We start from the raw sequence: 101,555 nt of genomic DNA on the forward strand, positions 1-101,555 counted from the left end.
GATAAACAATAAGGACCTACTGCATAGCACTGGGAACTATATTCAATTCCTTCTAACATATAATGGAAAATAATCTGAAAAGAAATGTATGACTGAATCACTTTGCTGTACATCTGAAACTAACACTGTAAATCAACTGTACTTCAATTAAAAAATAGGAATTGAAAAAAAAGAAATACGTTTCTGTCGTTAGGGTAGGCAAGGATTTTTTTCCCCCTAATTTACTTTATTTTCTGGAGCAGTTTTAGGTTCACAGCAAAGTGAGCGGCAGGTACAGAGGTGTGGCATCTGCTCTCACACGTGCACAGCCCTGTCCTGACACCCCCCACCAGAGGGAACCTTTGCTGCCACTGATGATCCTGCACTGACACATCACCACCCAGAGACCGTCGTTTATGTCAGGATTCACCCTTGGGATCGTGCGCTGCGTGGGTCTGGACAAATGTATAATGACGTGTATCATGCAGAACTGTTTCACTGCCCTAAGCATCCCCTGTGCTCTGCCCATTCGTCCCTCCTTCCCCTCAATCCCTGGCAGGACAAGGAGTTTTTAAGACATCAAGGTTGCTAACTACAAAAAAAAAAAAAAAAAAAAAAGAAAAAAGACAAACTTAATTACATTAAATTTAAGAACATTTATTCATCAAAACACGGTGTAGAAACAAAGAAAGTGAAAAGATCTTGGACTAGGTCCTGAACTGGGGGGAGCGGGTTGCTCTAAATGACATTACTGGAACAACTGATGAAATTTCAGTGTGGACTGATACTACACATCGGTATCAAATCACCGTTAAACTACCTACATCTGAAAATTATTCTGTGGAAACATGAGAATATCTGTTTTTTCAAAGATGGATGCTACAACTTACTCCCAAACGGTTCAGAAAAAATAATATATAGTCTCATCCACACAAATGCAGCAAATTGTGAGTCTGCGCAAAGGGTACACATTTACTGTGTTAGTCCTGTAAGTTTGATTTTTTTTTCAAAATAAAAAGTAAAACATTTTTTAAATATTTGAAAACACATAAACAGGGAGAAAATACAATCCTGACTGTTCTCACATAATTGACAGAAGATTGTTCTCTATATTATGGGTTTAAAACCATTAGAAAAGGAAGAGAAACAGGAATGAACAATCAGCATATGGAAAAATGTTCAGTGTTATCAGTAATTAGGGGATGCAAATTAAGACCATAATCAGGTACCAATTTATTCTCAGTAGACTAGCAAAAGTTAAGACGCTTGACCCATGACAAGGACTGGAGAGAATGTGGAACAACAGGAGAGGGCTGATGAGTGCTGGTGCAGGAGAGACTGGTACCGCCACTTTGAAAACACCTCAGCATCGTCTGGTAAAGCTGTACGCCCCACCCCTCTGACCCAGTCACGTTGCTCCCAGGTTCAGGGAGACTGGGCACAACCACAGTGGGCGTGCACAGGATTGGTCCTGCCAGTCTTGTCAGTCACCACCAGGAGAAGACTCAGGTTTTGCAGAGAACAATCCCACAAATTACAAACGTGAAAACACCCAGGAAAGCACCCTACTGTTTCCTTAATTAACTGTGTCACGCACCTCTGTATCTTGTTCCTTCGTAATTTGGGCTGCATACTCCATAAGCTCCTCTTCATATGACAGTGATTTCTGTACATTAGTTTCTATAGAGAGAATGAAAAGGTTATCTTTCTTTTAGCACGATTTATTGGACATTTTTTATTTTTAATATTTGGGATGTAAAAAACATGTCTTCACATCCAGGCAGACTCACTGTAGTTCTGTTATAGGTTTGTGACCTACAAACTCAGGAAGTCTGATAAATTTTACTTTGTGTGATTCTCATCAATGAAGAAAAAATGTAAAGTGCATTTATAATCATCTAAGAATGACTACATCCCTAATTAGAGAAGCTCCATCTGACTATGCACTGGTCAGAACTGGGTCCCCTGATACAATTTGCACATCTCGTGGGTTTTTACAGACTCGCTTCCAGCTCCTTTCTTTCACTCTGTTTCGCCCCCAACACGCACATACCTCCGGTGCTGGGTGCTGGAGAACACACGTCTGTTCCGGCGTCTTCCTACTCTGGGACGAAAAGCAAGAGCCTGGCAGTAAAGACTGCAACCCTCATGCGTACATCCCACCGAAGTGAAAATGAACGTACCTCCAACTCAGCCCGCCTTCGCTCCATCCCCAAATGCCTGCAGCCACCCATCAGCCCACCTGAGAGGTGCTGGAGGAGGGCACGCAGGATGTGGAGAAACTGGTCCTAAACCCATTTAGGTTTAAATGCCTTTCTTCCATAGATTTTACAAAATCATATGACCGTATGCACACGTTACCAGCCTCCTCTTTCAGGATAGAGGAGACCCACGGGCGTAAGGGGCCCTGAAACTCAAATTCCATTAGCCTCCAATACTACTGGTGACAACTCAAGTGTCCGCAGAAAAATGAATGAACAGCTATACACAAACTAATTTACAGACACTATGTTACAGTGGTGGAAATAAATGTTCTACTGCTTGCTTGCACTTAGCAACTTGAATGAATCAAGAAAACATGTTGAATATAAAGCAAATCCCACAAGGCTAGATATGTATGTTATTTTCACAAAGCTCAAAAAAGACACTATATATCGCTTAGGAATGCATCCAACGATGATGAAAAGACTAAACCGGCGGGGAGACACAGCTCAGGTCATCGGTAGCTGAGGGAAGGAGCAGGGGTAGAACGGGAGGTGCGTCAGCCCACGCTCCGCGCCGATCGTGTCGCGGAGTCACGGACCGCGGTTTATCAGCCTGCTTTCACAGGTGCGTATCTGTCCAGCACGTCACTTCGTACGCATCGAGCATCACATTGACAGCGTGTAAGTCATCCAGCGCAGGTCCCCGCTTCCGCTCCTGCACCTTCTCCCCATCGCGTCCCCACTGCCAGCGGCCCGGGGCCCGGACCCCCGGGGGCCCAGGACGGGATCGCCGGCCTTTCCTCTCGGCGCCGGGGTGCCGAGCGGCGGAAGCACCGGGGTGCCGAGCACGCACAGGAAACCTGCCCCGCCGATGCCACACTGACTCCCGCCAGGTGTGCGTACATCAGGGTTTCGGGCCGGCCTCCGCTCTCCGCGCCCCGCCCCGCCCCGCCCCGCCCCGCCCCGCCCCGCCCGGCTCCCCGCTCCCCAGCCCGCAGGTCCCGCGCCACCCTCGCCTCTCCCCCTTCCGCCCCGCCCGCTCGATGACGTAGTCCTGCAGGGGAGCCCCGCCCCCGCGGTGGCCCGCCTCTCCGCGCGCTGCGGCCCCTCCCAAAACCTGGAGAAGTGGATTCTGCGCTCCGCACCGCCCCCAAGCTGCAGGGCGGCCGCGCGGCCCGGGCGTATCGGCCGGAAGTGCCTGAAGGGTGGGCCGGCCCTGAGCCGGAGCGGAAGCGGCCGCCATCTGCGCGGGTGAGCGTGCACCCGGCCCCGCGGCTCGGGCCTGCCTTGCGTCCTGCTCCTCTCGCGAGGGACCCGGCCGCCTGGCCGCGGTGGCGGCACGGGCCCTGGGCAAACCCGCCCCTCGCGGGCGTCCCCTCCGGCCTCCGGGCCAGACCGCCCTGCCCACCGCCTGGCAGCGCCGTGACGTCACGCGCCGCTGCGTGCGGAGCCGGGCGGCGACGCCCAGGGGTGGCGTCGGGAGGAGCGCGGCGACCCCCGGGGTTGACGTGGGGGGAAGCAGGGCAACGCCCAGCGGTGACGTCGGGGGGAAGGGCAGGAGGGGGCACCGGCGGGAACCTGAGCCGAGCCCGCCCCTCCCCGCCCCGTGCCGCCCCGGTTCCGCCGTAAGGACCCGTGTCCCGAGCTGTGCGGCTCGCGTGCTGCCGCCCCTCCCCCACCCCGCCCCTGACCTTTCCGGAGACCTAAGGAGGTGACTCTACACCCTCACATTTTTTTTTGGATTTTTTTCTGAAAAACGGACTCTGACGATATATCCTAAGAAATTTTTTTGAGAGTAATGTTTATTAGTGTATTTGGCAGGCCTCAAATTAGGTTTAAGGCCTGTTTCCCAATTACTATCGTTTACGAAAGCCTGTTTTCGGTGTGAATGGAAAGAGCTGTGGCTGCGAGGCCGCCCTGGAGCTGGGGCGCCAGTTCCGTCCAGTCACTTGGCCTCCAGGTGCAGAGTCCTCCCCAGAACTGAGTCCGCCGTGTGACGCCCAGTAACATAAGCGGACCGCGCGCGTATGTCTGTGTGTCTGGGTATCTGTGTGCGTCTGTGTCTGTGCAGCTGTGTGTGTGTCTGAGGGGGGAGGCTGACAGCCTGTGCAGGCTGGTGCATGCGAGTTCCCCTGCGAGGTGTTCAGTCGGTGCCAGCAGCGCAGTCACCACCTGTAGGTGTTACTGTTTGATTGATTGTGATTGATTGATTTGTGAACATGTACGAGAAGGGTTTACGCAGAGTTTGGGCGATGTCTGGTATTCCAGAGCGCAGTCAGCCTCAACAAGCAGAGGTGAGCTGTGTGCAGGCGGGTGCAGTGTCCCATAGTCGTGCCCATGAGGAAGGGGCCTCCGTTCCCGAGGGAGGTGGTGGGTGAGTGAGCGCTGCTTTCTCTGTGCCTTTGAGGCAAAGCCCAGGTCACCCGACTCCACGGCACCCCCAGGGTACTTTATTCGTGAACTCTGTGGAGGGTAAAATAAATCTCATATATAATTTCCTCCGCAGAGTGTTGAAGGATGTTTGTTCCAAGATCCCTGAAAGTCAGGAGGAGCGCTAATGATGACGGCAGAAGTTGCGCAGCCAAGAAAATTAAAGCCGAAGCCGAAGCCGCTGGACTGGATGCAGGCGGAGATGGTCCGGCCGACGCCCCAGGCACAGAAGGGGCCGCACCGCTAGCCTCTCAGGGCCCAGAGCCGGGCCCTCTCCCGGGCCCCGCGGGCCTGGCGGCCGACGTGGCTTTGGCGGGACCTGAGCGGGGTGTGAGGGACAGCGATCTCCCCGAGGAGCCCGTGAAGTCCTTCTCCAAAACCCAGCGCTGGGCGCGGCCGGGGGAGCCGGTGTGCGTCGTGTGCGGCCGGTTCGGAGAGTACGTCTGCGACACAACAGACGAGGACGTGTGTAGCCTGGAGTGTAAGGCCAGGCACCTGCTGCAGGTTGAGGGGCAGGCAGGGCAGGCGGAGCCCAGCGGTCCGCAGGAAGCAGGTTCTGAGCCGGCGGCTCCGCGTCCAGCCGCTTACGTCTACACCGAGCACGCCTTCATCTCCAGTCTCCGGGAGGACCAGATTGAAAACCTTCGAGGGCAGCTGGGAATCGTAGTTCAAGGGCAAGGCGTCGCCAGGCCCGTGGTTGACTTCGAGCATTGCGGCTTCCCCGAGGCCTTGAACCACAACTTGAAGGCCTCAGGCTACGAGGTCCCCACGCCCATCCAGATGCAGATGATTCCCGTGGGACTTCTGGGCCGAGATATCCTGGCCAGCGCCGACACCGGCTCTGGGAAGACGGCTGCCTTCCTTCTTCCTGTGATCCTCCGAGCTCTATTCCAGGTGAGTCAGAGCTCCGTGTGCCATGCTGGGGAAGCAGTGATGTATTTCCCGCATCATCCTCACCATGTCCGAATTGCAACCTGAAGCTGCATACTTGGGCCTTTGGTCACTAGTGCTGCTAGTGATTTTGCTTCTGTGGTAGTTTGTACGAAAAAACATGATTTTAGAGGATTTTTTATTGTATTGAACTAATGTCTTCATTGACGGCTAAAAGACAGCTTTCTTTAGAAAATATTTTTCTTTTTAATACATCTTCTATTCAAAGAGCAGGCTTTGGCTTTGGGGGGATCCCACTGACCAGATGAGCTGTGGTTTTTGTGTCAGTTTAGCCTCCTTTGCATTTGTGTTTTGAAAAACCTGATACTGAAGTTGGAACACTATTGTGGAGTTTGAAAATAAACCACTAAACGTGATCAGTAGTTCGTCCTAAATTGATGCTGCCTTGCCTTACTTGCTGGTTTAAGGTGTATAAAGCGCTCCCACACGTAATTAGTTTAGAGGACATCCTGAGCAGTTGCTTGCCAAGGATTAGTGAGTGTGTGAGGAAGGAGTGAGAAATGTAGGCAAAGGAGAAGAGAGAAAGGAGCAAGTTTTAGAAAACTGAAGAGTAGCAGAAAATAACATGATTTTTTAAAAAAGAAAACACTAGATGTTGGAGGTGAAACTTGATGGAAGCCCGGAACCTCACAGGACAGGAAACAGAGCGTTTATGCACGTGAGGTCTTTGGAGCAAGAAATGAGTGGCTACAAGAACGCGTGGGGGAAATTGCAGGCAGAATTCAGGTTTCAGCCAGGTTTCCGTGGCCACGGGCGTTTCTCTTCCCAGGAGGGTGGCTCGAAGTCACAGAGTCTAGCTGACGCGAAGCCAGACCTCGGCTTTCCCTCCCTGGTCGTTGCAGACGCCTCTCCCTGGCCCAGTTTTGATCTTTCACCGTGTATCTGCGTTATTTAAGAGCAGGGTGCAACTCGGATGTTTCTGGAGAAGAACTGTAGCAAGCAGAGGGCAGGAGGGCTGGTGGGACCGCTTTGAGAGGGAAGGGCTCCTGGAGCGGCTCGGAGGTTGGTCCACTGCCGCCTGCACTGATGGCGGTGTTCTCTTGTCTTTGCAGAGCCGGGCCCCGTCCGCACTGGTCCTCACCCCCACGAGGGAGCTCGCCATCCAGATCGAGCGCCAGGCCAAGGAGCTGATGCGCGGGCTGCCGGGCATGAGGACCGTGCTGCTCGTGGGGGGCTTGCCTGCCCCGCCTCAGCGCCATCGCCTGCGCCAGCGCGTCCAGGTGGGCTCCCTTTGACGGAATGTCCCTGAAGGGTGTCGCGAGCAACGTAGGAGCTAAGGCTTTCACTTGAGGAATTGGAGTGTGATTTTAGATAGCCTTTAGATTCTTTTTTTAAAAATTTTTTAAAATTTATTTTATTTTTGTCGGGGGTGGTAGTTAGGTTTACTTATTTATTTTTAGAGGAGGTACTGGGGATTGAACCAAGGACCTTGTGTGTGCTGAGCATGCACTCTACCACTGCACTGTACCGTGCCCCCACCCTAAGATTCTTGAAGTTTGTTTCCTCTGGGAGGAAAGGAGCGTGCTTTATGGAGTGCCTCCTGTTCGCCAGAGGCTGCGGGAACACCCACCGGCTGCTCCCGGAGGCGGGTTGGCGTAGCCCCTTTTCTGGGCCATGTCTGAGGACCACGGCTGATACACTTCAGCGTGTGATTCCCACAAAGCAGGACGTTACCCTTCATGATCACAGTCCAGTTCCCGACGCTGGCGTCACCGTCACCGCTTTGGACCCCTCAGGTCTTGCTCATTGTCCCCCCAGTGTCTTTCCTGGCACCAGACTAGAGTTCAGAGCCATTTATTGAGTGTAGCTGCCCTGTCCCTCTTGTCTTCAAATGATCTTTCCTTTTTTCTCGTGGTCTTCGCCCTTTTGAGGACTATAAGCCACTTACTGAGGGACATCCCTCAGCGGATCGGATTCCCATCTCTGACGGGAACGTCAGGGGGGGCCACTTTGTTCTTTCCACTACATCCTTTCACGTGGCACTCGTTTCAGTTTGGCCTTTTACTGCTGAGTAACTGTAAAAGTTATTTTTGCCCTTTGTATTGGACAGGCATTTTGGGGGGAGTACTTCAGGTTGTGACTTTACCGAGCGTCACCAGACTTCCTCCCTAGTGTCTGCATCAGCACAGACACATGGCTCCCTGTTGTATTTAAAGGGTCGTAATCTGACCAGCGGAAGTACCTTCAGGTCCGTTTCTGTGTCCTTTTGTCCTAGCCCTGTCCTTCCAGCACCTCTTACTTCCCTGCTAAGGGAGGTCCGGCGTTTACCTCGCCCTTTCCCCGCCTCAGGCCGGGGCTCTTCCTCCCAGAGCCAGGCCGGTGCTGTCTGTCCAGAGCAGCATTCAGAACCGAGACCCGGTGTCTCCCTGGGCTCGTTGCTGCTGAGCTGTGACTGCTTCCAGGGCCTCAGTGAAGAGAGGCAGGCGCCTAAGCGGGTGTATCTCTGTGTCTGCGTTTGTCCAAGTCCGCGTGTTCACGCTGATCCTCCGGTTCTGATTCGTCCCCAGATTCATGTCCGGCTTTCTGTTCTAGCCCTGGCAGTGAGCAGCCTGCCGCCCATTGTCCTGTACGTAGCTGTTTATTTGCCCAGCCCCCCTGGGTGCCACCACTGTCCCTCCCCCGCGGCGAGGCCTTCCTCCCTGGACCCCACCCTGCGCACCTGCCAACCCCCACCGCCCTGCTTTGAATCCCCTCTGGGTGCCCGGCCTCACAGACACCCACCCTCTGGGGGAAAAAGTAACAACCGTCTGCCTGCTCAGCAGAGCTGTCTTTCAAGAGTGAGGGCAAAACAAAGACCCACTCAGATGATCAAAACTGAGAGTTTATTGCCAGTGGACCATCTAAAGGAACTTCCAGAGCAGGGCTGTTCTGCAGATAAAGAAGATTCTAAAGGGGAAGGTGGGGGTGGGAGGAAGCTGTGCACCAGGACAACATGGGGCATGGGGCACGGGGCACAGCCAGACAGGGGTGGCCTGAGCGAACGATGTGACAGGAACACGGTAGATACCAGCCAGCAGGAGCACGGGAGTGTGGGAGAGGTGGGGTCGCCTTACAGCGTTGCCCTCGATGGTTAAGAACAAGGGAAAAGTGTCCACTAGCTTTATATTAAGTTATATTTTTGTTGAAATTCAAGAGAAAGCACTGAAAGAATGAAAAAATTAGTTTATAGCTTCCAGGCCATCAGAGGGGAAAATGGAAGAGAAGGAGGAACTCAACTCAGTCATGGAAGTTGACGTACTGTTTGTGGGTGTCTGAGGTCCTGGGGACAGACCCCTAGCCCGGACGTGTCATCACCGCAGCCATCTCACCATCACGCTGGTGTGTGCCTGGAAAGGGGGTGCAGCTGAACGCGTTAGATGGTTTGTAACTCTGCCAGGTCACCCCAAGCACGGCCTCGCTTAGCCTCATCGCTGTTACGATCCTTCCACTTTGTGAGGACAGAACAGACACTGTTATTAAATGCGGGCGCCAACATCCCTGCTGAAGTTCGTTGGACTCGAAAGCCCCTACTTTTAACCACGATGACTATATTAGAAAATTGTTAAGAGCCTTAATCAGCCTTAGAATTCATTGTGCCCAGGCTCTTAATTTAAAAATGAAACAGCAGACGGAGAGAGGCTGAGGAATTTGCACTTGTTCACGGAGCCAGATAGTGGTCAGCATGCTCAGAAGGCCCTCCTGGTCTGGCCCCAGCCTCGTCCCCAGGCCTCAGCCTGCCTTACTCCCTGCACCCCGCCCCCCACGTCAGCCTCCCGGCCTCCCAGCCTCACCACCCCTCCTCACCTTTCCCGGGTGCCCTCCCCTCCCGGGACCCCAGTCTTGCTCGCTCCCACTGCTCCTTTGGGTGTTAGCTTATGTCTTGGCAGGACTGGGCAGACCCCCCGTCCTGGTCCCTGGGCTCGCATTGTTGTGCTTCTTCCTTGTGTCATGACTTTCATGAGAGCAGAGACAAAGCCTGACTTACTCATCACTGAGTCCAAGTACTTAACACGGTGTCTGGCAAATAGCAGCCTCTCAGTAAGCACAGAATGAAGAAGTGAATGAAGGAATGAACACTATCTAATTTTCTAATTTGCTTTTTCTCTTTTATTCAGGTTATCATAGCAACTCCCGGGCGACTTCTGGATATAATAAAGCAGAGCTCTGTGGAACTTGGCAGTGTGAAGATCGTCGTGGTAGATGAAGTAAGTAGTGGTGTTTAAAAACGTAATTTTATGTAATTTAGGAAAAGCGTTCATAGTTATATAATTGCATTGTGTATTCAGGCATTTTCTCCCCAAAAGGAAAACAATGTAGGGATTTTTTTTTAATTGGCAGTGGTGGTTCTTAAGCTGGTTCCAGTGTAACAGCACAGCAGAACCCAGGTACAGTGCACTTAACTTACAGCGGGGCTGTCTTTTACTAATTGATGGAAAACGTAAATTCAGCAGGTGTACTGTATTCTCAGTGATAAGTTTTTCAAACATGCTGCCTGTCATTTGTCTGCAAAAAAAAAAGCATCGGTGGCAGATGGCTGTGAGCAGGAATTTGGGGAGTAGTTAACGATGTGTAGCCTGACGACTTGTTTTTCTGTATGGACACCGGTGTCTGTGGTTGTGACTTTTCTGTGTCACATAGAGCAAGCAGGCATTTTTATACTTTGGGCATGCTTGATACGAAGTGCATGTGTTATTATCTGATGACACTCCACCCCGTGGACGAGCATGAGGACACACAGCCACGTGTCGGCCGTCCTGCCTGTACACGCGACCTGCTGGCAGTGGTGTGGCAGACGCCTGGCGTTACCCAGCACCCAGGAACCTGGGCGCCCGGTGCTGACCGCTAATGGCAGCCAGGCCTCCTTCCATGACCCCAGTAAGTCGCAGCGGGACGCCAGAGGGTGCGGAGGAAGACCCCCAAGAGGGGGCTTTGAGCCTCTACCTCACCTGCTGTGAGACCTTGGGCCGGTCATTTCGTGGCAAGGATGAAGTCATGACTGTGAAGACGTCTCAGACTGCAAAGTCCCATATAAATGTAGAATAATATTACTCAGTCCTTTAAATAGTGCTGCTAAGTCTGTGTTTTCCTGGCCTGGCTGTCAGTGGACCCGCTCACCCCAGGTTATCATCACTGCACCCCTTACCATGTGACGGGGCTTCCCTTTGTCGACAAGCCCGTGTCCTCGAGGTCTCCCTTCTCAGGAGCCTGTGGATGGCCCTTGGACAGACTTGGCTCACACACGCCTCTCTTTGCAGTATTTTCATGTGTTAATTTGTAGAGATACATATTTTACCAGTTAATCTTTTGTCTTTTGATGTTGTGGTATGTTTTTCTGTGTAAAGGGTTTTTGATTTTTTACGGGTTTTTTTTGTTATTGTTGGGGTGAGGTAATCAGGTTAATTTATTTAGTATTTTGTAACAGAGGTGCTGGGGCCTGAACCCAGGACCTGGTGTGTGCTAAGCAAGCGCTCCACCACTGAGCTGTGCCCTCCCGTCGCCTGATTATTTTATGTTCTTAACTGTATCAGCCTTTTCTTGGGTGGCTCTGGGTCTTCACGACTAGTGGGACTAACTTGAAAATGGTTTTATTTCAGGCCGATACTATGTTAAAGATGGGCTTCCAGCAGCAAGTGTTTGACATCTTGGAAAATGTTCCTCATGACTGTCAGACCGTCCTGGTGTCGGCTACGATTCCCGCCAGCATCGAGCAGCTGGCCGGCCAGCTTCTGCATGACCCCGTGAGAATTGTCGCTGGGGAGAAGAACCTGCCCTGCGCCAGCGTGCGCCAGATTGTTCTGTGGGTGGAAGACCCCGCCAAAAAGAAGAAACTATTCGAAATCTTAAACGTGAGTGGTGGCGTGGCCAGCCCTGCTCTGTCGATCGGGTTTGCAGGTCCCTCGTGCTTGAGAGAGTGTCTGTTAGCTGCAGCTTCGGGGGAGCTGGTGTCGGTATTTGATAGCAAACTGCTTTCCTTACTTCAGAATTCTCTAGGGTCCAAACAAATTCTTATTTGTGAAAACGCGGTGTAGACGCAGGGTTGTTTTCCTAATTATAGAAAGGCATTTAAATATTAAGATTATTGCTGAAGAATTTTTTTGTTTCAGAAGTTTTTAGTAGCTTTATGGATAAGGTAAAGACAAATTCCTTGCTGGCTGTGCCTTCTGTCCTTGAGAAATAGGGTTTTTTTAACACCAATTGGCTTAAGCAGAAAATTTTCAAGTCAATAGTATGTACATGCAAAGTTACTTAAAAATACAGTATTAAGTTAAATATAGTTTGTATTGACTTTTGAACAGTATTAGAAATTATAAATTGCACTTGAAGTTTTAGAATTGTTTTTGCAAGATTAATGACGTGGTGGAGAAACATGGGGGGCTGTCCAGCGTTTGGCTTCTCTCTGTGCATATTTTTTTTCTTGGTGTGTATTTTTATTGAAGTTTACAATGTGTCGGTTTCTGGTGTACACACAGTGCTTCAGTCATTCACAACATACATGTATTTGTTTTCATTTTCTTTTTCACCATAAGTTACTATGAGATACTGGATGTAGTTCCCTGTGCTGTGCTGTATAAACTTGTTGTTCATTGGATTTTGCGAGAATCCTCCTGTATTTCGAAGTGAGAGACCGTCTGCCAGCGCTCAGTGGGCTTCGTGCGGGCCCGTGGGTTTGTGGGTGTAATTCTCGGTGTGTTTGTGGGAGGAGGGGAGCTGTGAGACTGTCCTCCGCCTTCTTGGCACCTCCACACTGTGTGCGCATTTTAACAGAAGCTGCCTTTTTCCCTTCTTAACACTATTGATAAACCTCTTGGTAAGTGGCTTATACCAATGCTTCCAGAAAAACATCCCATTATAAATCGCATTGTGTGAATCGTTTCAAATACATGTTTTTAATTTTTCAGGATAAGAAGCTCTTCAAGCCTCCAGTGCTGGTGTTTGTGGACTGCAAGCTGGGAGCAGATCTGCTGAGCGAGGCAGTTGAGAAAATCACAGGCCTAAGAAGCACGTCTGTGCACTCGGAGAAGTCACAGACAGAAAGGAGACACGTGCTGAAGGTCTGACGTGGCATTCTGCTCGCTTCTCTTTGCTGTGAACCTGTTTTGCCTCGTTTTCAGGAATCACTGTGTTACCAGCTGTTTTAAGGCAGACCCTTCTCAGTGGCCGCGAGGACGCCAGGAGAGCAGTGACTGCGGTCTCTCGCTCCTCCTGCTCAGGCTGCTGTGTTTTGGGGGCAAGAACGGTGCTCCTAGGGGTCATCCACTACATTGATGAGTGATTCCCAAGCCGTCGTTTCTGGAATTAGGTCACTCTGGGCTGGGGCAGAGCAGTAGCTCACCTTTGGAAAAGGTTAATAAATTAATAGCAAACATTCTTGGCGGGGGCGAGGGGGTGAAGTCAGAAGGAATTTAAGTGCCATGCGTTTCTCAGGTGTACTGAGACCTCCACTTCCTGCAGAGCAGGTGCAACAGCAGGACTGAGGAAGGTGTGGGGAAGGAAAGGATAATCTAGTTACGTAAAACTGTGTAAGAGAAATCCTGAGTAATGAATTTGTTGCTGTTTTGGAAAGGGGCTACTTGAAGGAGACTATGAAGTTGTAGTGAGCACGGGGGTCCTGGGAAGAGGCCTGGACCTGGTCAGCGTCAAGCTGGTCGTCAACTTCGACATGCCGTCGAGTATGGATGAGTATGTGCACCAGGTAACGGAGTTTATTCGTTTCCGCTGTTTTGCTTATGAGTGTTTTTGGGTCAGGCATTGTCCGTGGAATGGTAAGTTGAAAAAAAAAAAAAAAACCAGGACGTAGAAGTTTATATATTTTTGCTTCTAAAATCTATACATATATAAACTAAATTACATTTTTCAAAACTGCATGGATGCCCGGACTGCATTACAAATTAGTTGGAAATAATAGCCTAAAATGTTTTTAAAAATGTAAGTAGTTCGTTTTTGGCTTAGTTTTATTTTCTTTATATTTTCTGTTTTCCTTAATGAGCGTATCAAATGGCTTTTGTAGTCAAAAGAAGAGGGCTTTGTTAAAAAGACTTCTAAGCCGCGGCCTCTGGCCAAAGGAAAACCGCTCGGTTGAAGTAGCTGTGTCTTAGGAGTCGACTCGTGCCCCGTATTTCACCTTGTAAAGTTCTGTCCGCTTCCCGTGCTGCCGGAGATCACAGTGGCTCCGCTTCCTGGCAGGACAGAGCCCGCCCTCGAGCCGCGTCATCTCACTGACCGCTGGCCGCCCGGCTCCTCCTCCGGCACCTCTTACAGACGCTTGAAGTGAAGCCTCCTCTGAGGTCCTTACAGCCACTCTGGGTGTCCCGTCTCCTGGGATCACCCCTGAAATGCTGCTGGCACCTGGCTGCACTGTGGCTTTGTTTTACTGAGACTTACTCTAGCAGGCGGCCCTCTCTCTTTTCTTCTTCTCACTTACCTGTGCGTCGGGGATTTGAGTATTCCACAGGACTTGATTGTTCCAGTAACCGAAGCTGATTTTCTTGCGAACCTTCAATGTAATAATTCTGGATGGAAGTCTTTCTAAAATACTTAAGAAGCATCTTTACACCTTTGAGCGTCCTGGTTATAGTCACTTGGCCGTTTCTTGCTGTCACAGGGTCGGCCCTGGGCTGGGCGGTGACCCACAGGCCCGTGCTGTGACGCACAGTGGCCTGGGGGGTGTCGGCACGTGTAGGGCTTCTTGCCTCTGCTCAGAGTGGCCCCGGCCTTCTGCTCTTCTAGTTCTGTCTTTGGGTGTTTTTTGTTTTAATAATTGAAGTACACACACATAGTGACAAGTCATGCCAATAACAAAAGACACAAAACGGAGTCAGTCTTTGCATGACAGCCCTCCTGCCTGCGAGTGGCCCCCACAGGTAACAGCAGGAGCCATAAGTGCACATGTGTGTGCACAGACACCCAGGTGACGTGCACACCCTGTCGCACTTCCCACGTAAATGGGACCACGTTACACCCACAGTTCTGGGCCTGTGTCTCTGAGACGTCTTTCCTCCTCAGCGCACACACCAGGTACCACTTAATCAGTGCTAACATGAGTTGAGTCTGGGCCAGGCTGGTTCTGAGCTCTTGTGTCTTCATTGTTGGATCCGGCTTGTTCTGTTACGGTGGCTCCATGCTGTGTGTTGTGTGGATGCGCTTGATTTATGTAACAAATCCTTTACTGCCAGACAGTCATGTTCCCGCCATATTGCTACCGCACAGCGCTGCGGTGACACGCACGCACGCGGCCCCGGCGCCTCTCCTACAGGCGTGTCTGTGGGAGGTTCCTGGTGGGGAAGCCGCTGGGCCAGATGGCATGGGTATCTAAAATTATAGTACGTGTTCCCACGAGTCTGCTCTTTGATTTTAGGGCTGGCACGCTGCTGGGGACATGATTTTATATTGTTGACACTAGCTGAGAAGTCTTTCCGAATTTGGAGACTACCACGGTGGTTTTTCCGCAGCTTTGTATCTCAGTATGAAATGTCGAGCGTCAGTTATGTCTCCACAGGTACCGTGCACGTGCTTACAGTTCACCGGTTTAAAGTGTGCAGTTGACTGGTTTTTAGTGTATTTGTAGGGTGGTACAACCATTCAGTCAGTTTTATAAAATTTTCGTCTCCCCAGGAAGAAACCCCAGGCCGTTCCCCGTCGCACACACACGCCCTCAGCCTTAGGCAGCCACTGCCCCACTTTCTGTCCCTGGAGTTCTCTCTGCTGGGCTTTCAAGGGAATGCGGCCGCACAGTGTGTGCTCTTTGGTGACGATCTGCTTCCACTGAGCGTACCGTTTGCCAGGCTCACCCCTGCTGCAGCATTTTATTGCCGAGTAACAGCCCGTTGTGAGGCCATACTGTGTTTGTGTGTCCATTCCCTCGTTCCTGGACGTCTAGGTTGTCCCCAGTCTTCGGCTGCTACAGTCATGCTGCTGTGAACATTCAGGGACAGGCCTTCACGTGGACACGTGTTTTCACTGCTGTCAGCAGACGCCTAGGAGTGGAGTTGCCAGCTCACACAGTGGCTCCAAGTTGAACATTTTGAGGAACCACCAGACTGTTTTCAGATTTGGCTTCTCGTTTTACATCCCCACCTGCAGACTGTGAGGTTCTGGCTTCTCCACGTCCTCTTCAGCAGTTACGTTATCCGTCGTTCTCAGTCTGGCTGAGCTGGGGGTTATGGGGTGCTTCTGGTCTGCGTTTCCCCGGTGAGCAGTGACGTGGGGCCTCATCTCATGTGCTCGTGGGCCGTTTGTGTGTCTTTGGAGAAATGTCTGCTTAAATCCTTTACCCGTTTTTAAACTGGGTTGTCGTTTTGAGTTGTGAAAGGTCTTTATGGATTCTAGGTGACCCTTGTCAGATACATGATTTGCAAATCTTTTCTCCCAGTCTGTGTGCTGCAGCTGTTTTTTATATTTATTTTTAGTTTTATTGGAACAACTCAGTAACATGGCTAAATAAATCAGGTGGCAGTAAAAGCTGATACGGAAAAACAGCATTTCCTCTCTTGCTTCTGCCCAGTATGGCTCCCTGCAGGCCGCCCTCCACTTTGTTAGCGGTTTCTTCTTTTACAACGTTAAAGATGTTCTGTATATTGGCAGGAGCCATCTATTTACTATTTATTTAAATAATCCGAGTGTAGACTAAGAAGCACCTTTGCGTCATTACCCCCCTATACTCACACACACACACACACACACACACACACACACAGGACTGAAACGCAAGCTTCACAAACAATACTCACTTCTGTTGTATGTGGTCATTTTCTTATGTGCTTTTTGGGCTGTCTCCCTAAATGAATCCCCGCGGCCGCCCACAACGTTGGTCGCACAGACATGCTGAGATGCACAGCACAGAAAGTGCTCCTGAGGGAATGTTAATCTTAGCGAAGCCTCTTTACATACCCATCTTCATTTTCTTTTGAGAGACGTTAAGATTTTGTAATCTTGGTTGTTTTGAAAATGTCCTTTGCATTTCATTTCAGATTGGAAGAGTGGGGAGATTAGGTCAGAACGGAACAGCCATTACTTTCATCAACAACAGCTCGAAAAGGCTCTTCTGGGACGTTGCGAAGCGCGTGGGGCCCACGGGCTCCCTGCTCCCCCCACAGCTGCTGAATTCGCCTTACCTTCACGAGCAGAAGAGGAAGGAACAGCAGAGAGACAGACGAACTCAGAGTGATCTGGTCACAGGAGCTAATCTCATGGACATTATTAGAAAACATGATAAGAGTAATTCTCAAAGATGATTTGTTGTCCCACTTTGAATAGTTTTTATTGTGTCTTGTCAGTGAAATGTCTGTGCAGTATTGCCGTTTGGTTTCAATAAATGAGACGTGTACAGGAAGCAAAAAATTAACATGATTTAAGAATTTTAATAGACTGTCAACTTATACGGAAATGTTGTATTTATTTTCCTGTTTAATTTTCAGAAATTAAAAACAGCGAACAGCGTCAGAAAGTGAATTACTAAATAAAATTAAAAATTATTCTCTCTGGAAAAATTCTTTTTTTTTTCAGTATATATCCCTTGTAGCTACTGTCAGAACAAGAAACCTGCACAACCAGGCGTCCGACTCAGATGGTGCTTGCTGTGTTTGACACACACTGTGCTGCACGCACGCTGGCACCTGGGTTATTGTTGAATCAATGAGTGTTAGGAAGGAAACAAATGATAAGAAGGGGAGACGTGCTCAGTGCTCCTTTTAAAAGAAGCATGAAATAATCTTTTCTTTCTCAGTTTTCCTTTCAGCTGGGTAAACATAAATTTAGTTCCTGTTTAACATGGGCTGCTGAGATTTCCGGTCAAGATGGGTGAGTAGTAGGGCCACGAGCTCACCTCCTCCCACGGACACAACAGAGCCACAGCCGACTGCTGGACAGCCGTCAGTGAGAAAGCCCAGAACCTTCCCCAGGCCTGCCCAGGGCCTGCCTGGAGCCTGCCTGGAACCTGTCCCGGGCCTGCCTGGAGCCTGCCTGGAACCTGCCCCGGGCCTGCCTGGAGCCTGCCTGGAACCTGTCCCGGGCCTGCCTGGAGCCTGCCTGGAACCTGTCCCGGGCCTGCCTGGAGCCTGCCTGGAGCCTGCCTGGAACCTGCCCCGGGCCTGCCCGGAGCCTGCCTGGAACCTGCCCCGGGCCTGCCTGGAGCCTGCCTGGAACCTGCCCGGGGCCTGCCTGGAGCCTGCCTGGAACCTGTCCCGGGCCTGCCTGGAGCCTGCCTGGAACCTGCCCGGGGCCTGCCTGGAGCCTGCCTGGAGCCTGCCTGGAACCTGTCCCGGGCCTGCCTGGAGCCTGCCTGGAACCTGCCCGGGGCCTGCCTGGGGCCTGCCTGGAGCCTGCCTGGAACCTGTCCCGGGCCTGCCTGGAGCCTGCCTAGAACCTGCCCGGGGCCTGCCTGGAGCCTGCCTGGAACCTGCCCCGGGCCTGCCTGGAGCCTGCCTGGAACCTGTCCCGGGCCTGCCTGGAGCCTGCCTGGAGCCTGCCTGGAACCTGTCCCGGGCCTGCCTGGAGCCTGCCTGGAACCTGTCCCGGGCCTGCCTGGAGCCTGCCTGGAACCTGCCCGGGGCCTGCCTGGAGCCTGCCTGGAGCCTGCCTGGAACCTGTCCCGGGCCTGCCTGGAGCCTGCCTAGAACCTGCCCGGGGCCTGCCTGGAGCCTGCCTGGAACCTGTCCCAGGCCTGCCCGGAGCCTGCCCCGGGCCTGCCGAGAAAAATCTGCAACTGGAAGCAGAGGGAGCCATGGCAGGAGGTCGGAGAGATGTGCTCCCGATATAATCGGGCCCCGTACACCCCAGGTGGGAGACCCACAAGCTGAATAATTAAGCCGCAGAGGCCCTCCCACAGGAGTGAGAGTTCTGAGCCCCACATCAGGCTCCCCAGCCCAGGGTTCTGGCTCTGGGAGGAGACCCCAGGACATCTGGTTTTGAAGGCCAGTGGGGCTTAGCTCCAGGAGCCCCACGGGACTGTGGGAAACAGAGACTTTACTCTTACAGAGTTTACAGAGAAGCTCATGTGGACCACATCCAAGGGCAGAGGCAGTGATTTCATAGGAATATGGTCCAGGCCTGCCTGCTGGTTTTGGAGGATCTCTAGGGGACATAAGGGACGGCTGCGGCTCACCCAGGGGACATAAAAGCTGGTGGCAGACATTCCGGGAGTGTTCATCTACATGAGCTTTCCTGGAGGCTGACATCTTGGTTTGCTCATTAGCACCAAGACCTAGCACTACCCAACAGCCTGTAGGGAAGCCTCAGGCCAAACAACATAGAGGGTGGGAGCACAGCTTCACCCATCAGCAGACCTCCTGAGCCACAAAGGCCTCTAGACAGGACCCTACCCACCAGAGGTCCAGGACCAAGCTTCACCCAGCAGTGGGCAGGCACTGGCTCCTCCTGCCAGGAACCCTGCATAAGCATCTAGTCCAGCCTCATCCACCAGGGGCAGATACCAGAAATAAGAAAACAACATCGCAAAGCCTGTGAAAGGAATCCACAAAAACAGGCCAGACTCTGCCCTGGGACCGGCTGGACCCTGACCCTTGGGTGACAAGAGAGGAGTGTACTGCTGGGACACATAGGACGTCTCCCCAGAGGGCCACCTCTCCAAGGTCAAGAAACGTAACTAACTTACCTTAAAAAAAAAAAAAAAAAGACGATATGAGGCAGCAAAGGATTATCTCCCAGGCCACGACACAAGGTAAAATCCCACACGAAGAACTAAGTGATGAGGAGATAGGCCATTTATCTGAGAAAGAGTTTAAAATAATGATGGCCAAGATGTTCAGAGAACTCAAGAGGAGAACAGATGCACAGAGCAAAATTTTTAGCAAAGAGCTGGAAAATACAAAATACCATAACAGTTGAAGAATAAAATCACTGAAATGAATAACACACTAGAAGGAACCAAGAATAGACTAAATGAGGCAGAAGAACGGATCAGTGAGCTAGAAGACAGATTAGTAGAAATCACTACTGTTGAACAGAAAAAAGAAAAAAATGAAAAGAAATGAGGATAATTTAGGAGAACTCTGGGACAACATGAAGAACACTAAGATTTGCATTACAGGGGTCCCAGAAAGAGGAGAGAGAGAGAAAGGACCTGAGAAAAATTTTGGAGAGATAATCACTGAAAACGTCCCCATCTTGGGAAAGGAAACAGTCACCCAAGTCCAGGAAGCGCAGAGAGTACCACACAGGATCAACCCAAAGAGGAACACACCGAGGCACATAGTCATCAAACTGACAAAAATTAAGGATGAGGACAAAACATTAAAATCAGCAAGAGAAGAGCAACAAATAACACACAAGGGAACTCCCATAAGCTGGTTTTCCAGCAGAACTGCAAGCCACAAGGGAGTGGCACGACATTTAAAGTGATGAGGGGGGGAACTTACAACCAAGAACAGTCCCCAGCAAGGCTCTCGCTCAGATCTGCTGGAGAAATCAAAAGCTTCACAGAGAAGTTTTTGTGTGTGTATGTGTGGTTTCACAACAACTTTGTGTGTGGGGGGGGCCGGTAATTAGGTTTATTTATTTACCTACTTACTTGGTGGGAGTGCTGGGGATTGAACTCGGGACCCTGCGCCTGCTAGGCATGCACTCTGCCACTGCGCTACGCCCTCCCCCTCATAACATCCTTATGAAGAACATTGCCACCGACTTAAACTATGGCTCTCACTGATTAATTTACTTTAATAAATCTCAGTTGGCTTCATGAACGGACATATTTTCTGATAGAACTACACTGTTTTCTTGTGGCAGGCTGAGCATTATTCAGGTTGTGCCCTCCTGTGGAATTAGTGTCAACACATCCCTTACTGCCATGTTGTGTTTACTGCTTCCCACAGTCCACACAGCTCCAAGCACAGGGTAGGTTTGGTACAAGAGGGGACATGTCATTCAAGGTGACGTTCCTGGCAGCCACACGCAAACTGACTGCGGACAGACAGGGCTCTGCTGTCTCCCAAACACACTTAGGGGGACCCCAGAGACTCTGAGGTCACAGTGCGAAAACCAACCAACGATAATTGAGTCAACACTGCTCTCTTGTTCTGCTGTGGAAGTGAGGACCGATTTTAGAAGGGCACGTGTCGTGTTGTCCGACAGAATTACGAATGAACCTAAGACAAATGTTTACTGTTCCAGTGTGCTTACAGAGAGTCATTTGTAAAATGCTTACAAACAGTGATTTTAAAATTTGAATTTTGGCTTTCTGAAAAATTTGCATAGCCTTACTTTTCTCATTTCATCTCAGAAAGATAAAAAGTTGGCAAAGCCTCTTGCAAATTTTCCCTTTTAAGCAGGGAAATCAGTCAGTGCTGCTGATCCTTAGCTTGTCTCCTCTGTGAGGTGAGAAGGTTGGCTCTAAAATTCTCTGAACTACAATCTACATGTTCTGTGCTTCCTGCTTTTAAAACCCTCCCGTCTGGAATGTGCTTTGGAATCACACAGGGCGGCAAGTCTAGAGGAAGCTAGGTTGGCCGGGAGTTGCTCATTATGGAAGCCAGGTGCTTGGTCCGGGGAAATTCATTACTATCTGCCCTACATTTGATGTGTTTAAAAATGTCGTGCTCCGGGGGAGGGTGCAGCTCAGAGGTAGGGCATGTGCTTAGCAGACACGAGGTCCTGGGTTCCACCCCCAGTCCTTCCATTAAATAAATAAATAAACCTAATTACCTCCCCTCATAAAAACAAAAAACTTGGAGGTGGAGCAGATAAAATAGTGCAGTCTGTAATAAAAGCACGCGTCCCACCCTTCGCCCTGTGCCCCAGTGGCGTGTCTTCAGTTACCGCTGAGCCTCTGGCTCAGATCCCGCCTGTCTGGAGTCAGGCTGACCACTTTCCTCATCAAGAGCCGGTTTCGCCCTTTCCGACTCCCTGTTGCCTGTGTCGTGCTCATGATCAGGGACACGGTCCGCTCATCCTTTATTCTCCATGTCTGCTTAGTTGCCAAGTCCTGTTCTTGCTTCAAAACACCCACATTCTCACGCTCCCCCGGACGCCCAGGACCCCACTGCCTGGAACCTGGTTATTCCAGCCGCTTCTGAAGCTGGCTGTTCTGATGCCAGGACCCGCACTCGGGGTCTCCTGTGCAGAGCAGGGGGACATTTGTGAGTATCGTTTCGCTTCTTGCCTGATGTCTCCTTGCTCAGAAGTCTTCGGCGGCCCCTGGGGACAGCAGCACCAAGTCTGAGTTCCTCTGGCATCCAGATCCTCCTCCATCCGAGGCCCCGTTACAGCTTTCTTCCCTGGCTCCCAGCCTGGACCATCTGCTCCGCTTCCCAGGATGGCACTGGACACCACTGCTGGGGGATCACACGGCTCACCCCACCTTCCGGGACACGTCCAGTACCCATCATCAACGGGGCCGTCAGGAACTGCCGTGTCCCTGGCGTGCCCCCATCACCCAGCGCCATTGAAGGGAAGCCAGGATCCGCTGATGGAAGGACAGTTAAGTTAGAGAGGGGATGTTTCAGTGGTTTTTTTTTTTTCTATTTTGTTTCCTGGTGGTGTTTACAGTGGAATTACAGAGGATTTTAAGGGCTTGGAGTCAGGAAATAACAGGAAAGCGAATTCTGGAACCAGGGCAGCATTTTAGAAGTGACCAAGCTGCCGCAGTGTGGGAGGCTGAGAGCCGCATGCGACCGGCCAGGGCTGCTGCTTCGGGGAGTGGGAGGGAAGTGGGGCCGTCTGCGAATGGTTGTTACGGTTTTTCAGACATTTCACACAATTAGCTCATGACTTTCATGAATTAAAACGTGTAAAAGATGCAGAAAACTAATTGAAAATGACATTTTACATATCCGTGTGTACACGTGTGTGTCCGCAAACGTGCACACACACACACACACACACAGGTGTCTTTGGAGGAACAGCACGAAGGCAGACGTGTAGCCTGTGGGGAAAGCTGGGACACGTCCACGTCACAATACGTCCTTTTTAAATAACGGGCATATTCCATATTTACTTCTTTATGGGTAACTGGGTACTAAGTTTCCTTTCATTCCTTTAGATTTGGGGATGGAGGAGGAGTGTGGAGTTCGTGTGCTTGTAAGTAGTACTACTTCAGTGTCATGTTATGAGGAAAGACAGCACCGTGCTAGTTAAACAGGTTGTACACTTGAGCTCTCATCTGTAGATGTGGACCAGCCCACGTGGAAGTGCAATTCATTCAGGCCTCGGGGAAACCAAGGACTTCAGCTTAGTGATGTTGGAGAGCTGTTACTGCGTGGGGACGCGCTTTGGATTTCTTTTTTAATAAGAGGTCATTGTAAATGATTCAAGGGAAATTCCTATGGGTTTTAAAGAAATGCCCAGACTGCACGTGTTCTGGGCACATCAGTCCAGGACCTGGAGAACTGGTTTAGGCTCCCAGGTAAAGGAGGGCGAATGGCTTTGACTTTCCTGCCGTCTTCTCCTTGTATTCAGTGTGCACTGAGGTCATGTAGTGTGAAGGAAAAGCCAGGCTGGTCTAACAAGACAACTCACAAATCTAAGAATGTGAAAGAAAAGCTGGGCTGGGCTAACAAGATAACACACAAATCTAAGTATCCGAATACTGATCTGAGTTCTGCTGGACTAACTTGTAAATCTAGGTTAATTAGTACTGGTTTGCTGTTCATGTTTTTTTGCTAGCCAGCTCAGTTTTCAAAGAGATATCTGGCTTTGGAATGTTGGTTTGATGCCTCCCTGCCTCCACTTTTGTGATAATGATGCTGCTAAAGCTGTTCTATGCCTATTGGCCGAATACCCCAAGCTTGTACTTGACCCTATAAAACCTCACGCGCACGTCTTGGAGGTGCCCAGAGCTTCGGAGCAGAAGCCCCTCTGAGGCGTAATACATCTGAGTACTCCAACCCTCTGAGTGGTGCTTGTTTCTTGGCTGGCCTGTCGTTTCCGTAATATTTCGTCTCATGGAACTGTACACATCCTTCTAAAAAAAAATCTATACAATGGGATTTGTAGGATTTCCATTTCCTTTAGGTGTAAATGATGCTTCTGAAGCTTTTTTTTGATTAATTTCTGAGTGTGGTTTCAATCTTCGGGTCATAATATTCTCAAAGAATAAATTTTTATTAATCTACATTCTGTTTTGCAAAAATATTGCTTTTTCCAGTTTTATTCTGCAACTGAAGGACTACATACCTTTTGTGAGACTAATGAATCCAGCAGATTTATGTTTTTTAAGAAATGCAAACAAAGAATCAGAGATACGTTTATAATAACCACTTTTTCCAAAACCAAAGTATGGATGCAATCTTAGTAGATTTCTTTCGTAATACAACACATTTATAGGATCAGTCTTGCACAGGTTTGAAGTCAGTAGTGTTAGCTATACATTCATTAAATTGCCAGAAAACCATTGCAAATATTAATGTGACCGGGACTTGAGTCTACAGGTTGTGCGGTGACCTGTTATGATTTTCTAGACCTTGTGGTCCTTCATGGCTGTGAGTAATGTACACAAACGTCTTTTAGAAAAAGTCAGGCTCCTTAATCTATAAGCTTCGGACCAAGAGCTTTTGAAAGCAGAGACCATGAATCAGAGGCTTACGTTAGCTTTCACTACCAGCTTTTCTAATCTTGAAAAAATGCTAGTAACTGGAGGGTTTTAGTTCATTGCTTTAAAATTTCTAGTCTCCCATCTCCCCGCCCTGGCTCAGAAACCCCCAGCCCCTCCCCTAGCCCCTCCTCATTGGCACCAGTGCCCCAGACCCATCTGCCCGTCTGGCTTCCTCACGATTACCTCTGGTTCACATCTGAAGGACTCCGATGAGTTCATTCTTACTGGAATTTGGGGAAAGTGACTTAAACTTTTTTGCACTTTTTTTTTTCTTGAAGAAACAAATGTGGTATTTTTTAAATTTTATTTATATTTTGGTAAACAAAGTTTATTCTAGGAAGAGCAACTCACTGAGAGAGACAGCCGTTTTAAAATTTACATATATGTGCTGTTCATCGTTTCTAAGAACAGTTCAGAGCTAAATGTTTTATTTGGATACATGATAAGGTGGTGGGATTTTGTGGACCAGGAAACATGGAAGGATAAGAGCTAAGTGCATGGAAGGCCACGTACTAGGGAAATGTTCAGCTTTCCTGACAACCCAGTACAGATAAGAAAACTGAGGCGCAGAGAAGGGAATGAGGTTGCCGAGCAGGTGCAGCTTCAGGGCCTCCAAAACGTGCTGTGAGCAAGGCAGCAGATGCCCCCTGCGCGAGCTTTCGCGGCGGCCCCGGGCTGGTCCCTCGGACGACCTGCCCCCCTTGGAAGGCTGGCCAGCACCCTGAGAAGCTTGTGATGGACCCAAAGCGCCGTCTCCTTGCTGAGGACAGAGCAGACATCCAGACGTCTGTCCAGTCACGTGGCTCCGGCCCCAGAGTCATCGCAGACCTGGGGGGCCTCCTGACACCTCGGCCACCCGATCAGTGATTGTCAGGTGTCACCTCCCCCACCCTCTTCCCACGTCTCAGTCAGTTATCAAATCGCGTTGATCCTCAGCGTGTCACGTCCATTGCCTTGTTTCTGCCCCGTGTCACCGGGTTCCTCTTGGCCACACACCTGCCCCCCACCCCCGTAGCCCCGCCCTCCCCAGGCATGCGCTCTCACAATCTCCTTCCGCGAAGGGGCTTTTATCTTGAGCGTGAGCTTCGTGAGGTCTGAAGGCCTGGTTCTGAGCTCGGGTTCCATGTCCATAAATCACTGAACAGCCCCAGCCGAGGTTTCACACAAACAGGTGGGGCAGGCGGGACGGGTTCAAGTTCAGCGCCCGGTACCGAGCGGGCCAGAGCATCACCGCCCCCCCCCCCCCCCCCCCGGGCAGCCGCATGAGGTCAGACTCTGGGGCAGGCAGGCCGTCAAAGGTGGTGGTTTTAGGTGCGCTGAGCAGAGTCAGGGGTCGGGGAGAGGGAGGTCCGGGGTGGGGGGCAGTGAAGAGAAAGGGGAGCCCCCGCCACTGCATATTCTGTTTCTTTTTCTTTCCACTTTCTTGTTTAGCTGGCGGGGGTGGGGGCGGTAATTAGGTTTATTGATTGATTGAATGGAGGTCCTGGGGTTTGAACCCAGCACGGCCTGCGTGCTGGGCATGCGCTCTGCCGCTGAGCTACACGCCCCCTTCTCCTTCCCACCTATTTCACTTCTCCAGGAAAGCCACTCCCCTCCTGGAAAAGGAAGCAGAAAGACTCCAGCCGGAGCCGAGGGGCACAGCAGGCTGGGAAAGCTGGCGTTTCCAGAGAGCTCTGTCTGTGGGTGTGAAAGGCAGCCTCCCCTCCTTCCTCCCCAGGACGCCCGCCGGGTGGGGGGAGAGTCGGAGCACAGCCGGGAGGGCCCAGGCCAGGCCCGGCCCCCAGGCCCGGATGCTCGCCCACCTCCCGGGCAAGGCAGCCCCCCTGCCGACCGTGCGTGTTCTGATGACCCCTTGCTGGTGCCCTTAACACAAAGGGAGAATGCGTTCACCGTGTCCCCGGGGAGGGAGCTGAGTTTACGGACGAGCCTGAGGGCAGGAGTGTCAGTGCCACCCTCCAGGAACAGGCCGGGTCACCAAAGAGCCTCCCAGTTTAGGGAAATGAGCAGAAACGAGGCTAATGAAATTCAGTCTCAGGAAGCCGCACGGTCACGTGTTAAGGAGACTCCATCACGCATTTAAATGGGGGCCTTGACCGGGAGAGCCGTGAGAATAATGAGGAAAACGCCCTGGGGCAAAAAACGGCAGCCTCCAGAGCGCTGTCGCAGACAGGACTTCCCGTCCTTCCGGAGGTGGGGAGGCGCCGGCCGGCGGTCCTTCTAGTCTAAAATCCGGCTGCAGGCCTGGGCTCGCGGCTCCGCGGGGAACCTTGTGCTGCGCGGACAGCAGGAGGAGCCAGAGGGGAGGTGGCCTGGAGCTCGGGGACGTGCTGTAATATTTTACAAGGCATTTTCACCCTCTTCCCAAGCTGGGCACAAGAAGAACATACTTTGGCTCCGGCGTAACCAGTTTCAGAGAGGGGTCCTCACCAGCCTTTTTAAGCTTTCGTCCTCTTGCTGAAGCGGTACTTATCTCTACTGTGTATTTTTTGCAACTAAGCTTCTAAGTTAATTGCAGGGAGAGAGCAGGGAATTTTGTGACTCCCCTTTGCCAGGCAAAGCAGTAAAGCTGCTCGTTTCTGGTTCTCCCAAATCTCTGTCTCCGGGTCTGAATTCGTCTTTCGGGGCACAGAGGCGGGGTTTCCCAGCAACAGAAGGAAGTGGGGAGGGGAAAGATAGGGGTAGGGGGTTAAGAGGTTATACAAATTACTGTGTATAAAATAAATAAGCTACAAGGCTATATTGTACAGCACGGGGCGGTAGCCAATAGTTTATAATAATTATAAAAGGATTGTGATCTTTAAAAATTGTGAATCACTATGTTGTACACTTGAAATTTATACAAGATTGCAAATCAACTATACCTCAATTTAAAATGTATGTTCACTATGTATTGAAATATTTCTGATATGTTGGGCTAAATAAAATACGTTATTAAAATGCTACCCTTTTCTTTTTACTTTTCTTAATAGCGCCACGGTAAGATTTGAGGTTCACGTGTGGCTAGTGTTACCTTGGACGGCCTTGCTTTAGACTTTCAACCATCCAACCATCCAGGGCACAGACTGATCAACCTGAAGTGTGTTTCGCTCTCCGTTTCTCGGGAATATCGTCTCAAACTGCTCAGGCCTAATTGTTGTCAATTGTTGTGGACTTTCGAGGCCAATGAAAGGTTGTAGGACAGAGATTCAATTAATAATATTGAAGAAATGCAGCTGGGAGAAATAAAGGACTCAGTGAACAGACTCATTCTTTGGGCACTATTTCATATGAATTAAATGAAACCCATGAAGTCCATCCAAACCGACTCCCCGGCCTGGGAAAACACTGTCACCACAGAAGACAGAAAATACCGTCATTATCCATCTCTGTGTGCTGGAGGGACCCGGAACCAGTCATCCAAACAGAACACTGAACTCTTGTTGTGCCCCAGACCATCAGATCTGAAAAAAAAAAAAAAAAAAAAGAAAGAAAGAAAGAAAGAAATGCAGAACTGTTTCTGATGGTGGATTTCTTTTCTTTCCTGAGTGAGTCAGAGAACAGTCTGTGGTCTAAACCAGAAAGAAAGGAAAAAAAAAAACCAATCCTTCTGCAAACAGGCAGAGGCATGTGGAAGCGTGTGGAATTGCTCATGAAGCTGCAAGGAAGTGACCCTCCCTTTCTCTGGCTGGAAAGGCTGATGATACATAATGCTTGCAGGCCAGGTGGCCTCTAATTTGACAGCCGCCTTCTTAAAGTCACAAATAAGAGAAGCAATCGCTTGGCACAGTCTTTTTAATACTGTTTTTAAATAAGAAATAATTTACATGAACACACAAACTAAAAAGTGATTATAAAAACTAAATGTCTATCAGTTTAGATAAGTCTAGACACTCCCGGGGTTACCATTTACCAGTATCTGATTATTCAGTGATTATAAACTATTTTGGGGTTCAGATGGACAGCTGAGTGATCTCTGCATATTCAATAGCCTTCCTAAAACCATCCAATATCTCTTTTTAAACTTGTTGAGGGAGGGTACAGCTCAGTGGGAGAGCACGTGCTTAGCGTGCACGAGGACCTGGATTCAATCCCCAGTGCCTCCATTAAATAAATAGATAAACCGAGTTACCTCCCCCTCCAAAAAAAAAAAAAGTTAAAATTAAATTAAACTTGTTGAAAGTTAAGAGACACAAAACTCTTTCATCCTCCCCTTTAGAAAAACTGCTACAATTCTACTTGGAAGAGTTGGCAATGTTTTTAGCAGGATGTCAGAAATGACCTTGGGCCATGTTGGCAAAGCACAGAGGGGAAAAGGCAGCTGATCCAAGGTCAACTTGGCCTTTTTAAAAAGTTGTTCTTCCTAAGTGTGCCGCAGAGCTCCTTTATGTAGGAACAGGTTACCCGGTAGGCTGTGGGGCCCACAGCAGTCCTAAATCTTACTAATCTTCTCTGGAATGAAACCAGCAGGATTCAAAGAGAAAAGGGTGTCTGGGACATTTCCTAATCCCTGAGTCCTTTCCCTTTTCTATTAAAAAACGATTGCTAGCTTAATGTCATTGTTTCTTTTTAAATTCCTGGCAGTGTTGCTAGATGTACGCAGGGTATGTCACTGAGTGATCGTAAAGATGTCATCAGCGCATCAGAAAGCACAGGCCTGTTACAGTGCCTGCTTCTAAGACTCTTGATCTAACGTGCACTAGAGTTTAGAAAGAAAATGCAAAATGTGACAGATATTAAGCTACCTTTGTGTTAGTTTAATCCTTGTGCTAATCACAGGGCCACAGAAATTTGAGAACCAGACAGAATCTTTGTAAAAACCACAGTTCAGGGTAGTGATGCAGAACACAGGCGATGGCGCCCAATTCTTTGAGCCCTCAGCTTGGCTCTATGACTTAACAGACCGGTAATCCCAGGCGAGGTAGCCAACTGCCTGGAAACTGAGTTTCCCTCATCTACAAAACAGCAGGAATCACAATAACTGACCCTGTCTTATGGGGGGCTGGGGGGCTGGGGATTGAATGAGAGGATGTGCGTGTCCTGCATAAAGAAGGGACTTAGCAGTAATGGCTGGTTTACTGGATTACTGAATCTGGTAGCTGAGGTTCCCGGGTGAGGGAACTGCACTGGGAGCCCCGCCGCTGTCCCCACCACTGAGCTGCGACGCAGCCTGGCTCTGACGTCTCTCCTCCACTTCCGCTTTGGACTTCAAATTAATGTCCATCATCCTGTTGCAATTCTTTGTTGTGGACCCCAAAATGCAGCCGAATATAATACCTACAAAGTGGGAAAATAATATGCTCAATTCAATAATTCAAAAATTATGAAACTGGATAAATTGTAATAGATTTGTATCCTGAGACCAATAATTAGAATGAGTTAATCATTTTTAAAAATCTGAACATAATGGAAGGCTTCAAGTGGGCTTGCTTGACTGCCGAACACTTTCTACGTTTTCTTTTGGTTTGTCGCCCTCTGATGGATCAAAAAACCACTTCCTTTTATTTTCAGAATAACTGGATTATTTGGGATAGGTTTTGCTCCTGTTAGGAGCTTATCTGTTGTCAGCCTGGTTCATGTTGTGAAATTTCTAGAAAACTGTCTTTCCTGGATGGGAATCTCTGCAGAGGCTCAGATTCAGGGAGGGCAGAACATTGGCTCTCTGGCGCTGAGAAGAACACGCAAAGACACAGGAGGCGTGTTCAGAAAGGGACAGGGGGTTTGGATGGCTGAGAATAAAGTACAAGAGACTGGGGGTGACAGGCAGTGGTCAGAGACCAAGTGGAAGAGTGAGCAGCAACCCAATCACAGGGCCTTTTAAGTTATGCTTGAATCTCATTTTGTAGGTAATGGGAATTGTATTAGTTAGGATTAGGCTGCAAAAACAGGAAACTCAAATAAGTGGCTTTTAAAACATAAGGTTTATTTCTGTCTATGTAACAGAAGTCAGGAAGTAGGCAGTCCAAGGTCTGATATGGAGCTCCCTGGCATCAGGGATCCAGGCCCCTTCCAATTCCTACTCCATCCTTAGGATGTGGCCTTCATCCTCATGGTCCAAAATAGCTGCCAGAGTTCCAGCCATCATTTGCATATATCCCATTGGACATATACATCTACACGCTAATCTCAATTTTCCCAGGAAATACACTAACTGATTTCTACCTCCTAGCCAGTATTTCCATTTTGTTCCCTAGCTCCCCATTTCATTAGAAGAACAAGCAGTGAAACGAGGCTGAGGAGGTGCAGGAGACTCTGAAACTGAGGAGAGAGTTCAGAAAACACCAGGAGAGTAATTTAAAATGGGGCGGTGTCTGGTCATCTAAATGCTGCACAGAGCTCAATTCACACAAGCTTGGCAGGTTGGCTTTTATAAGAGCCAATTTTTTTTTCAGATGAGAGAGATGCTGAAGAGGGAAGGAGGGGGTGGTGCCGCAGGGAGGTCTCCGGGGAATGTGGAAGATGGATCCAGGATCCAGGTGTGGGGCTGGCCCTGAGGAGCAGCAGGGACACCTGTTGCTCCAAGGCCAAGGGAGACAAGAGCTTAAATGAAGAAAAGTTTGCAGCTGATGGTGAATGAGATCTCAGACTAAGAAAGATTACCAACAGTGTTACCTTAGATGAGAGAAGTATAGTTGGTTCTGATTTTATTCCGATTTAGGGAGGCCTTATGTTCCAGGCTATGTGTGTTCAAGTTTCATACACATGATCTATGCTAACTCACAAATATCTGAGTTAACTACGCACAGTCAAACCATATTGCAATTTAAATTTACATACAGTAATGTGCCACATTTGAAACTGTTTCATGTGCATTTCACATGCATTACCTAATTTGATTTTTCTAGCTATTACTGATGTATCATCTCTTCAATTTACAGGTCAAGAAACCAAGAGTCAGGGAGGTAAAAGTAATCAGAGTGGCAAGCAGGTTTGATGACTTCAGATCCCCAAAGGAGCTATTGTTTAATGAGTCAAACATGAAAACAGGTTTGAACAATTGGGCATTTAAAAGAGCTGCTGCATTAGCAGTAAGGAAGGACTCTCTCCACCTGAGCTGGAGGGCAGAGCCCGGACGTCGTATGCGTGTGGTAGGGGGCGTCCTGGACTACAGGCCACCCAAGCTCGCGATGAAAGGAGGTTCACCCTGGCTGCTCACCCTTCAACCTCGTGTGGCTGAATCTGCATTTTCTAGATTCCTTTTTCTTCAATCAAAAAGTACAAAAGAGCTCAGTTCTAAGAAAGTTCTAATCAAATTGAAGCAAAATGGAGGTTAGGACTGCTCCCCCTTGGAGATAGTTTTTTCTTGCTCTCTCCTGATTTTTCATACAGTCCAGTGAGTCCAGTACAAAAGGACTCCCCATTTCATCTCGTGGTTATTTCTGGGGATTAAATCGTAATCCTCAGCCTTCATAAAGTCAGCTGCATCATTACCATCACTGACAGCCTATCAAATGCATGATCGCAGCCCCTCAGCGCTGGCCGTGAACAGGACTTTGCCACATTTTGGAGGTGTTATTAGGCGATGCAGTTGAGTGGGTTACATTAACTGAGTGTAACCCCATGCCCGGCTCTAAGCTGAGCACTTTGCATTCGCTGACTTAATCCTCATGACAGCCCTAGCATGCGCAGTCCCCAGATGAGGAAGCTGGGGTCCCCAGGAGTGACTTCTGCTGTGGGTCAGCTGTGGGCAGGATTTCAAGAAAGACGCACCATCTTGGTGTAATACATAAAAGAATAAGAGATACTGCTTTGGGGAAGACCCCTGGTTCTCCTTGCTTGCTGCAAGTAATAAATCCTTCCTTCACACACACACACACACACACACACACGACAGAAATCCCTCTTTTGTAACCTGGAGGTGGCTCACAGACAGCCCGTGATTCTGTGCAGTATTATTCCTTTGGCTGGAATTAAATTGGGAGTTTCTAACAGAAAGAATGAGAAGAGGGAAGTGTGGCTGGTGCTCTAAGAAGGTCCTCTTGAGAGTTCTGTGTGGGGCCTAGGGAGACAGGGAGGCAGACAAGGCCTGGCTCCATCTAGGGCTCAGAGTCTGGGGCAGGGTCTGGTCTTTAGGCCATGCACTGTCTGGTTCTAGTTAATTGGTAATTGTAACTTTAATTTGTAATTTTTTAAACAATTAATTTGTAAATTTAATTTAATGACCCTTAATTGTTGTAATAGAATTATTTTTCCTTATTAAAAAAAATTCTTTTCTTTGCCGAAGACACTGGGGATTGGACCCAGGCCCTCATGCATGCCAAGCATGCGCTCTGACCAGGGAGCTCGCCTCCTCCCAACTCCTGCAGTTCCATGGTTTCCCTCATTTTGAACCATTTAAAACATTCTCTCAGGGTTGGCCATTGGGAGTTTTTTCCAGTTGGGGGTGAGGGGGCAGGGGCTGCATGCTTTTTGGTTTCCACTGAAATATTTTCCAAGAATAAATTTTTGTAGTGCAGTTACTAGGTCAAAGAATATGAGTATCTTCATGGCTCTTCCAATACAGTATCATGTTGCTTTCTAGGCGGACTTGCTATTTACTCAACAAATATTTGCCAAGTGTTTTTTCTATATCAGGGCTTACACTAAGCAGGCGGGGTCCACTATGAAAGGGTGGGGTCCCTGCCCTCGAGAAGCTCATCCATTTCTGTCACTAGAAATGTGTACTTTAAATTTTGATGCAACATCACCAGCACCAAAACTAAAAAGCATTTTTTTTGCTTGTACCTAATTTATTTTTTCACTTGCATTTAATGGCTGGATTTTCCATTCTATATTTTTCTGAATTATTTTTGTGTGTATTTTGTCCATTTTTATATTTTATTTATTTTATTCTTCTATTTGTAACTTTATTTTCCTTGTGTAATTGAAAGAGATCTTTGCATTTTCTGTCACATTTAGTGTATTTTTCTAGTTATTTACTACATTTTAGTTTTTTTGGGGGGTAATTAGGTTTACTTATTTTTAGAATTGGTACTGGGGATTGAACCCAGGACCTTCTGTATGCTAAGCATGTGCTCTACCACTTGAGCTATACCCTCCCTCCGCTACATTGTAGACATTTTGAACTATACATGTGTTTAAATTATTTATGTATTTTGAGTTTGTCAGTCTTTTCTTGCCATATTTTCTTTTGCTTCTAGACTTGATTATTTTCCCATAGATCTGATACATTCTTTTTTCTGATGGTTTCTCTATAATTTAACTTTAATATTTTTAGAGTGATTTTTAACAGTGAGTTTTCGCACGAGTATTTTATCATCCATTCAGTTTTTCCATCCAGTTAGAGTCAGTTCTGGTTTCCCTTTCCATCCCATTGAATACATTTCCATTAGCTGCCTTTTTGCTGTTTAAAAAGTAAAGCTGCTTTATAATATCTGCTTGAGTAGAGTCCCTCTCACTGACCTGATTTTTTTCAGCATGTATTATTATTATCATTTTTTCATGTTTCAAAATCTTACTGGAATATTTTTAGAAACTGAGTGATACTTGACGATGCGCGCTTTGGAATATACTTAACACCACTTGCTAGTTGCTGATTTTTTGAACTTTAAGTCTAAACCTCAGTCCCTCATCTGTACTGGGGATCATATTAACATGTACCTCGTAAGACTTTCAAGATTAAATGAAAAAATTCCATGTAAGGCATTTAGCACCCTTCCCAACTCCGGGTTTTGCACAAGAAATACTGGAAAAGGGTGAATGTGGTTAACTTGGGGGCAAACAGCCACTTCCGCACCAAGAAGTCCTGGAGGTAAGGCGGTAAGGTGGACGACTGCTGGTTTCATCCTGAGGCTGGACAAGCGCGTCGCTGTCGCTCTCCTGGATCCAGCACACCTGAGAGGCGCCGGGGATGCTCCGCGCCCGCAGCCCGGGAGGGCGGGGCCCGTTGCCTAGGAGACGCGAGCGCGGGTCGGGGCTCGGATCCGCAAGACCGGCGGCGCGCTTCCGGGAGGACGTGCGTGCGCGGCGCCCGGCAGCCAATCAGAGGGCGGGGCGCGCATTCAAACCGCGGGCCGGCGGCAGAGGCGTGAGCGGCGCGGGGCGGCCTGGGGGCTACGAGGTGGGGCCTGCGAGGCCGGGGGCGGAGCGCCGGTGCGGGGGTGGGAGCGGGGAGAGCGGCTCGGGAGTCGGGGCGGGGCGGGGCCCCGAGGAGGGACAGGTCCCCGCGGAGGGGCAGGGGCGGTGAGTCTGTGTGGGGGTGTGTGTGCTCTCCAGGGAAGGCGGGGTCCCCGAGGAGGGGTTCCTGGAGGAGGGCCGGGGGTCCCCGAGGAGGGCTGGGGGCGGCGGGACCCGGGCCTCGCCCTCCGCGCGCGTTGACCCCTCCGGGCGGCCGGCCGGCCTTAGGGGCGGGTCGCGGTCCGGGCCCCGAGGTGACCGCTGGGAACACGTCGCCGCGTCTGCGCCCTCTTCCCTCGGGTCTGACCGCGACCGCCGGAACAAGCAGCCGTCTCTCTCCGCGTGAGTAGCTGACGGCTTTCAGCTGCGGAGCAGGTGCCAGGGATCTTTTCTTGCCCTTTTATTTCCACAATGGGAAGGTTGCTTACTTTTAGTGGAAGGGTTGCCGGGAGATGCTTAGATCCTGGCGAAGTTTTTGGTAATGGTTGTTACTGATTTAGAACTTTAAAAGGCTTACCTTTTAAAATGAACCTCGATTATTTTGTTCCTTCAGAGCAATAATCTCTGGTGTCGACTTTAAAAATACAGTAGCCACTTAATTATATTATCAAAAAGAGTTTAGGTGGGACTAGCAGAGGACTGCAGTTCAGGACCAACTGGAGGAGAATGGGCGGCTCAGAACAGAAGAGGGGCGTCCCTGGATGGGCACCTCCCAGATACTGTGGGCTGGGTCCAGACGCCTGCAGTAAAGCTAGACACATGAATTTTGTTTCCCAGCGCATATAAAAGTTTTATGTTTATGTTATATTGTAGCCTATTGAGTGTGCAGTAGCGTTATGTCTGAAAACAATGTATATACCTTAATTTAAAATACTGTCTGATAAAAATGCTGACAATTATCTGAGCCTTCAGCGTGTCATAGTAATAACATCAAAGACCACGGATCACAGATCGCCGTAATGAGAAGAATACTAATGAAAAAGTCTGAAATATTTTGAAAATTGCCAAAATATGACACAGACATGAAGGGAGCAAATGCTGCTGGAAACTGGCACTGACTGACTTGCTGATGCAGGGCGCCCAGGGACCTTCAATTTGTGAGAAACGCGGTGTCTGTGAGGGGCAGTAAAGCAGAGGTCTGTGTGGAGAAAAGGAGAGAACTGCATGGAAATTCAGTGGAGGAGAGGGACCGTTGGGGTGGTGGCGACCTCCAGGTTACCGGGTGCGTATTTCCTCATTGGCTGAGCCGTTGCCAGGCGAGGAGGAACTCCTCCTTCCTCTTTGCCCTAGTATGTGAGGCAGGTTCTTCCCAGAGTCTGTAAAAAATGACAAGACATAAAACATGAGTGCTCAGTGTGGGGCCTCCCGGCTCCGTTTTAAATGAGTTTTCCTTTATTTACTTTCACAAGGAAATAGTTTGATCAGGTGTCACTTTACAAGTTAGAATCAGGTATGCAAGTTTCAAGACTTGTTTACATCAACATAACCAGTTTGAGAGAGAGCCGACTGGGAGCCCGCCCTCTTAGCTGTCACTGCGGTTCTCGTTTCTTTAAAACATTACTGCTGGGTAGGTATTGTTGACACGCATTTGCATGTGTACCTGTCTCCCTGCTGTCTGCCTGCTAGAGGGCCGGCTGTCTACTTAACTAATGTTCCGTAACTGTTCTCAGCACAAGCGATTACTTACAGTGTGTTTCAAGTTTACTGTCTGAGGTTCTTATGTGGGAACAGTCTGCCTTGTGGCGCCTCTCAAACTCCCGTCCACGAGGCGTTGCTGTGTGTAGCGTGTGTTCCCAGGTGTCACGGAGATGCTCCGCTGCCACCTTTGGCCTCCCTGCTCGGGCGTCCGTGAGTCCCCATCCTTGCTGTGAGTACCCATCCTGCTCCCCAGCTGGAGGTGCTTAAAAAGGGCTGCTGATGAGTACTCCTTTCATTTCTCGCTGTGTTAAAATACACGTGAAGTTTACCATCTTACCCACTTTCAAGTGTACATCCTTAAAATATATTCGTGTGTTGTGCAGTCATCACTACCACCCACCCCCAAAGCTCTTGTCATCTCGTAAATCTAACTCTGCAGCTGATAAACAGTGACTGTCCAGGTCCCCCCGACCCCCAGCCCCTGGCAGCCGCCGTTGTGCTTTCTGTCTGTATGATTTTACCTGCTGAGTACCCCAGATATGGGGACTCATCTCTCATTTGTCTTTTTGTGGCCGGCTTATTTCACCTAGCATAATGTCGTCAGGGTTCATCCGTACTGTGGCATATTGCAGAATTTCTTTACTTTTTAAGGCTGACTAATCCCATCGTGGGACTGTCCCTCATTTTGATAAGCCCTGCATTGGTCATGGACACTGGGATTGCTTCCCTGTTTTAGCTGTTGTGAATAATGCTGCTATGAACATGGGGTACAAATATCTCTTTGAGACCTTTCTTTCAATCTTTGGGGCATGTACCTAGCAGTGGAATTGCTATGTCATATGGTAATTTTAATTTTTTGAGAAAACATCCATACTGTTTTCCATAGTGGCCACACCATTTTACCTTCCCACCAACAGTACACCAATGTCTTCACGTCCTTGTCAGCACTTGTTCTCTGTTTGCTTTTTTTTTTATAGTAGCCATGCTGATGGATGTCTCATGGTGGTTTTGATTTTTATTTGCCTCATGATTAGTGACATTGAACATCTTTTTACGTGCTTATTGGCCATTCTGCGTCTTCTTTGATATGTGCTTTTTATATCTTTTAAGTCTCTTGGCACCTTTGGTCTGATATGAGGGTCACCTGTGCACTACTTCTAGGCTAAAGAAATGAAAATGTCTTTGAAATCCGCAGCCCCCATCAGTGGGCCTGGCATGTAGTGGGAGCCCGGTACGTCCTTGCTGGGTGACGGCTGTAAGCTCTTTAGGTCAGAGACCTGTCTGAGCACCTCGGGAGCAGTATCTGACTTGGAGAGCGCCCTACCCTCATATATTCCTCTGGGAAGTTTCTGTCACAGTGGAAGTTTCTCATATTTTTAAAGCCTGTTTGTAGTCTGTGCAATCTAAATTTATTTATTTATTTTAGCAGATAATTTTGGAACCTGATGCATAAGAAATGGCCGGAAGTCAAGTGAACATCCAGATAAGAGCTTAAAGTTTCTCCAAAAACATCCTTTCTACAGACACCGTGCTACCACGATGTCCGTACACACCGCGTGTGACCGGAGCGCGGGCGGTGACCTGGGGCTCCCTGCCGCCCCAGGGAGGCCGGCTCTGAGCATTGTCGCCCGCAGCCGCCAGCTGCAGCCGGAGTCGGAAACGTCAGCACCTGAGGACGGGGCTGCGCTGCTGAGACCTGTGGGGAAAGCCGGAGGCATCGACAGCACTTACGTAATTTATGCCTGTGAAAAACCAGAAGGTGATCCCCTCCCGCCTCACCCTGCGGGCAGACTGACACTTCAGAGGAGAGTCACAAGGAGCAAAGACTCCTCCTTGCTGGGGGGCGAGCGGGGAGGCGTGGCTGAGAAAACAGCAGAGCCACGGCTGATGCCACAGCGTTGCACTGAAGCAGATGCTGTGGAAAAGCAGGAAACAACAGAAAGTAACCATTCTTCGCCAGAAACTAGTATAAATTGGAAAGTTGTAAATAACGATAAAACCTTTTTTGTTGCACCTTCTGTACCTCCAGCTGCAGACCCAAAAGACGCTGAGGTGCAGGCTGCTGAAAAAAACCAAGGAACATTTCCTGCCCTCAGTGGGGCGGGCGAAGGCGTTGCCCTTGGGTCCTCGAGTGACAGAGCCCCCGTTGGTTCCCGGGGTCAGACAGAAGCTGTTAGATCAGGGCGCTCGGCCACAAGACCTGTTCAGAGCAAGCTGGATGTGAGAGCGTCAGAAACAGGAAACTTATATCTCAGGAGTGCTGGGAAGGATGTGGCGAAACTTTCAAATAAATGTGAAAGCTTGGAAAAAAGAACGCCCTCGAAGAGCCTTATAGAACACAGGTGCACACCGAAGCGAGGCCTGCCTCAGCTTAAGAGCCCGGCCGCATTAGTGCCGAGAAGCCGAGTGCCCAGCCTTCAGGTTAAACAGATGCCCAAAAGTTCTCTGCTCGCAAGTAAGAGGGAAAGGTTGCAAGAAAGTACGTTCCTCCTCGAAGAGGAGCCTGCGCTTCGGAAAACCTCTGCAGAAACAGACCCCTTAAAAGTGGAGAACAGCCAGGTGACAGTGGCGGTCCGAGTCAGGCCTTTCAGCAGCAGGTGCGTCACCCCTGTTTAACCCCGGGCCCAGCGAGTGGCATGGGGTGTGTCTGGTCCCTCTGCCTGGAAGGTCAGCGTGTTGGTGCATCTTCAACCTTGGTGATGTTTTAACAGAGAGAACTCCTAGGTTTGGTTGTAGTATGTTGATTATTTTTGATGACTGGCTGGAAACTTAAAAAAATCACAGTCATCACATTGTGCAAATGTAAATTTCTCTAGGTATATTGCTTTTAAGAAGTCTGAATGAGTTAAGTGCCTAACGCAGTCTGCTTTCAAATCTGTAATGCACAGCGAGATCTTCTAACTTTCCCTTAAAAATGCCGTAGCAGGTCCCTCGTTCCCCAAGATGTCCTTCCAAAACCCAGTCTGGAGTGGTGGCCATCCTCATCGTCCCTGATACGCAGTGGTTATCAGTGCACTCATTTATAATGTCAGATTTTTATGGCAGAAAAGTGTCTCCAATAGTGCTTGTGGGTGAGACCGTCACAGGTTGTGGGTAGAGGGCTGAGAGAGAGGGGCACGCAGGCTGTGAATATGGCATCTTTACATAATTTAAGAGATGACTGGAAAACGTCACAGTCAGTACGTTGAATCTGTTGTGACTTAGTGAGTGGCAGGAGGGCACGGTGACCACTGCCGTGCAGAGGGGCCTCCGGTTTGATCTGAAGGGCCAGCAGTCACACTGTGCTGGAAGCCTTTTAGTGGGATGTGGGGTTGGTGATGAGGGGAGAGACCTCAGCAGGGGAACTAACCGAAGAGCCCCAGGCTGCGGCGGGAAGAGCGGAGCCCAGGACCTGACTGCCCGGGAGGACCACGGGCTGATCCCAGACTCCCGGGGAGGGGCACTTGTCACACAGATGAGGAAGGTGGTTTCCATGGTAAATTTTGATCTAACGCAGAGTTGGGGGCAAAAAGAGGGCTCTGGGGCCAGACACGACTGACAGTGTTTTTCTGCAGATCTCGAGCACGTGGAAGAGTTCCTCCTCAGTCTGAGATGGGAGGAGGGTGGACGTGAAGGCCCACGGTTTTAGGGGAGATGGTCTGGGGTGGGGGGTGCTGCGGATGAGCAGAAATATAACCAGTGGCCAGAAGACACTTAGATTCAAACTTGTGACTAACCGAGTTTGTTGAAATTGCTTCTGTGTTTCTTGCCAGCTTTATGTGGTTTTGCACCTCTAAAATTTCTTTATATTAAAATAAGTTTCTGGGTTTGAACTGCAGAGACGGGTGGATTACAGTAGGCAGGATGGGGATCGGGGAGTCAAGAGAAAAAGGGAAAAATGGAAGATCCTCTAAAAGTTGGGTGGATTTTCTGGACAAGGACTCGGGAAGTCTGTTTCCCCCGGAGTGGTGGCTCGGGAGCTACAGGGGGTGTATTTTGGAAACCTGTTGTGGTTGTTTGCTGGTCTGCATTTTCCACACGAAAGGAGAGAGTCGTCCCGCCTGGGCGGACTGTTATGCATGAGACGGGAGCCAGTTTGAGGCCATTTTTCTGTTCTGTGGGGATAATACTCTGTAAGTAATGACAGCCATTTGGTGTTTTTCTCTGTGCTGCTTTTGAAGAGAGACGACTGAAAGGTCCCCCCAGGTGGTCTTCATGAACGGGGACGAAGTCGCCGTGGAGCACCCGGGCCTGCGACAGGTCTACAGTTTCGTTTACGACCTTGCCTTCTGGTCTGTTGACAAGCGTCACCCCGGCTTCGCCAGCCAGACGGCCGTGTACGCGGCGCTGGCGGCCCCGCTCCTGCAGCAGGCCTTCCAGGGCTACAACACCTGCCTCTTCGCCTACGGGCAGACCGGCTCCGGGAAGTCGTACACGTGCGTTTCAGTGTCAACGTGATCATCCAGACATGTTCAAAGCTTCTCGTGAGAAGCAGCACAGTTTGAGAGAAAGAATGTAGATTTGAAACCGCGCAGCTCTGGGCTCAAACCTCGACCATTTTACATGCAGGTTCTGATAACTCGGGCAAGTTCCTTAATCTCTGGGCTTCTGTTTGCGCCGGAAATTGTTTATCTTGTAAGCATCATTGGCCCCATTTTACTGTAAATTATATTTCTTATGTAAACCGAAGCCCAGAGAAGGTATTTTGGAAGGATTGTTGTGCGAGTTATAAGTAAGTCACTCCGTCGTGGTCTGGTGGTGGTGCCTGTCCTAGAAGGAAGCAGTCTCATTTGATAGCAGCTGACTTTACCGAGTTCTCACTCTGCCCCAGTCACTGCCCTAAAGGCTCTGTTTCTACTTTTCCACAGCGACCCCCCCGCCCCGAATCAGATAGCTCTGTTTATTCCCATTTCACAGAAGAGGGGATTGAGGCTCCCAGTATTGGTCCAGTATCTTGTCCAAGGTCACAGAGCTCATAGGGGTGAAGCCAAGATTTGAACTCGGGCGGATTTGGCTCCAGAGCCCAGGTTCTACCCATGAGCTCTCTTCAGCTTGCCCTCCACCCTCTCCCCACCCCAATTCCCCAAAAAGAATTTGAAAACTGAATTAGTTTGACTTCTCCCCATTCATAATGTATTTTCCAGGATGATGGGGTTTAGTGAAGAACCAGGAATCATTCCAAGATTTTGTGAAGACCTTTTTGCTCAAGTGGCCAAAAAACAAACCCAAGAGGTATGTTCTCATCGTATCTGCAGACCTTCCTATCAGAATAGAAAAGTCAAGTTAGAACCAGAGTCATGGCCACTAAGGAAACACTCAGCAGGAGGTGCTCTGACTTTTGGGTCATCTCCGTGGGACAGTGGTCTGGAGACGGGGTCCAGTTCAGAATCAGTCCTCCCGGTGGCAGAGATGGAAGGTGGTCTTTGCCGCTCCTCCAGCTCCACCTGCTTTATTACCTGGTGGTTGTGCGGGGCTCACAGTGCGCCCAGGCCTTTAGATGGGCGGGCAGGTGTGCAGACCCCTCAGGACAGCAGGGTCAGCGTGGGATGGCGGTGCGGCGGGGAGAGGAGCTGCGGCCTGAACCCAGACTCAGGGTCCCCGCCGAGCGAGCAGGCTTCCCTGCGTCTGTGTCCCGAGCAGCCCACTTGGTCCTTCACGCACTCAGCAGGTGTTTACTGAGCCTGCTGTGGGCCAGGCGGCCTGTTGGACCAGCCTTCCCCAGTTTGCTGGAGCCTAAGAGTCACCAGGAATGTATGGGGGCAGGTGTGTGCGTGTATGTACACTTGCTAAAAATCTGGAGATCCTGATTCAGTCAGTTTGGGGGATAGCCTGGGAATTTATAAATTCCATACCTCTCCTCTGGTAATTCTTATGATAAGAGAAATTGGGGAAATACAGGAGGGTGGAGTTAGAAGGCCCAGACCCTGTAGTTAAGAGAGTAATGGAGAAACTGCCAGTACACAGCCAAGTGCAATCACGAGCCACTAAATCAAGTCTGGTAAATACTACGTTAGGATGGGAGCCGTGTGCTGGGAGAACGGGGCGGGGGCGGGGGGAGGTGGGGTTCCTCAGGGAGGGAGCATCGGAGCTCGTTTTGAAGGAACGTAACAGTTATTAGCTTGTGAAGCAGGGAGCAGCATGTGCCAAGATTTGAAAGCAGAAAAGTGGGGAGCCCTGGGAGATCTGTGAATTGTTTGCTTTGAGCCTGGAATTGGAGAGCAGAGGGTGACGAGGGGGAAGCTGGAGAGGCAGGACTCTGCGCTGGGGGTGGGGACGGCTGTGTGGGACTCGGGGTGGGGAAGGAGCACGACCAGGTTTGTTCTCTGACAAGAAGGTGCTCTGGCCGCTGTGCGGGGAGCAGCTGCGGGGAGAGCCGGGGTCAGAGACTGGCCTGGGGGGGCCTGTGAGCTGCGGGGGCGGGGGGCGGGGGGCGCCGGGTGGGGGCTGACACATCAGGGGCCTTAGTCCGTAGGGGATGGAGGTGGAGGCCGAGGGAAGGGGCTCAGGGCTCGCTGGCGGTGGGTGAGGCCCCGAGAGGGCGCTGAGCCCCATCTGTCAGGCGGGCGGGCGCGGGCGCACTGTCTGACTCTGGCCTTCTCTTTCGACAGCCTCTCTCCTCAAGTGCTGAGGTGGAAGGTCGGAGGAGAGGGGGGACAGACAGAAACGGCCGCCTCTGGGTGCAGAGTCTGGGTGTAGAGCAGCCCGGAGGCGGAGGAAGCCTGGGGAGAGGAGGGTCCCCTGGTGGCTTCCCGGGGCCGGGGCGCCCGGGTTTGTGCGGAGCGACTGCCCGCGGGAGGAGTGGGGCGTGACGGTTAGGGGCCTGGGCTTTGGAGACAGGTGGAGTTTGAATCCAGGTTCCAGCACTTTGCTGACGTGCGGCCCCGAGCAGTTCCCGGGGCTTCTCTGTGCTTTAGCAAGAGAACAGGGCGCTGGTGGTGGTGCCTTTCTCACAGGTGTGCTGCGAGGCCGAAAGGGGTTCAGGTTTCAAACAGTGCCTGGCACCTGGTGACCCAGCTAAGTGATGTGGCTTGTCACCTTCGGGATTATTCAGGGTGGTAAAGGGGAACGGTGTGGGACGGAGGTGGTGTGGCCAGCTGATGCAGGCGCCTCCAAGGAGGAGGCGAGGTGCGGTCCTCTACAATGTGAACCTCCTCACCTTTCCCACCTCCTCCCCCTGCATGCCCACCTCCCAGGCCCGGAGCCCATCACGCAGTACACCATCTTATATTGCAAAAGCCATTAATACATGTCTGTTGGATTCTGAGCCCCAGTACCTGTGTCCCCAGCATTTGTAAGAAACCCTGTAATTGCATGGTGTCCCCTGTACCTGGTCTCTACCTGGAAGGGCTTCCTTCCTCCCCCAGGACACTAACCATTCTCCACAGCACACATGCAATGCACCTCCAGTTAGAGGGGTAGCGCCCCGAGGATAAAGACAGGGTCCAGGCTACCTCAGACTCTCCGCCAGCTCCTGGAAGAGCACTGTGTACCGATTGGGCCCAGTAAATACTTGGTGCCTTGAACCTCAGTCTCCCTGAAGCTCACCGGAAGCTTCTAGTCCTGTTAGTGCTGGCCAGTGGGTGAAATTTACTTCTCTAACAAGAAGCCATGCTCTCACTGTCACAACGCTGCATGGAAGCAAATTTTCCCTTTTTGGCCTTTCTGCCTGGTCTTTCAGAGTCAAAAGGAGGAAAAGCTCAGCCCTGCATGGTCTAATGATGGCTTTTTGCCCCACTTAGGGAGAGAAGTGCTGATTTAAGGCCCTAACTTAGCAGATGGAGGGTCCGCACTCAGGTCCAGCCCACGTCTCTCATCCTTTGTTCCTCCCTGCGTCTCCGCTTTCTGATTAGTCTTGTTAATGGTCATGATCTCTCATCCTGGCTCTGGATTTTCGGTTGCTCTGTCTTACCTGTTAGAAGGTGTGTCGTATCCTCTGAGATGGAGACGCACGGGCAAGAGCCCTGTCTCACGTCTTCGTGTCCTGCTCCTTGGAGCCCAAGGCCCCGAATGAGGCAGGTTCCCACAGGGCTGCATGAAATCTTACCTAGAAGTTAGTAAGAAATTCAAGGACTTCAGTCGTTGAAATTAAACTTTTATTAAGAGAAAATTCACACACCATAAAATTAACCATTTAAAAATATAAAACACAGTGGCGTTTAGTGTACCCATAATCTTGTGCAACCACCACCTCTACCTGGGTCCGAAACATTGTCACCACCCTCCCGAAGGAGACCCATTAAGTAGCTACAACCCAGGCCCCTCTACTCGAGCCCCGCTTTCTGTCTCTCTGGAGTCACCTCTTCTGGACAGTTCCTGAGTGGAATATCATGTAACACGAAGTCCTTCAGTGTTGTAGCGCGCACAGACCCTTCATTCCTTTTTCTGGCTGAGTAATAGCCAGTTTTGTTTATCTGTTCATCAGGTGGTGGGCCTTAGGCTGTTTCCATTTTTTGGCTGTTTCAAATAGTATAATTTTTATTTGAATTTATTTGTAATTCCTTTGGTAGACAGGAGGGAATTGCCAAGTTACTCGATAATTCTATGCTTAACCTTTTGAGGAACTGCCGTCTGTTCTCCGCAGCAGTTGCACCATTTGACGTTCCCACCAGCAATGCTGGAGGGTCCCATGTCTCCACGTCCTCCTCAGCGTTTGCCGTTTCCCACGTCTGTGACTGTGACTGTCCTAGTGGGTGAGAAGAGGTTCTCACTGTGATTCTGATGCACTTCCCTGATGCCTGGTGGTGCTGAGCACCTTTCCATGTGCTTGTTGGCCATTTGTGTGTCTTCCTTGAAGTGTCTGTTCAGTCCTTTGCCCATTTTTTAATTGGTTGTTTGTCTTTCTGCTGAGTTGTAAGAATCCTTTATATATTCTAGATACTAGACCCTAATCAGATATGATTTGTAAAAAACGCAAAGACTTTTAAAATAAATGGTGTGCTCTGTTTCTGTTCCTGCTAGGTCAGCTATCACCTTGAAATGAGCTTCTTTGAAGTATATAATGAGAAAATTCATGACCTTCTGATTTGTGAAAATGGGCAGAGAAAGCAAACAGTAAGATTAAAAAATTGATACTTGTTTTTAATTTCTGTTTTTATTGATGCACATCATTATATTAATTCTCAAGATGATATATGGCTTAAAGTTTTACAAAAATGCTATTATATGCAAATGCTTGTGACCTACAGTCTAACGATGTTATTTTATAAATAAGCTGAACATTATTGTTAATGGACATTAAGCTAGTTATTAAATGTAACCTCATTATACTGAAGCAAGTATTAAGTAACAGTTAAAGATAAAACATTCCAAGATTTAGTTGGATCACTTATGTCAAATACCAAATTCCTAAAAGTCTATAAAGCCAAAGGGCAGTGAAGTTTTAAAAGACTGTATTGGTATTATAGAATATGTATTTCACTGGGATATTTTACAAATTGATGTCTTATAGATAATATTTTCTGTGAAATGGAAAGCTTCACAAATGCATAAGCTTAAAAAAAAATCCTGCTATTAGAACTTAAATTTTTAATTTTGAAAAGGACCGTGGAGAGCGAGAAGCTGACAAGGTCACGCAGTCGGCTGCCGGCAGCACCAAGAAGCTTAGCAAAGCCTGACATTTCCTTCTGTGACTTCTGTGTGCTTTAAAATCTCTGGTCACAAAGTTTAAAATGTACAGTGCAAACCTGAGAAAAATGTTAACTGTCTGAAACTGAACATACTTTGGAAAGCTGTTACAAGCATAAAAGGACAGCTTCAGCGGGAGGGCTGGGGAGACTGACGCTGCGTGCAGTGTCGTCTTAGTGCCTGCAGATCTGTTCTCCTGAGAACCTTTATATTTACTTCTGGGCAAAGTAGAGACAGATCTCTTTACCTTAGACCCAAAATGCAGAGAGAAAGGCCACCTGAAGTCCCATTTTATAAGACGTTGTCCTGCTCTCATTGCTGCCGTGTCTGCCCCACAGCTGCGAGTGCGGGAGCACCCCACCTCGGGGCCATACGTCGAGGGCCTGAGCACGTGAGTGGGCCGGGGGGGGGGTGCTGGGGCCCAGTGCGGGGTAAGGGGGCAGGAGCAGCACCACGCCGTCCTTGGTGGCCTCCCCCGCTGAGTCTTCTACCCCGAATATTAGCCTTCTCTTCTCAAATAGAGTGTTGGCTGCTTGCTGTGTATTTGTTTATATCTCTCACAGCACCTGTAAAGTGCCTCTCATAGAGCAGTAATTACCCTGAGTGTGAAATAGTGACCTTTCTCCCTCCCACTGCGTACCCAGTAAGTTAAGCCTTCCCTCTCCAGCTGCTTTTTTATCTATTACTTTTAGCTGAAGAGGGGAGAGGGTGCTAAATGAGTTCAGTGTTGAGAGTTAGAAATATGCTGAGAGTCATTTATTTGCCTTTCAACACTCCAAGTGCTTTTCTTAATGGAAAGGGAAAGTCACCAGTTATGGATTCAGCTCCATTTAGCAAGTCTGGGCTTGCGCTGAGACCCGTACACACCAGCAGACCCGCACCCCTGTGCACCTGTGCCTGTGCATGGGGGTTAAAGTGTATCTTTTACAATGTTAACATGCTAAGGTGCTTCATTACATTAAGAAAAATCATACTTCTTTTAATTTGGTAAAATTGAAACATTATTTTATTTCCTACCATTTAGAATGGAGACCATGAAAGATTCTGTAAGAATCAGAATAATAGTATCTATGAATTATTCCCTTGTGGTCTTCAGAGAGTAATTATGTAATTGACAGGTGGTGGTTATTTTATGAGAACAAGAGTGTGATCATCATTAAAACTGATTTTGTCTTTTTACTTTTTAAAAATAGGAATGTTGTCAGTTCTTACTCTGATGTCCAGGTAATGCTGATTGTATTTTGTCTTCTTTCCAGTAGATAGAGCATAATTATACATATTCATAAGAATAGTTCTCCTTACTTGCTGTTTGTATAAATAAAGGTTAATTTTGTTAATTTATAATGAGCTGATTTTGTTTGTGTACACTTTAATCAAAAGTTACTCTTTTAAACTAAAAACTTAAACTGACCATGATGTCAGTTTAGAGTTATGGAAAGTGCCTTTTAAAGGTAATATTTCGTGATTCAAATTTCTGTGACAGAAAAGTAAAAATAGACAATGGGAATACAATTAAAACAATTTTTTGGGGGGGGTGTCTATACCCCTCCAAGGAATACAAATTACTAAGTAAACATTTGTTAGCAATTTTATTTTATAAACTGGCTATAAATGTGTGTATGTTTGTTTTTCTTTAATTTGTTCCAGTAAATTGCAGTCTGCAGCCCTGACCCTCCCTCCCCTTCCTTCCCAGGTTTGGCTGGAGCTGGGGAACAAGAAGAAGGCCACTGCCGCCACCGGGATGAACGACAAAAGCTCCCGCTCTCACTCGGTCCTCACCCTGGTGATGACCCAGACCAAGGTGCGTTTTTGCGTGATCAGCTTCTTAGGTGAGATAGTAAATATATTCAAGTTTCATGTTTTCCTTATTAGTTCTTTAAATCAAAAGTAAAAGCACAGCTGCATAAATCCATCACCTGACTGGATTCTAGGAAGTACACACAGTAACTCTGAACAGCTTTTGGCATCTATGGCAGTATATTTTTCTCACCGTCTTAGGAATCAGTGGCGTAGGATCATTAACTTGTTATGATGGTGCTACTGTCATGTCAGTATATGATAATGCAGTATCAACAAGACATGGTAGTTGTACAGTATTTGAAAAAACATGTCAGAAAGAAAGATTTTAAATAATTGAGCCATAGGTTCCACTACTCAAACAAAGCCCCTCTAATCATTTTGGTATATAGGCTTTCAGTTGTTTAACAGTCACACCTAAACAAATTTACAAAATCTGCAACAACTTTATGTTATTAGAATTATTTGCAAAATATTATTTTTCATAGCTGCATAACATTCCACTGACTATTAAAATTCCTCAGATTTTTCTCTGCTGTTGGACATTTATAAGTGTTGATTTTAAATACTTTGCTGTTTTACTTTTGGGATAAACAGCATCTTTGTACATTAAACTTTTTCTCTGTTTGTAGCTGCTTCCTTAGTATAATTGAGTAGTTGTGAATTTTAGCCCATAAAGTTATTTCTTTTATTTTGACATAGTCCAAGCCCTGCTCGACATATCCTTACAAATTATCAGATTTAAGAAGGATTAGTTTCAAAAATAAATGAGTGCTTTGTAATCTTGTGTAGCTGTTTTGCAGACTGATATGATGGCAGGTCAGAATAGAGTTCAGGATGTCTTACTTAATATCTTCTGCTCCAGACGGAATTTGTGGAAGGGGAGGAGCTGGATCACCGAGTCCGGAGCCGTGTGAACCTGGTGGACCTGGCGGGCAGCGAGCGCTGCCCCATGACGCAGACCAGCGGGGAGCGGCTGAAGGTCGGGGGCTGTGGTCACGTTGGCGACACATTGCCGGGGCAGCATTTTAGGCGATGCCGAGCTGAGCATCTGTAACCGAAGAAGAGTCTCCCTTCCCCTGCACCTTGTGACTGTGTTGCTGTGGGTCAAAGAGCGATCTGTGGTTCTTGGCTATGACTGCTTTTTGAAGAAAATTAGTGGATTTTAAGTCCTAAGCAAGTTGGCAGTTTATGGAGGACAGTATTCACTCAGTGATTGTATGAGGGAAGAAGTATATTTGTGAAATAAGTTTATTACTGAGCAGTTACTTTAAAGTGTTTTCTCTCACCCACAGGAGGGCGTGAGTATTAACAAGTCCCTGCTGACCCTGGGCAAGGTCATATCTGCCCTCTCGGAGCGAGCCCATGGAAAGAGAGTTTTCATTCCTTATCGCGAGTCTGTTCTTACATGGCAAGTAGCTTTGAAGCATGAAGGATTGTATGGAATCCAGTGAGCGCTGTGGGGAAAGAGCATAGGTGACCTCCCGTGACTCTGGGCAGAGAGGAGTGGCGAGCGCATGAGTTCTAGAGCCAGGCTGCTGGGGTTGGTCAGCCGAGCTTCCTGCAGGCTGTGTGACTTTGGGCAGATCACCTGGTGGCACTCCCGCCTGCCTCCTCGTCTGTAACACGGGGAAGATCGGTGTCTGTGTCTCCTGGAGAAGGCGAGGGTCACGTGATGCGCAGTGTGTGCTGTGTGAGTGTCAGTGATGGTTATGCTTACTGTGCCCGGTCGCTGGTGCCTGCGCACCTCTGGTGTCGCCAAGCACGTCGCTGTGGGTGTAAAGTGAAATCGGGTGGTCTCACTGCTTAACACGCGCTGGCCGGCAGGTAAGTGTCCAAAAAGTGTCTCATTAATGAATACGTGTTTAGCCTCAGACACGCTACATTCGGATTGCGCTGTGTAGATTTCGTATGCTCTCCTGGCAAGGACCGCATCCCAACGTGACAGCGGTGCACCCTCACCTCTGACGTAGGATGCTGTAATCGCCACCCCAAAGCCCACAAGAGGAAAATCTTGATTTTTTTAATTCCTTTTGAAAGTTAAGAATAATTCATTCTGCATTAATAAAGATAGGGTTTTTAGTCTCATACTCTTTTTTCCTCTAAAATAAGGCTTTTGCAATATCATAGAAAACAAAGTTTGTATTTATACGTTCATTCATTGTTTCCAACCCTTACTGAGCAGCTGCCTTAAATGTTGTGGCAGCACGGGAAATGTGGGTGACCAGACACGGTCCCTCTCCTAGAGTAGCTCCCAGTCTAGCATGGGGAGAGGAATTTTGCTAAATATTTGATAATTAACCATATTTTAAAATCACAAAACAATATAAAAAGTGTGAGAGAAAATAAAGTGCTCACAAGATCTAAAAATAGCTGCAAATACCAAAAAATTCTAACTGGTTCTGGAGTGGAGACCGCATTGCTGTATCATGTCCCGTTAGCTTGCTGCGTGTTTCTAGATGATGACTGTTACCAGGCTGTTGGAGAAGCAGAGTGTGACTATGGCTTTGCTTCCTTGAAGGCTGCTGAAAGAGAGTCTGAGTGGAAACTCGAAAACCGCCATGGTGGCCACCGTGAGCCCGGCGGCCAGCAGCGTGGAGGAGACGCTGGGCGCGCTGAGGTACGCCACCCAGGCCCGCGCCATAGTCAATGTGGCCCGAGTCAACGAGGACGTGAGCGCCAGGCTCATCAGAGGTGAGAGTTGCCGCGGCGTGAACTTACTTTGCAGGGGTTTCGTCTCAGAGGTTAATTTCAGTCGTGAAAACAAGCCATTAAGGAAGGCTCAAGACTCCTCTGTCCTGCCTGTTTATGGTAGGTTCCAGCCACATTGCCTGACTCAGGAAGACAGACGTGGGGACAGAGGGACAGAGAGTGAACAGTGAGGGGAGAACAGTCAGAAAGGGTGTAGAAATGGGAGGGGAACCGCCAGCACCGAGCGCTGTGTCCCGGCCGAGCCGTCCGCACGGGGACCGCAGCCGCTGAGACCCTGGTGTTGTGTCCTGTCCTCTGTGGCCTCTCCTTTGCCTGCTTGTCTTCATTCACTGGTCTGAAGGCTGTTTGAGCCCGGGTTCCAGCGCAGTCCTGCGTCTTCATGCGCAGTGCTCCCTTCTGCTCACCGCCTGCTTAGGATGGACTCAGCGCCCGCAAGGAGCCTCGGCTTGTCCGCTTTCTCTGCTTATGGGGAGCATTTTCCACACCCCTCTGTCCTCTGGCCTTTTTAGCAGCAGAAGGTGAATCGGTCCTTTAGGGGTGCAGGCCAGAGAGAAGCGAGCTTCCCATACCGTGGTCCATCTTTCCCTCTGAATCCCCTCTCTCTTACAAATGGGACCATTTTCATTAAAAATAAGTATTCTGAACCGCACTTGAAACATCTCTGATCTTTGTGCAACGTGTCCTTATGAGTGTGGTTTGCCTGGAAAGGCTCTGGTTCACGTCTGTCAGGCCAGTGTAATCAGCACTGCCCGCTTCCCTTCTCAGAAGTGTCCCACTTTGGACAGTTTGTTACACCGCCATCCTGTTTACGAAGGAGGAGAATTCATTAATACAGGAGCAATTTTTCAGGTTCAGGCTAGGTAGAGATTCATAGGTAAGTAAAATAAAATTTCTGTAAATACTCTGTTTTATTAATATTTAAAACTTCAAATAAAACAGAAGATTGGAGGATTACGTGTAGTGTGGAAATTACTGTATATCAGACGTTATTTAATCATACATCTTTTTACAAATGTTTAGAGCTGAAAGCAGAAATTGAAAAGCTGCAAGCGGCTCAAAGAAGCAGTCAGAATATTGACCCTGAGCGATACCGGCTCTGTCGGCAAGAGATAACGTCCTTAAGGATGAAGCTGCACCAGCAGGAGAGAGACATGGCGGACATGCAGAGGTGGGCTCTGGCCGGCGCGGCCGGTGGCAGGGGCGCGGCCGGGCTGGGGGTGGGCTGAGGAGGCGAGCGTGTCCGCCTTTCTCCCTGCCTTCGTGTGAACAGCGCGTCCCCGGACGCTTACATTTTAGATGTTCCTAAGTGGTGTCCTGATCTTTACTGACTGTGTCTTGATTCTCAGTCTTACACGTCTGGATGTTTTTAACTCTGCTATTTTGTTTGTCTTTGGAAAGAATGTGGAAAGAAAAATTTGAGCAAGCTGAAAAAAGAAAACTTCAAGTAACAAAGGAGTTACAGGTATCCTTTCAACTCCCTAAACTGATCTGAAAATTTGGAAGAGACCTGCCGGTAAACGTGCTGATGGAGTCTCTCCAGCACTCGCTGCGCACTGACTGCCCAGAGCGCTGCCGTGGAGAGGCTGGTGTGCAGGAGCTGTGAGACCACGGCTGTGGCAGCCTAGCGCCTGCAAGCTGGTCGGAAAGTTAAAATATAAACGAACTGTCTCGCTCCCTTCATGTTGGTTCAACAAATATTAAACGTTTTCGCTGCGCCAGGTGTGGGGGAGGCCAAGGCGAAAGCGGTGCGGTTTTGGCCTCAGAGAGCTTGAGGTCCAGAGGCAGGCTTACAAAACCTGAGCACGTGCCCGGATCCTGCGGGACTGGCTAGGTGAAGCCTGTGCCGCTGCCGTCTGCTGGGCGCTCGGCGGGTGCACACCGGTGGCGTCTCCCAGTTCAGCCTAACGCGGCGGGACGTGGGCAGTGGGTGGAGAAGCAAGAGGCGGGAGGAGTGACCCCTTTCGATGGGTGGTCCCTGGGAGGACATCAGAGGGAAGGGTCTAGCGGGGTTTTGTACGCTGTGTGGGACCTGCCAGGCTACCAAAGCCGGCATTTCTAGGCAGGGAAATACCACGTTTAAAAGCACGAAGGCACGACACTGCCTGACGTCCAGAGAATTGGGAAGTGCTCAGTGAGTGCGGGCGACAGAGATCAGACTGGACAGAGATGTGACATTTGGATTGTGACGAAGCGAGGGTGTGGATTTAGGGGATTGGGGCCACCAAAGGGTTTTCAGTGGAAGGAGAGGGACAGGAGGAGACTTTGTCTGAGTGGACTCCTCTGGAGAAGGTGTGAAAGGTGGAATTAGGGGAGGAAAGACTCTGGCTGGGAACGTTGCGCTCTTGGGGGGGCTGTGGTTACGGGGAGAGATGAGAGTGGCCTGTGGAGGAGCTGGACTCCAGGGTAGAGAGGAGGTGAAGCTGACAGGCTCGAGAGGTTTTGTTTTTTGATGTGTATGTGGAGACACAGATGGAAGAGGTGGGAGTGATGCCAGGTTCCTGAGAGGTGTGCACTGTGTAGTGGTGAGAGAAGCCAGGTGACATGGCCGGAGGAGCCCCTCCGCTGTGGAGACGGCAACGCCCAGCACAGGCACACTGCGGGGATGCCGGGCGGTTTGTGCGGGGCCAGGGTCAGCACAGCCCTGGAGCCTGAGGAAGTGTGGTGGTCGCCCACACGGCGGGTGATTTTAGCATTTGGCGCGGACCATTCACTTCAGGTGGATTTAACAATCCGTGCCTGTAATTCAGGTTAACTGCTTTTCTGATTACTTCTAGAAAGCAGGCATTACGTTTCAAATGGACAACCATCTGCCAAACCTGGTCAACCTGAATGAAGACCCTCAGCTGTCGGAGATCCTGCTGTACATGCTCAAGGAAGGGACGACCACGGTCGGGAAGCGCAGACCCAGCTCCAGCCATGACATTCAGCTAGCGGGGGTGCTGATTGCCGAGGACCACTGGTACGTTCATCGTCTCAGAGAGGCACCTGTTCACTTTTCAGCAGGTTTCCAGGTCTGGGTAACTTCGGTTTCCTTCACACGAGGCATTCATTTGTACGGATTGTTTGGTATAACCCTTCAAATGCATGTTTCAGCCACGAGAAACCGACGGGGTGGCTGTCTGGTAAGCAAGGCAGGTCCGTTACTCTGAACGCGAGGTTGTGAAGCAGTCACGCTCTGGCCGTGACCGTTGGCTGAGGGACAGTGTCTCTCCTTGGAGTCACAATCATAGGCATGAAGCGGAGCTTCTGTTCACCATGTGTGGCAGGCGCTCTGGCTGGACGGACAGATTAAGAAGTTTCATTCACAGGAATTGAGCCAGACTGTATGCATTGCTGGGACGGTAGTGTGTGTAAACCTCTTCGGCTCCGTGGTGTGTTTTCAGGGCTTACCTGTGTCGATGCTGTCCGGTCCCACTGCTGTGAGGAGCTCTGCCGTGCGACTTCACTTGTCTGCTTTGTCGCCTACTCCACGGTAGGCGTTCGGGCGGTTTCTCGTGTCTTGCCCGCCCCGCTGCTCTGAGTTCTCTTGTTGGCGTCTCCTCTCCTGGTGCAGACGGGAGGGGCTTCTCAGGAGCAAACTTCCCGCGTGAGGAGCTCAGGCGTGCCCTCAGGGCAGCCGGTGGGAACCGGGCGCCAGGCCCCTGTCTCCCCAGCGTGCTGTGTGAGTGTGATGAGTCCCCACCCTGTGGTAAAGTCACCTTAAAATTTGGGACGCACCGTCAGTCGTGCGTCTCAGAGATGAGTGGCATCGGGCTGCGCAACAGGACGTGTGCGTCCACCTCTGCGAGGCAGCTGCGCTGCGTCTCCAGGGCGGCTGTCGGTTCTGCTGCCGGTGGCGCTGGGGGCACCTGCTGCTCCGCATCCCTGCCGGCACCTGGTCCTGCCGGACTTTGCGCTGCTCGGCTGGACGGGAGATGGTATCTCGGCGTGGATGTGTTTTGCATTTCTTTGACTAATGGTCGTCATGTATTCATTGGCCATTTTAGCTGGTAAAGTAAAGAAAGAGGGGAAGTTCAGGTCTAGCTTGTGCCCTAAAGAAAAGCTGCTTGGAGTCTGGCGTTTGTTGGGCCTGGAGAGATGTCTTATGTTGATGGAGGACTCAGGTGGAGGAGAGAAGCGGACAGGCAGATCCAGCTGGGGCTCTTAAGGGGAGACGGTGGTGGGTAAGGGGCTTGGTGGCTAAAGCCAGATTGGGGGTATCCAGAATGCTAGAGAACGCCACGGGCTTTTGATGGCAGAGTTGGCAGACCAGGAGGGAGGAGGCTTCTGAACAGACCTGCGATGTCTCACCCTCCCTGGCTAGGACACGCCTGGTGGGAGGGAGCTGCGCCGCTCGCCCCGGGTTCCCTTGTCTGGATGCTCGCGCTGAGCTCTGGGTCTTCCCCGCGGCTCTCGGAGCCTAGTCTAGAGCGAGAGGCTTTTGTTGGGGACTCGGCTTTTGCTGCAGTTTGCTCTTTCTTTCTATCCAGTTAATCCAAAGATGAGCTGGACTTTGGAGTTGCTTTCCTGTTTTCTGAATAAAAAGACTCAAAGGGATCTGTAGCATTTAAGGCTGATTCTCCACAGGAGCGTCTCACACGCGGGGTCCAGCTGAGCGGGTGACCCAGGGGTGTGCTCTCACCTCCGCGCTTCGCCTTCTGTGCTGCCCCAGTTCTTGCCCGAGGACAACACTGCGTGCGCCATTGTTAGAGCTCGTATATAAAGCCAGGAGTCAGAAAAGTAAAAAATGACGCCTGACACTGTTTCATTCATAAGTAAACCACTGCCAATAGTTTAATGTTTTTTCCTTTAATTTTTTTCTTTTGGGGTGAGGGGAGGGTTTTTTTTTTTAAGTAATTATAATCAGAATACAGACAATGGAAATTCTTCCCACCACTGGTGGATCGCCAGGCTTTTTCACCAAAAGTTCAAAATCTAGCTGTAGGAAAATAAGAGAACTTTCAGGTGTCGTCATGGATTGATGTGGACCTTACACCAAGGAGGAGCCGGGGCGGACTGTCCGTTTCTGCTTGTCCGTGCTGCAGCTGTAAGTGTGCCCCTGTCTTCACAGCACCATCAGCAATGTTGATGGCACCGTGAGCATCACCCCGGTGGGCGAAGCAAAGACGTACATCAATGGGAAACTCATTTTGGAACCCACGGTGTTACATCATGTAAGTTGGCTGCTGCTAAGTGTGAGAAATTTCTTGACTTTGGGGATGGAGTTTAATTTTTTTGAGCCAGGGTCTCCTCTGTAAGGTCCATAGTGAACCAGATGCAGGGCTTTGCAGCTCCTGTGGCCTCTGTCCTGGCATCTCACCAGTCGCCTCCCTTTGGGCAGAGACCCAGGCCCTCTCGCGGCCAGCCGGTGCCAGGAGGCTGCCCACGTGTCCGGTAAGAGCGGGTCTTCGGAACCAGGCCAGACCGGGTTGAAGCCCGGGCCCTGCCATTTGCTGTGTGACCTCTGAAAAGTTACGATGTGAGGGCGATTTTGTGTCACACGTCAGGACACTTCTGAGAGCATTTTTTATAATAACTACATTAGGAGAACAGGTGTAAGCCATTCTGTTGCAGGCAGAGCAGGACATATGGTCACTTCATGTGCGTCCTGTCTCTCAGGGAGCGGTGAGAGAGGAGGACATGAAAGAATCCAGAAAGTTCTTAACAGAGTGTCTGCAGATAGTAAGTTCAGCAGGTGCTTATGTATTACTGTTACTGCTAAGCTCTGTGCTTGATCTAGTTTCCTCGTTCCTAAAACTGGGGTAATAACACACGTCCCACTGCGTGGCTGTGAGCCGCCAGGGAGGCGGCGTGTTTGATGGAGCTCCTACTAAGTGCTAGCTGCTGGCCCGTAGGCCTGTCATTAGTGGCACTAGGTCATGCTCACTCCTGGGCGTAGGGATTTGTCCCGTGCAAGTTCTGGTTCAGACTCACCTCAAGTCGTGCATTTTTTGTGTGCTTTAGGGTGATCGGGTGATTCTTGGTGGCGATCACTATTTTAGATTTAATCACCCAGGAGGAGTCCAGAAAGGGGACAGACCATCCGGTAGAGAAACTCTTATGAGCAAGGGTGCAAAAGACTTTGAATTTGCAAAAAACGACTTGCTCGCGGCCCAGAGAGGACAGTAAGTATTATTGCTGGCGTGGAGCAGTGAGCATGTGGGAGAGGGCGCCGGGGTCAGGATCTCCCCGCGTTCGTTCACCCGGCGCACGTTTCCTGAGCAGGTGCTGTGTACCTGCCCCTGTACCAGGTGCTCGGGCTGAAGAGGGCACTGGGGACTTAGCTCCTGCACTGGAGGAACCCATCCTCTCTCGGGACAGACAGACAGACAGAGCCCTGCATCTTAGAGGATATGGATGATTACAGAGTTTTAGGCAGACGTGAGACAGACATGATCAGAATCCCATCTCCAGAGGGGCCGCCGTGCCGGGTGTGGAGAGCGGAGCCGAGGGGCAGGGCCCAGCCTGCAGGTGCGGCTTGTGGGCTGTTGAGGCGCCGTGAGCGTCCGCGTCTGAGTCGGGAGAAACGTCCCGGAGGAGGAGCAGCAGGGCTGGGTGGGCAGGGAGGGCCGGCAGGGGCTCAGGAACGACTCGGCGGGCCGGACGGATCCGCTTTGTCACCTTTTGAAAAAGTCTGAACTTCATTTGCCCTCTTTTTTTTTAAGTTATACAATATACTAACATAAAGTTCACCTTCTTAGCCATTTTGAACGACAGTCCAGTGGTGCTAAGCATATGCGCGCCGTTGTGCAGCCATCACCGTGTTCCATCTCCGGAACTTTCTCTTTGCTTGACTCAGCCTCCGAACCGCTGCACAGTGGCTCCTGCTCCCCCGGCCCCGGGCCCTGCTAGCCCCTGGCCCTCTTTCTTTTAATATTCTTACTCTATTTTCAGTAAAATTGGGTATGGAAATTTCTTTGCAGTACAGTTGTTAAAGCATTGACTTGCTGAGAAGAAAGCAGCTTTCAGTTTCCCATGATCATCCACCCTTTTCCTCCTGTATGTGGAAAGGTGACAAAGCTGACTGCACGTTTTGACTTTTGTTACCCCAAAACTGGGCTGGCCTCCTGGTGAGTGTTGAGCCAAAACACAACCAAACCAAAGATGGAAGAAAGAAAGTTTATTATGTGCAGCAAATAGGAAGAACGTGGGATCTTTCCTAAAGAGCATCTCAGCAGGACTGGGACTAAGCCAGGGGTACCTGCATGTTCCCGAAGGGGCCTGACTGGAGCAGAGTTCAGCGCAGAACGGGGCGGAGTCGGCAGAGTCGCGGCTTCAGCAGACTGAAGTCATGCAGGTCAGGGAAGGCCAACGTCCCTCCTCCCCGAGGTCCCGGCTGACCTGGGGGTTGAGCCTTCAGGCCAGTCTTTCCCCTTGAAGCAGAGCTGGAGTCTTCACAGCTGATGTGTTGTCCTGTTGTTACCTCTCTTGTCTGATGACCGTTGTCCTCTTGTTCCCCTAAGATCATACTCCTGAGAGCTGTCCTAGGCAGGCGTTGGGACCCGCCTTAGGTCCCAGAGTGGCTTAGGCCAAAAATGGCTTCTCTTCCATCAGAAAGCCATGCCTGTTTCTCTCCCCAGGGCCTCTGGGGACCCCTACCTGCCCACAGAATGATTGCAGATGACTGCGAACTGTGTCAGTCTCTGCTTTGTCAGCTTGTGGGTTAGGCTTTTAGAGTCATTCCAGGACACTTGTAACCAGGGACCTAACCGTGAATTGAAAGAAACTAATATGTGAAGTAACTTTTGCTCTAAACATCGTTAGTTTAACATAAAATACCCACACTTTGTGTTTACTGTAATGTCAACTGTAATATTTACTGCAGTGTTCACTATAACATCATTTTTACAAATAGATATTTTATATTTTTATATAAGTTAAAATACTTTTATATAACTTAAGCAGTAGAAAAAACATATTTGCTTAAATATCGGACATCTACAGTAGTAACTAAATTAGAAACCATATTTTCATTCTTTTACATTTTCTTTGTGTTCAGTTCTAAAGCTAGTAAAAATTTAAGAACACTGTTGACAGAATATCAGAAATTAAATTTTAAGAGTTGAACTTTGGTTTAATTGAAAACACCCTAATATGACTGAGAGCTGTTGTAGTTTAGGAAGAGTTCTTGACGACGTACCTTGCAAATATTTTGCTACCTTGCAGACTTGAGGCGGAAATAAAAGAGGCACAGTTGAAAGCAAAGGAAGAAATGATGCAGGGAATCCAGATTGTAAAAGAAATGGCTCAGCAGGAGCTCTCTTCTCAGAAAGCTGCGTATGAGAGCAGGATCAGCGCCCTGGAGGCCGAGCTGGTGCGAGGCAGCTGCGCTCTCTTCCTCGGCTGGTGCCCCGGGTGACGCGCTGGCCGTCTGCGGGGACGCTGGGGGCGTCAAGGGCCGGGCGTGTCTGACTTCTCTTGGGAAGCATGCGGGGGTGGGGGGGGAGGCTCTGGGAGAGGAGGGCAGCGGGGAGGCTCTGTCCTGCTGGCCGTCCTGCGCCCCCAGAACCCGCCTCAGGACGGGGCTCTGGAGGGTCTGGCTGGCAGTCGTCTTTAGTGGGTCAGTGGGCCCGGACGGTGGGGAGGCCGCAGGGCACCTCTTCTTTCAGTGAGTCAGCGTCTTGTGCGTTCGTTTGAAAAAAGGGGCTTTTGTAATTTTTTGGTATTATTTTTGAAGAACTGCTCTGTATTTTGCTCTATTCATTTTTTATTACTATTCTTTAAAGAAAGAAGAATCTCAAAGGAAGAGAATGCAGGAAATAAATAATCAAAAGGCTACTCACAAAATTGAGGAACTAGAAAAGGCAAAGCAGCATTTTGAGCAGGAAGCACACGCCAGCAGAAAGCGCTTAGAGATGGAGGCTTTGGCTACAAAACAGGTAACTTCATTTTGAGGAAAAGCTGGGTTTTTTTGGTAAAGAACTTACGGTATCTTGACAGGCGTCGGCCAAAGCCAGGTCCCCACGTGAGAGCCCGTCTGGCCCCCAGATGTGCTCACACAGCATCACACTGATCTTCTCAGAGGGACAGCTGTGCTTTCCAGCAAGTCCATTCACGTTTTCTCTTTTCCGTGGTCAGCGGTGCTGGGGGACGTGAAGGAGAAGTGACACCGGGGCAACGTGCGCGGCGGGGGGAGGAAGGCACAGCTCTCACACTGGTCACCTCCGGTGCCAGGGGGGCGCCCCGTCTGCCTGCGTCTGCCGCCCCTGAGAGCTCATGGCCGGGCCTTGTCCCCCCAGTCCTGGGGGCTCAGGCGAGAACAGAGGCTTCCTTCAGGGGCCGGCTCACAGAGCCCAGTCAGGAGGCGGGAGTGTGGAACCAGAGGCCGTTGGTGAACCCGGCGGCCGCCCTCCTGTCTCCGCTGGTGGTCCTCCAACCCCTGCCGGCCCAGCGGCCCAGCACCCCCGTGAGCAGCGCGGACCCTCGGGCTGCTCCAGGACCGCCGCCTCGGGCCCAGACTCTGTTCTTACCAGTCCTGGAGGGGCTCTGATGGAGACCGAGGTTGCAGAGCCACCGTTTTAATCTCTGCTTCGATTTCTTACATCTTAGCCTTCAAGTTTTACTCTCAAATGAAGGAAATGCTCCCAGTCACCCCAGAGCCCTGGTAACACGGGACGAGTGCGTGTTGGCAGCTCCAGGACGCAGAGTGGCCAGCGAGCCACCTCAGAGAGTTTTAAGAGAAACACAGAACTGTTTAAATCTTGGGAACAATTATTATTAGTGGGCTATTACAAGGCTTATTTGTCAAATGAGATTTTTTTTTGGTGTGCTTTTTAGTCAACAAATGTTCTCGAATATGAGCTTTTTTGAGTAGTTTTTTTTCCTTTTTTCCCCTGAAGGTATTTATGCTCTTATTAATGGGACAGAAAAGGTTAATCTATGCCATCAAAAATTCCTCATGAGTTTGTTGTGGGGAAAAAAGTCATTTTATAAAAATACTTCATACATCATTTTTTAAAAGCCTTTTATGCTTACTAAAACACGTAAAATGGGTTAAACCTTTACGCTTAGTAAAACGTGCTGTGAAGTGAGGATTATGTCGTATTACCATTATCCGTCTTTTTCACAATTTCTCTTTCATATTCCTGTGTGTGGCTCTGTATGAATGAACATCAATTAGGCTCTAGAAGACCACCGGATCCGCCACGCAAAAATTCTGGAAGCTTTAGAAGCTGAGAAGCAAAGAATTGCGAAGGAAGTACAGATTCTACAGCAAAACCAGAGCAGCAGGGACAGGCCCCTCACAAGTGAGTGCGCGGTGCTCTCCCCAGGCATCTCCTAGGGCCCTGCGGCGCTCCATGCAGTGGCTGAGGTGGCAGCTACCTGTGTGTGTTCGAAACGTTTTCTTCTGGATGTTGCTGGGACTTTCATGTGTCTAGATAAATTTGTGTGAATGATTATTTTTAGAATATTCACTTTTTAGAACATTTAGTTACTTAAGCAAATAGTAAACGAAATTCCAAGTATTATTTTAATGTGGATCATGCTTTTTAAAATGTCGTAATCTCATTTTATGAGAATTATTATCCAAATTGTGCTCAATCATTGGGTGCTTTGTTTTCTTTCTCACTTGGGAGTTATGTTTTGGTAACTTGCTACATTCCTGTGTGGAACACAGCAAGTTTTTCACGTAAACTTTTTTTTAATTATAGAAAATTTCAAGCAAACTATAGAAGTAGGGAGACTACTGCAATAAACCCTCAGGCAGTCCTGTCCAGCCTCAGCAGTCCCCACCCGCGTGCAGCCTTGTTCCACCTGTCCTCTGTGCCTGCCTCCCTGGCCCGCGTGAGCAAAGCCCGGACACCCTCCCATCTGGCCCGGGAATGCTGACTCTGCGCCTCTAAGTTAGGGTCTCTCTTCTCCGTCACTCTTTGAAGCATAACTTTGATGTTATTATCACACCTAAAATACAGTAATTTCTTATACTCATCAAATATCTAGTCTGTATTCAGATTTCCTGGATTATTTCATAATTTGTTGATCTATTTGGGTTGCTTGAATCAGGGCACAGACGTGGTCCACACCCCGTGTTTGGTAGGCGTGCCTCTCGGTCTGTCCGCTCGCTCTCCCTTCTCTCCCTGTCTGTCCGCTTGTAACTCATTTGTTGATGAAATCAGGTGGTTTAGTGTTGAGTTTCCCAGATCCTGGGTCGTGCTAACTGCATCTCCCGCTGTTGCCTGGCGGGTCCCTCCGCCCAGGAGCCTGTGACGCGCCCGTCATCCAGGGTCAGGGCTTTAGCGAGGACGCGCGTACTTTGTGTAACTTTGAAACTATTGCTGCTCTTTATATCTGCGGCAAGAGGTAATACGTACATTGGATTAACATACCTTTTTATTCCTCTTAGGTCTGAAAACAGTGCCTTGCAATGAATACTTGATTTTTTTTTTAATCCATATGAATAATGACTTTTATCTTTCCAAAAAATATTTTTAAGGTAATACTGGTTATAGGTTTGACTGAACAATATAGAAAATGTTTATGATAAAATCTTAAGTTTAAATTAGGGACATGGAATTGTGGGCTGAGATTTGTCTTTATGTCCTGACGTATCTCTGTCTGTGTTATCTATCTCTTTTAAAAATTCAGGCAAAATAAAAAAGATTGTGGTTCTATTTAAGTTAAGGCTATGGTATACTTGACCTAATACTTTGAATATATTAGAAACTAGAGGAAAAAAAGAAAATCTTTAAAAATATTAGAAGGAGAAGCATTGTCCTTGGCGTTTCCTCTCTTACAAAGTCTTACCCTTTCTCTGTGAACTTCAGTTTTCTTCCATGTCTTCTTCTGTGAAGCAGCTTTTATTTCGCCAGTGGGAGCTGAAGAGACGTTTCTCAGATACCCCTTCACCTTCTGTGATGCGCAGTCACAGCCACTCACTCGAAGTCGTTTTCCCCTCGGAGCTGAGCTGTCCCGCGGGTGGTGTGTGTTCACGTTCGTGCGTGGGTCCTGAGCCTGCTGTCTGTGCTTTCTGCCAGTCCAGCCAAACTGGGGCTCCATGAAACTCTCCCTGATGATTCAGGAAGCCAACGCCGTCAGCAAGAAGTTAGAAAAGAACTATGTTTTTGGCAGGTGAGTAGTTACCTTAATTGTCAAGTACTTCTCTGCTTTAAATTAGTTGACCTTCATATGATTTTTTTTCTTTTGGCTTCTCTGAAGGCACAGGGTCTACAGGGCTGGTCTGGGAATGAGCGAGCGTCAGAGTCCCCATCGACACTTCAGGCCCCCGCTCAGGGCTCACTCTGGAGGGACCCAGGCTCTCAGCAATTAACATACTAGTAGATTTTATAAACAGAATAATTTTAGATATTTTTGGAATTTACTAATTTTCTTTTGAGTTGAAAATTTATCAGTATTTCATTTTTAAAAAAATACACATTAGGATTTTTCATTAAAATCTTTTCATATGAGAAGTCATTTCAGTGTAATATATACCGGACGTGAGTGCTGCTCTAAGAGAAACACTTACCTGTCGGGGGACTGAAGTAGGAGACTGGATTTTCACGGGAGTTACTCTGATTCAGAAAACTGCATGCATGTGTTTTAGGATAAGCACGGTTCCTTTGGTTTTTCTTTCAGACACGTTGTCCCGGATAAAGGAGGTGGTTCTGACACGTGTGTTCAGGTCCGAAACCTGCAGCTAGGGGTCTCAACCGTCTGGAGTCTGGAAAAGTTTGAATCTAAGCTTGCGGCAATGAAAGAACTTTACGAGGTTTGGAATATTATTAAAATCTCTATAAACTTTTTGAAGTAAAAAGGATAAAAGTGACATGTTCTTATTAAAGAAACTTTGGCAGGTGAAATAAAAGGCGCTCCACACTGCCCAAACCGACCGACACCCATGTGTACTTCCTTCCCTGCTGCCTGCAGAAGGGGTTTTACGGGTTTAATGTCGTTATAACTGTAATAGAGAAACTTAGTGCTGAATATATTCAGTTACAGTTGTGTTTTAAAATCTTACATTTAAACGTAAGGGAAGAAGGACTTCGACAGGTGGCTGTGTGCGTCACGTGAGTTACCGCCTGCGCCCAGCACTGCGCTATCCCGTGATCACGTTTACCCCCTCAGGGCCGTGAGGCGTGTCCCTGACTGTTTGCTGCGCTGAGTCGCAGCTGCTAGTTGTGCGCAGCTCTGCACACGTTAGTTCCTAGTGTCCTAGCTCCTTGCCGTCTTTCCTAAAGTGGTACCAAAAGTACACATGTTCCGTTAGACTTGCTCACTGACAGTTTGCCTGCCGGAAGTACTGCCTTTTACCAAAGTTGCTGGTTTATTTCACTTTATGTTTTAGTGACTAGTGAATCTGGGGGCTTGACTGTTTCCTCGTTGGTAAAGGATGTGTGCATGTCCTTTGAATTTTTTGGCAAGTGAAGTGTGGGTAATGAGCTAACCTCTATAAGGTTCTTAACATATTTTGATAATGAACCTTTATTTTATATTCATTCTATACACTTTTCCCCCGGTTATATGTTGACTTTTCCTTGGTTTCATTTTGTTATGCAGGCATTTTTAATTTGGCATATTTGAAGCTACCTATTAGTCTAGAAATAGTATCCATTTCTGAGCCTTTTCTTCTAATTCTTTTTTTTTTTAACATTTATATCTTTGAATTGTAGAATTTATTATGGTGTATTGTGAAGGGAATGAACCTAAAGTTAATTTTTCTCCATATTACTATGTTATTATCCCTAAAACATTTAATAAATAGTTGCAATATAAATTGTGAGATATCTCACCATTAAGTAATGTAACTATGTGGAATTATAGTCTATGCTACTTAGAATAATAACAAGAATGAAGACATTGTATATAAAAACTTGAAGAATCTGCCAGATTACAGCCTTAATGCTTGAATTGTTTAATGGAAAAATGAAAATAAACTAAATGGTTAAGTCAATCTAGAAAATAATAAACTAAAACAAAGGAGAGCAAATGAAGGAATCATTAAAAATAAAAGCATCTCCCCAGGCAACAGAAGTAAGAGCAAAACTAAGTGAGTGGAACCTAATCAAACTTACAGGCTTTCTCACAACAAGGAGACCATAAACAAAATGAAAAGACAGTCTAGGGAATGGGAGGAAATATTTGCAACCAAGGTGCTGACATGGGCTTAATTTCCAAAATATACAAACAGCTCACACAACTCAATAACAAAAAAACAACTCTACCAAAAAATGGGCAGAAAACTTAAATAGACATTTCTCCAAAGAAGACTTCCAGATGGCCAATAAGCACATGAAGAGATGCTCAACATGGCTACTTACCAGAGAAATGCAAGGCACAACTGCAGTGAGGTGTCACTTCATACCAGTCAGAATGGCCCTCATTAAAAAGTCTACAAACAATAAATGCTGGTGAGGGTGTGGAGAAAAGGGAACCCTCCTACACTGCTGGTGGGACTGTAAATTGGTGCAGTCACTATGGAAAACAGTATGGAGATTCCTTGAAAGACTAAAAATAGACTTACCATATGATCCAGCAATCCCACTCCTGGGCGTATATCCAGAGGGAAATCTGATTCGAAAAGACACAAGCACCCCATTGTTCACAGCAGCACTACTTACAACAGCCAAGACATGGAAACAACCTAAACGTCCAACGACAGACTGGATAAAGAAGATGTGGTATATTTATACAATGGAATACTACTCAGCCATAAAAAAGAATGAAATCATGTCATTTACAGCAACATGGATGGACCTGGAGACTGTCATACTAAGTGAAGTAAGCCAGACAGAGAAAGAAGAATACCATCTGATATCACTTATATGTGGAATCTAAAATATAATTCAAATGAACTTATCTACAAAACAGAAAGAGGATCACAGACATAGAAAACAAATTTGTGGTTACCAAAGAGGAAAGAGGTGAAGGGATAAATTAGGAGTTAAGGATTTGCAGATACACGCTAGCATATATAAAATAGATAAACAACAAAGTTCTACTGTACAGCACAGGGAATATCCTATAATAAACAGTAATGGAAAGGAATATGAAAAATAATGTATATCTATAACTGAATCACTGCTGTACAGCAGAAACGAACAACATTATAAGTCAACTATACTTCAATTAAAAAATAAAAGCAATAATGGGTAAATTAGAATTAAATTCAAGCTCTGGCCCTTTGAAAAGATGAATATGTGATTTTAGGAATGGGAAATAGAATTTAAAGATAACAAAAACATTTAAAAATTATCTTATATATAAAATTTTATGCTACTAAGTTTGATAATTTTCTAGAAAGAAAAAATTTTCTAGAAAAAGAGGAATTATGAAAGTTAATTTAGTAGATGAACAACCAGGCAATAAATTGAAAAGTTTTGTCAGTGAACTAGCCTGAAAAAAAAGATGCTGATCTCAGTCAGTTTCATAGGTAAGCACTTGAGAACCTCCGGAGAACAGGTAAATCCTGTTTGGTTAAGCTGCTCTAGAACACAGCAAAGAACAGAAATGTCACGGTTATGATGCTAGAATAACTGATCAAAATCAAAACAAAACCCACAAGAACTGGAAGGGTAATTCAGAAGAGAATTCCAAAGCCCTCCTAACATGAACAGAGCTGTAGTAATCCCGAGTGAAATGTTGAAAGTCAAATCTGCAGTTGTGTTGGGAGAATACTTGCAGCACGAGTGAGCAGGGTTAGCTCCAGGGACGGAGGGTGTGGTCACAGTAGAGAATATGAAAAGGCCGAGTAGAAGCACAGCAGAGCCGACAGTGTCCACCTCTGCCTGCCGGGTTTGTGACGGGTTTACCTTTTTTTCCTTTGTGTTTGTCTGTATTAATAATTTCCAGATTTTCTACAATGAATGTGAATTGCTTGTGTAATTAGAACAACAGAAAACTGTGCTGAGGTCATTTAATTCTTGCCTGACTTACACGTTAGAACCTGGTAGATCAGTTGCCCTCATTTATCACCTTACATTCTGCTCTCAACTGTTGGTTGCGATGTGCTTTACTTATTTTTACGTATAATTACATGTTTCTGAATCAAGCTCTATATAGTATTTTGCTAGAACTTTAATTGGTGGCTTTAAATATTTAGATTAAAATAAAAAATTACTGTCAGGATCAGTAATATTCAACCAGGAAGTGATTAAATCTTAATGTTGTCAGATTATTCTTTTATTCCTCTCCTGAGGAGCCTATCCTTTTTGTTTTTATTATGTCTTCTAAATCCCAGTTTTATTACTTCTAAATTATTGAGTGAGCTCTGCTGTGCTTCTTAGACTCTTACTATTTCCCAGTGTCATGTGATTTTTAAGCTTTTATTATGAATGTGGTTCTTTCAGGCTTATCAGATAACCTTGCTGATTTTATAAGTGAGACAAAGTATTTAAACTTTTTTCCTTAGTTGCTAAACATTTTAAACCCACAATTAATAGAAACTATGTGTTTTATGTTTCTCAGAGTTACAGTAGTAACAGGAGTGAAGATGTCTTTTGTGACCCTGCAGACGAGTGGGAACCTGACATTACGGATGTACCAGTTTCTTCATTTTCTAGAAGGAGGTAAGGACACTCGGTTATTGGCTTTCTTGTTCTGGGTGAACATGTGTATGATTTACTTTTTAAAGAACTGTCTGTTGTCACGGCGGGTGTCTGTGAAGGGAGCCCCGCTGTGGCACGTTGCCGATCAAGGCACAGCACTTAGGGCATCACCCTGAGAACAGGAGGCAAAACCCTCAGTGTGTGACCAGGTGAGTTTCAAGAGCAACTTACAATACCCTAAGTCTCATTTCCTGTAGAAGTGAACAGTGTTTGTTACTTTATGTATTTATTTTTTAATTGTTTATTACTTAAAATTACGCTTTCACAGAAACTTGGCACATTCTGTGATACTGTGGTGTGAGCTGTACAGGTTTAAATGCCGCTGGGTTGGTGTGAGCACCACAGAACAAGACACCATGGCGATAGAGGACTTCTGCTTATTAATAAAAATGTCACAGACTTCCACGGTGAATAGATGCTTTTCAAGTGGAAACTGGCTCTGCTTACAGCCCGCACGCTTAGGTTACAAAGAGGCAGAGTGGTGTAACAGAAGGGCCTTCCTCTTTGATTTAGTGTTGCGCCTTAGTTTGGTTTTTAAACAAATACTTCTTTTTAAATACTTAGTTCGGTTTTTAAACAAGACCACTGTCTGCCATGCCCAAGGGTACCAAGATGAACACAAAAGACTCCCTGTCCTTGGAGGCCAGGACTTGGGAAACGACAGGCCTGAGCCGTTGATGAAGCCCTGAGCTAAGGCCAGGCGGGAATGGAGGGGCCAGGTTTTGCCTGCACTCGGGACGCAGAATCCACGGGATGTGGTGGCCGGTGTGGGGTTGATGGTGGCGCGGGCTCCAGGGTGAACGATGGTCCCAGCATGGCCAAGCGGCTGGGGGAGCGCAGTGTTCCCTGAGCAGGGCGGTAGGAGGGGTTATCTGCGGACGTGGTGAGCTTGGGGTCCCCAGGGGTCATCCCGGTGTATACTGGGGTCTGAAACTTTGAAGAAGGGCTTAGGGACTTTTCAGGATATCAAGGTCAACGGCATCTCGTCCAGCAGAAGCCTCACTGGCAGGAGCGTCTGCTGAGCACGTGTGAGCAGTGTCTCCTGCAGTACCTTCCACGGATCCCCTGGCCCACCCCCACCTCACGGATGGGGTAGTGAGGGCGTCAAGGGGCTCAGGGACGTGTCCAGAGCCACGTGGCTCATCAGAGGGGCCTCACATCCAGGTCTGGTGACTCCAGACGTCCTGGTTTCTCGACTGCTGTGCGTGCTGTCTCTGGCACACGGAAGAACAGCATTTTCTGGTGACACTTTTTTTTAACTTCATTGCCTTTAGCTGCAGGTCAGAATCCATTTGGGTTTCTAAACCTTTTTAGGCCTTCCTTGTTTTTGACCAGGCTTATTGTAAAGTCGTTTATATGAAATTTCCTCAAAGAAGTGGAACGACTTGAGGGCGACCTTTTCCCTGTTACTTTTGCTTTGTTTACTGCATCCTGACTGCTAAGCAGAGTAAGAAATAGTCAAGAGCGAACAAGCTATTCATTTATGTGCTATACACGTAACAGCCAAGCATTTCAGGGTGGAAGAGATACAGAGCGTGCTCTTCCCGCGGATTCTGGCCTCCTTGAGTGCGCCCCTGCGGGGTGGTGCTGTGACACGTCCCAGGCTCCTACGGAGCCCTGAGAGCTCATCCGTGCCTTGCGTGGCTGGGCCCAGATGTGGCGTCTTGAGGCTTCAGTTTTCTCATCTGTAATTTGGAGACGGGACGAGGTCACCTGTGAGGCCCCGTGTCCTGGGAGCCCAGGGTCTGTAACGTGGGACTGGTGGTGGTGATGCTGTGAGGACTCGAGATGATGTTGCACACCTCCAGCCTTGTAGACGGCTGTTCAGTAAGTGGCCGCTCGTACTGTTGGGAGCCTAAGACACACTGAATTATGTGAAATCTTGGAAAACAGAGAGGCTATGATTTCTGATCCAACACCAGTAAACAGTGATACCTGCAGGTGATTTGCCGTGAGTTGGGCTCTGGCACTAAAATGAGCTAAATGGTCCTTGAGTAGAATTGGGTGGATGGGCTTATGCTTAAGCCAGTGAGGTGAGCCTCCCAAAAATTCAAATCGGACCTACAAATTCATTGGAGTATGATTTATAAATTCCTATCGATTTAAAAATGACTAGTTTCTTACTATTTTATTATGAACTTTACGTGATAAGAATTGTGGATCAAACATGAGTGTTGATAACATGAAAGTTAGTGACTGACAGCTTGTATGTGCTGACTTTGAGGATAGTGATTAAGGAATCAACAGATGTTTAACTTGCTACTGAAGAATCAAAGCTTAACATTTCCTAAGATTTTGAAATCAGGTATTTTAATTTGGCAGAGATATTTTTGACAACTTCCGTAATTTAAAAGTATCATTTTTTAAAAAGCTTGACTTGCTCTTGGTCGAAGCCTTGCGTGTGAAGGCTCAGCCTCAGAGGAGTGTCTGTGATGGGAGGTGGGTGTGGAGCCACCGCAGGGCCGGGCGGGGAGCAGGGAGCTGCTGCGGGGCCGGGATGTGGGGCTGCGGGCGGTTTGGCAGCCTGTGCATTTTGATATGTGCTGTTGACAGTTTAAAGTAAAATTTCCCCCGATATTAAGTAAAAATTCTTTGAGAGGAAGGTGACCGGTGTATTTTTATTTGCGTTTGAACGTTGTTTGACTACAGTTGAAAGGGTACGTTTTCCTGGTCCACGCGTGCTGTGATGACGCACCCGTCCCTGCCACTGCTGAGTAAAAGCTGTGGCCTGTGAGAGCTGATGTTTTCCACTCCTGTTACCAGTCACATCTCTGCTTGTCCTGCAGGAATTCATGGGGAAATTTTACATTTGAAACATTTAGGCAACTACAGATAGAAAGCTTTTGTTTAACAATCTTTTCAACAAAGAGTTTTTCTTGGGTGGCTGGGGGTTCTGGACTTGGAACCGAGTCACAGCTTGGAAGTTTCTCTGACACACGGGGCTGGACCTGGAGTCGAGACAGTCGAGCACGGATGGTGACGGGGAAGTGGGCGGGTTCTTCCAGCAGCAGGAGGAGCAACGGCAGAGGCTGGTCACCCTCGAAGGTAGGGGGCTGAGTGTTTCACCCTCGAGCCGAGGGCAGGCGGCGGAAAGAGGACCTGAAGGTGAGGTCTTCTGTCCTCTTGAGCCACTGTTGCACCTCCCAGCACCACCTCTGCATGCCGCGCAACAAGTGCCTGGACCCAGCCGGCCCCATCTGATACCCTGCCCGGCGCGGGGTGCCCAGGCCAAGCCCACGCTGCCTTCACTGGCACCCAGGGTCATCTGGCCCGCACGCCCAGCCTCGGGCCCGCTCCTCCTCCCAGACGGTCCCTGCGTGTGCCATCCTTCCTTCCATCACTAGGTCTCCCCGCGTCCTGTGCCCGTTTCTAAATCGCTACCTCCTCGTTACGGCTGACTGTCCTCATCCCCCAGCGCCCTTTCTCCGGGAGGCTCTCCTGGCCCCCGGGCACTCGCTTGTGGAGCATAGCGCTGTCTCGTCGTCATTTGCCCAATTTCTCTCTTTTCCTGTGGACCTTGTGCCGGCGAGCCTGGAACCCACGTCTGCTGTTTACTCCGCCCAGTGTCCAGAGCCTTTGAAGAACAGGGTCGCTGACCCTTGAGCAACTCGGGTTTGAACTGCGGGTCCTTGTCAGTAGCAAATCCTGCAGGGCGGCTGGACTGAGGGTTGGATCTGCGGGCGCAGAGGAGCCTGGTAGCAGACGGCTGGCTCCGTGAGACAGATTTCCGTGCTGCGGGTCAGCGCCCCAAGCCCTGTGTTGTTCAGGGCCAGCTGTGCTCTGTGAATGTTTATCCTACTCCCCTGGTTAACTGTAGGCTTAGAATAACACCTGTAAGGGGTAAGATTCTTACTCAGTGAACCAAATTGATTTAGCGCTGGAGGACAAAGTTTCCCTGGAAACACACGCGTGGGCGTCCGTGTTCTTTAGAGAATGTGAAGCGCACGTCCCGATCGCCGTCCCGCCTGGCTGGTGACCACTCTCGCGGCGTCTCTTCCAGGAGCAGGAGTCTGATGAAGAACAGAAGGGTTTCCAGCTGTCTGCTCGACATCGCGGCCTGCTCAGCCCAGGACGCCCGTCCGTCACGCTCATCAGGTACCTTCCCACCCTGTTTTGCTGGGCCCTGAGAGAAGCATCCAGCCCTGTCTCTGCCACGGCCTCGTTTCACGTCCTTGTGCAAATAATTTCGTCTCCTGGAGGCGCTGGTTGTCCGTGGGAGGGGGGAGCAGGGCAAGACGGGAGGGAAGACTTCCTTTTCACAGCGTACCCTTTGTTTTCTCCTGAATTTTACATAGTATGCAGGTGTCGTTCATTACAGTTACTTTAATAATGAAGTTTAAAAGAAAAATAAGGCACTGTTCCACTGAGTAACTATTTTATGCCAATATTGACTATAATGTTAATTTTCACGAGAAGAGGGGGTGGGTGCACTGTGAGTCTGCACGTGTAAGCACTTCTAGTAGTTAACGTCACCACCCGGTGACAGTGACTACCGCACAGCGACAGAAGAGAGCCAGCTGCCGATCCAGCCCAGGTGCGTCCCAGAAACACTATGCTGAGTGAAGCAACTAGATGATGAGGAGCGTGTAGAGGGTGAATGTGCCCGCAGGAAGTTCAAGGACAGCCAAAACGCAGAAGCCAGAGCAGTTACGAAAAGCACGGCTGGTCAGGCGGGAGCCTGCTGGAGGGGCGGGGGGTCACGCGGCATGCGCGTCTGTGGGGGGAGCCCTGCGCCAGAGGTCTGTGCACGTCGCAGAACGTCGCCGGCGCCTTAGTGAACAGGGCTGCACAGTCGCCACCAAGCAGTCTGCTTGATCAAGGCACGTGCGATACGAGTGGCCGCGAAAGAAACTACGACTCGTCTTGACTTTAAAATAAAGGCACTAGGGTTTCCTTTTTTTAATCATCAAAGTATCTTTTAGGAGGATCACTGTTATCCTGTTACTCGTTTAAGGTAAAACAAAATATGCTATAGGCTTCTTGTTCACCAGCAAAATAAAAGGTGGTGTGTCTGTGGGAGCAGCTTCCTTACTCAGTGTTGTCTGAGAGCAAGGTGCTTTATGAAGGTACCTTTTCCAGACAACTAAACCTGTCTCCTCAAGGCTCATTTTTAAGGGCCCTTTAAAAAAGTTATGCTACTGAGAGGAAGTCAGAAATAGAAGAGGTCTTTGCTGGCTTGTGGGTCCCTGCAGAAGGAGCCGGAACCCCGTCCTCCTGCTGTGGGTGTTTAGTGGGAGCCTCCTGGGCAGCCGTGCGGTCGGGGAAGGGAGGCGGGGGGTGTGCTGGGGGCACCCCAGCTTTGGAAAGTCGAGCACGTGTCCGAACATCTCACCTTTGGGGCCCTATTTTGAAGCTGAATTTCTGCACATCTTTCTGAAGTGGGGGTGCTCGATTTTAGGGTGTGTTAGCACAGCTGTCTCGTCAAACAGACGCTGAAATCTACCTGTCCGCGGTGACGAGAGTACAGTCATTGCCATCGTGGTGCTGGTGCGTCCCCGGCAGTGACAGGGCTTGGTGCTTGGCAGCCTTTCTTCCTTCTCTGCCCAGATCAAGCTCTCACCGTGGCTCTGGACTCCTCCCCGTCCCCACCCTGTGCCTCCGTTTTCCGTCCTTCTCAGTCTGCTGCTCTTTGTGCGCCCCTGTAGTCGCCTCGTGTGGTGAGTGAGCCCGTGCTCCCGCGGCAGCGTTCTGGGACGAAGCTGCCTCCAGGGGCTGCAGGCGAGCTCTTCCAGCTCTTCCACTTGCCTCTGGTTTGGACAGAGCTTAGAAAATCGTGCTGGACGTCTGTCTCCCCAAGATGTGGCGGGTTGGCTGTGGATGGCCCTTGGCTGCAGCCTGGCTGACTGTGGTGTCCCTGGAGTAGGGCCTGGGGCCGAGAGGTGCCCCCGGGACGGCCCTGTCATCATGCTCTGCGCTGTCCCTGCCCTCGTGCCCAGCTAGCGGGTTGATTTCATTTATTTCACTTGTATGTATTGTGTTTCTGTTCTTTCATGCTCCTGCCATGGGTTTCACAGTTCGCAGTTCCTTAGGTGTCACCAGAGTAAGTGAAGAAGATTAAACCAGTGGTTATGTGGGACATTTGGATTCCCCGTTATCTGTATCCACAGCTACCAAGCTAGGGATGGACGCTGGTGGGGGGCTGCCTCCTCCGTGGGACTGCGACTTCCCTCCGGCGTGCAGAGGCGTAGCCCGCTGTGGGCCCACTGGCCCGTGTTTCCAAATCGCTCGTGCTAACGCCTCTGTTTGAAAGTGTTGTCCCTGGAAACGAGGCTTAAGGTGGCTGTCTTCTGTCGACACAGGCTTAGCAGGGAAGTCGGGCACCGTTTACCCTGGTTCTGCAGAATCGCCTCTTCCTGGAGTTTGCAGAGAGTTGATTGGTTCATCGTTAGAGCTTCTGGGCCAGAGTTACGGTGAAGAAAACACCGTGGCAGACAGCCTGGTCAGTAATCTCCTGAGAATCTGCGAGGGCATCCTTGCCGTTTCCAAAGCTCACGAGGAACAGGATGAGGACAGTCAGTGTGACGGTGAGCAGCCTGCGCCCGCACGCCCCCTCCGGGAAAGGCCGCGCCCTGCCCTGGGCGGCTGCCAGCCTCGTCTGAGTGTGTCACGTGTTCTAACGGCGAGCGTGTTGAGCTCTCTTATCTGGAGCTTGTTTCTTGGAATAACTCTCCTTCTTCTTTCAAAGTGTTCTCCAGCGGGGCCACCCAGTTGCTCACCGTCCAGGTGGCGAGCGCTTTTGAGCAGCTGGTGGTGCTGACGAGGCTCTGGCTGAGGGGTGAGCTCCCTGGAGGCAGCGCTGCGGCTCTGCCGGATGAGCTGAGGCAAGAGGTGAAAAGACTAGGAGGCTGCTTACAGTTATTTCTGCAGGTAAAGTGACTTGCTGAGCATCACTAGAAGAATTTGTTGGCTCAGGAAGTATTTATTGACTGTCTCCTGTTCGCATCTTGCCCCGAACTAGACCTGCGCCCCAGGCGCGGGCAGCCCTAGTGACGCACGCAGTAGCTCCTGTAGCCCTCAGCCCAGCCGGCGGCCGGTGCTGGTCTCCGCGCCCTCAGGGAGGACGCTGAGCGCCCGTCCAGGGTCACACGGCTAGTGAGGCAGGTTTGGCCGAGCCCCAGGGCGTGCCACCCGAGCCTCAGCAGGGCTGCCGGCAGGACGGGGAGCCCTGCCCTGCGTGTGGGTTGGGTTCCGCTGGTGCTGAAGGGGTGCCAGCCTGCAGACCCAGGCAAGGAAAGGGGCTTTGTTGTCATCCCTCCCTCCTGTCAGGTAAGATGAAGTCGGGCAGCCAGGATGTCAGACCACAGCTCACATCTCAGCAGAGTCTGGAGTCGGCTGGGTGGTCGTGCTTCCCCGAGTCCTCGGGGCCCAGGCTCCTCCTGTCCCTGCGCTGTGCCTGGAGTGTGGCCCGGCTCCGCGGGAGCTCAGGTCACACGGTGGCAGACCCGGTGGCCAAGGGCGGGGCCGCCAGGGCCTCTTAAGGGAGGTGCCTAAAGTTGCCGTCGACGTTTCCACTTACATGTCTTGGCCAGAGCCTCCGTGCGGCCCCACCAAGCGGCAGGCTCGCTGGGAAGGTGGTCTCTATTCTGGGCAGTGTGGGCCGGGGGACCAGTGAAAGGTGGCCACTGTGGAGGGAGGGGCGGACCCCGGGGGCCTGGTCGTCTGCTGTGGCCCAGGCTCCCCTGAGAGAATGCCCGTGTGCGGGAGAGGGGATCGGGCTCACCTTTAAAAAGGAGCAGTCAGGCCCCCTAGCGCAACGTTCCAGAAAACCTGGGCGGGCCTTCTCAGGCCTGCCACGAGCCCTCCCCGGGCTGGGCCTGCAGTGGGGCTCAGTCGTACCAGCCCCTTCTTTCGAGGGGGCAGGGCTCTGATGTCGCCTGGCAGACGGGACAAGTGGGGACGTGCCCCGTTGCTCTGGGGCACCCGAGACCTTCAGTTTGCATGTTTCAGGCACCCCTCCCCACTTTTCCCTGGTAACAGAGCGTCTTTGTTCCCCGTCCACCAGACCGGGCAGACCCGGGGGGGCCCGGGGAGGAGCTCGGGCCACCCTTCTCCCACTGAGCGCCCGGCAGGCCCATCTCCGTCAGGTCACCGCCTTCTTACCTCCCAACTCGTGTGTGTGTGGAAGGTCTTGGGGGCCTGTATCTGAGTCATTTTATGCCATGGCTGTCGTGTTGCACGTTTCCTGGTTCTGCCCAGACTTGGGTGACACGCAGTCGCTGTCGGTGAAGCAGGCTCCGTGTTCCCCAGGTGGGCCTCTTCTGCGCCCGCCCTTGTGACCTCGCGCGTCCGGTACCCTGGTCCTTCTGTCCTGCAGGGCTGCTCCTCAGACATTTCGTCAGTGGTGAAGGAGGCTCAGAAGCAAGTGACGCAGGCTGTGCTCCGAGCTGTGAAGCGCGTGGGCCAGCTGGCAGCCCTCAGAGGGACCGAGCTGCACCCTCCGGAGAACAGCGACAGGAGGGCGGCTGGGGGCCAGGTAACCAGCCAGGCCGGGCCGCTGTGAAAACTTCATCCGATAATGGTGCCACTAAACAGGATGAGTTTTCATTTTCCAAAATGGCACACACTTTTACTAGTTTTGCAGGAGGATCCACAGCTGTTACAGGCTAAGTGGGCTGAGCGTGCCCGATGGTCTGGGTCCTCTCCGCACCTTTGGGGTCTTTGACTTGATGGTACCGTGTACTCTGAGGGTTTGCTCAGCCGACCGACACGGGAGGAATGAAATTACATTCTCATGTAATTCTGAATGTGTGTTTGCTTGCTTTAACTGTTCATGCTGCTGCAAACATAGTGTGATATTAAACGTGACCATGTTCCAGCAGCAGCAGCGCTCTGCGGTGATAAACATTTTCCAGCGTGTTATCTGTGGGACACAAAATCACAGGCTTGCTGACTTTTTCCCTTTATAGACTGTTAGTTCTCTTATTCCAGCTTTAGTTGAATTAATAAACTTGGAATGTATTACAGTCCTAAAATAAGCAGAAAATATAACTTAATTATTTGATAATTTTTTAAAAATATAAAACTTGAATTTGCCAGTTAACACTTGGAACGTTTCTCTAGGATGATTTCATGGACGCCCTCTGTGATGGCGTAGGCTTGGGGCTGGAGCATCTGCTGGATTCTGGACTCAAAAAAGCAGAAGTGTTAGCACGTGAACTCCTGCGGCAGGACACCCCCAGCGAGGTGAGAGGGACAAGAGAGGGCTGTGCTCAGCACCGGAGGTGTCTAAGGTTGACTTAAAAATAATTTAACTCAGCGAATGAGGTTTCTATAAATTTATCTAGTTTAGTTTGTGTTGAATTATTTTTTATTGATAAGGCCAGTGACATTTCCCGGTTACACCTGAGCGCTGCGGCCTCTCCGGGCAGTGCTTTGCTGGACCTGCAATGGCTGGTGTCAGCGGGGATCCAGGAGGACAGAGTGTGTCAGTGATGCCTCGTGTCCACCTTCTGCTTGTCTTTTTCCTCCTGGTCTTTGTCCACATGAGAGTGGAAATGACCATTCGTTGATCCAAGGGGTGTTCACATCAGTTGTTCCCTATCAAGACGCAGAACCTAGGAGACTGTGGGGGACTTCCTAGACACGCCTGCCCGCGCCCCCGGCTAACTAACATGAAAGCAGAGAACCTGTGCTGTCCCCGAGGTGGCCCCTGGGGACGGGTTGGATTTTGTCATTGAAGACCTGTGTGTATGAACCGCCTGTCACCTTCCAGCGGTCGTTTACCGAGCCACTCAGTGTCCTGACCCTGTTTCCTCACCTGTCCTGAGTGAGGACACCTGTGTCACAGGCTGTGGGCTGGTTGTTTATTAAGTAACTCCTGGCAAGGGTCCCTGGACGGGGTGCCTTATGCAGAGCAGTGCTGACCTCGCTCGGCACCTTGCAGCATGGGGGTCACTGCTGCCCCGTGGTCTGGCTGAGCTGGGGACCCAGCCTGGTTGCCCCGAGTCAGGGTCTGCATCCTGCCTGCCGGGCTCCCAGACTGCCTGCCGCGTGCGTCCTGTTAACAGTACCGCGTGGTGTATGTAAAGGCTGCTAAGATGGTTGATCCTAAAAGCTCTGATCTCAAGAAAAAAATCTTGTAACTATGAGGGGACGGACATTAACCAGACTCACTGTGGTGATTATTTCATAATAGGCAGGTTTCGTGCTGTACACCTGAGACTAACACGGTGTCACGTGCCAGTTACTTCTCAGTAAGGCTGGTAGGATGCGTGTGTAAAGCTCTGAGGGCATAATTTTTGCTTCATGTATTAGTTATCTCACCTCCTTCCAAGGGAGGTTTTGGAAATTTCATTCCTATAGATATTTAAATAGGCAAATGCTATTACCAATGCTGTAGCAAACTGCAGAGGGTCTCCGCATTTAATGCAGAATCAACGAGCAATTTACTTGGAAACTGCGCTTCTGTGAAGCAGGGGCTCGCGCTGTGCGATCGCAGTCTCAGGAACGGCGCTCCAGGCTCACTCTGGACTAGAACGCCGCTCCCTGGCAGGGCCCACGGAGCTGACCGACGCGTGCGCTCCGCGTCGTGCTTGTGCAGTAACACGCTTCAACATTCTCTGTAGGTCACCAAACGGATGAAGGCCAGTGCCGTGGGGTTGATCGCATCCCTCGAACACCTCTTTACTGAGTGGAAAACAGTAAGAGAAGCTTTACGCTCTGTGTTTTGTTCTCTTTAGTGTATGTGCTCTCTTGGCTCCGGCGCGGGGGCTCTGCCCGCCGGCCCCTCTGCGCGGTGCAGTGGGGCAGGCGCGGGGGCCCCTCAGGTGTCTCTCCGGGATGTCGTGACTTACGTCTGAGTGATGACGACACACTGCATAGAGATGGGCCAGCACGCGCGTATTCTGTCTGCGTCTTACTGCTGCTCGAACTTTGCTTGAATAGTCAGCGTAGGCTAAAAAATTGTGTTTAATAATCGGTATGTTCAAAGGTTTTAAGATACAGAAAATTAGACATCTTATTCTCATGTCGTAAGTAAACAGAAAAATATAAACCAAGTATATAATCAATGTATTAAAAAGCAGAGAAATTTCTATGGCTTGAAAATGTTTAAATAAAATGAATGGGAGATATAAAGTTAAACTCTTAAAAATGAAATAAATTTTCCTTCTATGATATTGGATAATAAACGGTATTGTTGTATTTCATTCTCATGTAATAGGATGATTGGACTTTGCGTTAAAATTAATTAAAATGTTTAATTTCTTTTGGAAACAGTAGCTGTTAACGCTGTAACTCGGGCTTGCCTGCAGAAGCAGCGTCACGCGCTGTGAGGAGGTCAGACTCGCTTTTTCTCAAAGGCCCGAGTCTGGCAATTAAAGTCGCTCTGATGAAGACTTACTGCCACGTAGCCTGTTACGCATTTTTTAAAATAATCACTTTATTTACACAGAAGAGTTTCAGAACGCAAGAAGAAAATTCTGGATACCAAGACTTGAAGAAGATGGTTAACCTTGCCCCAGAATTCTTGAAGTTAAAACGTGGCTTAGAGCAAACCATTCAAATGACTGTTTCTGCACTGAGAGGTGCGTATCCAAGTGGAATTTATAGTTAACCACAGTTTGATAGTTTAAGTCTCAGACGCCTTTTCATTTCTAGTCTGATTCTTCAGCTGAAGCCTAATTCATCGGCATGAATTACCTGTAGGAGCTTGTGGCTGGGTCCCCACTTAATAGACATAAGCCCCTCGGCCTAAATAACTAGAGCCTGAAACCCGGGCTGCTTACTTAGCAGCCGAACGGGATAATCTTAAGCAGCTTGAAGCTGTCTGGAGAGGGTGGCTCTGGTTTAAGTGCCTCTCGGGTCAGCACAGCACTAACGCCTGGTGAGAACCGGAAAGGCTGATCGCCTCCTCCTTCTCCTCCTTGTCTAGGCTGCCGTGGCGACGTGAGCCTTCTCAAGAATTGTGTCGAGAGTCTCTGCAGCTCGGCCAGAGCCGTCCAGGCTGGGGGCCCTGCCTCTGCCCGTAGCTCTGCGGGGAGCGGGGCTCGGGGGGACCACGGGGCCCTGGGGTCTCTGGCCACCTCGCTCCTCTTGTGTTTTGAATCTGAAGAAAGACTGGATCTGCTGGAACCCTGGGACATGTGTAACCAAGGCCCAGGAGCAGAAGGCTGAGCGCCGTCTGTGGGGGCAGGCCCGGGCCGGGGGAGCGGGGGTGGGTGCCGGGCGTGGATGCGCAGGTGGCGGAGGCAACCTCAGCGCCCGGTGTGCGCGCAGGAGCCTTCAGCCGCCGCCTGAAGCAGGCGCTCACCGCACTGGGAGGCTGTGGCCAGAGTGAAGGTGGATGGCCATCTCTCTGACTGTTCATGCTTCCATTTTAAATCTCTTTAACCCTGATGTGCAATCTCTGGTTGGTTCATTACCCTATTTCTAAGTGGATTTTATGGTTATCGTGGTAGTTTTAAGTTATTTTCTTGTGAGTGGAAACCTTTGTGTCTGTGCCTTCTCTCTGCAAACCATCCAGAAATCTCATCACAGCGGTGTGGTGAGATTTCTGGTGAAGTGGCCAAAACAAGTTTAACTAAGGCAGCTGAACTTGCCTGGCTAAATCTAAGTCTTTTCTTGAAGGATTATTGGTTGGCATTTTGCGTGGTGTGTTCAGGGCACAGTTTCCTGTTTCTTTCCAAATTGGAAGTAGCTGCAGTGTCATGTATGCTAATGAAACGGCTTGTCGGCACAGTAGTTTACTGCATCGTCTATGGGGGTTCCATGTGAGAGGCTGTGTGAATGTGGTTTAAAACCAGCCAAAGACTGCAGACTCACACTCAGCTGCTGGGTGGGGTCGGGAGAGCCGAGGCTGGGTCTTGATAATGCTTGTTCTGAGGAAGGTGTGAGGAGACAGCTTGTGCGTGGCCTGATGCAGATTAAAGGTCCTTGTGACATCCCACACCTTAAAAATACCTTTATCTCCAATCAGGTAATAAAGGTAACATTCTACTTTGGGGAGCTCCCATCGAGGAAATGGGTTGACATTTTTGACAGCAGGAGGGGGTGCAGTGACTGCTCGGTGACAGGAGCAGCTCGGGGACGGACGCATCTAAACCACCTGGTCCCCCCCCCGTGCCCTCTTCGCTCGCAGATCCCACCGCACCACACCTGGCGGGGCTGGTGGGGGCGAATGTTGGTGCCGGGGATGAACTGGATGGTTTTCTGGCTGGGGAGTTGGTTCTGATACGGTGACCATACTTATTTACGATGTTAACGAACCACGTGCTGTGTTTAAAATGGTGCGGTTTAACACGTTTGCTTTTGTTTTCTTGTTTTATTTTTGGCATTTGAGCTTGTATTCTTGCTGAGGCTCTGTATTTGTAATAGTCAGTGCTCTGCCAAGCGGCACCTTTGCTGTCAAGTTTACGAGCAGGTGTACTTACAAGGTTTTTTTCCTGAAGGTTGTTCCTCTTTGGAGAACTTCCTAAAGAATTAGTGTGATAGTTTTTATCTTAATGTTCAGTATTTAATCTCTACTTTGTTTTCTACACTCATGACTTCACTAGTCAAAAGCTTTTCAGTCTTTGTAAAATGTGTGTGTGTATATATATATATTTATACCCTGGATTGTTCCACAATATTTGAACAATGGTGGAAAATACATTTGCTCTTAGAATCGTGTGCTAGTAAGACGTGTGGTAATAAAGAGAATGCTTTTCGTAAGTCTCGTCTCTGGTCTGAGGTCTAACTCCTGACAAGTAGAAAGTGGGTCGTAAAGCCCGTGTCCGCCCCCTTCCCCGTCACAGGCACGGGGTCCCGTCATTACGCCCACGAGGTCGCCCTCACGGTCTCACGCCTCCCGTCACCCAGCGGGACCAGTTCCGCGACTCCTCCTCCAGGGAGGCCACCCGTCCGCTGCTGGCTCCCTGGCTCCCCGGCCCCGCCCACCTCCGGGAGGCTCTTCCTAAATTTGAGTTTATCTCCTCGCCTGCTTCTACGCAAGAGCTCTCAGTGCGCGCTTCTGCCCACAGACCAGCACCGAACAGAGATCGGCGTCCGACCCCTCCCGCCACAGCCGCGTGCACCCCGGCCCCAGGTGTGGCTGAAGTAGGCGTGCCCCGCACCACGCCGTCCGGCCCCGCCCGTCCTGCACAGCCTGGCGTTACAAAGGCTCAGTCTGCTTAACTGAATGCTCGCGCCTTCTCACACCTCCTCCCGCTCGGGTCCCTGCGCGATGCCGGGCGTGGCTGGCGCCCTGACAGTGCGGGTGGGGGGCGGGCGTCGTCGCGGCACAGGCCCGTCGCCCGCAGGACCGCAGGGCGGCGCCTGCGGCCGGGACGTCCTCGGAAGGACATCTGGGGAGGCCCGAGCCCACGGCAAGGCCTTGGACGGGTTTAGGCCAGAAGTGATCTGGCGTTTGGGTTCCAGGAGGATCGCTGCGTGTCGGGTAGTGGATGGAGGGGCTGGTCGGGTGCTGGGAGGCGCTCATGGAAGCGGGTGGAGACGGGAGTGGTTCCCAGAAACAGGAGGGGAAACGGACCAGATTGGTAATGTGGTGACAGGAGGGTAATGAAAGAGAGGAAAAGACTGGTATCCAGACGTTCGGCTGGAGGAGGAGGGGTGTGGGGGGTCACTCATTCCCGCAGCTGCCGTCACAGTGTCACAAACCTGAGGCACGATCTGTCTTGCAGCCTGGAGGCCAGAAGCCCAAGACTGGGTGTCAGCAGGGCGAGGGCGGGCCTGGCCCAGGCCCCTCCTGGGTGTGCAGACGCCCGTGGTCCCGCTGCACGGCTGTCTCCACACCTCGCCCACCTGTTAGGACGCTGGTCCCTGCTGCATCTCATTTTAACTTGATTATCTCCCAAAGACCCACCTCCAGACAGGTCACACTCGTGTTTTTCTGTCTGCCCCGGCCTGACAGACTACCTGGCGCGCCCAGTTCTCTTCAAGTCAGCTTTTTAACTGAAGAGTGACGAACGCATCACGTGTCCTGCAAGGGTGTTCACTGCGTGGAGACAGCAGGGTGGCCGCGGCCCGGAGGAAGAAACAACGTGACAAGCCCCCAGGAGCCCCGGAAAGGGGCCCCCGCCCGACGTCTCCAGGCCGTTAGCTGTACCTGCGTTTGGACTGCGCGCAGACGGGCCGCACCTGGGAGCTCCGTGTCTGACCTGCTGCGCGGGGTTAGCTCGTGGGTGGAGCTCCGCCGGGTGCGGGTATCACGGTTTACCGTGTGCCTGTGGATAGACTGTGCACTGACCGCCCTCCCTGCCCCCGTCCCTGGGCTTGCCACCTTCCAGCGCCTCCCCCCGAGGCAGGGGCATTCCCTGCCCGCCTCGGCCGTCGGACGTGCTTCGGCTGAAAGGAGGTGAGCAGGAGGGACGCAGACGGCCGTGGGAAAGTGCGCTACTAGCTGCGAATCCACCGTCGCCACAGACAGGCTCGTGCAGGCTGGTCCTCGGGGGGACGAGACACGTGAGGCCGGGGTCTCGTTGACAGACGTTTAATTCCCCGGGTGTGGTCATTACGGTAGTGCTGACACGGACGTTCTTGAACGTGCCTGTCGGTGCACACGTCTGCAGTGCCCCAGGTTGCTCAGTGTTTTAGCATTTAACAGGAAGGTTCTCCCGCAACTTCCTTTAACAGTTTCACTGTGAAAACACACCCTACCCCCTGAGTGAAGGTAACGTCTGTTTGCTCTTGGTTTCACCAGGCCTCTGGAGAGAGTCATGCTGATCGCAGACAAACCATCCTGGGGCAGCCGCCGCGCAGCTGCCGTCCTCGGCCTCGTGGGGCTGGCAGGGCGGCCGCGGGGGCGGCCGCGGAGCCCGGCCGCGCCTCTGCCTGTGCGGGCGAACAGGGGGGCCGAGTGTCGCATGTGCCCCTGACGACCGTTCGGCGCCACATCGTCCCGTGAGCGGGGCCTTCCTGAAGCTCTGCCTCGCATCCCTGGCCCGTCGGCCTGACTGACAAGTCGGCCATCCGGGCACTCCGGCCAGGCAGGCAGTGCAGGCTCAGGTTGGACTGACGTGGCTGTGAACGATGCTCCACGGTGGAGAGCGGACCCGATGTAGAGAGTAGCTGTGTGTGGCTCACGGCCCGGGCTTGGCTGAGGCGGCCACGGCGAGCCCGCAGCTCTCGGGAGGTGAGATGTATTCCAGGAGTAAATGATCCTCGCATTTCATTTTGCAGGATGTCAGCGGGGGCACCAGCAAACTGACCTCGAGGAAAGTTTTGCACATAAAGAGCAACGGGCTTGTCCTGCAGCGGCTGCCGGGAGATAACGGGGGTGGGTGGCCGCGGGAAGGCGCGTCTGTCCTCTCTGAGCGCCGGAGCTGCGTCCTCAGAGGGTCTTGCTCTTGACCTAACGTTTAGGTAACAAAGTAGCAGATGCAACGTGTGAATTGTCAGCAGCTTCTACAAGACTCTGGGGATCTGGAGAGCAGCGGCGGCAGAGGCACAGGGCACATGGTCCAACGACCGGGGCCAGTAGGTGGTTCAGGTAACTCAGGGCCCAGATCGGGACGTGTAGCCGCCTCCGCTGCCCAGGAGAGAGGCGGCTCCGTTACGTCCACAGATGCAGTGCTGACCAGACGAGGAAAGGAAGACTTCCCTGGTGACTCTCAAGAGTTGTCCCCAATGTCATTTCAACATAAAAACCATGATCAGTCATCATTAAACACTCATTCGTTACCTCAGTCCTCACAACAGCCTTGCGAGTTAGCTACTATCATTATTTCTATCTTAAAGTTGAGGAAAATAAAGCACAGAAAGGTTGGGGGACTTGCCCAAGGTCACACAGCTGGTGCCATAATGAACACAAGCGTCAGGACGCAGACGTTCTGACCCTGACGGAGAGAAGAGGCCCCAACACAACTGCACATCAGCATCACCCGGGGCTCCTCGAAAATAACCCTCCGCCGAGGGCCCCGACCCCCAGAGCCCTGACCCCCAGAGCCTTGACCCAGAGCCCTGACCCCCAGAGCCCCGACCCCCAGGGCCCCGATTTCACTGGGGTGGGGTGGGGACGGCCCATACGTTTTTAAACCTCCCCAGACATTTTCGTTGTGCAGGTGAAGAACCACCAGCTCAATACCTTCCAACAGATGGTCCTTGTTTTCATGATGATACTTTAGTGCAACTGCACCAAAAAAAGGGCAGAACCCACTCTTCAGTTACCTCCAGGGAACAAAGCACGTGAGGGCCCCGGGCTGCAGCCTTGCCGCCTGGGTCACGGGCCGCTCATGGCCGACACTATGGGTGAAGACACCCAGAGCAGGGGTCCCCAGGGGGCACTCAGGCCACCGTCATCCCGAGGGACCTTCCGGCCAGCGGCCACACAAGGCCCTGAGACTCTGCCCCTTTTCAGAGTAGGAAGGGTTTTCTTTTAAACCTAACACCCATTTTGGGGAAAGATTTAAAAAACTACCCCTTATCTCAGAGCCAATGGGTATCTTGTGCCAACTGCAACGCCTTCCACGGTCTTCCCAGTCCTGAGAGACGGAGCTGTGTTCTGTCCTCTTGGGCGGCGGGGGCGGGGTCTCAGGGCTGTCCTGTCCCGTCCGGTTGGGGCTCCCTGTGCTCCCGGGCCCTGCCGTCCCTGTGCAGGAGTCGTGACACGGCCTCTGCCCTGGCCCCTGCTGGCCGAGGGCTCAGATGGAAGGCAGCCCAGGACGGCTCACCCGCACGTCCTCCTAATCTGCGGTGAAAATCAGGGAACGGCCGTTCTCCTGCGGTTTTCTGCTTAACTAGCCCAGGACAAGAGTACAAACTAACACCCAACAGTGCAAACTCTTGAGTATGTTAACGTTCCTAATGTAGCACAAACATATGAAATCACCAGAAACTGACCATTAAACTTTTCAGTGCTGATTCCGATTGTAGGTGGTTCTGAGTAACCGGAGTGTCTGCTCTACTGCCATTTAAATGCTGAACGGGACTATAAAATTCGTATGGATGATTCTGGAAACTGAAACTGATTAGCTTTTTACAAATAGGATTGAACTGAATAAATCAAAAATGTTCTTGAAACCTTAATTTCCTCACAGCCATGTGTGTTACACACCGCAGATTTGTACATGGGATCAGATAACAGTAGCGCTGCGGGGAAGTCAAATCGCTGACGGGCCTCTGGCAGTGCTGAAGCCAGGTCCAGACAGGGGAGAGGGGTCTGTTTTCACCCTGCAGACCTGCTCCCTTCTGGAGGCAGAGGTGACTGGGGAGGGCAGGGCCGGGAGAGGCGACAGCCTGTCCCTCCTGCCCTTTCTGCTCCCTGAGTGGGAGTTGGCTGGCTGTCCCCTGGGGTGCTTCTTGGCATCTGTGGGGCCTCCCTGCTCTGCAGGCGCAGCCCCTCACCCTCAGGGACGTGACTCGGCCTCTGGGTCTCCTGGCGGGGAGACAGCAAGGACTCCACCCCCAGGAAGCCTGCCAAGCCCTCGGTTATGGGGTCTTTAGCCAACTAACAGGCTTGCTGACAGGTTAGAGAACCCAGCTCATGTCTCACTTAAACCAACACCGATGTGTTAATTTGTTTCTGAACGCTTGCGATCACCTCCTGGGTTGGGTGCCCGGGGCAACCTTCCAGCCTCTGCTGCTTTGCCCCTGTCACGTCAACAGGCCTGAACTTCCTGCTGCAAACCCTGGAGGACGGTGGTTTACCGGGTCCAGGAGAGGAGGGTGACCCAGGGCCCGAGAGCCTGGCAGGGCTGCCCAGGGGGATAACAGAAGTAACAAGGCGCCTTCTCAGCCACCCACTGCCCGGGACGGCCCTGCTTGGGGAGAACCACCCGCTCACAGCGGGACACGCAGGCCCTGTTCATTCCTCCTCGCGAGGTTCCCGTTAACCTTACCGCCTCCTCCTTGGAGACGAGGGCCGGGCCACACGGCTCCCGCCTGGCAGGGCTGGGGCGTGCACCCTGCACTCCGGGGCTGCGGGAAGCCTCCTGCGCGACTCTGCCTCGGGGAGGGAGGTGGCCAGGTCGCCAGACTGGAACGAAACACCGTGTTCCGGGCACACGCAGCTGCTCCGGGTGGCGTCCCACCTCCACGCTCATCCCGGGTCGCCATGGTAACCGCTCCCCGCCCGCCACTCAGGGCCCTCGGGGACTTCAGGTGTGAAGCAATGCTGGCAAAGAAGAATACCTGTCACCCTTGAAGGTTTAAGAATCTAAACCACACGCGCAGCTTGAAACAAGCTTCATCACCGTCAGGCCCCGCCAGCCGCACGGCTGCCCGAGAGGTCAGGCCAGGCCACCTTCCAATCTTTCAGGACAAAGGAGACCCCACACACTGGACCTGCTTCCCCTCCGCTCTAACAGCACGTGGTCCGTCCTTCCCTCCTGCCACTGCTTCCAGGTCTCCTGCTAGTGGGGGAGCTTCGCTGTTGGTGCTTTAAGTTATGAAGTTTGTTTTTTAAAAATCTGGTCTTCTGCTGACTCTTGCTGTTCCTTAAAGGGGCTTTGCCCATCTCTCCTTCAGAGCTTGAGGCGGTGTTGAACCGTGAGGCAGCTAGTCTGCTGCTCTGGACTCGGTCCTCCTTGTTTGAATGGTGCTGCCTGGTCCCAGGGGCGAAGACAGAGCAGGGGCTGCCCTGGGCCGGGACAGCCACCGGCAGTCACTGATACACGTGTAGTGTTCCGTTGTGTATACAGCACAGCTCCTCTACTAGGCGTCTGTGGGTGGACATTGGGCTGTTTCTGTGTCTTGGCTGTTGTAAACAGTGCTGCTGTGAGTATTGGGGTGCAGGTGCCTTTTTGAATTAGTTTTCACCTTCTCTGGATGTACGCCCAGGATTGGGACTGCTGGATCATATGGTGAGTCTATTTTTAGTTTTAAAGGAATCTCCGTACTGCTCTCCACAGCGGCTGCACCGAATTACACTCCCACCTAGTGCAGGAGGCTCCCTTTTCTCCACACTCGCCCCAGCGTTTATTGTTTGTGGACTTTGTAATTGGCCGTTCCGACCAGTGTGAGTGTCACACACTCTACCCCTTCCTCATTGGTCTGCGATTTAAATAATAAAGATAAATGCCCTGGTACCTTAAATATTTGAGGACCCATTTTATAACCATTGCTCTATTCCATTGATCTATATTTATTCTCATGTCATTACCCCATTGTTTTAATTAATGTGTCTTTAAATTGGTTTTAATTAGGCAAATCCTCCATCCTTTTCTGCCAAAATTTCCCAACTATTCTCGACTGTCTATTTTCTCAGATATATGTTAAAATAATGTTGTCAAATTTTAAAGGATGGAATTGTATTTGAATTTTATAAGCCTGTACGTCAATAGAAATACAGTGTTTCTCGGTGCATTTCCCCACCTCTCTTCTCGGGGCATTTCTATTTCTAACCCAACACGAAGACGTTGAAGAAAATTGGAGGCAGGTAGCAGCTCTCTCGGGGGACCCATACTGAACGGGACGTATATCCTTGTCAGAACAATTAGAAAGGGAAAAAACATCGGCAGATGCCTTGAAACCTACCAGTTAGGTGGGCAACTGCGGAAGGAGAAGCTACACACACACAGGGACATCAAGGAGCCAAAGTGGCTTTAACTGTCAGGACGACGCTCAGGCTCAGAACCGCCACGCGCCGAGAGGGCCTGCATCTCCTAGGAACCCGGAGGGCTCCCGCCTCGGGTGTGGGGGCTCCGCGGTACGGACACAGCCTTGTGTTCTGCGCTCCCCCCATTCTGTGGTTTGGCGAGTCGCCTGAGAAGTCAAGCTCCTCACTCAGCTGAGTCAGGGTCAGAGCCGGCGATCTTAGGAGCAGGCACTGCTACTTAGAGCAGCCAAGACCTGGAGGCAACCCAAACATGCACCGACAGCTGACTGGGGAGAGCTGTGGTGTATTTACACAGTGGAGCACCGCTCAGCCATCAAAAGGAATGAAATAGTGCCATTTGCAGCAACATGGATGGACTTGGAGATCATCAAACTAAGTGAAGTAAGTCAGACAGAGAAAAGACATATCATATGATATCACTCATATGTGGAATCTAGAAAAAGGACAGAGATGAACTTATTTACAAAACAGACAGACTCACAGACATAGAAAACAGACTTGTGGTTACCAGGGGGAAGGAGCTGTGGAGGGGTAAATTGGAAGTTTGGGATTAGCAGATGCAAACTACTATATATAAAACAGATACACGGTGATGCCACTGCAGAGCACAGGGAACTATATTCAATACCTTGAAATAGCCTATAATGAAAAAGAATATGAAAAGGAATGTATATATACGTGAGTGTGCGTAACTGAATCACGATGCTGTTCACCAGAAATCAACATGGTGTACACCGACTATACTTCAATAAAAATTTTTAGAAAATTAAAAAAAAAAAAAAAAGATGTGCTGGACGGCAGCTGTTGCTTGATTTCACGGAACATGCCACCTTACAGGCACCCTGAACACCAATGGAACTTGAGCATTTTAAGCCGCCTCAGAGCCAGCGGTTTCTCCTTTGGGCTCTCCCAGCTTCCGTGGAAACCCCAGAAGGAGACAGAGAAAATCAACTCTCTTTAAGTTCTCTCTGATTTGATGAAGACTCTCCCATGAGGGTGTGAATTAATTATAAATGTGAAGCTTCAGTTCTTTATTCCGTCGTGGGAGCCTTAAGTTAAAATGACAGCCACGCAGGATGTCTTTATTGTACAGAAAGAGCAGTGTTTATAACTTCAAAGGGTCTGCCTCAGAGTCGGCCTCGGTGGGGCAGACCCGCTGCTGGGGCCCTTGACTGGTCACTCATGCTAGATCCGGCGAGGGTGGGGGGCTCTGCTCCACGCAGCCACTCAGGGTCCCAGCCCCCCACCTTCCTTTAGGTTCTTGGAGTCGCCTGCTTGGCTAGCAGAGGGGAGAAAAGGAGGCTCCCAGACAGGAGGTTTTAATCGGCCAGGCGTGGACGGAATGTTCCAAGGGCAGAGCTTGGTCGCATGGTCACGTCAACCGCAAAGGAGACAGAAATGCGATCTCATTGCGCCTGGGAAGAGGAGACACAGAGTTTGGTGGGCACCGGCAGCTCCTGCCGCAGGGCCTATTCATGCGTTCATTCACGCGTGGACGTTTGTGGAAAAGAAGACACGGGATTGCACGGAGCTGTGTGTTCTGAAGACCACATGGGATACCACGTGTGAAGCACCCCCCACACTTTCCATACATGTAGTAAATGACCTGCGCCCTGCTCATCACATAGTACCTTGTCAATGTTTATTGCTAGCTCTTTCTGCGAAGTCACAGAATTCGCCCACTATGCGCTTTCCTCTCAAATGTCAAGGGTGGATTTGTAGTTCTACTTTTCATGTTTGCAAGTTAAAAGGCTGTATCTTTTTCTGCCCATTTATCCAAAATAAACAAACAAGCAAGAAAACAAACAAAAAAACCCCCTTAATCCTTCAACGTAAATGGTTTCTGGGTTCTATTATGGCTCATTTGTATTATTCACACGGAAAGAAAAGATTAATTTGAGAGCTGAGAAGAGATAGCCAGTACAATTAGTGGAAATATTGGTGAAAGGAAGCTCATGGGTTTTCCAAAAAACACCCAGAATTTGAGGGGCAGTCCTGTCATCCCGGTAGTGCTCACACCGGCCACTAGATGGCAGCATCTCACAGGAATTTGATAGACTTGTCTTGGCCTTGAAGCCCTAACTTCCAAGTAACTCAAGACGAAAGTGGGGCGATTAAAACAGTCAATTTTTTTGGTGCTTAATATAGTGAAAACAAGTATCTCCAAACTCTCTCAAAAAGTCCTCTTGTGACATTTTATACCCACTCTTTCTACCTCGAGGCCAGGAGGAGTAAGTCATTGACGTCAGGAGCGCGCCGCGAGCACGCGCTGCGGGGGGGGCGCTTCCCGAGGCGCCTCCCGAGCGCCCTCCGGCCGGACTTCGGTCCTTGGCTCTCCGTGCACTCGTGGGAGCCGGTCTCCCCTGCGGCGGCTGAGAGGAATTCTCATTTTTCCCTGGTGGAGCGTAATGGAATGAGGCAGTCGTGTGGCGCCTTCCCCCGAGCCTGGAAGCCAGGGGGCAGTTCCGGGCAGGCTCTATCTTCAGCGATGGTAGCACTGCTCCTCCTGGCAGGGAAGCCAGGGCTGCTGTTCGCTTCCTTCTATGAAGCCTTGTAATGCTGAAAATATCTTGCCACCTTGGTTATTACTCCTAAGAAATGAGCATCGTCAAGGACACTGGAATCACTGAAACCAGGGCTGCGGGGAAGCCTGGGTCACTGCCTGAAGGGCGGCCGCCCGGCTGGGAAGCTGGCTCTTTGACCAGGGCCGCGTGGGAGGCAGGAGCCGGCCACCTGCTCTCCTGTTTCTCAGGTGGAATTATTTCCACGGAGCATTCAGCCTCCACCTTCTCCCCTAAGTTCTCTGTTTAAACCTCACTCAGTCTCCACTTTAATGAGACGCAGCTTTCATGGTTTCAGCCACTGTGCTGGGGCCTCACCTTGAGGCGGGAAGCCCCATAATAAAGACCAGCAGGACCCCCAGGCAGGGCCACTACTCTCCTGCCAGCACCATCGGTTCCCTGGCCCAGCGGCTTCATCTCACTTTCTGCCTCTGAAATGGCTTACTTCTAGGAAAGTGGAACTTACCCCTAAAATTCTATTGGTTCCCTAAGCTCACTCCTGATTGGTCCATTTGTAGTACTTCATTTGCATGGAGCTCACTCCTGATTGGTTATTTCTCTCCCTCCTGATTGGTCCATTTCTACAAGGCTTGCTCTGATTAGTCAACTTCTGTTATACCTTATTTACATATGATGTTGCAAAGTGTAAACTGGCAGCATATAAAAGCCTGTGTAAAGGTTCCAAGGCGGTCCAGAGCTCGGAGTGTTAACTCCTCTGGGCCCGCTGGCGTAATAAACCTTGGCGTGATAAACCTGAGTTCTCCAGCTCTCCGAGTGCTGCTTGGTCTCTCGCCCGGATGCGGGTTGCTGTCACACTGAGCTGTCACACTGAGCTGTATCATGTTTTTCTGCAACAGCCCCACGGCTGTCAGGCATGTGGGCTTTGTTTTGTGTGTGATTGGAAAGTTTCCCTAAAAGAGCATTGATATTGCTGCAGAAAAGGGCTTTGGTCCCAACTATGGGATCGGGTGAGCTTGTGCCAGCAGAGACCATCTGAGAGCTGAGGGTCAGGCTGGGCGATTCGCTGTTGTGCTGGCTGGACACTGGTCTCTATTGTGTACTGTTAGGTGGTGGCGATTCCCGGGGAAGATGAGGCTGCTGCGAGCAACACGGCCCATAAAACACGTTTATGACGCCCACGGCGGCTGTGATTCTGGAGCGCCTCGGTGCTGGGCCTGAGGGCCACCCTGCAAGTCCCCACAGGGAGCTAGACTGCCAGCAGGCTCTCCCTGAGAAAAAAGCACCAGCTCCCGGGTTCTTCTCCTTCCACATCTCCTCGCCCCCCGCCTCCCGTCCCCACCCCCTCTGTCTCCTTCATCTTTTCTTCACCAGAGACAAGAAACCATCTCCACGTAGATTCTCTGTTTTTGGGTCCACCATAAACACATCTCTCTTCTCCATGGTCCTCAGTATTTTGAGGGAAATTCTCCAAAGGAATTTCACCATGCATTGGAATGTTTCTGTGACCAAGAGCCGTGTGTGACGTATGGCAGCGTGGCCACATGCACTGGTAAATGAAATAACCGAGGCAGATGTGCTTGTGAAGAAAGGAAAGCATTTCGATTTCTGCTCACGGCTTTTCCCTGCTTCGTGTTCGAGGGTCCCATTGTTGCCAGAACCTGTCCTGCATCACTTTAGGGAAACTGCCCTCCTGCCGCTGGGTGTGGGAACGCACCCCATCTCTGACCTCCAGTTTTTGTGTCTCTGGCTTCTCCAAATCTTTTGGGCTCATATTTAATAGGCCTGTTTGTGTAAATCAACACCTGTAAACTTTTCACTTGGGGACCCGGAGCTGGTATTTTTGATGACCCAACGGACAGTAAAAGCCGCCTCCACGGCGGGCAGACTGAGTGATGAAGCTCCTGCTGAGCCATCCCCGGCCCGAGGCTCTGCGCACCCCGCTGCCTGTGCCCCCCAGTGAGGAAGGAGCTGGGACGAGCAAGCTGCCCCGCGACGCCGGCACCGCAAGTGCACGCGCCGTTGGAGACTCAATCCCAGTGCCCATGGCCTGGGAGGGTGGGAATGGGGGGCGGGCTGCGTCTGATCGGCTCTATCCCCAAATGCGTCTTTTGCTGAATCAGTCCACTTACTAACAAGCTCTGATTTGCTCCTGTATCTGTTTCTAAGCAAACGCAGGAACAGACACGTTCCTGCATTCGTTCTTCTGAAGCCGGGTCAGCAAACCAGACCTGGCCCCGTTGCTGGTGATTGTCTGGCCCCACACTGAAGGTGGTTTTATACTTTTAAATGGTTAAAAAAAGAGAATATCTTGTGATGTGACAATTATGGACATATGAAAACATGAGTTTCTTGTAACCAGAGGTCAGCTGGAACTCGGTCTCCCTTCTCGTGTGTGCTGTCCGGCTGCTCTGGGGCTCCCGGGAGCGGGGTCCTTGCCACAGAGACATGTGCAGCCTGCGAAGCCTGGAACAGGCCCCCTCCGGCCCTTTGCAAAAAACTTTGCAGCTTCCTGCTCTAGAAAAACAAAGGCTGCTTCTTTGTTCACAAGTAATTTCTCAGAATGCAAGTCCCCAAGGCCTGGGGGTCCCTTCACGGTGGTCCCTTCTGAGCTGGTTCTGGCCTACTTTTCCTTTGAGGGGCCTTCAGACTGGGTGATTGTCCCCTTGAAGACCTTTGCTCTGGGAGTATTTTTGCCTAAATGTTACCTTCTGATGCGGACACACACTCTTCATTGGAGGAATCCGCAGTCAGTCCCTGGCTGTCCTTTGAATCATCCAGGAGTGTTCATAAATCAGTCTCTGTATGTGGGGCCATGCGAGTCCAAAGTGAAAGTTCAGTTTACAAATGGAGAACCTCCCTCTGCTATTTTATAAAGTTAAGGTTTCAGTTGTGAAAGCCAGTTCTATTGGGCGCGCGATTCCTTTCCACACGTGTTTGTTGAATGCCGGCAAAACGCTGACCGCTCAGGTGAGGAGGGTACAGCTCAGAGGGAGAGCATGTGCTTCACATGCATGAGGTCCTGGGTTCAATCCCCAGTACCTCTGCCATAATAAATAAACCTAATTACCCCCCCACCCCCAAAAAAACATGCAATTACATCTGAATAAAACTGGATGGAAAAAAATTTTTTTTAAATGTTGATTGCTTTGGACACTGTCTCAAAAAGGAATGAAACAGTGTTCTGCTTTCTGTGATACAGAGAGACAGACCAATAGCGTTGGACAGAGTGACCCCCCCCTTCCCAAATACACTACTATCTGAGCCCTCAGTTCTGGGAACTAGTTAAATATGCAGATCTGGTGCACAGTTGTGTGGAAACCAGAAAGCAGGGACAAATAAACCACTCGCCTTAGTGCCACCTCGTGCTCCTTTCGGAAATGGCTCCATTTCTATTGACTAACATTTGGGGGCGTGGGGGAGGGGCCTTCAATCTTGTTTTTCACTAGAAGCAGCAGCATCACATGGAGGAGTGCTCCCACCTCTCCCCCAGTTCCTGGCCACCCGGGTCTCCGTCTACACTGCACACAGGCGCTGGGATGCGGAGCTGAACCCACTCAGCTCCCAGTGGAGGGGCGGCTTTAGAAACTTAAGAATATTGCAAACCGGTTGATATTTTGTTCAGACAACATTGGAGCTAACAGTTACCACTAGAAAACTGTCACACACAAGTGGGACAATGTCTCAAGAAAAACTACATATTTTGGCCACATCTACATCCTATTAGACGTCATGGAAAGGTGTTACTTGGCCAGTGTAGTTCCTGCTGGGGAGCAGGTGGAAAGTTAAGTGATTACACATTGCATTGTGTTGATTGGTTACAGGAGGATGGAAAAATCCCAGGAAAGGTCTTGGTCTGTGTCCTTCACGTATTAACAGGACAATGAGAACTGACCTTTTTTGAGAAAAGGATCGAAAAACCCACTGACAGCCCCAGAAAGCCTTCTGATCTCATCCTGCACCTTCAGGCAGCTTTTAGTGTCGTTTTGATGGCCCCAAACAGAGAAATTGTTAATTAGTAATTTGTCATTAAAACCTTACAAATGCTGCATGTTAGCAAATGTGAGATGCCGCAGTAAGACGCCTAGTAATTCCGTGCGCCACTGAGAACAAACGTCTGACACGTAAACTGTGCTGTGCCTTCGGTTGTCTGAAGCATTCTGACTCCACTTAAGTGAAAGTGTTAAGACGCATGCAACTTAGAGCCAATAAAACCCATCTCTGAACTTATTACGCAAAAACCAATTTGTCTTCAGCCTTAATTTGAAGTGAAATCATGGGGTGTGCGTGCACCATACTTGCCCAGCTGGCTTTCGTCAAGCCCTGAAGTCCCTCCTCCTGGGATGTGTCTTTTGCCCTCCCCGCCCTTGACGACAGACGCAGGTGGCGATGTCACAGCCACGTCAAAGCTGCCCGTGGGAACTGCCTTTTTAAAAATTCTTTTTAAAATAAACGTTCTTTTATTTGTTTGTTCTCATTTTTTAATGGAGGTACTGGGGGTTGAACCCAGGACCTTGTGCGTGCCTGGCACGCACTCTACCACTGAGCTACACCCTCCTCCCTAAAGATGCTGAGATTCCTAAAAGGCTTTTACAAATGTTGAATTATTTTCACTCTAAAGCCTCACCTAAGCAGTACGCGAAGTGGGAAGCACGTCCGCCACTGAAAGGTATAAAATGAAAGGTGAGACTCTTCCGTCTCTGCCCCCTCCGTCGCCCCCCTCGGCCGCATAGGAAGAAAGTCCGTCATTAAACGCTCCTGCTGTAGTTGACACGGCGCGGCGGGGTTGGCAGCTTTCCAGCCATTTCCGTAACAGCGCGCGGGGTTCTGTGCTGGGCGCGCGCGTCGCTCTCCGGGCTCCCCTCCCGCGCGGCCGGCGCGCCCCGCGCGGCCGGCGCGCCCCGCGCGGCTGTCACCACGTTCGCTCCCCCCGCACCCACTTACCCGGGTGCCTGGGATTCACATGGGGGCTGTCTGTGGTTGTTTCCCCTTGCGGTAAAGCCATGTCTTTACACGTGTATTCTTGTGTGCTCGTGTGTGATTATTCGTAGAGCACAGAGCCTAAAAATGGAATCTCCGGGTTTAAATGGGTGTGTGATCTGAGTCTGGGTAGGTGCCGACGAGGCCCTGGGGGGCTGAGGAGCAACGGGAGTAAAAGGAGACCCGGCCCTCCTTTGTGCCCTCGCGCTGCTTTCTTTCTGCCCCATCATATCAATACATTTTCCTTTTGAAAACTGAGGGGTGACACTTGACAGCCCGTGAGGTCTCTCCTGGCTGCTGTGTTCTGTAAGCCTGTGATTCTGAAATACGGAAGCTGGCTGGTCCCACCCAGGCGGCTGTCCTGGTCAGCGTGTTTCAGGGCTGCGTCCCACGGTGGGGAGGTGCTTGTTCTGAGACAGTGAGGCATACCTTGAAGTCAGAAACTGAATGAGACAGTGGCACTCGTAACAGCCAGCGCGCAGCCACGTCCGTCTTAGCAAGTTGTCTCCCAGTAACGGGTGGAAGGACACACAGTTTTCAAAGACATTTAGACTTTCTAGAGCAGTTTTAGGACATGAGCAAAACCAAGGAACCAACACATTTTGGAATAAATTCTTGCAGAGATCCGTGCTGTTGAAAGGACATTCCTGAAGGCGCCTCCAACCTCCCCAAAGTCCTGAGGCTCCTCTAAAGACCCAACGGGTGTTTATTTCTGAGACGCTGGGAGACCCACAAACCCACTCCCTCACTGAAACACGGTCACAGAAATGTATTTTCCAAGGGAGAAGGTTAATTAAAAAGATTTTTAAATTTTATTAAAATTTTTTTAGAAACTTGAAGTGCAGTTGAGTTACAGGGTTGTGTTAGTTTCAGGTGTACAGCGAGTGATTCAGTTATACGAACATTAACTTTCAAATAGACCTTCTTCAACTTCTAAACATAGAGAAAGACACTTCCCTTTACTTTTATGTATAAGATGCAGATTCTTGAAAGCAAGGTGACTGAGGAGGTTTTGTCTTAAACGTGCGCTGTTTGTTTATTCTGCCGTCGTCTGGCATGTCCGCGGGGCCTCGTAGTGCCCGGTGTCACACAAAAGCAAACAGCCGTGTTGCACTCACGACCGGGCTGAGATCAGACAACAGACTGGCTACAATTCTCTGCCCCCTTTGCTCTAAGAAAACATGACCCTAAATCCAAACCAGCTTTGGAATAAAAGACCCCACAATTATGACACAGTAACAGAGTTCATGCTATATACAGTTTGATTGTTTCAATGCTCCCCATCCGTCCGTTTCCATTTTACCTGCTATTTATCCGCGGTAGTAAAAAGTCAAGTGGAAAATCCACTCTTTGGTCTATTACGCACAACATTCATTTGCCCAGCATTTCTGGCAGGATAAAACTAAATTCAGTGGAACCCTCTTTCATGAGCCTGGCGTCTGAACCTACAACTAACCCTCCTGGCAGTGTAATTGTAATCGCAGGCCTTTTCCGTATGTAGTCGCGCTTCCCCAGTGAGGCCTGGGAACCGATCTGCATCTGAATATCTGACCAGGCATCCCAGGACCCCTGGGTTTTTAGCTACACACACTCGAAGAGCATCTGGTACTTGCACTCACGGAGAGCCCGCTGCCTGGAGCAGAAGCAAACCTTGGGTTCGGGCTGTTACTTATCTAAACGGTTCAGTAGAGATTTTTAGTAAACGCAGCGAAACATGCCCATGTCAGGGAGGGAGCACTAGTGAACTCTAGCATCCGTGCCGCAGAGAGTGACCGACCCAAGAGGGGGGCATGCCCCATGTCCATCCCGAGACCCCACAGGGCTATGTTTCAGAGGCTGGATACAGAAGACGTCTCCCATTGGGTCATTTCCTTCAGAGCCAGCAGCTTTTATTCTTCTCAGCAAGTGTTTAGAGCAAAGTGTTGATGCTTATTAATCTGTTTTTTGTCTTGCAGACGTGCGGACGTGTGATTGGTGGCTAGCTCGCTTGTCTGACGGGCCTCAACGTCGTCTGCGGGGCAGGACGAGATTGTTACACTGAACAGATCTGTTTGGTGTTGTTATTCTTTGTAATTACCTTCATTAAGTGAAAGCACGTGTCAATCAACTTTGAACTTTAAACATACCAGTAATTTGCGAGAAAAATGCATTTCTCTTTCCTGTAGGCACATGTGTGCTTGGAGACAAGTATGCACGTCGGTAGGTAGACGTTCGCTGTATCAGAAGCGTGCTTCTGCAGCTTTCTGAATATGTAATTTCACCCTGGTTGGCATTTGAAACTTTAAACAGAAAGTGCATGCGTGTGTTACATGCTGACTGCCTGACTCGGATGTTCCCGTTAACACTCCCTGGGTTCCCCACGATTTGTAAATCTGATCATTCCAGCAATCGCAGTTTTCTGCCGTAGAAGCACACATTTTATTTTTAACAGCTTTATCAAGATACAGTTCACATATCATACAATTTGCCGATTTAAACTGTACAGTTCACTGGTTTTTAGCATATTTGCAACCATCACCACGATCGATTTTAGAACATATTTTTCACCCGAGAAGACCCGTGCCCACTAGGTACCCACTCTCCCCCGGCCCGCCCCCGGCCATTGCTTACCTTCCTCCTGTCTCTCTCGATTTTCCTTTTCTGCAGATTTCATGGAAATGAAATCCTACAACACGTGGGCTTTTGTGAATTTTCACTTCACAGGTGTCATCAGGGCTCATCCAAGTTGCACCACGGACCAGTACTTCACTCTCTTTTAGGCATGAGCAATATTCCACCGTAGGGATGGACCACGTTTTGTTTATCGGTTCATCAGTCGATGGACATTTGGGTTGTGAACAGCACAACTGCGCACATGGTGCACGAGCTCCTGTGCGAATACGTGCTTTTATTCCTCTGAGGAGCACATCTCGGGGTGGGATTGCTGGGCCAGACGGTGACTCTACGGCCAACCTTTAAAGAAATGCCAGGCTGATTCTCACAGCAAGGAAGCACCTGTGTCTGCAGCAAAGCAAGACATTGTAGAAATGCCACGGCCTTTTATTCAACGAGTTCCGCTTTTCACCCAGACCTTCTCCCAGAGCTGCTCCCATGGAAGAGGTTCAGCACAAACTCGGCAGATGAACTCAGTTCCAACTTCCAATCCTGTTTCTTCCTGCCCCAGAACTTTCAGGGCACAGGGCGATGACCGCTCTGGCTACTTCTTGCTGAAACGGGGCGTGGCCCCACCTCCACGCGGGGAAGGGACACCCAGCTGGAAATATTCCTGAGTTCCAAGTCCTGGATCCGAGTCTTGTATGATTAAGATTTCAGTCCCTTAGTCCACCTTTTTGGTACCGACAGACCCAATTAGATAACTAGAGCTTTAAAAGACAAAACCGATCCCAGTCCTGAGGCGTTCAGGAGAACGAGCCAGCAAGCAGCCTGGACCTGGCGCTCTGGGGGAGACGTCGCCAGCTGCCTACTTTCACCTGAGTAGGTTTTTACTTTCGATGTGGTATTAACATAGCTAGTGGCCACCACACGGCTCCTTTTTTCTGCCAACATCTGATCTATAGCACTATTATTGCCTAAAATTTAATAGTTACAAGAGGAGACCTTGAGGTCCTAAGGGTGCAGCTCCCAGCAGACACTGCTTTGGGAATGGCTGGTGGTGTCCCAAGTTGGCACAGCTCAGAAAATTTGAGTCCTCGACAAACCAAGATGTGTCTAAAATTACGCCCCTGATGGCCACCTGTTTTACCTTGAAAGTCTGAACCACAGCCACTCCATTCTGACTCCATTCAAGTGAGTTCCCCTCCTCAAGGCCAAAGCAGATGGACCACGCATGTCCAGCAGGCCATGAAGCAGGCCGACTGGTCCATACGTTAAACCAGGCCTGAGCCAGCGCGACCTCCCTGCACCTCAGAGTGCGCAGGTTCTTCCGTAGTTCCCCTTTTGATCGCAAATCTTTCGGTAAAAAGCACTGATGACTGAAACGCCTGCCCCTCGATGCTGGGCTGGTGGCTCCCGCCCCCGGGTCCGGGTCCCGCCCCTCGGTGCGAGGCTTCCTTTCTATCTGCCTAGCTGTCCACACTGGGGGAAGCGAATCAGACCCCGTGAGCAGGCGCAGAGGTATGCGGACGGGGAAGCCCTTCGCAGGCCACGGATCTGCCCCCTTGACACCCAGCTGTTAGGCGAGCATCGCGCGCGTGCTTCAGCAGCAGACTTAAAGCCGGCAGCGACGCACACCCCAAGTTCTTGCACTCGGACTCCATTAGAGAGTTCTCTTCCTAGCTTAAACTTTGGGGGCAAAATTGATAGGGAGATAGAAATTTGGTAAACAGTCCAATTAAAAACCATAGATCAAAAGCCAGTAGTAGTTCAGACAAAACCAAAAAAACCACAACCACATTCATCAGTTTCCCCAATCCCACGTAGTCAGTCTCTGCTACCAACAGTTCCGTGAAGTCAGAGTCTCCGTGACACCCCTTAAACTTCTTGCCCAGCTCAGCAGTGCGGTCCGAAAGGAACCTGCGCTTGCCAAAAGTCCTCTTCGATACAAATCGTCCTGAAGATGAGGCAGTCCCAGAAGGCACCAGGAATGACAGAAGAGCCACCAAGGCCAGGCAAAGGATCCGATCACCATGTCCTGGACAGAGATGCCTCATCAAGTTGCTGTGACACACAGCACTCTAGGGTAATGGCCAGAACCACGACGGACGGCATTACGGACCCAAATTTCAGAAACTCATATATAGTTTCTAGAATGTCTGTATTAATAACATTTACCCATGCCATTTAATCTAAGCAGGCTTATCGCTCATTCGACAATGTTTCCCACGTAATTTAACACACCGACCAATCCTAGTTAGCTTAACATTCTCCTCTGAAATTCCTCCGGGGCCCTCCGAAACATCTCAGAGTTAGCTGACGTCAAAAGGACTTTAGTTAGAATTTGATAGGAAGTCGGTCAAAAATATCAAAAAGTTTCACACAGTCTGTCATCAGAAGCGTCCTCAGTGAACCTGTTTCCTTAACTGAGAGGAACCAAATCTAGCCCTGCCCCCGCCCACTGTGAGTAATGAAACCCACTCACCCAGTCAGGGCCCGTCTAACTGCAGCCCGACCACGCACAGGACCTCCTTGTTAGGGCTCCTTTCTGTAACCTTTCCACGACTCCCTGCTTCCATGTCAGTCTGTCCCTTATTCTCCCATCTAGAAACACCATCTCTAGGACCAAATCACTTTCTTTTCCTTTAATGAACTGTCATTCCATTCCTCACAACCTCCCCCACCCCCGCTTCTTTTGCTCAAAACATATATCCTGTTTTTCTGTTGTATACTGAAACGTTTCTTTATTATTTTTAGCAGCTTTATATATTTAAATTAGAACCCTCAACTCTCAAAAAATCTCAACTCCCAGTGAACGTTTCAGTATCTTATTTTGTTTGAGAATGACCCAGCTGTTCAACTATTCAGTAAACTTCCATCATTTAACTTAATTTAGCCCAAGTCTAAAATTTCAAGTTACCAAATATTTGGTGAGGTGATTTTTAAGTAGACATTCCTAAAATATAATTATTTCTAAAGGGTTCACCCAGAAGCTCTTATCTTATTTGCATTTAATTCACGTATAAGGATCTCATCACACCAAATTATGTTTTTCCTTTCTGCTGACAAACTGCGACAGACACAACATGAACTTGCTGACCTTCAGGGACAACAAGGAACATGCTGCTGTGCTGAAGGCACCACCAAGCTTCAGCGAGCTTCCATGTCGGGTATCAACTCCATGTCGAGCAGTTCCTGGATCAGGTAAACCTGAAGTTTGTTCTGTCTGGCTCCTTTTATATTCAGAAGTGCTCAATTTGTAGGCACTTACTTTTTAAGTCAATTAAATAGAGCTCATTTAAAGTTAATTTTTTTAGGTAAAGGCAGAACCAGAGATTGCACGGTTTCTCTGCTTGAGTTTTAAAAACCTCTTTTTCCTTGAGAGCCCAGGAAGGTCACCTACATCTCAACGACGCAGATTCCTCCTCCAGCTGCTCTTACAAGACCCACCGTCTTGGCTGTTTTCAGGGATTTTTTTCCAGGTCCCATAATGGCACTAGACTATATATACATGTTATGCCTCACATTTTCATGCCTCACCTTCAGCAAAACCAGGAAGAGAAACCAGGCTTTGGACGCAGCTACTAAGACACTCGCACACACAGCCCCAAGGTAAAAGCCAAGTTGCAAGAGGCCCACTTTGATACAACAGCAGAGCCACTGGGGCCGCTGTTCTCCAGGTCCCAGGGAGTCCTGAGGTCTCCCCGTGTTACACTAAAAATATCATTTCCTTTCATTTATGGAAGCACAGTTGAAGACCTCCTAGTTTTGCAAAACAGACCCTACGGGGACTACAAGGCGGAACAGAGCTGTGACCATCCACGCTTAATGACTCACGGCTGATGCTCCCAAATATCAAGCAAACAACGATTACAACAGCCTCTCAGGGCCCAGCTCCCAGGCCCCAAAGGGAGACTCCCAGCCAGCGCTCCCTCAGTCCAGACGGGCAGCGCCCCGACCCGCGGCCCCGCGGCCCCTGCGAAGCGGGGCGGACGCCCGAGGCCCGGGAGGGGCGGCCCGGGAGCGGCGAAGCGGCCCCGCGTGTCGGCCCGCGGGAGCCCCGTGCTCAGGAGCGACGCCTCGGCGGCAGCGCGGGAGCTGAGGCACAGCACGCACACACCGCAGCACGCCGCTCCCGCCCCGCGGCGGCGGCGGCGCGCCCAGCCCTCAGAGAGGACGAGCCCCGGGCGGCTCTGCCCGGAGGGGTTCCCAGCCCGCGCGCGCGCGCGCCGGCGCCTCACCTCCAGTGACGCGGGTGTGGGCCACGCGGGTGGCGCTCCGGCCTTTTCTCGGCTCCAAACGGCCTTGGGCGGGGGCGGCCGCGCCTCTCAGGCAGCGCCTCCCAGCTCCTGGAGCGAAGGGAGCTCGGGCCCGCAGCGGGGCCCCAGGGAAGGGGCCCCCACCCCCCCCACCCCCCCGGGGGGCGACCTGCCATGGGCGCAGGCTCCTCCCCAGCTTCGCCACAATTCATGCGGAACACGAGGTTGTGTGCCTGGCACACAGTGAGGCCAAACAACCAAAATG

The 101,555-nt window shown here is 50.0% G+C and overlaps 3 protein-coding genes and 1 long non-coding RNA gene across 12 annotated transcripts; 3 read left to right on the forward strand and 1 right to left on the reverse strand.

Moving 5' to 3' along the window:
- Positions 1-615: 615 nt before the first annotated feature.
- On the reverse strand, positions 616-4,305 carry LOC141574727 (uncharacterized). The gene is made up of 3 exons (XM_074351450.1): positions 4,285-4,305; positions 2,033-3,886; positions 616-1,659 (listed from the first exon to the last, which is right to left on the reverse strand). The coding sequence occupies exons 1-2, from the start codon at positions 4,303-4,305 to the stop codon at positions 2,870-2,872; spliced, it is 1,038 nt and encodes a 345-aa protein (XP_074207551.1). The 3' UTR covers positions 616-1,659; positions 2,033-2,869.
- Positions 3,299-17,014, forward strand: DDX59 (DEAD-box helicase 59). Of its 5 annotated transcripts, none has more exons than XM_074351557.1 (8): positions 3,299-3,434; positions 4,690-5,507; positions 6,617-6,784; positions 9,659-9,748; positions 11,138-11,389; positions 12,443-12,595; positions 13,108-13,236; positions 16,511-17,014. In XM_074351557.1, the coding sequence occupies exons 2-8, from the start codon at positions 4,701-4,703 to the stop codon at positions 16,772-16,774; spliced, it is 1,863 nt and encodes a 620-aa protein (XP_074207658.1). In that variant the 5' UTR covers positions 3,299-3,434; positions 4,690-4,700; the 3' UTR covers positions 16,775-17,014. The 5 variants fall into 5 exon arrangements, with proteins under 5 accessions (XP_074207658.1, XP_074207659.1, XP_045373581.2 ...); XM_074351558.1 differs by lacking the exon at positions 3,299-3,434 and adding an exon at positions 3,648-3,808; XM_045517625.2 differs by lacking the exon at positions 3,299-3,434 and adding an exon at positions 3,755-3,894.
- An 8,309-nt stretch (positions 17,015-25,323) lies between these two features.
- On the forward strand, positions 25,324-28,609 carry LOC123617215 (uncharacterized). The gene is made up of 2 exons (XR_006725347.2): positions 25,324-26,546; positions 27,054-28,609. It is a non-coding gene; the product is annotated as an uncharacterized LOC123617215 (long non-coding RNA).
- Positions 28,610-34,047: 5,438 nt separating this feature from the next.
- On the forward strand, positions 34,048-80,099 carry KIF14 (kinesin family member 14). 5 transcript variants are annotated; one of them, XM_074351561.1, is made up of 30 exons: positions 34,048-34,120; positions 37,244-38,411; positions 39,975-40,229; positions 40,938-41,025; positions 44,752-44,844; positions 45,756-45,808; positions 46,611-46,641; positions 47,111-47,218; positions 48,080-48,196; positions 48,510-48,625; positions 49,736-49,908; positions 50,947-51,094; positions 51,325-51,388; positions 52,701-52,885; positions 54,977-55,079; positions 55,870-56,030; positions 58,072-58,219; positions 58,632-58,784; positions 60,026-60,152; positions 61,881-61,974; positions 62,482-62,614; positions 66,310-66,410; positions 70,450-70,544; positions 72,749-72,973; positions 73,135-73,316; positions 74,764-74,922; positions 75,510-75,632; positions 77,015-77,089; positions 77,842-77,974; positions 78,322-80,099. In XM_074351561.1, exons 2-30 carry the CDS (start codon positions 37,354-37,356, stop codon positions 78,561-78,563), a joined length of 4,743 nt encoding a protein of 1,580 aa, XP_074207662.1. In that variant the 5' UTR covers positions 34,048-34,120; positions 37,244-37,353; the 3' UTR covers positions 78,564-80,099. The 5 variants fall into 5 exon arrangements, 4 of the variants coding, with proteins under 4 accessions (XP_074207662.1, XP_074207661.1, XP_074207663.1 ...); XM_074351560.1 differs by having other exon boundaries at positions 34,055-34,120; positions 37,241-38,411; XM_074351562.1 differs by lacking the exon at positions 34,048-34,120 and adding an exon at positions 34,243-34,551 and having other exon boundaries at positions 37,241-38,411.
- The last annotated feature ends 21,456 nt before the right edge of the window (positions 80,100-101,555 follow it).

Source organism: Camelus bactrianus, chromosome 23, assembly GCF_048773025.1.
Source record: "Camelus bactrianus isolate YW-2024 breed Bactrian camel chromosome 23, ASM4877302v1, whole genome shotgun sequence".
NCBI classification, from domain to species: domain Eukaryota; kingdom Metazoa; phylum Chordata; class Mammalia; order Artiodactyla; family Camelidae; genus Camelus; species Camelus bactrianus.

Coding starts and splice junctions, on each gene's coding strand:
- KIF14 (XM_074351561.1), top strand. CDS start 37,354: ATGTCCGTACACACCGCGTGTGACCGGAGCGCGGGCGGTGACCTGGGG. Junction 45,809..46,610: donor TACGTCGAGGGCCTGAGCAC/GTGAGTGGGCCG, acceptor TTTTAAAAATAG/GAATGTTGTCAGTTCTTACT. Junction 46,642..47,110: donor GTTCTTACTCTGATGTCCAG/GTAATGCTGATT, acceptor CTTCCTTCCCAG/GTTTGGCTGGAGCTGGGGAA.
- LOC141574727 (XM_074351450.1), bottom strand. CDS start 4,305: ATGCACCAGCCTGCACAGGCT. Junction 3,887..4,284: donor TGCACCAGCCTGCACAGGCT/GTCAGCCTCCCC, acceptor TCACCTCCTTAG/GTCTCCGGAAAGGTCAGGGG.
- DDX59 (XM_074351557.1), top strand. CDS start 4,701: ATGTTTGTTCCAAGATCCCTGAAAGTCAGGAGGAGCGCTAATGATGAC. Junction 5,508..6,616: donor TCCTCCGAGCTCTATTCCAG/GTGAGTCAGAGC, acceptor TTGTCTTTGCAG/AGCCGGGCCCCGTCCGCACT. Junction 9,749..11,137: donor AGATCGTCGTGGTAGATGAA/GTAAGTAGTGGT, acceptor GTTTTATTTCAG/GCCGATACTATGTTAAAGAT.